General features: G+C 33.2%; 7 protein-coding genes, 1 non-coding gene and 1 pseudogene across 10 annotated transcripts; 6 read left to right on the top strand and 3 right to left on the bottom strand.

The window, feature by feature from the left end:
* Positions 1-728: 728 nt before the first annotated feature.
* On the top strand, positions 729-3941 carry LOC145593061 (thioredoxin reductase 2-like; annotated as a pseudogene).
* Positions 3942-5000: 1059 nt separating this feature from the next.
* On the top strand, positions 5001-10286 carry LOC145593062 (U-box domain-containing protein 52-like). The gene is made up of 9 exons (XM_081649570.1): positions 5001-5161; positions 5349-5419; positions 6316-6437; positions 6525-6734; positions 7209-7506; positions 7583-7684; positions 7773-8201; positions 8707-9522; positions 10014-10286. The coding sequence occupies exons 1-9, from the start codon at positions 5005-5007 to the stop codon at positions 10080-10082; spliced, it is 2274 nt and encodes a 757-aa protein (XP_081505696.1). The 5' UTR covers positions 5001-5004; the 3' UTR covers positions 10083-10286.
* A 4284-nt stretch (positions 10287-14570) lies between these two features.
* On the bottom strand, positions 14571-14641 carry TRNAG-GCC (transfer RNA glycine (anticodon GCC)). Its single transcript has one exon. It is a non-coding gene; the product is annotated as a tRNA-Gly (tRNA).
* Positions 14642-21552: 6911 nt separating this feature from the next.
* LOC145591461 (chitin elicitor receptor kinase 1-like) lies at positions 21553-30830 on the top strand. The gene is made up of 12 exons (XM_081647920.1): positions 21553-22344; positions 24078-24117; positions 24243-24268; positions 24421-24564; positions 24923-25104; positions 25215-25304; positions 27152-27245; positions 27341-27492; positions 27567-27658; positions 29892-30030; positions 30358-30453; positions 30545-30830. The coding sequence occupies exons 1-12, from the start codon at positions 21735-21737 to the stop codon at positions 30704-30706; spliced, it is 1827 nt and encodes a 608-aa protein (XP_081504046.1). The 5' UTR covers positions 21553-21734; the 3' UTR covers positions 30707-30830.
* A 1922-nt stretch (positions 30831-32752) lies between these two features.
* On the top strand, positions 32753-39085 carry LOC145593060 (uncharacterized). Its single transcript, XM_081649569.1, has 13 exons — positions 32753-32865; positions 33028-33155; positions 33254-33315; positions 34133-34183; positions 34287-34313; positions 34522-34626; positions 34785-34892; positions 35742-35813; positions 35924-35974; positions 36409-36471; positions 36805-36929; positions 37630-37822; positions 38163-39085. The coding sequence occupies exons 2-13, from the start codon at positions 33056-33058 to the stop codon at positions 38895-38897; spliced, it is 1692 nt and encodes a 563-aa protein (XP_081505695.1). The 5' UTR covers positions 32753-32865; positions 33028-33055; the 3' UTR covers positions 38898-39085.
* Positions 39086-60252: 21167 nt separating this feature from the next.
* LOC145591459 (eukaryotic initiation factor 4A-9-like) lies at positions 60253-65077 on the bottom strand. Of its 2 annotated transcripts, XM_081647919.1 has the most exons (6): positions 64926-65077; positions 63788-63857; positions 63520-63626; positions 63005-63435; positions 60600-61270; positions 60253-60482 (listed from the first exon to the last, which is right to left on the bottom strand). In XM_081647919.1, the coding sequence occupies exons 2-5, from the start codon at positions 63853-63855 to the stop codon at positions 60635-60637; spliced, it is 1242 nt and encodes a 413-aa protein (XP_081504045.1). In that variant the 5' UTR covers positions 63856-63857; positions 64926-65077; the 3' UTR covers positions 60253-60482; positions 60600-60634. The 2 variants fall into 2 exon arrangements, with proteins under 2 accessions (XP_081504045.1, XP_081504044.1); XM_081647918.1 differs by having other exon boundaries at positions 60253-61270.
* Positions 65078-66835: 1758 nt separating this feature from the next.
* Positions 66836-69952, bottom strand: LOC145591458 (eukaryotic initiation factor 4A-9-like). The gene is made up of 5 exons (XM_081647917.1): positions 69797-69952; positions 69015-69084; positions 68815-68921; positions 68298-68728; positions 66836-67745 (listed from the first exon to the last, which is right to left on the bottom strand). Exons 2-5 carry the CDS (start codon positions 69080-69082, stop codon positions 67110-67112), a joined length of 1242 nt encoding a protein of 413 aa, XP_081504043.1. The 5' UTR covers positions 69083-69084; positions 69797-69952; the 3' UTR covers positions 66836-67109.
* Positions 69953-96347: 26395 nt separating this feature from the next.
* Positions 96348-104744, top strand: LOC145593059 (putative magnesium transporter NIPA9). The gene is made up of 9 exons (XM_081649568.1): positions 96348-96650; positions 97717-97815; positions 98299-98428; positions 100977-101065; positions 102047-102103; positions 102207-102265; positions 102500-102620; positions 103124-103272; positions 104317-104744. The coding sequence occupies exons 1-9, from the start codon at positions 96540-96542 to the stop codon at positions 104534-104536; spliced, it is 1035 nt and encodes a 344-aa protein (XP_081505694.1). The 5' UTR covers positions 96348-96539; the 3' UTR covers positions 104537-104744.
* Positions 104745-106722: 1978 nt separating this feature from the next.
* Positions 106723-109788, top strand: LOC145591457 (cytokinin riboside 5'-monophosphate phosphoribohydrolase LOG8-like). 2 transcript variants are annotated; one of them, XM_081647916.1, is made up of 7 exons: positions 106730-107132; positions 107460-107557; positions 107651-107681; positions 108093-108192; positions 108277-108347; positions 108432-108575; positions 109438-109788. In XM_081647916.1, exons 1-7 carry the CDS (start codon positions 107013-107015, stop codon positions 109528-109530), a joined length of 657 nt encoding a protein of 218 aa, XP_081504042.1. In that variant the 5' UTR covers positions 106730-107012; the 3' UTR covers positions 109531-109788. The 2 variants fall into 2 exon arrangements, with proteins under 2 accessions (XP_081504041.1, XP_081504042.1); XM_081647915.1 differs by having other exon boundaries at positions 106723-107132; positions 108093-108347.
* Positions 109789-120305: the final 10517 nt, after the last annotated feature.

Raw genomic sequence — 120305 nt, 5'->3', positions numbered from 1 at the left:
CAAGCTGATTAATATTCTTACATACATAGGTGATATTAGTATATATAGTATGTATTTTATTTGATTTTATTTTCGCATGATTTTGTTTATTATAATTACATTAATTTTTTTTATTAATTGCAATTTCCAATTGAGCGTCTTTTTTGATTTGGCATATTCTAAAAGACAATAAAATTTCAGCGTGATTTGACACATCATTTACCGTATTCATTGATATCTTGTATTGACAATATGAGAAACTCTGTATCCCTTTTAGCTTATACAATATTTTATTATACATCCACTATAAAGTTACTTTAAAATGATTAAAAGTTTCTCTTTTTATGAATGAAAGTTACCTATTATATATAAGTTACTTTGATATAAATAAAAGTTATATAGGATTTTTTGATAAAGTTACCCAAAAAAGTGTAAAAGTTACTCTAAATTTAACAAAAGTTACCACGATACATTACTATACATCGGTTGATACAAAAGTTTTAATGATGCATGCTAAAACTATATTGAGAAATTATGATTAGTAGCCATTAAATTTTGCTAATTATCTTTGGTTGCTATAAATAAATTTGTAAATTATCTTAATTAACCATATACTCCATAATTTAATTATGACAACATTAATGACTATTTCAGGCCACTTTTGCGACTAATAAGAATATACTCTGTAAATGCTGACTGCCACTACCACTGATTCAACAATGGAGGACGTCGGGGATGTAATTCAAACTCGTCTTTGTATAATCGGGTCTGGGCCGGCGGCCCATACCGCAGCAATCTACGCATCACGGGCCCAACTCAAGCCCATTCTCATTGAAGGGTGGATGGCCAATGGGGTCGCGCCAGGTGGCCAGCTAACAACCACCACCTTATTTCGGGTCTGGATATTACAGAAAAGTTTCGCAACCAATCAATGCGTTTCGGTACGCAGATATTATCAGAAACGGTAACTTCTGTTGATTTCTCAACGACGCCGTTTAAGGTGTTTTGGGGTCAGTCCAACACTGTAATTGCTGACTCGGTGATTATTGCCACTGGTGCCGTGGCAAAGAAGCTGAATTTTCCGGGAAATGGAAACTTCTGGAATAAAGGGATATCAGCTTGTGCAGTATGTGATGGGGCGTTGCCGAGTTATAGGAATAAGCCGTTAGCGATTTTCTTGACAAATTCGGGTCGAAAGTGTATATAATTCATAGGAGAATAGTAAAATAGAGGTATTGTGGAATTCGGAGGTGGTTGAAGCGTTCGGGGATGAGGCGAAGGAGAGACGAGAGTAGGATTTTGAATGTGAAAAATGTGGTTAGTGGGGTGGTTAAGGATGTTGAAGTTTCCGGGTTGTTTTTTGATATCAAGGTGTTAAGGGTGTGTTTGCGGCCGGTGATGTGCAGGATAGCAAGTATAGGCAGGCTATCACGGCTGCTGGCACTGGTTAGTGTTCTATTTTGTTTGCTTGGTTTGTTTTAATATTGTCCTGTATTTTGCTAAGCTACTTAGACGACATTGGTGTTTTGATTTGTTTTTATATATAGTTGCAATGTTTTATTTTGTTGCCTAAGCTTGTTAAATTAAAGCTCATACGTATTCGTTTTGCACTTTCGTATGGGTGCAATTAAGCATAGGTCGATGTCATATTCTCATATTGCAATTCTGTTTTAACATTTTTAAGTAGTAAGTTGAGTAAATAATTGAGAATAAAAACCTTTGTCTTAGGTTAAATCCAACACCTAGGGTTTCTTTTTAGTTTTTATTTTTCTTAATTTTATCTTATAAAATATTGCTATAATGTAGTATATTTTACTCAAATATTCTATTGACTTTTATTGAAATAAAATGATTTGACATCTTCATATCTTTGTAAACGAATAAAAAAATTATTCTATGTTATTTAATGCTCGATATGCATAACTTTGATTTTTTTTTTTGTCAATATAAATTGTGTTGTATTATTTTGTTACACATAAAATCTTTGTATTTTATAATGTCTATTTTGTTACATAGATTGATAAATCAATATATTGACTAATAATTAATGAATAATGATAGAATGACTGGATAACTGAAAGGAAATTTTGATTTTTACCACCTTCAAATAACGATTTCATTGAATTTACCACCTCCAAAAAAAAAGATTTACTTTACCACCTCATAAAAAAATAAAACATCAGTTTTACCACCTAAGCCTAACTCCGGTGATAGAAACCGCCAGTTGGGCCCACCATCACAGCTAGTTTTTGAAATTATCCCCAAATTCTCTCGATTTTCCTTCTATTTAAACCAACCTTCTTCATTTCTACATCAAATTGTTGAAGATTGAAGTTTTTGTTTGCGATTTTCTTCACAAATCCTTAATTTGGGTAGTAAATGAGCCAAAGTTCATCTTATAAAGTTATAATTTACTTATAGCTTGGTTTTTGGTCTGATTTGTATCCTTAATGGCTTAAGGATTGTAAACAAAAACGTGCTTGATCTTATAAATACCGAATCCGTGGATGAGCAACAACAATTACTCGTACCTGAGCTGCTTCAATTTCTGTTTCCTGAACCTGAATGTTATATGACAGAGTTTTCAGAAAACAGACGGTGACGAAGAATAAATCCGACTTCTGGAAAAAATTTGTACTCGTAATTCAGAGGTAGTATTGTCATTTCTACTGCCATTTTTTCATTGAAACTAATTGTATTTGAACACAATTACCATAATCTAACCCTAATTTTACTGCCCAATTGAAATATAAAAAAACCCCCAAATTAATTTACACTTACATAAACCTTAATTATTTACGATATGAAATTGGGGTTGAATTAATAACAGAAAACATGCAATTTCAATTATACTTAGCAATTGCAACATAATCACGCAAACAATTGCAAAAAATTACAACAGAATTCATGAAAATTGCTTACCTTTTCGCTATTTGTCGTCGAACAGTTCAATTGATTCAGGGCCGAGTACAATCTTCAATAATTTGATAATTTGAGGATGTGGGATTGTTAAGGATCACCCAAAATCAGAATTTGAAAAGAAAATGGCAAAAAAAAAACTTCAATCTTCACGAAATAGATGTAGAAATGAAGAAGTTAGGTTTCAATCAAAGGGAAATCGAGAGAATTTGGGGATAATTTTAAAAACTAGCTGTTATGGTGGGCCCCATTGGCTCGGTTTCCGTCACCGGAGTTAGGCTTAGGTGGTAAAGCTGATGTTTTATTTTTTTATGAGGTGGTAAAGTAAATCTTTTTTTTTTTTTGGAGGTGGTAAATTCAATAAAGTCGTTATTTGAAGGTGGTAAAAATCAAAATTTCCTAATTGAAATGGATGGATTTAATTTATGGTATATGAAGTACATGATAGATTTAATATTTTATAATAGCAGATAAATATTTGTAAATAAAGTCCCACTGATTTATACTGTCACCTAATAGGTTTTTTTTTTTCTTTATTTATCTCAAAAAATATTGCCATAATTCTATATATAAAATGAAAGGGGGTTTTGGATGATAAATTTCACTTTTCCAAAATACCCTTTTCAATTTTTTCTTTTTTTTTTTAAAAAAAAAAAACTACAATTATTAAAATAAAAAAAAAACTATCTAAACAAAAAACTACCACCTAAAAAAAACTACCATCTAAAAAGAAGAAAAAAAAAAAAAAAAACCTTCCATTGAAAAGAAAAACACAAAGAATCGAGCCTGATATATTCACATACACGAATTTTCGTGTGTAGTTTAGCTTGTATATTTAAGTAAAATATTGATATAGATGGATTTTGGAGTAATCTAAAGTTGTTTTATGCTATGGGAGGACTCTAGTGAGAAATATTTTCGGTTCTTTTTTATGAATTATATAACTTTGTTTCGATTATGATGATAATTTAGGTTGCATGGCTGCCATGGATGCGGAACATTACTTGCAAGAAATTGATGCACAACAAGGCAAGAGTGATTGACTATTTTACCACACGAATTGAAGAGGCTTCCAAACAAAATTCTTTCTTAGGAGGATGTAAATTTCCTGAACATCTTTATATTCTTCGTCCCACGAAAATACACTATGCTGGACACTTAATAATTTAAGTAAACTATACTTGTTAGTAACTTTTTTTTCTTGGAATTTGCTCTTGGCAGAGCTGCAAAAGCATAGAACTATGATCAATGGATCCCTCAAGCTAAATATTATCGCTCATGTTATTTCTTAACAATAACCTTTTTTATCGTCAAAATTAAACAATCCGGTCCATTAAGAAGATTAAAATTAACCCTCATTACTTTCACAAAACAATACTAATAGCTTGATTGTAAGTAACCAAGTAAGAGTACTCTTTTATAAAGAGTACATTACATCTATCTCACTAGATATAAGGAGCTAAAACACAACACTTGCCCGCCATTAGAAAAATTTGATTAATGTACTAGTATATAATTTCAACTATAAAAGAATATTACATGACCAATTAAAAAATTAATTTCAATTAAGTTGCTAATGATGAACATCAAATAATCTGATTGACTCACTAAAATTATCTTTAGCCCTATATATACCGTCGCAATTTTTTCTTCAATACTTAAAGTTATTGATTAACATTACTTCATATCGATGAAAAAAATACAAACTCAACAATGGAATCCAAAATATACTCAAAGTTATACAATTTATTTGCCTAATCATTTTTACTTTTATTTTGGCTAGAACTCAAAAGCTAGGTTGCACTTACACCATTAAAAAAAAAACTTTTACAAAATAAAATTTATATAAAGAAAATCAAAAGTTAGTTAAGATTCCGAATATCCCGCGCCAAAATCTTATGTTAGAAAGAGAAAACAACTCAAGAAAAAAGGAAATTAGCTTTATGGGGTAAGAGAGAGAAAGATAAGAAAAACACCCTCAAAGTTTTTCTCTCTATCTCTCTCTTCCATTCTCCATTGTTTTGGTTTTCTCTCTCCTCAAAAGAAGAAAAATTGCTACAATCTTTTTTGTTTTCTCAGAGGCATTTCAACAAACAGTTGGTGGGCATGTCTATATCGGAAGATTTAGCGCCGCTGCCCATCAACTGTACTGCGGTGGCTATTGATAAGGATAAGCATAGCCAATACGCGGTTAAATGGGCAATTGATCATCTTTTGTCTGGCAATCATTTCCTCATTTTGATCCATGTTAAGCAGAGAAATCGTAGGTATCCATCCCTCTCTTTTTAATTTTTCGGAAATATGATATGATATGATATGATATGGGAATTCAATTATAAACTTACCCTTAATGTTGATTTTGGCCTTGTGGGAAATTATTGAAATAATAAAGTTTCTAATTTTTGCGGGATTGTTTTTGTTTTCAGATGGTGGTGGGTTGTTTGAGGTAGGCACAGGGGGAATTGAATCTGATCCAACGCATATTTTCATTCCTTATCGTGGATTTTGTGCTCGTAAATCGGTAATTACTTGACACCGCTTGTATATTAGATAGCCAGTAATCATTTTCCTGGTATATTGTTCATAGAAATGTATGTAAAATAGTTATTTGGTTGTGTATAGTTCACCTCAATAAGTTTGAAAGTTCGGGATATTATCATTATTCTTATGTCATTTAAGATGTATGTTTGGTGTGGAATTGATAGATTTGGCACAAGGGATATCAGAGCTATCTGTATATTTTTGGGGGATTATGTGTGAAGCAATGCTCTTTAATCATTTCGACCCCCTTTGTTTCAAATGTATGCCGGCCTATAACATTTTTTTTTTTTTTTTTTTTTTTTGTACAAACGAAATGCAAATTTGTAATTTGTTATATCTGTGGTCTATATACTGAAACGCCATATAGCATGGTGCCATGGTGTATATGTAAAAGTCATGTTTCCATCATATTGACTACTTTTTTTTTATCATTGTTTATATGGTGTTTACATATATATATTGAGAAAAATGAAGTATCTTTTTGGGAAACATAGCATTATGGATAGGCACCTTAATAAGTATGATAACACTTACCACATTGGATCTATTTATTTCAAGTTACTACAAAAGTAAAACTCGTGATTGCATGTTGCTTGTGTAAAAACATAGTGATAATTATATCTTCATGGAGAATTTATGTTGCAGAACATGCTTAATGAAAATAACCTAGATATAATTATGTTGTATTTCAAGTTGATATTGCTTGATAGTACATTAATCTACTAGTTTATAAGTTAGTAGGAGAGAATTTATATACGCAAGTGTACTTGCTTGTGAAAAAATTCTGGTTATCAAGTGATTTTTTAGCTGTCACAGTTGATAATTTGTGGAGTTCAAATAGATTATTGAAAAATCATTATCATTTGCTATTACCAGGTTCAAGTGCGAGAGGTTGTTCTTGAAGATGCTGACATAGCTAGGGCTATCCTGGACTATGTGAACTGCAACTTCATCACTAACATTGTTATCGGTGCATCTTCAAGAAATGTTGTTGCAAAGTTAGTCATATTTCTTGTCTCGTTTAAAAGAAGCAAAATAATGTTTGACAAGCCTAGTTCCTGAAACAATATTGTTGCTATTTACAGAACCTTTAAAAAGCCTGATGTGCCAAGCTATGTGACCAAATGTGCACCAGATTTCTGTTCTGTGTATGTTATTGCAAAGTCAAAAGTTCTCAGTGTCCGATCAGCACAGCGTCCTGTTGCAAATACTCCCACTCCTCCGAAGTTTCCATCTCTTGGATTGCCACATCAATTTTCAATGGAACAGGCACTTGCTGATGACTTCAGCTTAAGGTAATTTGTATTTGCTGTTATTATTAATTATACATTGAAGAATTACTTTTTGCATTGACATCTCCAATTTTCTTTGCCAGTATTCAAGGCATTGTATATCAACATTTGCATTTCTAGGCTCTAAATCTAAATGGTGAAGACATTGTATATATAGTCTTAAGCTACGTCTTATGAATTTATGATAGCTAGAACTTCATATTAAATTATCACAGAGAATTGCAGTGTATTGTAAGCTTACAATTTTGTTTCTCTTTTCTTCAAAATCCCCTGAAACCACAGAACTGTTCCACAATTTACAAATTATGAACAGCTCCGAATTGCCAAAAATATGGTCTGATACTCTGATGCAATTATATTAACATCTAACATCCTAACCTTTATAAGAGGGTCCTTTTATGGTTGTTTCCTAATATGCTTTGTTCATGTAATCTTTTTAAGAAGGTCTGATAAAATTGTTTTCTTCGTTGAGAACAGATCACCTTCTTACCGAGGATCACTTAACTCCAATGGTTCTGATAGAAAATCTTGGGATAGAAGCAATGAAGGCAGCAGGGCTGGACGACGGGCGTCTGTGTTGGGAAGTACTTGGAAGGGGTCATCATCAATGGAAAATATTGACATTAATGTTGGAACATCCAACCACCGCAATTCCTTATCTGATGATGCTGATAATATTGACCACTCATTCCATAGTATGCTTGAAGTGCCTGCCAAGGACTCAGACTTTTCGTTTGTTGGCGGTCCTCCAAGAAAGGATCACACTCACTCACCAGTAAGTAATATCTTGTAATATAAATGATTGTTCAGTAACATGTGTTAATGAAATTGTGGTGGGTGCTATGTTGCAGAATGATCTAGAGGCAGAAATGAGACGCTTAAGGCTTGAGTTAAAACAAACAATGGATATGTACAGCTCAGCTTGCAAAGAAGCAATCACTGCAAAGCAGAAGGTGATAGCTGGTCCTGTTGTCTTGTATGTAATATTGTGGTGCTACAGAAATGTTGGAATTTTATAATTTGTTTTTGGTAATTGTTCAGGCTAAAGAGCTTAATGATTGGAAGATGGAGGAAATTCGAAAATTTGAGCAAACACGTAGTTCTAAAGAGTCTGCTCATGCAGTTGTTGAGATGGAGAAGGCTAAGTGTAGAGCTGCTATAGAAGCTGCTGAAGCGGCACAGAGGTTAGCTGAGAAAGAAGCACAGAAAAGAAAGCTTGCAGAAAATAAGGCTAAGCAAGAAGCAGATGAGAAGAATCGGGCATTAAATGCATTGGCTCATAATGATGTTAGGTACAGGAAATACACCATTGATGAGATAGAAATCGCAACTGAAAACTTTTCTCCACAAAATAAAGTCGGTGAAGGTGGGTATGGACCTGTTTATCAAGGTAGACTGGATCATACTCCTGTTGCCATTAAAGTATTAAGACCAGATGCTGCACAAGGAAGGAAGCAGTTCCAACAGGAGGTAAAACAATTCTAATCTAATTTCTCTTTTACGCTAAAATGTATGGACTATGAGACTATGAGTATTAAAAACATTTCTTATTAGTATCATTATGCTAAATTTGTACAAGATATCCATAGGAGGCTTACCAAGGGAAGCCTATCAATCCTAGTTGCTCTCGTCTTTGTAATTGACTATTGATTTGCATAACCAATCATTAGGCTAGCTTTGTGTATCTTCAGCTCTACCACACCTCATCATATATGTCGTGACTTGGTAGATGTTATGATATGTGTAACCTGCGTGATTCTAAAGTTTAATTAAGTTTTTACTTCATTATTCATTGTGTAAGGACTAAGGAAATTGGGGATTAAATTAGTCAGTGTAAGGCATGGTGTGTGTCCTAAAAATTTCCTTTATAACTATTTTTGTGAATCATGGAATTTTAGTGATCCAATAATATTAGCATAATAAAACCACAATTTGCTAATTAGTTTCTTTAATCTACTTTCGAACTTGATGGCAGGTTGAGGTACTAAGCTGCATGCGACATCCTCATATGGTTCTTCTCCTAGGAGCATGCCCTGAGTATGGTTGCTTGGTTTATGAATACATGAACAATGGAAGCCTGGAGGACAGGCTCCTCCGAAAAGGTGGGACCGCTCCTATTTCCTGGAGAATCCGATTCAAAATAGCAGCTGAGATTGCAATTGCCCTTACATTTCTCCACCAGGCGAAACCAGAACCCCTTGTGCATCGTGATCTAAAGCCAGCAAATATCCTCTTAGACAAAAATTATGTGAGCAAAATCAGTGATGTTGGTCTAGCAAGATTGGTTCCGCCTTCTGTGGCAAATAGTGTCACACAATATCACATGACTTCTGCTGCAGGAACTTTCTGTTACATTGATCCTGAGTATCAACAGACAGGAATGTTGACCACCAAATCTGATGTATATTCTTTGGGCATAATGTTGCTTCAGATAATTACCGCAAAACCTGCAATGGGTCTCAGTCACCATGTTCAGCGAGCCATTGATACTGGAACCCTTGCTGATATGCTGGACCCAAATGTGACTGACTGGCCTATTGATGAAGCTATCTCATTTGCAAAATTGGCCTTAAAATGTTCTGAACTTAGGAAACGGGACCGCCCAGATCTTGCTACCGTTGTATTGCCAGAACTCATTCGACTGAAAGATTTTGGGATGACTGAAGACCCAAACAATTTCTATGCTTACAAGCCAAGAATTCACAACTCAGTTCCACGCCCAAGATCAACAGGCAGGAGTGGCAAAATCCCGTCGTCAAGTTCACATCATCGATCATCAAATTCTAGCCAGGTAATTAGCTACTCCATCTACCCCTTAATATTATTCACACTTCCTTAGTATGAATGTCCCAAATTGTTTCTTTTTTGTAAATATCTAATTCTAATTCGAAGTATATTTCTTGTTCGCAAAATTTTCTTAAGGGAATAAATCTCAACTGATGCCTTTTCCTCTCTCCCTAAGAATGCCACATGCATGCTCTGCTATCTATTTTTGAATGCTTCATCTATCACATGTAATGCTCAACACCTGGCCACCTCTGCCTATACTCCAGCCTTTAGGAAGGGAAAGACTCGAGGGAGAATACATAGAATATTCTCCTCCTAGGCTTAGGATATATTTTGTAATGTTACACGAAGTATAAGGATTCAATAGGTAATCTTGTTCGAAGTCATGTACTATCTTATTATCCATGTCAATCCACATTGTGGATAGACAAGAAAGAACTTTAAATGAAAAGTACTGATGATTTGCTAAATGTTATAATGTTGATGTTTGATCAGGGGTCATCACAGACCTTGTCTTGGACGCCATCACAGGGCTCAGATGAAACTTCTCTAGAAAGCGTATAAAAGCAGGCCACTTCGGCCTGGTTTCAAACTGGTGAAATCATTATATCAATTATCTTTACAAGATGAACATTGATATTATATTTATCATGTTTCTTTTGAAGATGTAGATCCTGTAAATGAAATACAAAGCATTATGTACATGGGGTTCTTCTTGTAAAGTACCATGCTTCTGAAGTGAAGGAGAATGAATAGTTTTTTGTTTCATTTTCTGCATAAAATCCTGCTCATCTTTGCTTTCGATCTTTCATAGGATGTGTTCAACTTCAAACTCTATTGAGCTTTAACAAAATATCTATAAGACATCAGGAACAGCATGATCATAATTATCGAAGGGTGGCGGTGGGAATGGGAGTGGGAGTGGGAGGAAGGGGGCTTAGAGCCTTTTGCTCTTGTGTAAACTATGTAATTAGCAATGAACACTATTGTTTTCTTCAGATGATTTAATTTAATTTCTTCCAGCATTTTGGTGTCCATAAACCAGTCAGGGAAAAAAAATTGCAGTTTTGGTTCTGTTATTGGCTAAAGAATTTACTCCCGATTTCTTGAAATTAATAGTCACCTATACTAACTTAAGATGCTCAGAGAAGTGTCACATTTTCTGATGTAATATCGGTTAATGATTGGAAATCTTTTTAGTTTTTTGTCTTTTGTTTCTGCTACAATTATAATTAAGTGCAGTGATTCATAAATAATAAAAATAACACAACTAGGATTATTATGTAAGGGTTTTTTTAATTTTTTTTCCCTTTCGCTAAATCATGTCATATTCTTAATTATGAGGAGTTGGGATGATACGACACCCAATCCAGCAGACAAATGAGGAATATGCAAATATGCAATACTTAATGCTGTTTTAAATCTTTCAATTATTTGGTTAAGGCTTAAATATATTTTTGTAATTCTATTCTGGGAGCAAACAAAAGCCCAAAAAGCTGCATCAGAATAAGGTGTTATGCTGAGTTCTTGGGATTTTAACTTCTGTACGCAAGAAAAGTATAATTAAAGCTCGAAGAAAGCATAAAAAGTTGAATGTTATTGTGGGGAAAAGAATAGCCTTAAGCCCTTAATACTACACACGTAGCATAACTTTCCCTAATATTGTAAATGTATCATGAGTAAGAGAATAAATAACACTCCAATTATATAAGGTGACCGAAAAAAATATATACGTGTACACCAAGTCAGCAATGCAACCTTCTCATAACCCTTATAAATTAAGGTTATTTTATCGATAAAAATTGATTTGAGAGTATTTTTTTTTTCCTGATATGTTAGGTATAATGGTTGTACCACATTAGATATATAGGGTTTTGGGTTCGTGTTAATACATTTTCACAACACTTTAGACATAATACGGAGTAGTATGTTTTGCTTATGCTATAATGCTACATAGCTTATCATTTTTCCTTTGACAACTAACCTAATAACTTTAGGTTTTTGAAAGATTCTACTTGAAATTTGAGCTTAAAACACATAAATAAATCTATATATACATATCTTTAAAACTTGGCTCATTTTTAGTACAAACACATTCCTTAATACAGGCCAGTTTCATACACATCAAAAGCCAAAAAGAGTAGACATATATACCTTACCTTTCTTACAAGAAGCATCTAATGTTAAGTTCCCAACTTTATAAAGCACCACTCACACGCTTGATAAACACCTTAAGTTCACTACCATTTATTCTACTGCCTTTCTTACATAACATTTCTTATGCCTTAGAAAACATATGCACTAACCATGAAACATATGAAATTAGCCATAATATTGGCACTTATACTTGCTACAAATGTATCATGTCAAGAACAAAATACAATGCCACTTCCACAAGGCTCACCAACAGCTATTGCAGGACAACTCTGCATAAGTGAGTGTGGCACTTGCCCTGTCATATGCTCCTCTTCACCACCACCGTCACAAACACCATCACCCCCGGCCCCACCAGCCGTCCTCACACCACTAAACCCCTATCGCCATCATCCACACCAAAGACTCCCCATTCACCACCACCACCGGAAACCATCCAACCACTCCTGCCACCACCGCCACAACTTCCACCACTACTGCCAATACTCCCACCATCCTCTGGAGGCTACCTGCCACCACCATCTCCCAAGGTGTCACACCCACCTCCATCCCCACCACCACCGCCGCCGCCACCCTCGTCCTCCGGTGGTTCGCCGAAGAGTAGTAGTGGGGGTAGTAGTAAAAAACCTCCTAGTGAATCCAGTCCACCAGTTTCATTTCCTTTGGTGATAAATCCAGCTGGTCCATCCCCTCCTAACCCATACTACTACTTCTATGAGTCTAATGCTGCATTTTCATCACTTCCTTTGCCAATTTACTTCTCTATTGTTGTATTAATTGCTTTATTTTGATGTATTATTTCTTGTCTAGTATGATTAGTAAAATTGATCAAAGGAATATATGGTTTTGTATTCATTTTCCACTTTGTTTTTCACTTAGTAAAATTGATTTAATTACTTTGTTATGGAGCTACAAGATCAGATGTTTTATTATTTAGCACTAGTTTTTGGATTTTGTACAATGCAAGTTATGTAACAGCAGATTTAGACATAGAGTGAATGAGTGATAAACTGCTTTTATGTTCCCTTTGTCCACAAATTTTTTGTTACAATGTTTCTAACTCTCAACTTAGCCTAGTCAAAGAATTTGATATGATTTTAGTTTTTTTTTTTTTTTTTTTGGTAATGATGGCCTCTCGTTCTTTAATCTCATCATCACTTGTATTAAAGTTATTATGGCATATTAGAGATCAATCAAAGTTACAAAGTATAAACCATTTTTCATTTCCCTAAAACTATAAAAATACGAGTGAAAGATTAGAAATAATAAAAACGCTCCAAGGTGGCCGAAGAAACATATTCATGGTTACTCTATGTTAGTAAATAGTAATAATGCAATCTTCTCACAACTTTTACTAGGGTTTTTTTTTTATTTTTTTTTTATTTTTTTTTTATTTTTTATATATATATATATATATATATATATATATATATATATATATATATATATATATATATATATATATATATATATATTGAAATGTGTAATGGTTACAATACAATAATTGCACAAGATAAAAAAAAGGGATTGTCTAATTACATTTAGGACATTAAAAAATGTTTGCTTTTGCTATAATGCTATATAGCTTGTCCTTTTTTCCTTTGGCACCTAACCTAATTAGCTGATGAAGTTTAAATCCCATAATCTATATTTGTCTTGAAGACTTGGCTTCTTGTTTTTTTACAAACACATTTGACATTTCTTATTACAGAGGAGTTTCATACACATCAAAAGCCAAAAAAAATGAGGCAAATATATCTTACCATTCTTACAAGAAGCATATAGATTAAGTTCCAACTTTATTAAGTACCACTCACACGCTTGTTAAACAACATGCATAAGTTCACAATAATTTATTCCACTGCCCATTTTTATGCCTTAGAAAACATGCATATGCACTAACATGAGGTTTATGAAATTAGCCATAACTAGCCTTTTGACCCGTTCGATGCACGGGTTGTTACTTGGTTATTTCATATGTAGATATGCTTTTCAATAGTTGAAATTTTTGATATGAAATACGAAGTAATTGTTTCATTGCTAAAATTTAAAAAAAAAAAAAAAGAAAAAAAAAAGAAAAAAAAAGAGTGAGGGTAGAACTGTAGAAGAAGATGAAGGAATTTAGTTAGTTATATATACATAAAGATCGTGGGATATGAAATGACATATTAGTTTAAGTTATATTTTAAGTCTAGGAGTTGAAAAGACATTTTTTTTTCGTTATAATTCATATATTTATGTGATGTGTATTAATTGGATCAACTTGATTTTATTATGGCGGAAATAAACACTTTATTTTCTTTATTGAATTTGCAAGTTATAGAATGCATAAAGACTTAAACAAAAAAATTTAGAAAGGTGACATGTGTCATATAGGGTAATGGGTGAGTAGTGACCTGTGATGACACGTGTCATATGAAAAATTTGTGGTTTGTGTTTTTAAATACTAAAGTATAAATATAAATATAAATATTGGCACTTGTAACAAATGTATTATGTCAAGATCAAAATACACTGCTACTTCCACAAAGCTCACCAACAGCTGTTGCAGGGCAACTTTGCATAAGTAAGTGTGGCACTTGCTCCTCATCGCCACCGCCGTCACCAAAGCCACCACCCTTGGCCCCCACAATCGTCCTCACACCACTAAACCCACCATCGCCATCGTCTACTCCAAAGACTCCCCGTTCAGGCGTTCACCACCACCACTGGAAACCATCCAACCACTCTAGCTACCTTCACCGCAACTTCCACCACTACTCCCAGTCTCCCACCATCTCCTCTGGACATTACCTGTCACTACCGTCTCCCAAGGTGCCACACCCACCACCATCTAGAGTTTATTTCATGCAATCAGTTTAGAAAATTTAATAGCTGTAAATAATAAAAAAAAAGCAATGCACCAGCCGGGAATCGAACCCGGGTCTGTACCGTGGCAGGGTACTATTCTACCACTAGACCACTGGTGCTATTTTGATATTGATACTTTGCTTTTATTATAAATCTAAACAAAAATTAGAAGCCATACAAACTTAAACTTCCACGGGGAGTATTAGATTTTAGTCTAAGCATGGAATATTTCTTAGATAAGGATATCCTAATTTTGTTTTCTTACATGACGGTGACTATAATGGAAAAAGGAGGGGAAAAAAACATTCTTAAAATGTCACAGAGTCTTTTTTTACATCATTTAAATTTAGCCTTATTTCATTTTAACAACATAGAAAACATGATATAATTTTCACTTTTCTAGCTAAATATTGTGAACTCAAAAAACAAAAGGGTTGGTCTATAAGTTAAGATGTATAACTAGGTTGAATTTATAAACATTAATAATTCCAGCCATTTTTGAGGTAGAATTAACACATATACCTAACAATTTTTTACTCCCATTTATAGTAGTACTATAATTGAATAATACATTCATAATTAGGGTATGAGCATAGGTTGGTTAGTTTCCTACTTTCCTATAAATCTTCACTTTGACTATGTCCAACTTCAAAACAAATGATGTTAATTTGACTGAAGATTGTAAAACACTGTTACGATATATATGTTGAAGATTTGATTTGGTTTGATGAGGATACTCTTAGTTGGCAAAAATAGACTTGTGTTAAGTAGATAATTTTGTCAATATTCTTGCTATACTTATCTTGTACATCATGCTATATATTTCGGCCAAGAGCCATGAATACAGTCAAGCAATTCATTCCCCATTAATATTTATCATGGTATTAGAGCCAAGTTGAGTTATGTTGTGATATGGGCCAGTATTATGGACAACTCACATGTGAGGGGTAGTGTTAAGCCCCATGAGAAAATCCACATGTGAGTGGTGTGTTGTCCCACATTGAAGAGTGTAGAAAGTGTTGGGAAGTGTATCCCACATTGAAAAAATAAGAAAGTTGTATCCACTTTATAAGGCTAAGGGGCTACTCCCCTTATTGCCATATGGAAGGGGGTTGCTACACCTACACCCGAGCCTATTGCAGTCCCTGAACAGCCCTAAACCATGTCACACTCAGCAGCTTCGCAACAATTGGGTCGTGGTTTTCGAGACAAAATTCCTTCGGTGTTGTTACGGGATTATGTCACACACACTGTTGTTGCTAAAAGTCCACCTTCGCCTACTCCGTCTCCACAGCGTTCCTCATGTACTCCTTATCCCATAGCACACTATATTAATTGTGATAAATTTCTGTAAATTATCGCAAGTTTTTAGCAGCAATCATTTCTGGTCAAGACCCAAAATCATTTAAGGAAGCAATGCGACATGATGGGTGGAAGAAATCTATGCAAGAAGAAATCCGAGCCTTGGAAGATAATGGGACTTGGACATTGGAGGAGTTGCCTCCCGGGAAACGTGCTCTTGGTAGTCAATGGGTCTATAAGACCAAATATTTTTCTAATGGAGATGTAGAACGATTGAAGTCCATATTGGTGATCTTTGGCAACCATCAAACAGAGGGAATTGACTACAATGAGACTTTTGCTCCGGTAGCAAAGATGACACCTATCCGAGCTTTCTTAGAAATAGCCGCCTCAAAGAACTGGGAACTTCATCAGATGGATGTGCACAATGCTTTCTTACATGGTGATCTTGAAGAAGAAGGGTACATGAAATTCCCCCGGGGTTTGAAAAATCCAATCCGAAATTGGTTTGCAAATTGCGGAAGTCACTATATGGTTTGAAGCAAGCTCCGCGTTGTTGGTTTGCTAAACTTGTTACTGCTCTAAAATGGTATGAGTTTCTTCAAATCCTATTCCGATTATTCCTTATTCACATTCACTAAGGGGCGTGTTCAGATTAATGTTTTAGTCTATGTTGATGATTTTATTATCTTTGGCAATGATTCCGCTGCGTTATTAGCTTTTAAAGCTTATTTGGTTGACTGTTTTAAAATAAAAGATCTAGGGCCCTTAAAATATTTTCTTGGCATAGAGGTCGCACGAAGTGCGACGGGATTATTTTCATGTCAGCGCAAATATACGTTAGACATTATTTCTGAAGTCGGCTTGACAAGTGCAAAGCCTAGTGGCTTTCCAATAGAGCAAAATCATAGATTGGGTCATGCAAATGGTGATTTACTTGCAGATCCGGAAGCATATCGCCGTCTTGTTGGTCGGTTGTTCTATCTTGCTATGACACGACCAGACCTAGCTTATTCAGTGCACATACTGTCGCAGTTCATGCAGGCACCTCGGACGAAGCATTGGGATGCTGCCTTACGTGTGGTTCGATACTTGAAAGATACACCCGGGCAAGGGATTTTGCTACGAGCAGATAGTGATTTGACGTTACAAGGATGGTGTGATTCAGATTGGGCGGCTTGTCCAATTACTCGGAGATCGTTGACAGGTTGGTTGGTGTTTTTAGGCCAATCACCAATATCTTGGAAGACAAAAGAACAACCTACAGTTTCGACGCCATCAGCAGAGGCAGAGTACCGTTCTATGTCATCTATAACTTGTGATCTAAAATGGTTGAAAGGTTTGCTATTGAGTTTGGGTGTACAACATCCAAAGGCTATCCCATTGTTTTGTGATAGTCAATCAGCTCTACACATTACTAAAAATTCGATTTTTCATGAAAGAACCAAACACATTGAAGTTGATTGTCATTTTGTGCGGGATGCCATTACAGATGGTATTATTGCTCCATCATATGTGCCTACAGATTCTCAGTTGGCGGACATCTTTACGAAGGCGCCTGGCAAACGACAGTTTGATTTTCTGTTGTCCAAGTTAGGCATTCTAGATCCTCACCATGCTCCAACTTGAGAGGGGGTGTTACGATATATATGTTGAAGATTTGATTTGGTTTGATGAGGATATTCTTAGTTGGCAAGGATAGATTTATGTTAAGTAGATAATTTTGTCAATATTCTTGCTATAATTATCTTGTACATCATGCTATATATTTCGGCCAAGAGCCATGAATACAGTCAAGCAATTCATTCCCCATTAATATTTATCAAACACATACTTGTCTTTTCTCAATTGATATTTATGTTTGTATATTCTACCGGCATGACGGCACACTGGCCAATATAAATAATAATGGTTTTGCCACTTGATAGATAAATTGGGCCTCCATTAATTTCTAATCATTATTGTTGAGTACTTAAGGATACGGAAACAACCCCTGCCCTGTCCTCCCCCCCTCTTCTTCCCTTTGAGGGGTTTGCAGTCCACCCTCAACTAAAGATGATAGTAGACCTAATAGACTTGTGACACAACCCAACACGACAAAGACACGAGCACATGGCAAAACATGGTAAATTAAGTAAAATTTAGTTTAGACTCGCAATAATATTACAACACAGCAGCAGCATAAGGCCCTTTTTTTGAGCTTCTAGGCAGAGCAGAACAGGGGGTTAGCAAGGTAGAGCATATTAAATTTCAGCAGAGCAGATTTCAGGATAGCAGAGCAGAGCCAAGTCGAGCCGAGCAGACAGAGCAGATTTCAACATTATTATTATTATTATTATTATTATTATTATTATTATTATTATTATTATTATTATTATTATTATTATTATTATTATTATTACTATTATTATTACTACTACTACCACTACTACTATTATTATTATTATTACTATTATTACTATTACTATTAATATTATTACTATTAATATTATTATTATTATTATTACTACTATTATTATTATTATATCTCAAAAACATACAAAGTTATACAACCTATAGAAAATTAGTGGGAAGCCGAGATAAAATCTGAGCCCCCACTCCTCTAGCTATAGAAAAGCCGATCCTAGTAAAGATATGAGTTGCAGCATGCGCCCCAATGTCCTGAGTCTTCGAGAACTTCTGGATCCGCTTCAGCAATGCAACAACCTCCTTTTCTAACTCCCCAAGAGAAGAGAAAGAGAAAGGAAGGAAGCCATATCCAATTGCTCGACAACTGGATTCGTACTTGACCCGCTTCCGATTAGCCGCATCAGTCACTACCCGTCCAGGAACAAAGTCAGAAAGCCCATAATGTGTCAATGGAGAACACCCTGTCAAGTCAACACAGACATCGTGACCACGATCCCATGAATAAAGTAACACATCTGCAGGTCTGAGAGCCTCGTCATTCCCTTCAGATAACCCAATGCACGCCTCCTTTCTAGCAGAAATCCCTGACCGATAGCAAATATCAACAAGGGTATCCCGAACAACATTGTGCCGATGCTTAATACCCACCATACCAGCACACGATACCGCGTGATCACCGAAAATATCTCTTGTGAAAACCCTTGAACAAGCAGAGCACGACGTCGAGACAGAGAACAATGGAACACCCAATCGGTAGCATAACACACATCGGTAAGTCTTTGCGTTCATCGTCTAACCCAACCCTGAAATAGGAACCGCCTGAAGCCAAGCGGAGGTGTGATCTCCCTGCTGCGATTTCCACAATGCTGATTGTCGAGGAGATAAAGAGAAGGTAGATTCTGCAGAAGTGGTAACCTTTGTGAAGTATATATCTGCCAATTTCATCATGAGTTTAGGGGCAGCGACCTCAGTAGGATTACTCAAAAAGTCAGACTCAACCGTTCCATCAAACAGACTCAACGCATCCGCAAAGGCTCGACCAAGGCCAACAACGCCAGCATGCCATAGTAGCTTTGTCTGCAACCCAGCAGACTGTAATCGAGAGGCAAGAAAAGCATAATGACGAACATCACCAGCGGAATAAACACCAAGTCCGCCAAACGCAATTATTATTATTATTATTATTATTATTATTATTATTATTATTATTATTAAGTGCATATACCATTGATTTAAGTGAGTGAAAACATAAATAAATGTGTACCGTATTTAACATATGTTAATAGTATAAAGATAAAAGACAACAGTTTACTTAAATTCATTTCACAAAAATTTTAAAATAAAATGATTTAATGAGTAATAATGATTTTACTTATAAATATGTCTTAATCATATATTTTTAACCCTCAAAATAATAATGATATACAAAGTACTACTTGAAAACAACCTCCTTTTTTTTTCTTTTTTTTTTTTTTTAATTCTTAAATTGTATGGAAAGATTTGAAAAATAATTCAACTCAATGAACTAACAATCAATACCCATACATTGTGATTCTAATATCAAATGTTTATAAAAAGAAATTGTTATTATTATTATTTATTTTTTTGAAAGAATTGTTATAATTATTAGAAATTATTAATTAATAATATTATTAAATATTAATTCTTAATAGTTTGAATTATTAAATATTATTATTGATAATTATTATTATGATTAATAAATATTAATTATTATTAATATTAATAATTATTATAATTATTTTTAATATTAATAATTATTATAATTATTTAAAATAATTAATTATTATCATCAATACAATATTAATTATTATTATTGAATATTAATTATTATTGTTATTATTAATTATTATTTGAAAATAGAGCAGAGTAGAGCAGATTTCTTTTGAGCAGAGTAGAGTAGATTTGATCTGAGTAGAGCAAGGCTCAGCAGAGCAGAGCAGCTCTAAAGAACAGGGGCTAAGTAGACTTGATGAGAAAATGATCTCAAATGAGTTTAAGTTTTTATTTCATTCTCAAAATAGCAATAATAATTTCTAGATAATCTCATTGTAAAAGGAGATTGATCTTATTACATCAAAATCATTTGGGGATCAACTTTGTCTAACATCACATGCTCAATCCTAACATATGTTCATGTGAGGTCGAGGGGTAGGGACAGAGGTATAAAATTGAGAATCGTAGGTGGTAAGAGTAGAACCTTGAAATTATAGATGACAAGCGAGGTGAGCTTGGGTGCAAATACCCCCCTCTACCATGTCCGATCCATACTCGGCCTTTTTTTTTTTTTTTTTTTTCTAAATCCTTCACCATGGCGAATACATATCCAACATCCATATATGTCTAAGTGATACATGTTTAGATCTATGCCCGATCCATCACTTTAGTGAGTATCCACTAGCCACTTATACCCATGGATTCCCCCCACATATATGACCCACTTAGCTATTATTCCCTTATGCACACTTAAGAAGAATGATTTCTAAATAAAATTATAGTATCATTATTATATAAAATGTGATACATGGCGGATATAACTTTTGATATCTATATTCATCCACTATGACACTATCTAACAAAATTTATACCTACATATACTCACTCTAACTAGGCGAGCACAATGTAAATTTGCAATAATGTATCCACTTGTCATCCTTAAGCTATGTTTAGTTCATCCAATTTTTTGCTTATCTAATATGAGCTTAGCTACCTTTTTTTTTTTTTTTTTTTTTTTTTTGTAATTTGTTCCGATTTGAACTTTTTACTTATTTATGTAATATGATTTAATATGACCTAATTTGATTGCTTGATTAAAAATCGCACATAAAACAATAAAGTATACTTGTGAGCTTTTTTTTTTTCTCTAATCTAATCTGATCATAAATAAATATACCGCAAGCATTTAAACATAGCCTCACTTGTCAAAAAAAAAAAAAAAACATAGCCTATTCTTACTTGAAAACTTGAAGTAGGGTTTGATGTTAGATTTTCCATTTTTTGAGGGGTAAATATATAAAATGCAGTTTAGTTTTAAATTACCCGCTAATTTTTTTATGTTAACGTTTAAGGAGAGAGAAAATGAAGAAAGATAGAGGGATGGTTAAGGAGGTCAACAACTTTAAGCTTTCCTGCCGGCAATTAACATTCTTAAGCTGCTACCTAATGATTGAAGTTTCAGGTCAGCTGCGATTTTCTTAATTATTAATTTATACCATCAATTTCATTTTATCCTTCAAATAGTATTTTCGTATTTCATTTGGACATCTGATTTATTTATTTTTATGTAAAAAATGGCAAAAAACACGGCTAAAATCTTTGACCTTTGACTAATAAATATGAAAACCCAGCTCAATTTGAACCCTATTTAGAGTCAACTTTCCAATTAAACCTTCAATTTTGGTTTCTGATGCAATTTGGGGAAAAGGGTATCAAGTGATTTCTTGAATAATCCCTCAGTTGATTAGGGTTTTTTTCTGGGGTTTGATGATGAAGAAATTAGGGTTTTTGTTTTCTGTTTTAATTAGTTATTTGGTAGTTGTTGAATCAATCTGTAGTAGAGGTTGTGATTTGGGTTTAGCTTCATACTATGTTCAGCCAGGTGATACTCTTCTTGTCATAGCAAATTATTTTCAAACTTCAACTGCTAATATTATGAGCTATAATCCCCAAATCACGGATGAAAGTGGCATTCAAATGAATTCCCGGATCAATATTCCGTTTTCTTGTAATTGTATAAATGGGAGTTTTCTTGGTCATAATTTTAGTTACCAGATTAAAACTGGCGATACGTATACAACTATTGCAGCAAACCAATATGCCAATCTTACTACTGTTAGTTCACTTCAGAATTTTAATAACTATACGGCGACTGGCCTTCCCGTTAGTGGCAACCTTAATGTGATTATTAATTGTTCTTGTGGAAATAGCAGCGTGTCCACGGATTATGGGTTGTTCATTACTTATCCGCTTCGTCCTGATGATAGCTTAAGCTCTATTGCGCAGACAGCTAATTTGAATGCGAGTTTGTTGCTGAGGTATAATCCTGGTGCAGACTTTAATGATGGAAATGGGCTCGTTTTTATTCCTGGAAGAGGTATCAATCTTCTTTCTCTCTCTCACTGTCACACACACAAACACCCTGGAACTCATTGAAATTATGTACTGTACTAGTTGAGTGTTAAAACCTGGGGTTTATTCTGGTTTCTTTTTCTTGAGGTTTATCAAATGTTTACTTGTCAAATTGTGAATTGATCATTGCCTTCTTTAGTTTACAGAACTTGTTGGAATTTTGTGACTTAATTATTATGCATTGTTATGTTGTGCAACTGCACATGCATGTTGTGGGATCTGAAAACTTGTGAAACTCAGTAAAAAGCATGGTTAGGGGTACGGTAACAATGAAATAGTTTGGACCAAAAGCTTATTAAATGCATTTCTTATAGGCTGCATTCAGTCTCAAACTTGGCTAATTCAAACTTGAATTGATACATGGTCGTTGGAATGTATGGGATGTTACTTATTTCTCCCGGCTACTTCTTAAGCTTTATTAGTGTGATTATGCTTATAAATGTAGCACCCAATTGGTCAATTATTTTGTGTCTTTATAATGAACCGATGGATAGATATATATTTGGGTGAAAAGGTCTTTTCAGTTTGTCAAGTAATTATGTTTGTTTAAACACAAGTATAGGTAATATAATAAGTGATCATCATGTGTCTATATAAACAGAACAAAACAAATCAAGTCAATCCAACCCTTTTAGTGACTGCATGGTTGGGTAGGTGGTGGAATAGGGGAGAGGTGTAGATAATATGGTGTATTGGTGTAAATGATGCAGAGCATTTTATAAGGAATTTCATAAAAGAAAATGAGGAAAGAGACTTTAAAGATAACCCACCATACAGTCACGAAGGGCTTTGGGGTCTGAACTAACCTATGTTATTATGGATTAAAAAAAAAGATATTGGAGATTGGAGAAGGAAAAATATGTATCACCCATAAGACAGTTTTTGTTATATTATTTCTTGAGTGTTAGCCATGCAGAACCACAAATCATTTTGGGACGAAGTTTTTGTCGTTGTTGTTGGCCATGTAGAAGGACCAAACAACTAGAATGCCAGGACTGATGCCTGGATGTTGTTTGTAACATACTTTGTATGAAAAGAAGAGATGGTTTTATTTATGTGTTTAATCTTCCCAGATGTTTAAATTGAGATCAATAAGAATCTTTTGCATCATAATTTTTAATCATTTAGCATAGTTTCTGGTAGAATAAATTCTGAGTGAAAATCATATGGGCCGGCGTATCATATATACAAGGGCAAACAACTAGAATACCAGGCACTTGTGCCTGACTACTGTGTATCTGATTAATAGTTGGAGGGAAGAGTTTTAGCTCTCTGATTGATTTTCTCAGATGATTGCATTGTAGATTGTAACTAATTACTGCAGCATTTATATATTTTATTTCAAAATTCAAACACGAGATGGGGGAGGTGAGTTTACAAAACTTGCCTCTGTTTCAGGCTTCAGCTCTTCATCACGCCCTTAGGTGCCATTTTGACCTAATAATATGTTTATTAAGCTGAAGAAAAAGTTCGAGGATAAGCTAAGTAGCTAAGTCTTCTTACTTATTATAAAGGCCGCATTGATTTTAGCTATGGAGGGAAAAAAATGTGTTCTCTGAGCATCAGTTTTTGGTATGTTTCTGTAATGACCTTTTGTTCACCATGGGATGACTCAGCTTAAAGCTTTTAACTGAGACTGTTTTCAAGCATGTTCACTCATTTTCTGAACCAGCCTCAATTTATTACTCTTTTGTGCAGACAAAAATCAAAATTACCCTCCACTGATATTAGAATCAAGGTATCTTGTAGTCTTATTTTATTCCCAGACTCATCTATTTGTAGTATAACAATTACTATATCAGTCTCATTTGAGCCACTTTCTTAAAATAATTGTCTTGTTATCTTTTTAAAAATTTTATGCAGCCCAGGACCAGGTGGACCTTCCACGGGTATTTGACTTTGCTCCTTTTGTAAATATTAATTTTTTTATCCTATATCACACCAATAAAGCCTCTTGTCTTCTTCCTTTTCCATATTCTTGGACTCTTGGTTGTTCTAACAGTTTATAATTCCTCGTGACAATTGTTTTGCCTGCTCCCAGGAATTTCTCCCGGAGCCATAGCTGGTATATGTGTGGCAGTTGGATTGTGTGTGCTCTTGATTGCGTGGTATCTTGTCTATATAAGAAGAAAAAAGAGTAAAGCAGCAGCCTTGGATAAGCCTGATTTCCTGTTAACACCAGCTGGTACTCTTCATCTCTTTGTGGTGAACGCTTGAATCATTTATAAGTGTTATTATTTTTTTTTTTTAAAAGTTTAAGTCTATAAGAATTAAAATATATCAAGAAAACGTGAGAAGCCACTAAAACAAACCGACTGCATGATGACTTTTTTTTTAATTATTATTTTTATAAAAATAAACTAGAAGAAAGCATATCAAATATCAAAGCAATTATGTTGGAGAAGCACCGGATGGCAGATGCCATAAACCAAGAAGCTAAGCCATCACATGATCCCAAATACCTCAACCCTATTAGTTCTATACTAGAAACCATAAACACACTCTTGTGCTGGGTTAATATTGTTTGCTTTTATTGTGAACAGAACATGTAACCGGACCATCTGAAGCTGTGGCTGTTAATCCTAAGCATCCTGGCATAGCAGTTGATAAGTCAGTGGAATTTTCTTATGAAGAGCTTGCAAATGCTACTAGTAATTTCAGTTTGGCTAACAAAATTGGTCAAGGTGGATTTGGAGCTGTTTACTATGGCGAGCTAAGAGGCGAGGTTCGTAAATGCATTTATTTATTTTCCTGTGTGTACAAATACAAATAGTTATAATGTTCATCGTTCTATATATAAGAACATAAAGTTAGTTTGTTCAATTGCATCTTCAGAAAGCAGCTATCAAGAAGATGGATATGCAAGCAACAAAAGAATTTCTTGCTGAACTGAAGGTCTTGACGCATGTTCATCACTTGAACTTGGTACACACTCACCCCCTGAAATATGTCAGATCACTCAGTAACTTTGAGTCTTTGATGCTATTGTCTTATAAGCTGTTTTGTGCTGAACTAGTCTAAGTGTTTATTGTTAATATATTATACTCTGTTAAATTACTATATAACTTGCATTCTTGTTCCCTGCTGCAAAATTAAGTATCTGAGTTAGGTAGGATTTCAATGTTTAAGTGGACCAGCAAATTTTTTTATTGGTTACAATCCCTCTTGAAATGAGGAAAGGGACCTCCTTTGTAAAGAGATTAGAGAGATATTGGGATTCAAACTTAGTCTCTTTCTTGTAATCGAGTAGGTTGTACACCAGAGGAGGCTCCTTCCTGCTAAGACTCATCAATTGTTAATGATGACAAATTGATAATGTTGATTGGCTCTTCTTGCATATTGAGGGAGCCAAGGGTCATGAGAATTTATGCTGAATTACTCTAGTACTTTGTTTAGATAGAGAGAGAGAGAGAGAAGGGGGGGGGGGGTTGTTCAAGAGCACAGGCTCCCCAGGAAATTGAGTAGCTTATCATGACACAGGGTCTTTGAGAATAAAAGCGAAGACTTCAACTAGGGTATGTGCAAGGATCATGATACAGGGTCTTTGAGAAAAAAATCTCTTATCCTTTGGACTCCATGAAAACTTATCTGCATCTATTTATTGGTAGATGATCTTGCTTCTTAACATTTATAGTCCCTTTTTTTTTTAATCAAAGTGAGAGTCAATGCTGGTCAACTTTTTAGCTTTGAGTTGGTACATTTAATGCTCCAGTTTGACGTCCTTGCTTCATATCAATGAAATACAAGATAAAAATTGTTTATGCAATCAAACTTCTAATGGAAATTATCTTTCTGCTGTGTCAGAATTAGTCTATGTACAACTGAAACCCTCTTACCTTGCGGTAACCTGGATTCTTGTAAAAGTCATCAGGCATTAATGTGTCCTTGACAGACTTGAGGCTTCACTTTTAGACATCTCTTACCAAAAGGGGCTGAGAAGAAATGTATATATTAGTTATTACTATATTTGGCTTGCAGATCCTGTTATAATCTCTTTACATCCCCAGTCACTTCTACATTTCTTCAGCTAATGTGAGAATGAACCCTTTTATGAAATGATGGCCCTAATGAGGATGCAAATTTATGCTGTTTTCCAGTGCTCGATAATACTCTTCCAGTAGAAATTATTTTACTGTCCTAGTGATGAAATGAAATAGATCATCTTCCCGCAGAAATTTAAGCTAGTTTCCAGGCTTGATAATACTCTTTCAGTAGAAATTTTGTACTGTCCTACAGTCCTAGCACTGACTGCTGAGTATATTCATAGGAGGCTGGTTTAGTGCTAGAAATTCTTTTTGGGTTGGCTGGGTTCTGTTTGGTTCTTTTTCTAATGAGACATTTGGATCAGTTTTTTTTTTTTTTTTTTGGGTTGGTGGCTCTTACGATCACCAGATTCATGACACAATCTTAGTCTCACAAGGAGTTTATTGGATACTTGGTTTCTGGTCCTGTGATATCGGAGCTTTCTTTCCCCCCTCTCTATTCTCGTGTTTAAGTTTATTTTTTGAGCTGAAGTTAGTACTTATGTCATGTATGAAGTAAAATTGAATATTGAACCTTTTCATGCATCTGGTTTACTTAGATTTGACCATAACTGTTTAGTTGGAATGTTAGGTATTGTTCTCTGCAACCAATTTGATGTCTTTTACAGTTCCATTGGAAATGAGGATTATCTGAGTATAATAATATATGCTGTATTTAATATGATGTCTATTACTCTATTACAACCAGTCTCCTATGAATATACTCATGTCTACTGTATGTGAGTGCAGGTTCGCTTGATTGGATACTGTGTTGAGGATTATCTCTTCCTAGTGTATGAGTATGTTGAAAATGGAACCTTGAGTCAACATTTGCGTGGTTCAGGTAGAGCTATCTCTGTGGAAAACCGACTTCCTTCTGTTTTTCTCCTCTGGCATAAATATTCTATCAGTCCAACATGTTTGCCTATCTATTTTCAGGAAAAGCTGTCCTGCCATGGCATGCCAGAGTACAAATTGCTCTTGATTCAGCAAGAGGCCTTGAATATATCCATGAGCACACTGTACCTGTCTACATCCATCGTGATATTAAATCTGCGAACATATTGATTGACAATAATTTCCATGCAAAGGTACTTCAAGTAACTGCACGTTTGTTTAATAGCCATTCAATACTTTATTTGCTCACAATCTGCTAAATTTGCAGGTTGCAGATTTTGGATTGACAAAGCTAGCGGAGGTTGGAAATGCGTCTTTACCAACTCGTTTAGTGGGCACATTTGGATACATGCCACCAGAGTATGTTATTTAGAAAATGACCATGATATTACTACATACACCCCAAGCAGTTGTAGACTTGTAGTAAATTGTGCTAATTTGGCTTCGGTTTAGTTCTTCCATCCAGTTGGCTTGATCACTGTCCTAGGCCTAATGCTAGTGGGATGGAGCGACCCCTGCTGTTCAAAGAAAAGTTCTAACATATTAGCACTCTGATGAATATATCAAAATGATGTGAATGGATTGAGGTTCTTTGATCTGTTATAGTACTGTAGATAACTTGTTTAACTAGACAATTAAGTAGATTTTACTCCCTCCATCCTGAATCACTCACTACATCTTGACTGGCACTGGCTTTTAGGAAAATAAATTGACTTGTTATTATAATTTGTGATAGTTGATTAGTTGGTACTCCCTCCACATCTAAAAGTTCTTCCTTATTTGGCTTTTTCTTTGTGAGACAATCTCAATCCAAACAGTAAGAATTTTTAGAGATGGAGGCTCCGTTTGTTTTGAAGGAAAACATTATCCTTGAAAATGATTTTCTCATTTTCTATTGTTTGTTTAGTGAAGGGATGGAAAACAATTTTCCCAAAGGTGGAAAATAGTTCTCCCAAGAGTAGAAAATATTTTCCTTTTAAAAGGTATGCTGCATTTTCCTCCCTACTTCCATCCCTTACCTTGCCTGTCATCTATCTTCTCCTTTCCACTCCTATTTTCCCCTTCCTATATAATTTTTCTTGTAAGGAAACAAACAAAGAGAAACTTTTTTTTTTTTTGTAATTGTGTTTTCCCTTTAAATTATTTTCCATGGGGTATCATTCTCCCAAAAAATTGTTTTCCGTTTAAACAAATGGAGCCGGAGAGAATTCTTGGTAGTGAGGTAATTTTTTTTTATTATTATTTTATTATAGTCAAGGTGATGGGGTTGTTTTACTACTTCTTGCTTTCCACAGATATTGCAATGTGTGCACTTTTCACACTATTTGCACACTGCTTTTTAATCATATATTGTGACTCATATATAAGGAATTAATATAGTCATCTGGAGTCTTGTTAGATTTGTCTCAATCTACGTCACAATGTCAACTTTTCATCTTTTTTTTTATTTTTTTATTTTAATATAATTAACCAAGCAACCAAGAGAAGAAGGCAAAGAAGGCTGGTATTCTCAAACACTTCCTGGTTGTTTTGTTCTATGCGCAGCCTCTCAGCCTTGGCTTTCTACATAGGGTTTTTATTTCAAAAAAAAAAAAAAAAAAAAAAAAAAAAAAAAATCATTTTTTATAATGAACCTGGGGTGGGTGTGGAAAATGTTAGAGCCATCAGATGAGAGGTTATTTTGGTTTAGAGAGGAAGGTGCACTGGATGATTGGTTAGTTAGTACATTTACTAAAATTCTCTTGGCATCTTAACCCTGTAAGAGAATAAATGAACTTTGAGGGATATTAATTCTGAGCATGCCCTTGACATGGGTAATGGAAAGAGGAGAAGAAGCTTTATCAAGGAGTTGGAACACTTGGAAGTGGAGAATCGTTGTAGTTAAGGATTCAAGATCCATCATTGAGGTGATAACATCATCATATGGAAATAATCAGGTATTGATAGTGCTTTTTTGAAATAGCGTCATTTAGTGATGAAGAAATTACAAACTCAAGCAGAATGATTTAGTGATAGCCCATAAAGGTGTTTAGGCATCCTTCTTCAACAGTTCAGCATCTGGTCCACATGAGATGTCTCTAATCATGTTTTCTTATTTGCCAGCCGTCATCATGGTCAAAGAACGGTATAAGCATCTTCCTTTACATAATATTGCTGGACAAGAATTGCTCATAATTGACAACATATAAGCTTGCAAAAGGGGCATCCTAGATTTAATCCAATAGCCTACAGTAGTTTTTGCTGTCATGTAGTCAAATTTCTAATCACTGTGGAAGTTAATATTGAAATTCTAGGAGGCTTTCCTGCTTAATTTTGCCGGTATAGGAATTTTTCTGATTCTTTTTTTTTTCCCCTACATTTCTTATAAATGATATTCTTAAATATTTGAAGTCCCATGCTACTGCTAATCCATGATTGTTGTATCATGATGATTTATTTAATCTTTTTCTGCGTGGAATATCTTTTAGGATTAGCAAAGGTACTATTATGTGTAATCATGGATTAATCTCTTGCACCAATGGTTCTGTCTTTCAGCTGCTTAATAACAAATGTACTTGCCTCGTAGAGATCCTAACTATTTGGCTGTATACAGGTACGCCCAATTTGGTGATGTCTCTCCCAAAGTAGATGTTTTCGCTTTTGGTGTTGTTCTCTTTGAACTCATATCAGGCAAGGAAGCTGTGGTAAAAGGAAGTGAATCATCTCTTCAACCACAGGGCCTTGCTACTTTGGTAAACAATCTGTTTTTGTTTAATCATACCACTTCTAAAAATATATTATGTTACTTTCTTAATATACAATATTGATATCAAACAAAGTATATTAGAAAAAGAATGCATGTAGTAAATAAATATGTCCCAGTGCCAGTAAATTAGACATTCTTTTAAGAACAAGTCAATATAGAAAAGCTATCATTTGTTTAGGAATAGAGGAAATTATTGTGTGATGTTTCTTTTAAACCATTCACCGTTTCTTAATCGATTTTAATTTCAATCGATATGCCTAATGCAGTTGTTCTTACCAACTTCATTATTAATAATTTTTTCTCCATGTAACAGTTCCAGGATGCTTATAGTGAGTCTGATCCGAACAGCATATGCAAACTAGTGGATCCAAGACTAGGGGAAGACTACCCTCTTGACTCTGTCCTCAAGGTGAATATGATCAAGCAATAAGATATGTTGGCTAATTTCAGTTCTAAAAGATGTTTGTATTAAGAGTTACTATATGTTTATTGTTTTACAGATGGTAGAGCTAGCAAGAGCATGTACTCATGAGAATCCCGACCTGCGACCTAGCATGAGATCGGTTGCAGTTGCTTTGATGTCCTCCTCATCAACCACAGAAAATTGGGATATAAGTTCGTTCCATGAATATGGCCTTAGAAATCTTGGGTCTGGAAGATAACAGAAAATGGAGGATGTTAGCATTGTATCTTCTACCAATTCTTTGCCAATGTAATTATGTAAATGACATATTGAATTATTGCTTTAGATTTTCAGTTGTGGTTTGGTCTCATGATCTTTTTCCACACTTTTTTGTCTTTTTTTTTTTATTTATTTTATTTATTTTATTTATTTATTTTTTAACATGTTTTTATTTATTGAAACTAGAGTTGTTCAACATTTGAACTAGCCTAACTTGAAGAAACTGTGTACATTTTTCTTTTCTCATGTATAAATGAATATAGTGGATGAAAAGGTTTTGTTATTGGTTTTTTTTTTTTTTTTATTTTTTTTTTATTTTTTTGGTGTTTAGAGAGCCACAAGGGCTTATGTGTGAGAATCGATCTCACGATTTCCTAGAATTGGGAGGGAAGCTCTAATTACTTGAGCTACCTTATTCTCAGGTTTTGTTGTTGTTGATAAAACAAGATTGGGTGATTGGGAAAAAGAAAAATAATAAATAAATTAATTAATTAATTAAAAAAATAAATAAAAAAAAAAAACTATCCTAGGGATAAGTATCAAAACCCAGCAAAATAAAAAATTAAATAAAATTAAAGAAATAGGGTTGGAAAATGGAAACACTCCAAAGAAATTAAATAGGAGTACCATGAATGAATTGTGAAGTACTTTGTAAGACTTATACTTCATATTTCATATAGTGTAAGTGCTTTAATGATTAAGGATGCCAAGTTCATAACACTTATGCTTATGAGTATATAAACGTTTTAAATCATCTAAATGTTTTGAAATTTTGGAAACATAAAGAGAAATTAGAAATTGATTAATTTAGGGCATGTTCACAGTTACTTAACTGAGCTGAACTAGATTGAATTAAACTGATTGGAGCTGAAGTGAAATGAACTGAATAGAGCTAAAATGAATATTTTATAAGAGAAAGAAATTAGGAGCTGAACTGAATTGATTGGAGCTGAACTAAACTGAACTGAAAGTCTGAAATGAACTGAACTGATATTAAGCTGAAGTGAAAAGTTTGGTGAAAAGTCTATTAGGGGTGTTGGGTTCAACCATTCAAGTATCTCTCATATCTTGTGTTTATTTAAGAAAATTGCAGTTCTCATACTCATACCTCTAACCCACAAGGTATAAGGTTTGAAAACACAAGGGAAGGTGGGTTTAGTTCACAAAGTGGTATGAGTTTAAAATCAATAATAAAATCAAAGTGTTATGAGATTAGAGCTTGATTCTTAATACTTTTTATTCGGTTGTTGTTTGGGAACGAATTTTTCCTTTTTGTTTAATACATAGAGGTGTGGTATGAGACATTCTCACCTTCCCCTTAGATTTATTAATCCCATATATTGCGAGTTTGAGGTATGAGTTTAACAATTGAAAATTTCTTAAACAAATATTATGTATGAGTTTGGTGCAAATACGATGGTAGAGGCATATGCATAGTGCTCAGTGTGCATGTGTTGAACATCACGCTTAACTACAAAGAACATGAACACTAAATCCAATGAACATAAAGATGGTGTTATGCTAATTGCAATAAGTGTTTTTGCTCTTTAAAATTAAACTTGATGTTTAACGTATGTACGGTGAGTAGTTGATCACTATACATACGCCTCCACCATCTAGTTGAGTTTTATCTATTTCAAAATCCAAAATCCTTAAACCTATTATCTATTAAATAAACAGTCAAACATCAATTTTCGACCTCTTACCACCTTGATCTCATTTCTAGTTCCAAATTCATATTCCCTCCTTAGAATAATTAACACGTAGGAATTTTTTCACTATTTGTATACTACGTATTAATTTTTACTAAATAATAAAAACATATTTTATGATAAAGTATGTTGTTTAATATGATAAGATCCTATTTAATAGTTATTGATATAAAGCTTTATAAAATAACTTTTTTATATATACTTGGGTATTATTTTCATTCGTATTTAATTGTATAAAAATAAAGTCAAATTAGTACCTCGACAATACTGTGTCAATGAGATCCCTAATTAATTCATTGTTACTACAGCAAATCGTTAAAACCCTCAACAGGGGTCTAAGGCGCAGCATTGGTTAGTTAAACTGACACTTAAACCTTGGGCTGCCTTCAATTTTTTTTTTTTTTAAACAGTTCCTCATTTGCGGCAGGTGCAACATCTTACTTCTCTTCTTCTTCCTTTTCTACAATTTTTCAATTTCTTGATCAATTGATTCTATAATTCAAAGTACCTAAATAATTTGATCTAAAACCCATTATCAATTTTCATTCAAAAATCATTTTTTCAATTCTTTATGTGTAAAAAATTACAGGAACAATCATAATAGTTAGCAATAAACAATGGCATCAAATTCTGCTGAATCTGGTGAGCAGCAAGCAGCTACAACAAAGATTCAAATATACCCAACTGCTAGCTCTGGAATTTCTTCCTTCTGGAAAGGTCTCCTCTCTCTCTATTCATAATTATTGGGGGAAAAAAAAACCTTTTTTTAATTTCAATTTCTGCTTATTTTTAAGAAATTGATATTTTTATTGCAGATAAATATGAAAAAGATGCTAAAAAATACTGGGATATCTTTTATAAGCGTCACCAAGACAAAGTAAGTTTTTTTTTTTTTTTTTTTTAATAATGATATTAATGTGTGTGCTTCATTTACTGTTGAAATGAAATATTTACCATTTGTTTTTTCTTTGTTTGGGAATCGATTGTTATTAGATTGATTGTTTGCATTGTAATAAGAGTTTGTTAATTTAAAAAATAATATGAAGTATATATTGGCTTGAAACATGTGTAATTGAATGTCTTCAAGGAAGTTTAGGAAGTTTTGGTGTAATTTTGCAAAAATGTAGGATTGTACCATAGTGTTACCATCTTAGAGGTGTTGCACAATGCACATGATCTCTGGCACCAAACACTTTATTATCTAGTAAGCCATTGCTTCAAGCTCTAGTTTTAACGACATTGCTGACTACGTCTAGTTCAGCATTTTGTGTTTTGAGTGCTGAGGACCTTCAGGTTTTGATCCTCACTTTCATCCTCTTTGTAACGGACTCTAACCTGTTTAAATGCCTGCCTTGTATAAGGAAATTCTGGAAGAACTTAGAATTGGGATCCCTGACTTATTTGAATGTGGCTCTAGACTTTCTATTGAAGAGCCCCTATTTCCGACTGCATTGCCCCAGACATATTCTTTGAGTGAATCCCATGAAACACTCAGAGTTCATCTTTATGAGGTCCTTCCAAATTCATTTATCTGTGCTACTCATTGAGCATAGGGTGGACATCTACTTGCCCATTGCAAAATGTTCATTTAGTATGAGAAACTTAGTAGACATGCCATGATATAAAATATTTAAATAACTTTTGAACCCCTAGTGCTGTAATTGGTAACTAATAATTTGTCTGTTATGCATCAGTTCTTTAAGGATCGACATTACTTGGACAAAGAATGGGGTCGCCACTTTACTGTAAGATCTAGGTTTCATTGAGCATTACTCCTTTACATAATGATATAGTATTTCCTATTAATGTTTTTATAATATTCTAAGTATATTTGTATGTATATTTCAGGGTCCTGGAGGAAAAGTTCTTCTAGAGGTCTGCTGTCCACTCGTCATCTGATTTGTCTGCCGAATTTTTTTTAGTGGAGCTATGTTGTCTTATGTTCTGTACTAGTTTTCTATGATCGCACAAAATTCTCATGGGGCTTGTAGTGATTTTTGTGTGTCATTGTGCCAGTTTAGGTGCTTAGTAATGAGCTTTTTGTTGAACATGTCTAACTGCCTATCTATGGATTAACAAACAGGTTGGATGTGGGGCTGGGAATACCATTTTCCCTCTTCGTGCTACATACCCAGATGTCTTTGTACATGCATGTGACTTCTCTCAGCGAGCTATAAGTTTAGTGAAGGTTTGTCACACCCCCCTCCCTCCCCCTTCTTTCCCTGCCCCAAGCAATTTATGAATTTAGGCATGACATATTTATTCTTCAAGTGATTATATTTGTTGGCTTTTTAAATGAACAATAGATTTTCTCTTATGGGACTCTTTTTTTATCTGCATTTGCAGTCGCACAGAGAATACTCAGAGACCTCCGTAAATGCATTTGTTTGTGATCTGACAAATGATGACCTGAGCAAACAAATACCTTCCTCGTCTGTGGATATTGTGACTATGGTATACATATAATCTTTTTGGGTTATCTTGTTGTCTCATTGGCACTATAGTGTTCATAGTCATTTATAACTATATACATTTGAAAAACTGCATGTTGTATAGTATCACAGTGTAACATTTAAATCTTTATCATTAGTCCTAAGAGAAGACTTTCCTATCTTATGTGTAAACTTTCCTTGAAAAAAAAATATTAAATAAATAAAAAACAAATTTCTATCAAATTGAGCTATGTCACTGTAGAATCATGAGAATACTTTTGAAACAACTTTTCTGTCGTACTAGAAGCTACTAACTGATATTAGCAGGCTGCTTGCTTTAAAACTGTAATTGACCCGGTACAAGGAGCAACACTAGGAGACAAAATTAATTAAGGGAAGAAGCACTAGGGAGTGTTGCAACATAGGACTGAATTCTGACACTCTTGAGAAGTAGAGGACAAACATTACATTATTAGGTTATTTTTGTAGTTTCTCTTGAATATAAAAGGGAAGTAGCATAGCAATAGAAGTGTATGAGATTTGTATTGAGGAAATGAGAGAGAATGGTAACCTGAAGTTACTAAAAGAGTGATAACCTAAAGTTATCAAAGAGACTAATAGCCTAAAGCTATTAATCTATCACTTTTGTATCCAAATTTTGCCATTATCAATCAAAGACTCAAGCTTTTGTCTTTAAAATTCTTGTTCAATAGAACTTATAATCTGAAAATCCTAGTCTATAACATAAACCTATATTAAAGCCCTGAGCATGTTACAAATGTCCTCTATCATCATTGAGTTGCAAGTTCTGGGACTAATTATGTGTTTAGAATCTTTGATGTTCTATTCAACTAGCTGACCCTTTAAACAGATATTTGTCTTGTCTGCAGTGTCGCCTGAGAAAATGTCACTAGCATTACAAAATATCAGAAAAATTCTCAAGGTAAATTTTTAAGTTTAATATTTTAGAAGTTTAATGCTTAATATATTTCAACTTCTACGCAGTTGGGACATATTCTTCTACAATCTGACCCTTTTTTTTTTCTTTTTCAGCCAAATGGCCTTGTACTTTTCCGTGACTATGCCACTGGTGATCTTGCTCAGGTATTGCTCTATCATTTTTGGTTTCAGCTGTTTGCAATTGTCATGTTTACTTCTTGATAGTTGAGAGCATTCTAAATTTGTGGTATTTTATATTTGTATCCTGCTTAGATTTTCAGGAATATCATCATTCTTATGGTCTACCTCAATTGTGGAATTTGCTATACTTAGATAACTATTTTGGTACATGTACATGCCCCCATCCATTCCACCCTCTCTCAAAAGGAAGAGATAATTACCTCGACAGTTTCTTACTTACTTTAATTGAGGTTACCTCTGCCCATCTCCTGCTCACCCTTCCCCTTGAAAAAGAATATATAATTGTAAAGAAAGTTATGCGAAGATTGGGTAGAAAATGCCAAGAAATTATATTTTGTGTTAACTTTTGAAGTTTTACTGTGCTTATTGTGTGATGGAGTTATCTTTAACTGTGGCAGGAGAGATTTACATGCAAAGATCAAAAAATCAGTGAGAATTTCTATGTCAGAGGTGATGGTACAGTAAGTTTTATACTGCCTCTGTTTTTTTTTAGTTGACACGTTTTGACTTTAGCACTCACACACCTCTCTTTGACCGTGTTTTGTGCTTTATAAGTAATGAAAAATATAATCATGTGGGGTCTTGTTAGATTTGCCGCGGAATAGATTTTCAATGTATCTACTTTTTTTAATTTTTGCTTTTCGGTAATTAAAAATATTAACGATTGAAGTTGTGCATTGGCAAACGTGACTAAAGAAACTTGTCAACTAAAAAGAAACGGAGGAAGTATATGTATATTGTTTGTGTTAACAATCTTATTTGTGCAATGACTTATATGTTAAATTTTGATCCAGCGAGCTTTCTACTTTTCTGAGGAATACCTGACACATTTGTTTGAAGAAAATGGATTTGTTACTGAAGAAATTGGGTTGTGTTGCAAACAAGTAGAGAATCGATCTCGTGAATTGATTATGAACCGGTATGTATAGAGTTTGCAGTTCTTTTCCTTGAATCTAAGCTGCAGAGGTCTGCTGCTGTCACTGCTATGGAAGTGTTTCTTATCAAATTATGAGACTGCAGCTGTAGTGTATACACACCTTTTTCTTTAAGACTTGTTTAGCTCGGCTCTTTGCTCTAACTCTGCATCTGTCAATTTTCTGTTGAGAAGTTCCTACACTAGTGCACTGCAATATATGAATCAAAAGACAATGTTTGTGTCATGACGTGAACAGTTAGGCATTCATCTTAAATTTTCCACGGACTTGACTTTGTGTCTAGGCTTTCTCGAGACAACCTTATTTGGTGTATCTAGAGTCCAGACAATTGCATGTTAAAGTGTATGTATGTGTGTAAAACTAGGCTGTATATACTATACAGTCTACATTCTTGATATCATGAGAACTTTCTAATATGATATGTACTCGCTTTGTTTTTTTCCAAGATTTAAAATGCAACCTAGAGTACTTTGTTAATTATTCAATGTCACGAATTGAAAATGTTGGATGAATTATTCTCTAGATGATCTAGTTTCGTGGGGGTGTTGAAAAATGCATCACTAAAGACAAAAGCATGGTATTATTTTGCTTGTAGTGATATAATTTAGGTATTTCTTTATAATGTAACATAACATTAGCTGCCAAGTTTTCATCTGATCCCTGTTCGTTTATGTGTAATTGTAGACGTTGGATACAAGGTGTATTCTGTGTCACGTCAATGGAGAATGATTTGAATCTAAGTAAGAGCACCCTTGATGGAGGAAGTACTGAAATTGAAGTGAAGGAAACTGCCACTGAGGTGCCTCTTACTGTAGAATTTGACATGTCAGAAGGCTTGGCTGCACAAATGTTTGGTGTTTCACCTTCTAATGACGAGGTAAACCAAGATTTTAGAACTCTGATTCTGGTTTGTGATGACTTATGTGTGATTGTCTCTGTAAAAACTCAACTATAACAAAACTTAAATCTTATTATGTTTATTCAGTATGCTACTCTTTACAACATCTCAAGTGAACCAGGGTTGAGTAGTTTAGTCAAGACTGTCAACTATCGGGAATTTTACATTTCTTGATAGAGGATAGGGAAGAAAATAAGAGTTGGAAAAAGACATTGTTTTGTTTTGTTTCTTTTTCTCTCAGATAGTGTCTGAAATCAGAATTGAAGCTTTTTATGTGCCTGTTTAACCACATGTTAATGTGGCCACATTCTTAATCCAGGTTATCGATATCAGTTTTGGGGACTTGAATTTCAAGATTAAGGTTCTCTCCAAAGAGAATCAGCACACTTGTAGATCTACTGGCTTGATGTTGTGGGAATCTGCTCGTTTGATGGCTTCTATCCTTGCTGAAAATCCATCAATTGCAGCAGGCAGACGAGTTTTGGAACTAGGTTGTGGTTGTTCAGGCATATGCTCAATGATAGCTGCTCAGTCTGCACATCTTGTAGTAGCCACAGATGCAGATGCTAGTACACTTGACTTGTTGGCACAAAATGTGTCTGAAAATCTCAAATTAACACAGCTTGACAAATTATTGGTAAGAACACTACACTGGGGTAATCAAGAACACATCGACGCGATAAAAAAAGAGAATGATAGAGGCTTTGATCTCATCATAGGTACAGATGTGACATACATTTCTGAAGCTATATTACCCTTGTTTTCCACCGCTGCAAAGCTTCTATCAGTTGATGGTACCTCTGGAGTGCGGTCAGAGCCAGCCTTAATTCTCTGCCATGTCTTACGAAGAGTGGATGAGCCATCTATACTTTCAGCAGCATCTCAGTTTGGATTTAGGCTGGTAGATAGGTGGCCCAGTAGTAGTCCAAGCCGTGCTGAGAGCATCAGGACTTCCTGGTTCTCGAAGATCAATTCAAAGGACAAAATCCCAAGTACTGCATTAAGCATCCTCTATTTCCAAAGAGTAAAGTCGGATTTAGACAGTCAAAACTAAGTGCATCAACTATATGGGAATCAAAGCCACTTTCTGAACTAAGCCATTCGTTTAGCTCACAAATTTTGGATTGTTGTAACATTAGCTATTATTTATGAACCTTATTTAGTCATTTACAGAAGATCCGGATAAACTTTTATTGATCTGCAGTGAGATTCTATCACAAATCCTACTCAACATATTGTTAAGCTCTGAATCATCAGCAGGTTTTGCAAGGCCTCTGTTTAACGAATATACTCAATTGTCTACAATCTGTCAATCTTCCATCGTGACTCAAACTATGAACTCAAACCCACCACGTATCCAAGCCTATCGCGGTGTTGGGCTTACCTAGTTACCCTTTCTAACATCAACTGTAAGATTATTTGTATGTTTGATTTCATGGTTCCTTATTCGTAACTCGGTTTGCCTCTGTACAATCCGCAACCCAACCATTGCATCTATAGCAACTTAGCAAGCAGTTAATATAGGGAATTCTTCGTTATGGAGTAATAAACCTAAACAAATAAGAAATGTGTAAGTTACATATTAGTGTATACATAATAAAAATTAGGCTTGATATTGATGATGATAATTTGAAAAGTGATAATACTGTAATAAAACTACTTTTTCAGTTTTTCTTAATCATAAACAAGTTTATAGTCTTCAAAATTTACATAAGTTAATGGGAAGTAACCTACTACTAGTATACACAAGTCCAAAAATCAATCACTATAAAGTAAAGTTCTAATTTGACCAAATCATGAAATAATTTAGTTAATGCTAATAATAATATGTGGTAGTCAATTTTCAACTTCCTAAAATTGATACCCACTATAACAACTGGTCGTTTATTTGATGGGAAAAGTGAAACACAACCCCTAACAAGGCAACAAATGATTATTAAAAAAATGACCAAGATTTGGTTACTTCAAATTTTTATATTCATTGATATATACTAAGAAGAATGTCCACGAACATATTCTTATAGTTCATGCATTTACAACAATAATGTCTCTGGTAGGAAAGCAATGCATCGCATGCATCATCTTAATTAAGTGCTCAACCACAAGTAATTCTCCTCATCATACTAAAGATTAAGCAACCTAACTTGATTTTGTTTTTTTAATTGAGAGAATCCAAATCATCGAGTCTTAGATGACGCGGGTTCAAAATAATTTAAAGTATATTATACTAGAAAATCACTTTAGTTTGATTCAACATAATCTATCTGTAAGGCCTTGTTAGTTTCAACTTACTTTGTGTTACATTAAATAGATTTATATGAAAATATTTTCACGGCAGCATATATATTTTATATGTGAATGTTTTCTATTTTGTTTGAACTTATTCTGTATAGTATAATTAAACTTATCTAAATTATTTTGTCTGACTTATCACCTTATAAGTACAAGAGAAATTTTGAATCCTTGTTTAGTTAAATAATTAGTGCATCAAGGGGCTATTTTGATTCTTTCTTGCTTCTATATGTTTTTCCTTGCTCTATACTTCTATAGATTCCTTGCAAGAAATTAAAGTTCTCATATTCTCTAAGACCACTAAGGCCCTGTTTAGTTCACCTTATATTTGCTTATATAAACTTATCTAATCTGGTCTAATTTGATCTGGTTTGAATGTCAAATTTACCAAACTTTGACCTTAAATATACGATAATCTATACGGAAAAAATATATCTAGTAGGGTCTTGTTAGATTCGTAATAATGTGTACTTTATTAATATGTGATTTCAGAATTTTTTTCACTTCGAAATTAAAGATATTTAGTGATAAAAAAACTGCACATAAAACGATAATCTAATCAAAATTTATTTTTTCTGATTTGATATGATCTGAACTTATTTTTTTTCTAAAATAAGTAAAAATAAAGTGATGTAAACAAAGCCTAACTCACTACAAAAAGACTTGCATGGACCTGGTTCACAATAATATTATTGTGGACCCGATTGTAGACCCGAGGTCTATACACACGCAACTGACATTATATTGAACATAGTGACCTTTATTTTTAATATAGTAACCTTATTTTTAACATAGTAACCTTTATTAAAACTAGTACAACGTTTAATAATATTGTGAATTTGAAATATGACGCTATTACCCTAATTTTAACATAGTGGCCTTTATTATTCATATTGACTAAATATATAAAATGTTTCATTAAAAAAACTAACCACTTAGGCCTATATATTACCAAAATGACTTGTATTTCAACATAGTGACCTTTTTTATAATTATAGTAATTGTTTTTTTTATTAATAAAACAACCATAGTTTCTCTAATGTTAGTGGTCCACAATAAATTAGTGTGAACCAGGTCCATTAAAAAATTTGTAAACTCCCTAAGCTTCCATTATCTTGTATGAAATTCATTCTTTTCGTTGAATATGAATCATTACGTACTGATTATTCATTCAATCTTATGTCATTATTGATTATTGTATAGATCAATCATATAAGTATTAACTATGTAAAGCCTATATGTCTTTCTTTTTTTTACTTTTTCTTTATATTTTTTTTTTCTTTTTTATTTTTTTTTGAATTACTATATAGGTCAAATGTTCATTTGGACAGAATAAATATAAATAAATAAATAACCCAACCATTCTGAGTTGGATGAATAATGAACGATCAATTATATACGAAGTATATAGTTTATAAGATCATTATTTTTAGGTAATTTATTGGTAAAAAACATGATGTTATCAAATAATTTACTCTTTTTTAAAAACTTATTCCCAAGATTTTTTTTTTTTTTTTTTTTTTGGTAAATTGTTAAATACGGGTTTGAGCCATACCCGCAAATCAAGAAAGAGAGTCCATTTCACAAGTCCAAAGGAAGGTCCATCCTAAAACCATATGGCAATAGGAGGTTAGCCCCTTAGCCTTGTAAAGTGTTTGACTCTCTCTTGTTCAACCAACGTCGGACATTTACGTGTGGTGATACTTGGGAGGTCTATTCTTCAACAGAAATCGATTGATTTTTTTTTTTCTCATTTTAAAACCACCTTATTAAAGTAAGGCCCTGTTCTCTTCACCTTATTTTTGCCGAACTGAAATTATTTTTACTGAAACAAAATTATATTTGCTGAACTTAAATTATTTTTGCTGAACTTAAATTAATTTTACTGAACTGAAATTATTTTTGCTGAACTGAAATTATTTTTTTACTGATTTTCTATTATAATTCTTCTTTAAGAAAACTAAGTTTTACTGAATTGAACTTATTTTTACTGAACTGAAATTATTTTTACTGAACTGAAATTAATTTTACTGAACTGAACTGAACTTATTTTTACTAAATTGAAATTATTTTTACTTAATATTATTTTTTTAAGGTGAATAGAACAGGGCCTAAATCTATTTTGTCTTAAAGTATTAATTTTAAAAAAAAAAATTTTGATTGAACTTATTTTTGTAACTAATCTTTATTTTATTTTTAATTCAACATAAATTAAATTAAATTGGGCCTAATTGTATCACACAAGTTTGAAAAAAAGTTTATACGGAGTAATTAAAATAATTATCAAGTAAAGAATAAAATTATCATATGAAATGAAATTTTCTTTGTGGAGACGGATGTACCAAGCATGGTACATCCAGATTTTTGATAGAAGGCGGAATGAACATATATTTGTTTTGTAAAGAACATATAGCTGTTTTGTAAAGAACATATAGCTTTATGTTCTTTTGGTATATCTAAAGAACATCCATAATATTAATAAAGAACATGATAATGTTATGTAATGAACATTATTTACATTCACCCACCATAATTTAAAGACAAAATTTAAAGAAAATTTCACAGTAAACAATGAATAATATTATGTCATCACACATAAAAATACATTACATTAATGACGATCAAATAACACGGAGATAAAGAATATATTTCACAGTGTGTTCTTTTTTTGTTAAATAGTGTCATGTCCATTGTTATTAATAGCTTTATGTTCTTTTTTTTTTTTATATATTTTTTATATTCATTTATCACATTTATTACATTTTAACAATATGTTTTTTTCACTTTAGATTTATGTTCTTTACTATTCTATACTTCTTGAATTAACTAAGTGTTCTTTTCACTTTAACTTAAGGGCGTGTTCGGCGTTAGCGTTTGAGTAGCTTTTAGTGGTTTAACTTGGTCAAACCACTACTTAACAAAAAATGTGAGTGTTTGGCAAAGTAGTGGTTAGAGTAGCATTTGATGGTAGAAGTAACTTTTATAAAAAGTTAAAAATATTAGCTTTTGAAAATAGAGGTAGCTGTTGAAACTTTAATCTATAGCTTTTTATATAAAATATTGATTTTTATATGTAACAGGTAGTCAATCGCTACTTTACCAAATACTCATACCTAAATTATCTATATTCACAACTACAGCTTGTTGATAGCTAAAAGCTACCTACACAGCTAACAACTACCTTCACAGCTAACGGCTACCTTCACAGCTATATTTTGCCTCCATGAACCACTGATTTCATATGAAACACTATATTTCTTCCAAAAAAAAAAAAAAAAAAAGATTTTATGGAATAAAAATTAATGTACATAGTAATATCAATTATATAATATATTGTGTCTAATAAACTAATTGATATGGTTAGAAGCGTGATACCTAATTAAAAACCTTTTTAAGAAGAAGAAGGTACTTTAGATTCAATAAGATCAATAAACAAATTTTCTTTAATTAGCAATTAGATAAAGAGCAAATATGAAATCGACAACCAAGGTTACAGAATCCTAAGATGGTACATAAAACAATCCCAAAATATTGAAAACAAAACATTGTTACGATACCCACTTCTTACCATTTTGCTTAATTAATCATCGGAGAATAAGTTAATGCAAGTTGACAAGCAATATACTCTTACTTGATTAAATCATTTTTGGACCACCTATTACATATGTCCTACTTATAAATTTAGTAAGAACAACGTTATTAGTTTACCAAGTACAACTAATAATTTGAAAACTATATTTAGTTTTTATAATAATTATTATGAAATTATTACGGAGTATCAGATAATATAATCATATTTGTTTATAATTATAATTATTTGACTTTTTTTTTAATGAAAATAGTTATTTGAATCAATATTTGATACACTTAAGTCTCTCTGTTCATTGTAAAATGATTCGTAGTACTCATTCCATCTTTAAAAGTTTACCTATTTTGACCTTTTTTTTTTTTTTTTTTTTTTTAATGAGGCAATCATTGTCCAAATTGTTAAAAACGTAAAGGGTAATATTTAGGAAAAAAAAAAATAATTATAATCCTTTATGTTCCTATATTAGGCTATAGAGTTTAGTTATAGTTATATGATTATAGGTAGGGGTGAGTAAAAATTCAGGGTACCCTGAGCTGGAATCGGAATTTGCTCGGAATCGGAGGTTTCAGAACCGGAACCCGTAGATCAGATTCCGTTTCGGGTAATAAAAATGGGAAGCTGTTGCAACAGATTCCGGTTTCGAGTAATAAAATTTTGGACCCGGAACCTGTAGGGTACCCTGTTGGTATAGGTTCTCTATAGGGTACATGAAACCGGAACCTATCATTTAAGCCCAAGTATAAAAGCCCTACATCAAAATTGTATAAAAGCCGTCACCTACGTCTCTCCCTCCTCTTATTCATTTTTCATCTTATTCTTAAAGGTTTAATTAATGGTATTAATATAAGTATTTATAATTTTGTATTAAATATTCTAGACAATCAAGTAACTATTAAGCTTACATTGAAAGACAGAGTACCCTGTTCTAGAACCGGAACCGTTCCGGTTTCGGTTCCAAATTTTTAGGAACCTGTTGAACAGGTTCCGGTTCCGGTTCCTATTTTTGGAAACCTGTTGCAACAGGTTCCGGGCCCGGGTATCAAGATATTTACAGGATACTCTGCTACGCTCACTCCTAATTATAGGTTACCAATTTACCATTATGGCTTTTTAGATTATTCAAATAAAAATCAAATGAATCCCTTTCCACTAGGTATGAGCATAAGGTGCATGCCCTTGCTAAGGGTATTTCCAAAAAAAATCAATTAATTGATACAATTGTAGCAATTACTACTACGTACTAACATTGCTAATTTGTCTAGTTACTTTGGATTTGTTAATTGTTATCACTCCTTCATTCTCTATAACTTGTCGTGTAGGGTACAATTATGTAAAAATATTTTTGTAAGAAAATTTTAGTTGATCAGTTGTTTAAACAGAGTAACAATTCTTTGATATTTTAAATGCACAAAAAATAATAAATCAATACTTTAAAAATTAAAATATCAAATGAAATATACGAATTATAAGTTAAGTAGTTAGATAATATGCACGTACGTACGTTACCATAGTGATTTTGTGTTTTTTCTTCAGTACGTACGTTACCATAGTAATATATAGGGAAACCATCTAGCATGTCCCATTGTCCCCTGTTCTTAAGTTCTAAACAGCAACAAGCAACACAACAAGGAATCAACTTGCCAAGACACTTTAAAGCTTGCATACTTTATTATCATGAACAACTTTCACACAAGTTAACAAAAAGATTCACATGACTTAATTAATTAACATTATAGTTCATCATTTGTACATCTTTAACGAACTCTACTAGCTTGATGTATACTTCAATATAGGGACAAGCACATTGATTAATTTAACCTTCTTCCTCTTTTTTTTTTTTTTTTCTTTTTTATCATATATTTTTACATTACGTCATTTTCAACTTCAATTTCTTTAGGATACTATGTATTTAAGCACGGAGTATTATATACTTCGTATCTCATATCTGCTTTGTTGACACCGCTTAATAATTAAATCTCATTCTCGTACCACTAGTGAGAGAATAATTTTGTCTCGATAGTGCAATGGAAATAAAAAGGCATAAAGGTGAAAAATAAAGATCAATAATGCAAATAAAGATCAATGTCCCCCCTTCTCGTTGGTGAGAAAGAATTGCGATTAAAGTTTTTGTAAATCATCATAACTCGTTGAGTTGTAAGATATATGATAACATAAACTAACATTTTGAATTACATCAACCTAGTGAGCAAGTATTGAAGCCCTATGAAAGACCTAGCTCAATCTATATTTTTTTTAAAAAAAATTCTTGTTCTATTTAATTGAAAACTTTTTCATAACTTCTACTTGTTTTGAAATTTCTAACAAGATCTTCTATAAATAATTAGGTATTCATCACTACTACACCCTATCTAAACATCTTTTCTCAAGAAAAAATAATCTTATCATAAAATTAAAGTAGCAATATAAACATCTAGATTTGATGAATACTACTTTAGTGCTTTGAAAGAATTTGGTCCCTACCATTCACTGCTTCTTAATTGCTGCTTCACTACTTTGAAAATTGGTCACTACATTGTTTTTCACTACATTTACTTATGAACTTGCTCCGATCTTAATCTTAGCATGCATACACTTTATGTATTCAAAAGCAGCAAATTAATTTTACCAGCTTTTACTTGCTACCTGTCTTTAATGAAAACAAAATATGCAAATAATATGTCATATACGATATACCCATTCCATCTCTAAAAATTTTACTTGTTTGAACAGCAAATGTCTCAAAAAAAAAGTCAAAGCATGAAAAGGTTTTTAAGATATGAAGGGAATGTTATTTTAATTTCTAACCCTCGTTAATTTTAAGGTTAATAGGACAGGTTTCAAATTTTTGTAATTTAGAGATGGAAATTTTACAAAAAAAACACCTTTTATAAGCAATTTTTTTCGAGAAACCATCTTATAAATTTTTTTTGCAATGACACACCTTAATCAAATTTTTTTTTGCAAATCAATACCTTTATGCCTGAAAATGAGGTTTGACCCTATTTTCCGGCATTGACTACCCCAATCCACCCCCGAAACCACCTCTCGCCCCAGCCCCACCCACGAAACCACCTGGCCTCTCTCCCCAACTCCACCCACAAAACCACCCCTTCATGGCATTGACCACCCTGAACACACCCCTTTAACGGCGTTGACCACCCTAAACACATCCCTTTAACAACGTTGACCACCCTAAACCCTCCTCTATAGCCCTAGCCACCCTTCTCCCCTCCACTGTCAGTGCCGGCACCCCTAGCCGCACTCCCCCAACCCTAAATTAACACTCAAACCACCCTAATTCCAGATTTCGCGAGGTGGTGGAAAGAAGGGAGTTTGATTTCGTTAGTGGGGATAAGGGGGGAGGCGGTGTTGTGGGTGGAGCGACGAAGGGGGTTATTTCGTGAATTGGGCTGGGGAGGGGGAGGTTTCGTGGGTGGGATTGGGGTAGCTACGCCGGAAAATAGGGTTTGACTCCATTTTCCGACATAAAGGTATGGTTTTGCAAAAAAAAAAAAAAAAATTGATTAAGGTGTATTTTTGCAAAAAAAATAAATTTTAAGGTGGTTTATTGAAAAATCCTACTTATAAAAGGTGGTTTTTTGTAAAATTTCCTTTAGAAATTAAGTGGACTATTATACACTAACCTATTATATAATTAAGGGTGGAGATAATACTTTTTTTATTTTTATTTTTATTTTTTTTTATTATTTTTTTTTTAACTAAGGTTTCGAATCCAACATATAAACAAATATCCACTTTATTGAAATGGAGAAGACTAGTTAAGGAAATCAAAACCCAAAACCAAAACACCAAAAAATAGATTAGAGTCATTAGACAATGATGGGGCATAATGTAATGAGTTTTTTTTTTTTATCTCTAAGAATTGACAAAATAAATTTCATTTTACCTTCCCTTTTACCAATTTTTTTGAAATCAAAAAAGAGAAACTCTTGTAGATGTGTCAAATACTGAAAAAAAACAAGGTTAAAAAAATCCTATAAAGGAAATTAGGAACAGGCTATACTTAGCTTTCCCTTTATAATTTAAGGTAATGGAAGTTGGAAGTTTCATAGACACCTTTTTAATTAATTATAAACTAACCTAGCTAAAATATGTTAAAGCATCTCCTATTCACAGCCTAAATCATCACATAATGAAAGAGGAGTGAAATAGCTTCTGGACCACTTCAATAACTTTCTTTTCTTAAACCAGGGAGTTAATTATGGGTGATCAATATAGAAAATTTTAAGTTAGGACATGCATATATACTTTACATACTCATTTAGGTTCCATGTATAATAAATTAATTCAAAGTGGAAAAGAAATAAGTCTATGGTCTTATATCTATACTATAGGAAGCAACAAATGGCAATGATGTTGGTATGAAGTGTGATATAATCTCAAGTCCTAAATTAAATTTAATCAACATCCTAGTTTTTTTACTAAGTTCAATGGTTATTAATCACCAATTATACAGAAGCTATACATTCAAACAATGACAATGACCATGTGCAACATTATAAAACTGGACCTTTAACTCATTATATCTGCGTTAAACACAATTTTTAGTAACAACAAATAATCTTTTCTAGATCAAAAATTTTATGATAAAATTGAAGATTAAACTAGTATGATTAAAAGTACATCACAAAACCCAACATGTAACATTGATTCACATTTTTTGTTTTCTTCTTCTTTGTATATAGTGATTATAAATACCAACAATAATTTAGCCCCTTATTTTCAGCAGCCTACGATCGTTCACTCTGCTCATGCTCAAAATAGTCCTTACATCTACTTAGATGTTTATGCTACATATCTCCATCTCTTTTAGTATTCTCAAACACAACTTTTAAACTTCTTTTGTAAGCAAAATACAAGGAAATATAATCATTTAGAATCTGGTTAGATTTGTATCAATGTCATAAAATCAACTTTTATAATTTTATAAGCACAAAGATATTATTGATGATCAAAGTTCTACCAGACAACACGCACGAAAGACAAAGTGTAATAGTTTAAAGAGATGGAAATGAAAGGTAAAACAGTACACATTATTGATCGATTTAATTGTGTACAAGTACAAACTATTGCAATGAATGGAGTAATTGTTTTCATAATTATAATTAAACTAACTGTTTAGAGAACAAATTCGATCTGCACTGTCTGTTATAGTATCTAGATGAGTACAATTAACTTAAGCTTACATCTCTTCTTTCTTTGACCGAATCATTCATACCTAGTCAGCTTTTTATCAGTCAACTAACTATATCTAGGGTTTTGAACATCCCTAATACAACCAACATTTTCATCCGTATTTATTAGGGTTTTTTTTTATAATATATATATACTTCTTTTGGGTAAATGAGATAGTAGGTTAATTTTAATATCTTATATTATCTTTCTATTAATTTTAATTTTATTTTATAATTTTGTAAAAGAGGAGCATACATACATGATACATGTATTTTCTTAAAGATAAAGTTAAAGTTTGACCATCCAAAAAAAAAAAAAAAAAGTAGACATTTAACAGGAACAAAAAGTCCCATCAAAAAAAAGGAAAGAAATATTAACTAACTAATTACATAATTATCAGAAATTAAATCTGAAATCATGAACATATATACTTGTACAGAAAATCTCAATCAACTCAAACAACAATTCCTGAATTTGAATTTCTAATTTTCTCACATAAGTAGCCCTTTATGCCAAAAAATAACTAATTAATATCCTTAATTTGGTCATAAAAGCATTAATTAGAAGCTAAAGCATGCTCCCAGTCCAACTTAAAAGACTACACACTTTCTGGGAAACAAAACCTCACGGCATACTAGTTGTTGCTAATGGTCCATGTTCTTGAGTCCATTGCAAACCCTTGACTATAACATCACGATCTTTAATCTGCTGCTCGATTTGCTTCCCTATTTTCACGCTTGATTAATTATCACTTGATGTGTCTCCATTTGCTCTTTAATCATTAGATCAAGCACAATCATATGAAAATTAATTGCAATGTTATGCTGAAAATACAACTTTTAGTAGCTAATTAATATCAATAATTAATTTGCAAAAAACTAATAATTAATAGTACAACCTTAACCAATCAAAATTAAATTAAATATTACCTGGATTGCAGCCAGCTGATCAGCCTCCTCTACAGTAAAATTATAAAAATACTTTGTAAATTAAACTAAAAAACCCTAAAATTTTATTCAATATCATGATAATAAAACCACAAATATTTTTCATTTACATAGCAAAAACAGTTAAGGAGGAAAAAAAGGAAGGAGAGGGGGAGGAAGATAGAAAGACGAGTTGGCGGGTGGGGGAGACAGACAGAGAGTAAGCACGCATAGCTTCAAGCATAAAAAAAACAGATGCAAGAAAAGCACCATGTGTGCTCACTCTCTTCTGTCACCTCCCTCTTACCATTCAAATGTATGATTTGTTTCATTATTTACGCCGAAAGGATGCCCTAATTAGGTAATTAGGGCATTTAATAGAAGAAAGATAGCCCTAATAGTAGTAATTTAGTGTTGAGTAGATTGGAAACAGTGAAATGGTTTGTTGTGGTGAAGAGAAGGCATGCCGGTTGATGTCTTTATATAGAGGGAAATTGGAAGGAAGGGTGCTAATAGTGAGTAGTGGGTAGCATGACATTTCGAATAAATGTGCATTCTCTCTCCTTTTAGTTTTTTATTTGCTTATATTAAATCTTTCTACAAGTGGTAGTGGGAGGATAACTCATCTAATTATCAATGGACAATTTTTTTTACTTCATCTAACTAACCTTAGCTTTCAATACTTGAATACTTTGACTATTATAATGAGTATGTTGTTTGCCGTTTTTACCTGATTAAATAATTGATCGTGTGTGATGAATAATTTGAAACATGATTTTTGATGAAATTGATTGGAAATTTTGACTAATTTTGACAATTGGTCATCCTTATAGAATTTATTGGGCAAATTAGCATGCCTTGCATACAAGGGATGTTATCAATGTGAAACACAATTTATGTCTATATGTTGAGATTTAGGAGGGAGGCACGATGACCCCTTCCATGAGTTTAGTCCATTGGAACACGATCCCAAGCTTACAAGATTCACCAATATAGTATAGGGTGGCAAAGTTAGTTTTAGCCAAGGATCGATGAGTTCGGAAAAGCAATTTGAATTGTCGTCTAGGGCATGGTTTGTGCTTACTCCTAGCTACAAGGTGGAACAAAGGTTGTAGTGATGGACTATGCATGTTATACTTCAAGGTTTCTTTTTTGACTTCCAATCTACTATATAGGGCAAGCCAATTCTCTTAATTTGCCTAGTTTAATGTGTATTTTATAAGTGTCAAGTTGTTGGTATCTTTTGTAGCATAGCCAAAGTTTGTTTCATTTAAGATTTATTATTCTTTTTAGCTTAAATTATTTCATTCTCTATAAGTCAAGATAAGTTCAATTCATGGCTATTATATCTAGCTAAGTTAACTCCATTGATAGAAAAGGCAATCCAATCAAGTTCAATCAATCAATTCATAAGCACACATTAATGCTTAATCCCTCTCTAGCTCTATGATAATTTATAATTAATTCGTTAAAATCAAGATTAGTTCAAATTAATGTAAATTCATAAAAGGTTGTGGACAATAACGAAAACACAAACATAAGTTTATTTCTTAAGAAAGATGCTCTGATATAAGTTGTCACATCTTAAATTCAAAGAAATCTGAAATGGTAATTAAATTTACTTAACTAGTGAATACAAGCTAGTAAAACTACAATAAAATTATAACAACTGTATTTAAGAGAAAAAAAACAATCAAAACATAGACCAAAACTTCAATTATCTTTTTAACAATATCCTTGTGAGAAATCAATTAGAATAAACAATGTAATATAAAATGATTAAGCAGAGAATAACATGTAAATCTACATCCAATGTCCAATAGCTAATAACCATACATTTTATTATAAGACTTATAAAATTAACTTCCAAGAAATTTTGAAATGGAGTAAATTAAAGTATATTATCCCTAATGTTTATTACAAATATATAAAAGATATAGAAATAGAAAGATAGTGAAAAGTGTAAGCAAAGGGTGTGTGGTGTGATCTATTTCCTGACATTTTATGTATCATCTATAATTTAGTTACTATTACTATAATTATTAAATAATTTAAAAAACCAATGCAATGTATCTTGTGCTTCTAAAAATTGTCAAAGCTCGAATCCCTTATCAATTGCAGGCCATGCATATCTAACGGAATCCTCTGATTCTTGTTTTTATCCTTTCCCTTGTTTTTTTCATCGATATCCCTTTTTTTTTTTCCTCTTTTAATTTCTTTTTCTTTTTCTTTTTGACAATCTAATAATTTCTAGGAGACTCGAAAGACAGAATAAGGAGACATGGAATTTTAGAGGCTAAGTCATCAGCCAGGTTATGGTTTTTTGGTTGTTACCAGGCTCAAGTCATGTTCGGATTTTTTATTTAATACAAAGTAATAATAGCGGCATTAATTTATTGCTATATAAATTACGGAGTATAAGTTCTTGAATATGCAAGTATTGAAGCAATCTTGTCATTCATATAAATTAATACGGATTACTCAATTCAAAATTACATTAGCTTAAAATTTTGAAAGAAAGGTAGCACGGATTTAAGAGAATTTTAACTATAAGTAAAAAAATCTACTTTAATTTTATGTATTTTATACGGTCAAAAGACATGTATACCATACGTTTTGTCATTGTTATTATTTTATAGCAGCCTTTAGAATATGTATGAAAATTAAATTAATTGCATTATTCAAAGAGATTGGAGATTTGTGACAATTACACATCATGAATTGATTAACATTTAAATTCACCTTCCTATTTACAAACAAATGTAAGTATACTCTAAGCTTTGTCTTGCTCCATACTTCTTTAGTATTTGCACTAAAATTAAACTTAAAATGTCCTTTATCAATAAAAATTACGGAGTATATTTGTGCTAGCTAAAATCTACTCTACACTGCTATACGTACAAGTATTTTGTATTACAAATACTTATACTAAGGGATCATTTATTTATTGCCTAATATTCGTTTTTCTTTATATAAAGGTAATCTTCCTCAAACTAATTTAAAAAAAATTGCTAAAGTTTTCCAAAATGGTGACATTCAAACATCCCCCTATGTTTTTCTTTTTTACTCTTATATTTATTTTATTTTCCTTAAAATGCTCTAATGCTCCACAAATGTTATGTTAGTAATATAAGGTACAAATTCAAACACGTTAAGTGACCTTCGCCCTTTGAAGAAAGTGGGGGATGATAAAAGATAAAGATGGTCCAAAAAAAATTAAATTGATTTTATGATTTAAATTGATGAATTAACACACACTTTTTTTAAATTTACAGGTCTTTCATAAACCTGCCCAGTTGCCCACGCGAAGATCTAATGCGGCGCAAAAGCAGCATAAAGTATATATGCTTTTATATTAATTATTATTATGAGTATTTTACTAATCAAAGACACTAATTACAGTAATCAGTGATACAATGAAGTAGAATCACTGACAATTTTCTTGTTAATTGCCAATACAATCACTGGTGGTTAGCGGCCGTGATTGTCCTTCTTTCACACTTTTATCATCCCATTGCATATACAAGTTATAAACGGAAATATGGGATGTCAACTAACTTAATTGAAAAATATATTGTCATATGGAGTATGACGAAAGGTACTTAGCATTACCTAAAATCAAATCTTATTTACTTTATTGTTGTCTGATTATTCTCGTATATTTATGCCTAATAACAAGTGCAACAAATAGCTAGGAAACTCATTAGCTTCACCATGTACTTATGCTTGTGAGTCGATATTCTCTTATCACCTCCGATCCAACCTCAACCCCCCCCCCCCCCCTCTCAAAGTGTTAATTGTGTAGCTAGCCTAGCAGAACTATAAAACATAACGATTCACTGTGATCCTTCTTCTTATAAATAAATAAAAATTAGACTGTATCGAGCATACAATCTAATTAACCATATAATTACATAAATTGCATGTGAATGGATCTCACATTTTCACATAATATAGGCATATTATTAATATAAAACGAACCAAAAAACAATTGAACTGCAATGATCAGATAAATGAGGACATTGGTAAAAGAAGTATATATGCAATAGCCATTAATTAAAGAAAAAGAACGGCATGCCAGAATCCAAGAGATTAATTAAGTTGCTAATCTTCCATGATACAAGGCTTTACCCTAATGATGACAGTTGGTGGGCTAAATGAAAGACACATAAGCAACCTTCCTTTTCTGGAAGGATATTATTTTAAGATTAATAAACTTTCCTCTTCCAGAAGGAGCATATATACACCTATAATCTTGTTTAGTGATTCCCAACACCTTTGTCTTCACCACTAAATGGAGTACGTTTCGAGCTGTAAGAGGCTATTATCGAATATAACACATTCCTTTACTTATTGGTGTTAATCGGGTGTAATTTTATATCACGCTGTTTTTCCTATAATCCTATGTGTTATGTATGTATGTACATAACGAGTATGTGGTTGAGAGAGTAAAAAAATTACTTACGACACTACTATTACAAAATTTTATTAAATTCTTTTGTCCAGCCAAAATGTAAAGATACTCTTATTGAATTGAAAGATTATTGGCATTTTTTGATAAGAGGGTATTCAAACACGTCATCAATGTACATAATACGGCTTCACTGATAAATTTTGAGATGAAAAGGAAATATAAAGCAAAATAACAACTTTGATAATATTTTACATATGGTATAAAACCAATATTACAATTGGTACCAATAATCTTCATTAGGGTTTGAGTAGGCTATGCGTGCCCTCCTTGAAGGCTCATCTAAGCCCTAAAAATAGGCAAATTGTGTGAAGTAAAAAGCTTTGTATCGTTTCATATCATTGTACCCCGTCACAAGCAAGCTTAGCTTCGCCTCTAAATAAAATAAAATTTGACACCAGCCAATAAAGGACCACCACATGTACCTTCCTAAATTATGTAGTCGATATATTACTCCAAAAGGAGGTAAAAGGGTTATGGGATTGATCTGGCAAATGGTGATCCAATCTTTTCCACTTTCGGCAAACAAAATGGGCATCATATGTGTAGGCAGGGTGGATCACCACGTGGCAGGCTAGGGTTGGTCTACTTTAAAGGCTGACAACCAACCATATATGAGAGATATGTTTGCTTTATGGAGGTTTTGATTAGGTTAGAGATATGTAGATCGATGTAGCCTTACTTTGGTCTAACTACTTTGGCATTTAGTAAGGTCAATTTCTCATGCTATCTATTATTGTTACCCCACGATCGACATCTTCATCAACAAGATAGGGCATTTAGGGTGTAAGGATGGGAATGAGACCATGAGTTGTCGCCATATGAATTACTTTTCCCATTACCATAATATTGTAAAGATTGAGGATTACACGTCTATATTTGTGAGTAGGGAATATCCTGACTAAACATTATCAATACTTCCGATTTAATTCCACGATTTGTGGACCAAACACTTAGGATTAGATAGGAGAGTAGTAAGAAAATTCTCACCCTGGCGGCCTAGCCCCATACACCTCACTTGATAGGATTCGAATCTCAAATTTTTAAAATTTGAGGTAAAAAAATAAAAATTATAAAGTGAGCCAACACTTTATCAGTATGAATCGCGAGAAGGTGCAAAGAAGGGGTGTAAAAGGGGAGGAATGATTAGGGTAAATTGGTGGCATGTGCCATAATCACATGCCTTATAAACGTTGGGAACATGCAATGCAGCAACATAACAGTATATTGAATAAGCCTGCATTTGCATAATGTTGTTAATTTTGCTCGGAGATCTGCATGTACACAACTGTTACGGCCACATTCCACCGCCCTCTCTTTCTGCATATTGTTGTTGGTCAACTTTAGTATTTACTTCGTTCTTCCCTGTCAATTTTCAAGCATAAATCTGCATTAAATCTGCATTTTCTTAAAGTTTGTCACATGATGATGCATATAACTTCTTTATTTGAATAATTTAAAGAAATGTCGTTTATGACTGTAAGTTTGTAACCATTAAACTATTACAAAAACATATACTTGTATATGTTACACAGTCCTACTATCATACACATGCGCATGATGTCATACACTCCATATACCGGTTTATGGTATGAATTTCACGACCATACATATCATTTTTGGTTAAACAAAATGTTTGCTATAATGATTATATTTTTTTTTTTTATAGGAAAAACTAATGCTACCCTAACTATGGACATTCTTTTTTTAAAAAAGTTTCAACTATTGATTAACTCATGACGGTCCCATCTTTTAAGGGCGGGATACTTCTTAAAACAGTACCTAGCTTATTACGACTAGGTTAATTAATTAAAATTGTCACATGTTGAATACTAATCCGTTTTATTGAATATTTTTGTATTATTTTATGAGGAAGAAAATAAACAAGGTATAAAGGGAGGAGTGGGTGTTTAGAGTGGTGGTTGATTTTTTTTTTAACTACGCTTCATGAAAACAAGATACATAGCACTTTTAACCGGCCAAACTAGTTAAAATATGTTAGGGATCGTTTTCAAACCCGGGGATCGCTTACAGAGTATATTTATCTAGACTATGAAGATACCAAAAAATTAGTAAATGATAGTACCATTAGATCACTTTTTATCTAGTCTATGAAGACACATTAGGAAGGACAACTTATTATTTGATTATTTTTAATATTTTTCATGTTAAAAAGGTATACCTTATATTAAGATCAAATGAGATAAAATAAGATACTTGTGGCAATACAGAGTATATTTGTATTGTTTTTTTTTCCCCAAAACTTCTCTATTATTTTGGCGTAATTGGATTTGATTTAGTAAAATGCCCGATATCTTCCCCTAAAAAAATAAAAATAAAGTTGAGAAGAAGAATGTCCATAAATCCCCCTCCCCCCTCTTTCCTTCAAAAAAAAAAGTAAATAAATAAATAAAATCCCCTGCTCTTTTTTGTTTATTTTTACCCCAAACCCTCTCCCAACATGGACTGTTTGGAAGTGAGAATTATCTTACTCCCCCCCCCCCCCCCAACCCTCTCCCAACATGGACTGTTTGGAAGTGAGAATTATCTTACTCCCCCCCCCCCCCCCCCAACCCTCTTTCTAGGGATAATCTTGCTCTTTAACCTAAATTAGATTTGTTTAACTATGATAGAGTATTCTAACTTAATATGGATAACTCCTAAATGAATGAATCATGTGTTTTGCCACACTTGGTTATAAGAGTTCCCTTTATTCACTGATATGAGTAGCCTCAATTATAGATAAGGATAACATTATCTTTTTGTCTATAAGGAATATTAAGCATAACCCTAGATTATTGTACATGTAATATCAATTAATTAAAAAAAACTTCATGAGTAACCTTTTAATTTTGTTTTTACTATTAAAATAATAATCCCACTTTTTTATAAAAGGTTACTTTGTTTTTCATTACGGCAACCCTCATTTGTCACATAAATCCCAATTGATTATCATCGTGCCCCTCATAACTCAGTTAATTATTTATATGTGAAGCAGTCACACTATCAACTAGTGGTGTTACTAGCCATATACTTCCTTTGTTCTTTTTTACTTGACCTGTTTCTTTTATCACGATTGTCAATGCAAAAATTTAATAACCAATAACTTTAATTCTCCATAAGTAAAAATTATAAAAGTTATATATATTATGATAGTCCTTATTGAGACGAATTCAAAAAGATCCCACATGAATATGTTTTTCCTTACATATTATTCATAAAAGACAGTTAAAGAAGGGATGGTAAATAGTATAAAAGTCAAAACAGATCAAGTAAAAAAAACGGAAGAAGTATAAAAATTTGTGCTCTAATTGGTTAAAAAATATTTTAGCTTGCTAGTAAAACCCTTCCCTGCCTCTTTTCCAGCAAATGAGATTAATAACTTAAATACTTATAATACCAATAAAGAGCAAGTGGCCCAATGAATAACCATTTTGTGAATAAGCAGGCCCAAGAAAAGGTAGTTGGACCTAACAATGTAATCTCAATACAAATAGATTTGCTACCATTATTACAGTCCAAGGTAAGGGAATTTTCACAAGACTTCACACCGGTATTATCCCACTTGCAATAGGTACGACCGCATGAGTATGACTTTGTTGGATAATAAAGCAGTAAGCTAGTAAGCATGTAGGATCAGCAAAAGCCAAACTCAAGGACAATGACCGGGCCTAAAAACTAATTTGAATGATTTAAGGCGAAATTATACTTTTTGATGCACCTAGACTACACGTACATGAGTGAACGAACGATAGAGGTTGTAAAGGGGGGGAATGGAAAAGAAGAGTTGGTCAAACTAGAGTTTAAGCACATGTTCTCAATAAAAAAAGATGAGATACGAATCTCGACCAAAATTTATTCACACAACTATCATCCAATCAGAAAAGCAAAAACCCAAGAATATTCTACAATTATAAATGGTTTATTCGATCAAAGCAAATCATGCCTAAAGTAAAAGAACACCAAAATTTACACATTTTGTTGAAGCCTAGCTTTAAGTCTTTAACCCCATCCAAACAAATTCACCGGATTAAGCGCTTGCATCATAGAATCATCAAAAGAATAAGATCCAATTCACCACAAAACATTGCCAATAAGAATTCAATTCTTGCTTGATGTTCTTTGAGAGTTAAGACCACCCTTTTCTAATGCGGAAAGGGTACTTGGAGATGTAATCGAATATTATAGTTAAGAATCTCAAGATCATATTCCTTGTGTAGGTTCGGGAGCACTACCAAATTTATAACTGTGATATATTTTATCGTAGAGGTATTTCGGAGAGCATAGGAAGTTTTTGTTGATCAAGGGGGAGTTTACAAGGTACTTAATGAACATGTAGGTAAATTACTAAATTACTACTTCCTCTATTTTTTTAGTAAGTGCAACATTTTAAATTTTACTTTTTTCTATGCAAATCTTTACCCATTAATTGTATCTAATTACCGTTTAATACGGAGTATTAATTATAAAACTTTGGTATTCTCACTTTAAGAAATATTTTAAATGCTTATCTAACGCTCCTAAGACATTCGTTAGCAAGATCTATTAGCTCCATTTACAAATAACTAAGGGTCTGTTCTCTTTAGCTTAATTTCAGTTCAGTTCAGTTCCTAATTTCTATCTCTCACAAAATATTCATTTTAGTTTAATTCAATTCAGTTCAGCTTAATAAATGGAGAACATACCCTAATTTCAAATTGGAAGGAATGTTGTGTGCCAAAGAATGATTTGAGTTTATGCCACGTCTAGAATTCTAGATATTCGAGCGGTGCACAAGCTGAGTTTCCCAGCTGATACTGATAGACATTAAAATTGAATTATAGTGTCCTATAGAGTGAAGATATATTGATGTATCCAATTTCACAAGGTTGAGAACTAAATATACTAAATTTATTAATTATTTACAGTATTTGATCTATATATGCAGTACTCGTATAAAATTATTTGGAGTTCCAAGTTATTCATCTAAGTATCGAACCTATTATTTGTTCGAACTATCTAGTAATTTTTGGCTATTTAGAATTAGGTTTTTTTCGAACAGGTTTGAACAACCTTAGATAATGCTATGGCAACTTCCAACCTGGAGGCATCAAATACAGAGTGTGCATGTTCAGATTTGGCTAGGCCGATTCCTTTTCTTTACAAGAAACACTGCTTCAATTTTTATTAATCTCACAAGCACAAGTACAAACATACTTTCAAATTAACATTGATGAATGCATGGATCTACCAATTACACAAAAAAGGTACAACTATCAATGTAAGTAATAGCTAGTTCCGTGAATCTCCTAAGTGTCCTAACACTAATCCGTCGATTAGACTCTCTAACTAATCAAGACTATGAAGTATAGGCCATACAGAAAACTTCTGATGGGAAAGTAAAGAGAGGGATAGCCCTAGAGAATGGGGTAGGGAACTATTGCCCTCACTTGAAGGATTAAACCCCCCCCCCCCCCCCCTCTTCCTCGTCAGTAAGGAGGCAATCATGTCTAAAACAAGAAGTGGTTGATGAAACTATGGTTGGCAGAAAGGATAATTACCCTCATTGTGGAGGTTATCGCCCTAAGGGGTGGGTGGCGGAGCTATTACCTACATTAAAAGGGTAAAAATCACCTCACACCCCTTCCCTCGTCACTATAACACCACATCCTCTCAGCAGGCCATCTTCCTCTTCGCCTTCAATCTAAGAATGCACTGTAATGATGATGAAATGACATGAAGACAATAAATCAGGGTTAAAGGAAGTAGCAAAATAAACAAATGGTACAAGGAAAGGAGGTTAAATTGGAAGCAAATGGTTAGATTAAGCTGAATGTGAATAAAAATGGAAGTAAATGGCGTAATAAAGGTAAATGGTACATCAAGGTACCATTATTGTGTTGTCAAAGAATAGATGGTCTTCCAAATACAAATAACTAAAACCATTTCAGGCTCGTAGAAAAGGTGTCAGGTTTCTTAATTTTAGCCAAAGAATATGCCTAACCAATCCATCTGCCAATAGTTTGGCTCACGGGCATGCAGAAATGCAGAATTACAAGCAAAACCAAAATCATGCCAAAACGAACAGCATATATGCCAACAGGGCAACAGAGGCCACGATCCTTGAGCCAAATAGGATAAAGAGTATAATTTAAACTTGTCTCTAAGCTCCTACAAAATTTTAACCTGGGGCATCCACAACACAATTTAGTGATGTTCCCAGAATAGAGAAAAAAAGGAAAAGACAACACGCAGTAATTTGCCCAAATCTTTAGTAAGCTGGACAGACAAAAAACATCTTACCTCAAAACACAAACAAAGTGACAACTTTGTACTTATCATATAAGATCCGCAACATTGGCAGGGAGCTCCTCAATCACCACATTGTAGAATTTCTGGATATCAAAGAGCATTCTATCATCAGCACTGGTCACAAAATTGATGGCAACACCCTTTCTTCCAAAACGTCCACTTCGTCCAATCCTGTGAAGATAGTTCTCTGGTTGAGTCGGCAAATCATAATTGATCACCAAAGAGACTTGCTGCACATCAATACCACGAGCAAGAAGATCAGTGGTAATGAGGACACGGGATGAACCAGAGCGAAATTCACGCATAATGATATCCCTAGTATTCTGGTCCATGTCTCCATGTGTGGCAGACACGGTGTGATCACGAGCTCTCATTTGGTCGGTCAACCAGTCAACCTTCCTCCTGGTGTTCACAAAGATGACACTTTGGGTGATTGCCAAGGTTTCATACAGATCACAAAGAGTGTCGAGTTTCCATTCTTCTTTGTCAACATTCACATAGAACTGCTTGATACCCTCAAGGGTGAGCTCATCTCGCTTCACAAGAATCCTCACAGGCTTGTTCATGAACTTTCTGGTGATCTCAAGGGCCTCAGGAGGCATAGTCGCAGAGAAAACTCCCACCTGGATCTTAGGGGGTAATTGCTGGAAAATGTCATAGATCTGCGAAGGAAAAACGAAGAAATAAGTACCAATAGTACACATATTTAACCCACAGCAATTTAGAAAAATAAGTGTATGACATTAACCAAGTCCCAAATACTGCATAGACAAATTTACGAGTAACCCCACTCCCACAGACCCACATGTAGCAAGCACACATAGAAAACTCCTCATTAACTATTCCCCCAATATTCCATATTACTCCCTCCGTCCCAGGACTTTATTTCAGTTTTCATATATTAACTTTGCCCATAGTTTTTTAGTGACATATTAAAAATAAATTTTATCATTAAATATGTTGTTAAATAGGTTTTAATAATAAGTTTCTTATTATCAATTTTATCTTTTTCACTAATATTTAATTATATATCTAAAGTCAGAGTAGTACATTGGCAGTGGATCATTATTTGAATTATATCTATCTAAACTAATATAGAGTAACTACTACAGCTGAATGCCTCCAAACCCCATTGATTCTTTTGTGCATTCGCACGAACAAAATCATATAAACATGACTATAGTAGAAACACCAAGCTTTTTAAACAAGAAAGATTAACCACACAAATAGATTCTACCAATCATTCTAACCTGGTTAGTAATAGGACAATAATATATTCAAACAGAACACTATCAAGGTTTGCCTCCAATGCAAAATGGCACCAATAAACAAGGCAACACATTGAATACAACATAGCACACAACAAGAACATATATAGCAGTGCTGTAAACATGACACCAAATTTCGAAGCCATCCCATATAACCAGCCAGAATTTGTTAAGCATATCCACAAAGATCCCACAGAGAAACAACTTTCAAAAGAACACATAAATTTTTTTTTAAAAAAAAAAATAAATAAATAAAAATAAAAAAAATAAAAAAATAAACAATAAAAAAAAATTCAAAAAAGTGCATAAAAACACCACCATGCAAACATTCTAATAAAAAACCAGTAATTAAACACTCCAACCGCTTCCTTTCAATCCCTCACAGCCTCACCCTTATAGTCGTCCATTTCTGATTGCCACTTATGGTAAAAAAGATACAGCGTAGTTAATATAGTTTAAACATAAGACTGCATCCAAAGAGAAGAATGATATAAGCCTTCCCACCAATTTTCACAACCACCACTCCAACCCCCCAATAGGAAGCAAAACCTAAAAATTAATATACAACTAAAGTAGAGAACAAACCACATCATATCCAAAAGGCCAACCCAAAAATTAAAAAATAAAATAAAATAAATATGGAAGTAGAGCCAGCTTTTAAACACACACCACCCAACAGGTAAGACTGGGAAATGGGGGCACTAGGCTCTATGATTCTTAGAGACAAGGTACTTGCAATAAACAAAGGTGAGTGTCCAAGTGTTACTCAAGTGTTTCATGAAACTAACATCATAATTTAGCCTACCAAAAAGTGACAATTGTCTGTACCCTTGGCAGATAGGCAAGGATCTATAATGGTTGATTGAGATGGAAAGAAGAATAGGAGTTATTAGCAAATCTACAAAGTGCTTTATGAAATAATTAAGCACTGTAATTTGTAAATAGAAAAAACTGCAGAATAGTAACCTATATAGTTATTCAACCATTACAAGAAACATTCATATATGTACAGATTTCCAATGATTATAATACATAGAAATAGGCAGGACAAAACATAAACAGTCTCATTAAATATTGCAATGCAGAAAACCTAATTGCAAATGAATATACATATAATGTGCAGCGTACCTGGTCCTTGAAACCTCGAGAAAGCATTTCATCAGCCTCATCCAGAACAAACATCTTGATGTTATTTGCACGAAGGGACTGTCTACGCAACATGTCAAAGACACGACCAGGGGTACCAACAACCACATGTACTCCTGCAGCAAGGATTCTTTGATCCTCACGAACACTTGTTCCACCAACACAAGCATGTACCTTCACACCCAAATAGTCACCAAGAGCCCTCATAACCTTCTCAATTTGCTGAGCAAGCTCCCTAGTAGGAGCAAGCACAAGAGCTTGGCATTCCAGTAATTCGTAATCCAGCTGCTCCAGGATCCCAGAGCAGAAAGTGGCGGTCTTTCCAGTGCCAGATTGGGCTTGCTGAATCACATCAAGACCCTTACAGAAGGGGACAATTCCCCTTTGTTGAATTGCTGAAGGTTTTTCAAAACCTGACAGCAGACATCAATACAAATTAACCAAGGGACGGAGTAAACACATAGTTTCAATTTAAAGTAATTGCATCTTTAAATTACCATAAGCATAGATTCCTCTGAGAAGGTTCTCTTTCAAACCCATCTTATCAAAGCTATCATGAACCTCATCATATGAAGTGAAGAAATCATTTCCTTCCTCAGAAAGCCTTCATCATAGGATTAAAGGAAGTCAGAAAAAGAAAAGAGCAAAAAGTTCTTCCCACATACAAAATATAGATTTAAAAGCACATGTCCTTATTTACTAAATGATCAAGTGCAAGTGAATTGGGTGGATGACTTCAGAGAGGAGGGAGGTGGACAAACTTACATTTCAGTCATTTTGGTGTCATACTGACGAGGATCAAACTGAGAACCTTCAGGAGCAGCTCCAGCCATGACTGCATAATGTACAACCAAAGCCCATTAACACATTGAAAAAAGCAAACTGATTACAACACTTTAAAAAGAATAAACACAAAAAGATTTCTGACATTATCAAAGCTCATTTACATGAACTCCTATTTACCGCTTAAGTAGCTAGGAGCCTGGGAAAGATACAAAATACTAGCCCCTTGATATTAATATCAAAGCCATGTACTTTATTCTTGATTCATAAAAGAATAAATGTAGCCTCCCTTTCAAAAATAAATATCATACAAAAAAGAACATACTAATTTGAAATGTCTCGAATAAGTTATCATCTTTAAAATAAAAAGTAATTATGATTGGATTTCTCAGGATGCCCAACTTAAAAGGGATTATTACAGAGGGTTTCTCAATGAAATCACTCGACAATTATCATAAAGGCTTGACACAACCATTGACATTTATTTCCAAAGATCTAAGATATCGTCCTGTCAGACTGTCCAATACAGAATAGATTAAAGAAAGATTCATACTTTAGACCAAAAAACGCCTCGGCCCTAGGTCTGATTCACTACACAGCGATGCATCATCATCAATACTAATTCCGAATCACTACGCAATGATGCAGAACAAGAGATATAAATCGATGCATAATCAAGCTAAGCTAAGCTATGCTGGTAAGAAAATTTGAACTCCACAACACAGCAATCATACAAAATTCCATATTATCAGCACAATATGAATACAATTACCAACAATTCCGACATTCAATAGATATCAGAAGAATCAATCAGCAAAAATAATAAACAAATCAAGCAAATCGTTCACAATTCAACTTTAATTCCTCCCTACAAGATCGTCAATTTCATCAAGCAACAGCATTAATTCACAAAGTTCATCTATAATTCAGCTAATTTATACGATACAAAACGCATCAAACATCAAATCAACAAATCAGATTAAAACATTAACAGATCTCAAACCGCGGATCTCACACAATCGCCAAAAATACAGCTAAACGAACAACATCAAAATTGAAGAAAAAGAGGTGAAAATCCAACAAATTAGCGTAAAATTAAGAATCGGATGAAGAAGCATACTTGAAATTGATGATGATTGAAAGAGAAACGAATCGAAAAATCTCGAGTGTTGATTGGAGTTAGGGTTAGAGCCGTGGAGGAACTCTAACCGGATCTAAGGAGGAGAGAGAAAGGGAAAGCTGAAGCCTTTTTTTGCGAAAATTCGAGGACAATTGTTTACCAATGAAAGGGTACCTAAGGGTAATATATCCCACTTATTTATATTATTATTAGTTTATTATTATTTGATTTATATTAGAACTATAATTAATTATTTATGGAAAGAAAAAAAAAATATTACATAATTTTATAATGTAGGCAATGATTTTAAGTTTTTATCAACTAGTTTGTATTCAAGTCGTTTTAGGATATAAAAAATAAAAGATAAAAATAGATATTACTACGTATAATTTAGTATATATATGGAAAGAAAAAAAAAATTAAAAAAAATAGTTTTCTTATTTGTAGGATTGTAGCAATGATTTTAAATTTCTTTCAACTAGTTTGTATTCAAGTCGTTTTAAAATTCTATTTGAAAGAAAAAAGGTAATTTCTTCTTTAATTAATTTCACCTTGACGTCTGATATATTTGCAAATTGCAATATTTAAAATTTTATATTAAATCAATACACATGTTTTTCACCGTCTTTTATTAATTTTGCCTTTGTGCATACTTTTAATTATGAACTTTAATTTATTTTTATTTATATTTTTTAATACTAAAAGATAATAATTGCATGATTATACATAAGTAAGTGTAAAATTCCAAACATTTCAATGTTTTAATAACATAATAATAATAATAATAATAATAATAATAATAATAATAATAATAATAATAATAATAATAATAATAATAATAATAATAATAATAATAATAATAAAGACATATTTGTAACCCCAAAAAAAAAAAAAAAAAAAAAAAAAAAAAAAATCAACTCTAATACATATACTAAAACTTTAATCATTTTTCAAAAGAAGTATATAGATGCAACATTAAAGGACTACTTTCCCATCTAAAATAGGTGGGTAGCCTTAATAAAGTGTTCTTCATCTAAATTATGCACTTAGGTCCCGTTCTTTTTTAATTGTTCAGCTCTGCTCTGCTGAAATCTGTTCTACTCTGCAGTGTTGAAGATCTGCTCTGCCCTGTCCTGCCTAGAAGCTCAGAATAATAGGACTTTAAAGTTTCAATTGGTTATGTATTTTAGTATTTCCCTTTTGTTCAATTACTTCCATCTTTCATCAAAAAAATTACTTCCATCAAAACAAAAAACAAAAAAAAAGTTACAAGGAATTCTCTTATAAGACAACACAACTAAGAAGTGGGGTTTGGTTAACTGGTTAGTGCTCACATTCTTACAAAATTGCACCCCATCCTTTGGGGTAGGAATCTGTTATTGATATTTTACACTCCGTAGATAGGAACAGATGACCTTGCAAAGGGTTCACCGTTTCACAACCTCCTTAAAAACACAATTATAAGTCGGTTCACAAACCAATGTTAATATTTTGTCAATTTTTCCTTCTAGTTGCAATTACTTATTGATATTTGCTATTCCCTCTGTCTACGTGTTTTAAAACAAATATTAGCTCTTATAAATCAATGTCAATTGATGGTCAAAATTTTAAAAGTTTGAACCAAATAATAGCAATGGGCAAAAAAATTAGGGACAGAGAGAGTAATTAACTTTAGAGAGCAATCTAGATAGCCCCTAATCATCACTTTATATGCTAAGTTTCGTAGCAACGGTTATAGCATTGAAATTGTAGTAATTTGAAAACCCTAGTAGACAGTTCCGTAATTCCATAGGCCTCATTTCTATACCCGAATCACAGTATAGTAGCAACTAGCAAGAGTGCAAGACACAAGATCAATGACAGGATAATTAAAACAAGCGAAAATAAAGATCAGCAAATGAGCCCAGATGTGAAAAAAACTCTTCTTAACCTAAAATACAAAAGTACATTAAACTTTGTCTCCTACAAAAATTTAAGCTGGGACACCCACAGCGTGGTTAGTGATGTTCCCAAATAAAGGAAGAAAAATTGAAACGCATAGTAATAAAACTGATAGCTGTGAACTGTCATCCGATAAATAATTATCATCCAATAAACACCACGTTGTCCAAATGGAATCTTTACTAATTGGACAGACAAAACACCTTCCCTAAAAACACAAACAAAATATCAGCCCTCGGGTCATTAGATAAGATCGGCGACGTTAGCAGGGAGCTCCTCAACTGTGACATTGTAGAATTTCTGGATGTCAAAGAGCATCTTGTCATCGTCACTGGTCACAAAATTGATGGCAACACCCTTCCTTCCAAATCGTCCACTACGTCCTATCCTGTGCAGGTAGTTCTCAGGTTGAGTAGGTAAATCATAATTGATCACAAGGGAGACTTGCTGCACATCAATACCACGAGCAAGAAGATCAGTGGTAATGAGGACACGGGAGGAACCAGAACGGAACTCCCTCATGATGATGTCCCTAGTGTTCTGGTCCATGTCTCCATGAGTGGCTGAAACAGTGTGATCACGGGCTCTCATCTGGTCGGTCAACCAGTCAACCTTCCTCCTGGTGTTTACGAAGATGACACTTTGGGTAATCGCCAAGGTTTCATACAGATCACAAAGAGTATCAAGCTTCCAGTCTTCCTTGTCAACATTCACGTAAAACTGCTTGATACCTTCAAGAGTGAGCTCATCACGCTTCACAAGAATCCTCACAGGTTTGTTCATGAACTTCCTGGTGATCTCAAGAGCCTCTGGGGGCATAGTTGCAGAAAATACTCCAACTTGGATCTTGGGTGGCAGTTGCTGGAAGATGTCATAAATCTGTAGCACAAAAAGAAATTAGTTCCGCTAATCCACAAAAATGGTTTCTCCTACAAATTAAATACAACAAGAACTACAAATGTGATCAAGAAACATCATCATGAAGTAACAAAAGCAGAAGTAAAAAGACCATGACTTTCTCATAAAGACACTAAAAAAAAAAGCAGCTACATTCACTCGTATTGAGGTATTCAAGTGTATCAACTGAAAAGGTTAGAATACCTAGCCTCAAAGGATGCCAGACAGATTACTTCTGCATAAAACTCCAGCCAAGTTATCTTACACACAAAAGTGAGAACCAGCCAAGCAACTATCAGTTTCAGCAAAATATGGGGCATAAATCACCTATTTTGACATACAAGTAATGCACTACACATCTAGAACAAGTACCAAAAACTAGTAGCCAAATTAGGTTATCAGACATAATTTAACCCAACTTCTCAACTTTCACAATACCAAAATGGCTAATATACAGCACCATCTTATGCCAACAACAAAATGCAAAAAACACCAAGGCAAATGAATGCAGACTTTTTATATGAGCATGAGTACCTGATCCTTGAAACCACGAGAAAGCATTTCATCAGCTTCATCCAAAACAAACATCTTGATTTGATTGGCACGAAGTGATTGTCTTCGCAACATGTCAAAGACACGACCGGGGGTACCAACAACAACGTGTACCCCAGCAGCAAGGATTCTTTGATCCTCACGAACACTGGTTCCTCCAACACAAGCATGTACCTTCACGCCCAAATAGTCACCAAGGGCCCTCATAACCTTCTCAATTTGTTGAGCAAGCTCCCTAGTAGGAGCAAGCACAAGAGCTTGGCATTCCAGTAATTCGTAATCCAGCTGCTCCAGGATCCCAGAGCAGAAAGTGGCGGTCTTTCCAGTACCAGATTGGGCTTGCTGGATCACATCAAGACCCTTACAGAAGGGAACAATTCCCCTTTGTTGAATAGCAGAAGGTTTCTCAAAACCTGACAGCAGACATCAATACAAATTAACCAAAGGACAAAGTAAACACATAATTTTAACTTAAAAGTAATTAAGTCTTTAAATTTACCATAAGCATAGATTCCTCTGAGAAGGTTCTCTTTCAAACCCATCTTATCAAAGCTTTCATAAACCTCATCATATGAAGTGAAGAAATCGCTTCCTTCCTCAGAAAGCCTTCATCATCATAGGAAAAGACAGAAATCAATGTAACAAGAAATTCAAAAAACTAGTACAGATTACATATAACAGGCTAGCAAAACAACTTACAATTCACTCATTTTGTTGTCGTACTGACGTGCATCATACTGAGAACCTTCGGGTGCAACTCCTGCCATGACTGCAATAATCATGAACATACGATCAGATTCCCCAAACACAAATTAAGCATTGCAAACTCGCTCAAAGCATAACACAGTAGCAACACAATTGAATTACACAAGTCGAATGCGGCAAAGACAACATCTTTGATAAAAGATCACCAGTAAACAGCCGCTAATTCAAGCATTAATTCACAAAGATAACAAATCAAGAGTAACCAACGTCAATAATCCCTCACTATAATTTCTACAGCCATCTTCAATGCATAAAATCTTGGCAATTTTACAGAAACGAGTAAATTTAACGGAAAGATTCGAGCTTTTATCCAAAATAACCCTCGTTTTCTTATCAACTATAGATCAAATCCGAGTATAGCAAAATATATAGACATTGTAAGACGAAAATAATGCAGCTAACAACATTCATAATCAATACAGCAAAATTTCAAATAGACAAACCAAAACCCATCATAAAATCTAAACAAACTACAACAGAGAAGACAAAAACAATAGGATAACACAATTACACAATATTGTTTATAAATTCAACATCGTTATTACATTAATCACCTCAAAAAACGCAGATTACAGAATAAATCAAGCATTAAAATCAAAAACACATGATACAACACAAAAACCAACTAAATCTATAACAAATTTGAACAAAAAATTCAGCAACAATAAACAAAAGATTAATACATCAATTAAACGAAAAGGAGAGAAGAAACTTACTTGGAAATTGGGGGAAAAAAGAGCGGAAAGGAGATTGAAAAGCGGAGAATAGCGAAAGGAAGAACTAGGGTTAGAGCCGTGAAGGAACTCTAACAGGATCTGAAGGGAGTGAAGGAGAGAGAAAAAAGGAAGCTTTTATATTTGAAACAAGGAACGACAACCAATTGCCGATGTTCCAATTCTATTTATATTAGGGTTTTGCTATTCTTTCTTTTGCTTAAGATTGTCCCTTCAATGGGGCTTTTACCCGGCCTGCTTTCTTTTCGGGTCGGCTTTTGGAATTTGGAAGGTTTGGGCTTCATGCCTTTTGGGTCTTTTATTATCACTTCATGGGTTGTGTTGTGTTACTTGTGTGTGGTTTTGCAACTTTTTGTTATGTACTTGTGTCGTGTTGTATCATGTTGTGTCATATTAAATTATGTTCACACGGGTTTTTAAAATAAAATCTTCTACCCAAATTTACAAATTAGTGTTGGGCTTATCAAGTTTAGGCTTTTAGCGATTTTTTGGGTTAGATATGGGTTTTGAACTAAAGAAATGTGTTTTAGGGTTACCTAAATGTGAACCTTTTTAGGCTAGCACGGGTCATTATTGATCACCTCTAGGCTCTAGCTTTTATGCTTATGAGGGTTGTTGGCACGTTAAAGGAATGTGGTGGGTAAATTTTATGTGTATTGTAATGTATTTTGTATCGAGATGAGCTAACATAGACAAGAAGAGGCTTGTGAATGATTTTATATATATAAAAAAAAAAAAATATTCGATAAAAATAGAAAGGCCATCAAACTTCATTTTCATAGTGATTAAGTTATTGATGATTATATCAATTACGTCATATTTGGTTCAAATTATGGTTAAAGGGGTAAAGTCTTACTGATTTGTAACCAAATGTGGAATATAATGTAAAGGTGTAACGTAATAACACTAAAAAAAAAATATGAAAAGCATAAAGAGCATCAAGGGACAGAACCACTGCTTACTCATATCTCTTATTATGAAATACTTCCTCTTTTTTTTGGGAAAATTTGCCAAGAATAATACCAACTTTCATCGGTCTTCCAATAATAAAACCACCGTTTGATTATCTCAAAATAATACGACCTTTGACCCATATCTTCTATAAATAGAACATGACTTATTGGTAACCTGTTTAATAGGTTATAACACGTGTCATAATGTCACTGGTCAATTTTTTTTAATCAATTTTAATTGAAAAAAATCCTTAAAATGAATTTTTTTTTTTTAAAAAAAAAAAAGAAAAAGAAAAACTCCCCACCCCATCACTGCCCCACTGTCGCTACTCGCTAGTCATCCCCAGGCACCAACCCTTGCCTTCTCCTACCATCACCAGCCCCAAAAAATTCCATCCAAGCACCCTTGCCCGATCAAAACCTCAGCCCTTAACTCCATCGTCCACCAGCCTTGAAATTCCCCGACAAATCCCACCGTAGTACAAACCAGCCCGGCCGAAACCCCACCCCACCCCACCCCAACCCTCGAAACATTTCTACCACTAACCCTTACCCCAACCATTCTAAGGCACCCATCACGAAATTAAACCAGCCGCGACAGTCAGCGTTGCGAGAAGCAGGAAGGGGACATGGCGGACTTGGGGCGTTGTGGGGAGGGGAGGAGGAGGGCCTAGGTTGATGCGGCAAGCGGAATGGGGAGGTGGTTGGGTGGCTTGCTGGAAGGGGGAGGTTGCTGGTGCTGCTAGCACTGCATAATGGTGGCTGACATGGGGGAATTCGGGGAAAGGGTGATGGATGGGGCTAGTCAGAGAACAGGGAAAGGGGAGGGTTTTTTATTTTAAAAAAATAATAAATAATAAATTGAATAAAATTCATTTTAATTAAATGAATAATATAAAAATTAAATTAAACATCTTAACGAATCACAATGTGACACGTGTACGGAGTAACCTATGTAACTGGTTACCGGTTTTTTGTTTTATTTATAGAAGATATATATCAAAGGTCGTGTTATTTTGAGATAATCCAATGGTGGTTCTATTATTGGAAAACCCGTGAAAGATGGTATTATTCTTGACAAATTTTCCTCTTTTTTTTTTTTTTAAGTTGTTTCTCAATGATTTTTTTGCACTATTCACATATTTTACTTTAAGTATCTAATTAGTTATAAATAAAGTATAAAGAAAAGAGAAGCTATTGCGTGCGGATGCCCTCACTCAAAAACATAATTATGTTGGACTTTATTAGATACAACTCAGTGTATAATTTTTCAAGCGAACGCTATAAAATCATCCTACATACAAGGGTCAACCCGTCAAGGCTCACCTAAAGCCATACCAATAAACTCAATAGATAAAAGGACTTTCAATAAACTCAATAGATAAAAGGACTTTTTGCTATCCTCTCAATTATTATGTGCATCTTGATATCATCCTATAATGGAGAGAACATCCTCATTTTTTTTTTACAAGTATTTTAACCAAGGAGAAGGCTTGTTGTAGAAGAGATAGCCAATTCAACTGCCTTAGTCTGAAATTAAAGTTAGCGAGGAGTAAACCTCCTCATATGTTAAAATTCTAAACTGTCAATGCTCTTAGAAATTTAAAAAAGAACTAATAACAAGAATGTACTAGCATATGTAAGGAAAACGACGGGAATTGGGGCATACCCCCTATTAGCATCTTGAACTAGTTATTTTGAAGACTAAATAAGATCTTAGCCTATGAGGAGTGGAAAGGACCAAAGCCAAACAAAAACTTCATAGTTAGATTACTCTTGGAGTGGGAAAAAGAACATTAAGAATAACTTGGAGACAATGAAGTCATTTTATTTGTAATTAGAGGTAACAATTAGGTCATTGATATTTACATGAGTTTGATTTGTCAATTCAAGTCGGGTGAAATTATGTTTGGGTGAGAGTATTTTCAGCTTAGTATGAGTTGTGTACCTCCACGTTAATTCATATTCGTATAATGAGGAGGCTTTTCATTCAACTATTGGTCAAGTCAAATATATTCAAGTCAAGTCTGATCCACTTGTAGCATTATTGTCAATTAATTTTGATGTGTTTTCTTTATTCTTAAGAAAGAAACCATTTGATGTGTGTAAAGAAGACTTTAAATGAATTTTTTTGTGGATTTCACTGTCTATGCTTAAATTTCTTTGTTCGGGTGGCTGTTTGAGTTCCTTTGATAAATTAAAAAACTAATACACTCAATATGGAAACTATTAATCCTTTGTGGAGTAGTTTGTCTTCTTGAATCTTGACTACGCATATGCCTCATCAGCCTATACTACCAATTTATTTAACTCATCAATTTCTCTAGAGCAATATGACCCTTTCTATAGGAAATAAAAATTATATTATATTCTAAAAACAAAAGATAATTATTTTTCACTAAACTATATCTAACAAAATATAAGATAAATAACAACTAAATATTATCTCTAACACTATTAAAAAAAAAAAAAAAAATCTCTAACAACCCCTATATCAATCAAAAGATATAATTTGCATAACTTTTTTTTTTTTTGAAGGCATATAATTTGCATAACTTCTTTATGTATCTGCTTCCAAATATGCATTATTTTTTTTATTAAAGAGATATGCATCAAATTTGTTATGAAAGACATGTGGAGTATCAATTTGAGCTACATTCGTTTTCTAAATCGATTTGGGCCAATTTTTGGTATTATCATAGGTCGAGTTAACTTTAGCTCACGTCAACTTCAAAATAATTCATCTTGTTTAAAATTTAGAATTAAATCGAATTATTCGACTCAAGTCAATTCAAGTCGGATTAGTTTTGTCAGGTCTATTTATGAAGAGAATCACTCATTATAAACAACCAAATATATAGCGGGCCATCAAAAATTACGATCGTTCGTCAAAAATCCAAAGATCAATTGTTCTAATTCAGATCATATTCCACAAATAATCTTTCTAAATCATCATAAATACAAGGCTAACATTTTCTTAGGTCTAGTCTTATGTTACACCCAAAGTCCAAAGTCGCAACAATACCCTCACAAATTCTTCACCACCCTTTGACCAAGTCACCTAAGAAAAACAAAAAAATTGTGATAACAATAATTGCATAAGACTAACACATAAAATCTTTTCCAACCCATAAAATAAAACACGTAAATGCTGGAATTAGCTTGCTTTTTTATACTACTTAGTCTTATTTTTCCCACTAACCCAACTTTCATAAAACATGATCATCAAATAAAAACACACACAAAGACTTTTCTCTCTCTTCATACTCTGTTTTCTTCTTCTTCCCAACCACACAACAAAACCCAGAAATTTCTATGGCTGCTGAATTCGAAACCCGAACATCGTACGGGCCAACGACGAATACTTTGCAGCTTGATCTTTATCACGGTGGCGGTAAGAATACTTGGAATGATCGAAGAAGTTACAGCTTAGATCACCATAACAATGATGATATTTATAACAACAATCATAATGTTTATGAGAATCAATTTGATAATAAGCTGAAGAAATCGAAAACGTTTTCGAATTCGAAAGTTTGGTGTTTTAGTGATCCAGAGTTTAAGAGGAAGAAAAGGGTTGCAAGTTATAGAGCTTATACTGTTGAAGGGAAAGTCAAAGGGTCATTCAAGAGGAGCTTCAATTGGCTAAAGGAGAAATTGTTATATGGATTTTGGTGACTAATTATGTTTTGGGTTGATTTTATTGTAAGTTTTTAATTTTATTAATTTTGTCATTTTAATCTTAAATTTTTGTATTTTGTTGTTTGCCTATATAATGCAAAAAATTGTGTATGTGTGTTTGTTTCCTTTTTTTTTTCCTCTTATATCATGTTGTAAAATTTAAAAACATTCATTATACATATGATTAGCCATTTTTAGTAGTTGAATTCATGATTTTTCTAACATGTTCATTAGTTTTGGGGTTCGAGTTTATGGTTTTTGTGGTGTAGATTTGATTTTATCTCTTAACTATTAACCAATTAAGCTAGTTGACATGCATTTACAATTCTCGGAGTTTGATAAATTTTTTTGTATGATAGAAGTATAGAACAAGAAATATTGAAGAATGAAGAGTTTTTATTTACTCTGCCATTTTTTACTTCTTCAAGAAATGGTGTCATCTCGATCTAATTAAATAATCCACCCTAAAATGGACATGCTACATCTTATAATTATAATTATAATTATAATTATATCGTACACTAATTTCATTTTCATTCAAGATATGCAGATTAAATATGGTATCTTTAATTGCAATAGAGGGTGTTGCAAGAAAACGTGTCATAAAGTAGTACATGAAATTTCTTAGTACGGCTTCCTAGCTTTTTAGGTATTTGGTAGTGCCCTTTTATTTCAGGCAAATGTTATGTGCACAAGTTTGTTGAACTGCTGGATAAACAAACTCGATGGGATTCTCGTTTATCAATAATTCGATATCATCCCTCATAATGAATGTGTTACAAACTTATATTACAAAGAAGTGATTAAAGATTTTACATTTGTGAGGGAGAAACCTATTCCTCTAAGTCTCATCGGTTGCTCTTGCACGGAATGCAGGTGACTCACTATGTAAACTTGGGGTGGTAGAGACGAGGGATCTACTCGATCTAAAGGGTTTTCGTTCCAAAACATCTCTTAATAGTTAGAGATATTTATGAAGTATACTTGTTCAATAACTGACTTATAATTTACTAGTTAAGTAGATCGGATCATCATGTATAATTTGGAGGTGATGGCGCACTATACTCCACAACCGGACAACCCCCTACAAGTTGGTATGACTTAAAATTATGCCTATGTTGATTGTCATGTAACATACGGGCAACATGCTATACAATTAAATAGAGTTGACCTATTGATTAGATACATCGGGTCCAATAGGGTTTGGAATGTTGTTGGTGTCTCAACATAATAATATTCTTCTTCTGATTTGGTGTTCATGGTAGGCTCATAAACAAAATAAAGTTGTACGTTTATGCAAAAGTCGATCTGTGATAGTAGTCTAAGCCTCTAAGGTATATACTTCATGTATCATTGGTCGCGACTAGTTTTGATCCATCTTTCAACCCTGATGTTTGTAGCATATATAAAGATGTGTTCCTCTATTTGTTTAGCTTAAAATGTGCTTGTACGCGGACAGTGTGGAGAACTCGACGATGGCTTGATCAAGCTAGAATGACAAAGATGGTTTACTTGCAGAGAGTTGGATGTATAAATTTACTGTTTACCTCGTATCAGTCGTATGCACAGCAAGACATACATGTAATGTATGCAATAAAGCAATTAGCTAGACGTCTAAGAAATTGATTGAGGAACAGAAAGTAAGCTCACATTGAAGGTTCCTCCCTAGATATAAATTAATCACTTGCAATACAAAGTAAATGGTAAAAAAAAAATTGATTTTGTTGTCATTATCATACACATACGTATAAATAGTTTGTAAATTCAATTAGCGAAATTTCCACTTTATTTGTTGAATTCTACTTTGGTACCTTGTGACTCTGTAATTCTAATTTAGTGCCTCAAACTTTGACTTTATTATTATCACTTTAATTAGTCCTTGTTGTTCCGTAATTCCATTTAGGTACCTTAAGATTTATGTATAGGATTTTTTAGAAAATTACACCATAAAATAACCAAAAATTGATTATAACACCACAAAATTTCAAACTTTTATTATAACACCACAAAAAAAAATCAAAAAAATTGATTTCACCACCACTTTCTAACGCCATCCAAAAAACCGTTAGTGGGCACCACACTTTACACGTGTCAGTTAACTATTTGATTAAAACAAAGAAAAAAACAAAGAAAAAACCATAACTCCTAACCCCAGCTACCACCCTCACCACCGGCGCTGGTTCTCCCTGCCTCCACTACCGTCACTCCATTCCCGGTTGTCGGCTCCCCCGAATGACCACCCTAGACTGACGAAACCATCCCTACTCCTCTGCCGCAAGCCTTACTGCCACAAGCCCAACCAAGCCTCACTAATCCAGCCTCCCGCCATCACCGGTGAAACATCCTCACCCGAGCCCCACCCACCAAGCCCAACCGGCACTTAAAACATCCCAGCCAGCCACGAACGAAATCCATCCACCTTGAAACACCCCAGCCTTGAAAGTTGAAACACGCCATCCTAACCACGACCGTAACGGCCGAAACCCGAAAACCACCCATTTTTTTTCCACCCTCAAAATGGCCGGAATCAACCATGGAAACCCAGAATGGTCGATTTGACCGTTTTAAGGGTGGGGAAAGGGGGTGGTTTTACGTAGTGGTGGGGCCGGGGTAGGTAGGGAAGGGAACGCTGGCGGTTGGGCTAGGGTTGTGCGTAGGCTCGTCTAGGCTAGGATGGAGCGCCGGCGGTTGGGGTAGGAGAGTAAAGGAGTGTCGGTGGCTGGGGTTGGGATGCCGGCAATGGCAGAGGTGGTGGTGGGGCTGGGTTTAATTTTTTTTTTAACCAATAAAATGGTGACATGTGGTAATATGGACCCCACTTAACGGATTCCATCCAAAAAATCTGTTAAGTGGTGGTGAAATCAAATTTTTTGGTTTTTTTGTGGTGTTATAATAAAAGTTTCAAACTTTGTGGTGTTATAATCAAAATTTTGGCTATTTTGCGGTGTTATTTTCTAAAAAATCCTTATGTATATCTTTACTTAAAATGTCAATTGTCGATGTCTCTTAGTCAATCAATTGTATAACTCTATTTATTAGGGTCTCCTTATATATATATATATATATATATATATATATATATATATATATATATATATATATATATATATATATATATATATATATATATATATATATATGGGATCATATGAGACCACATCCCTTATGTGAGAACCCTATTATATGTGAGGACTCATTATAACCGTTGGATAAATTACATCCAACGGCCACAATTAAATCCCGGTCAAACAAAACTCCTGCGTTTTTTCTCTCTCCTCCTTCCTCTTTCACGCGCTATTTTCTCTCTCCTCACTCAATTTCTCTGTTTTCTACTCTCTTTCTCTCTGATTTTTCATCACTACTTCTTCAATCTTCATCAATTCTTTGTCAAGGTGAGTTTATTGTTTATATTTTCGTGTTTTTCAATTAATTTTAGGTCACATTCAGTTACATTCATCGTTGATTTTCGTTTTGATTTTCGCTGATTTCAGCTCACATTGTTTATCAATTTGTGTCAATAATGTTTTACTTTGTTTTTTTCATTGATTTTAGTTTTATTTTCGTTTTTTTGAGTAGTTATCAAGTTGATTTTGCCTTATTTTCGTTATTGTCCAGTTTTTTCGTTTTTTTGGAAACCTAGAAATCACTGATAATTTGTGCTATTATGTTGATTTTAGCTTGATTTTAGGTATTTTAATTATTTTGTGTATTTTAATTTGATTTTCGGTTTACTTTAGCTCTCAATTATGTTTTATTTGCTGGTTTTATCTTATTTTTTGTTTGATTATAGCTTTATTTGAGTAATTATTAGTTGATTTTAGTTTTAATTTTGCTTCATTTGAGTAATTATCTTACATTTTCTTTGTTTTTTTTGGAAACCTAGAAGTAATTGCTATGGATTCTGCAAATGCAAATGTTCCTCAAGAAAATACAATGTATGTGTTTCTGCTCATTTTATTTTTATTATTTGAGTTATTATTATTTTTGTTGTTGTTGTTGTAGATTAGTTGATGAGTTGTATTACTTGTATGGGAGTTCTTGTAGATTAGTTGATAACTTGTTCATTTTATATTTTGTTGTTCATTTATGAAATATTAGCTTTTTAATTGACAGTTTACTGTGTGCTTTAATGGTGATGTCATCACATCATCTATTTACATTGTATATACATTGAAGGCGCGTTTATATAGAGATAATATAAGATTCCTTTTCTTGATAAGATGTTTGTAGATGTTGGTTAATTGATTGTTGTTAATGCTGGTGTTTGCAGACATTTCTCAAAAGAGCACATTCACTTAGTTTATAACATGATAAGTGTGACACAATACTTCTTATTTGGTGTATAGTGTGTTTATTAATTGATGTTTACCAGAAGGCATGGTCATTAGTTTATAACATAATAATTTAAAGTGTACCACTATAAAGAATAACAATTTTATATAAGAGAAATTTCCACTAGCACAAGAATTCTTTGAAGTTTTGGCTCAAGAGAGTATTGGGAGAAGGTGCTACGACACTGTTTCAGGAAAATGGATTATTGAGTCTAATTTGTAAGAGTACCTCCGAAATTTCCACAACTTACAAGCAATAAAAAGTTGTAGATTATGTTGGGAAGTAATTTTCAATACATCTAAAACTGCCACACGTTAATACTTGTATGTGAAAGCAAATAGGAAAAAAACTGTTTAAGATGGGAGTACAGGGCTCTCATCTCTTTTGTTTGTCTTAGAAATTCTCACAATCAAAATTCCCTGTGCAATGTTATTACTGTCGTCACCACAAAGCTACCAACTTCGTCGTGTACTTAGTTCGGCTTTTCACATCAGAAGCTGATAGTTTGAAGGCGTTTTACTGTTCGGCTTTTCACATCAGAAGCTGATAGTTTGAAGGCGTTTTACTGTTCGGCTTTTCACATCAGAAGCCTAGAAGTTAGTTCATTATGCTGCACATCAGGTCTTAAAGTAGATATCAGTGAGAAAGAATTTGAGTTTAAAAACAAGTTCTCTAACTTCTTCACAGCTTTGAAAGTAGTTGATAACTTGTTCATTTTATGTTTTGTTGTTCATTTTAGCACTAAGTATTTGCTCATTTGACAAATGAGCATTTAACTATTTGCTCATTTGAGAAATGAGCAATTAACTATTTGCTCATTTGAGAAATGAGCATTTAAGTTTTTGTTCATTTTGTTAAATTAGTAGCTAAGTATTTGCTCATTTGACATCAAGGATACCTATTTTGTTGAGCAGGTCATCTATTGAGACAGATTCTGCTGTTAATGTTGGTGAGCAAGATGCAGCAGGGGCAGGACAGTTAGGAGTTATTGGTGGTGACCAAGATGCAGCAGGGGCAACACAGTTAAGAGTTGGTGGTGACCAAGATGCAGCAGGGGCATCACAGTTAGGAGTTGTTGGTGGTGACGAAGATCCAGCAAGGGCAGCCGTTGTTGGTGGTGACCAAGATGCAGCAGGGCCAGCACAATTAGGAGTTGTTGGTGGTTCTACACAGCCACAATATAAAGGAAGGAGTTTCAAGACAGGATCTTCTAATGACAAAGGAAAAATGGTTTTAAAGGACACATTAAAGAAAGAAAAACAAATGATTAAGGTAGTGGAGATGAAATCCAGCAATGAATTGCAAGGTTTTAAGTCAGGCAATGAAGTGGAAGGTTTGAAGTCTCACATTCATGGGACATTGCATAGTCGGATGTCACCCTCATCCATTGTTCAAGTTATGGAATCAGTTTTACTTTCACAAAATCAGTTGAAAGCAGTTAGAGATATAGGATTTGGGTCGATGGAGTTTTTGAAGGTGACCCAACTGCCTTTGCGGTTGGGTTTATGGTTGGTGCAACACTTTGATGCTAAGACGTGCTCATTAAATATTCCTGATTCTGATCCTTTCCGTATTACTGAAGACCATGTGCATGAAGTTCTTGGGTTGCCAATAGGGGGCATAAAGATTGATAAAAATAATTTTTCCAGAAATAAAAAAGTCATTCAGCAATGGAAAAAGCAATTCCAAAGCAACTCACTCTCTATCAAAATAGGGGAGCTTAAAGAGTTTTTGAAGGAGCATAAAGTCAGCTGGTGCTATGTTCAAACGGAACTTTGTAGTTCTTTGTGTGTCTACACTGATGGATGGTAGTCTTCTTATTTTTATTAAGCTCATTTTACTTTCAATTTGCTCATTTTCAATTTAGTTTTCTCATTTCTATTTTATTTTGCTCATTTAAATTTCTATTTGCTCATTTCTATTTTGTTTTGCTCATTTTTTGTCAGGGAAACAAAACATGAATATTAATTCTGATATTCTTACATTTCTTTCTGATGTTGATAAAATCAAGGACTTGAATTGGTCAAAGTATATCCTTGATTCTCTCGTGAAGGGCAAGCTTTTCTAGGAAGAACGTCCAACTCGTTCTTTTCCTGGGTCTTTATTGTTTCTTATGGTATTACTATAATTTTTGTTTATTTTTAATGTAGTATTTCTTACTTATTTGTTGATTTTTAATTTACTAATTATTCTTTTCTTACTTGTTTGTAGTTATTATATGTTGATCAATTTGTACTTGAGGAAGTTCAAGCTGCACGTGAAATTCCAATCTTGAAAGGGTGGACAACAGCTATGTTGTCAACACGTGAGAAATTGGAACTCTTTAAAGGGGGGCTTGGAAATATTCGTGCTAAAAAGCTTGATGCTGGTTCTTCTAGCATGACACAGCCTAAAATGGTGTTTAACTATAATTTTCTGTTTTATTCTTTTCCTTTTTATCCTACATTTTTAACTATTTTGTTTTTTATTTAGGAAAAATTCATTCCTTCTGAAGTGGAAACTCAAGTAGTTGCCAATAAGGTAATCATATATACTGTAATATTCTTTGTTGTTTTTGGAAATAACCAACTAATTTTTGCTCATTTGTCTAATGAGCAAATAATTTTTTGCTCATTTGACAGATGAGCAAATTATGCAATTGGTTATGTTTTATAAGTAAGCTTGGTTTATATTTGTTAGAATATTTGCTTTCAACTTGTTCTAACTTTCTTTTTCTTTTTTTTTTTGTTTTGTTTTTGTTTGATTTTAGGAACAATCTGATCCAATTCGTACAAAAAATGAAGAAAGTGAACAAGATCCAAAGAAGATATTTATATGAGTTTTCTGGAAACCAATATTAATTCTTTGTTCATTTTTAGACATTGTTTGAACAAGAGTATTGATCCCTTCTAATTCTACACTCCCCCCCTCCTCCACCCCTTAAACACACACATAAACACACACAATTATTCTTGTTTGTTTGTCATTCTTCAATCATAATCTGAATCAATTTTTTGCTCATTTGTGAAATGAGCAATTAATTTTTTGCTCTAGAACCGGCCATGGAATGTGAAGAGCACATAAAGCCTGAGAATTAAAAAAAAAAAGAATTGAAAAATTAAATTTTAAAGAAAAAAAGAAGCCAGATCTAATAAAAAGGGAACATATTATATTCTTGAAATTACCATCAACAACAGAAAGAAGCAAGTGAGAAAAAAAATGAAGAAGTGGAAGGATTAATACTTTTTTCTGCTCTAGTACTATTGCTTCTAGTTATTTTGTATCAGCTTTATTGTCTTCTTAGATCTTAGTGCATGGTCATTAGGCAACTTCTACCTGTTTTCCTATTTCTTGGTGCTGTCAGCCTAATAGTCTGTCAAGGTCATCCTGCTTTCTCTGTTTTGTTTGTTTGGTTTTTTTTTTTTAACCTCTGCTTTCTCTGTTGATTATGTTTGACCTAATTTCAACACATATAGGTTTTATGGCTGTGTTAACACTCTCAACTCCATCTGACTTTCTTAACGGCCTAAGGAACACAATATACTAGTTTATGTGCATATAGTGTGAAGCAGTTAGTTTTTGTGGGAACACATTATCGTAAAGGGAGCTTTGACGAGGGTAATGTGTTTCTTCTCATCAGTTTTCAAGACTCATTAATTGAAGTGGAGTTGTAGTATGTTGAGCAAATCTTAGTTTCAAGTTTTGGGAAGAGGAATGGGGTGACTTGGCATTATAGTTTGTAGAGTTCTTCTCAGTATAATGCATAGAGGCAAGTGGCCATATGTGTGCTTTTGCATTACTCATATGCATCTCATGAATATAGAAAAAGTATTTTATGTAAATGTTGGTCTTTGGTTACTGCAATCTAGTGAAACTCATTTATGATAAATATGTGGATATTTCTTGTGAGCAGGAGCATTATAGTTCTTAATTTTTTGCTCATTTGTCAAATGAGCAATTAATTGTTTGCTCATTTGTCAAATGAGCAAAAACTTCAATGCTCATATAAAATTTAATTTGCTCATTTTTATATGACTTTGCTCATTCCATATCCACTTTGCTCATTTCATATCCACTTTGCTCATTTCATATTTACTCTTCTCATTTATATTTATCTTATTTATGTATTTTTTTTATTTTTTTTTACAGAAATGCCTTATGGAGCTTGCAATAGCATCTACAAACCTGGTCTTGGCATACATGGATTTCAGTCAAAAACATGAAGCTGCCATCAAGTATTTTCCAAACAACGAGAAGATACAAAAGTTGAAGGAAGATGCCATGGGCATTTGTGATGAGCATAAGATGAGCTCCAAAACTTTGACTGAAGATAATACTCTTTCATTTAGCCAAGATGACGAGTATTGGCAAGATCCGGCAGTAATCGAAGCTTGGGATTGGTTTTCTGAGATTTCAAGCAACAAAAAGCATGCTGAATCTTCAATCAATGCAATGGTTGTTCATCCAAATGAATCGGAACCCATTGATGTTACGAAGATTGCTTCTGAAACTGTTCAGATAGCAAGTTGTATTGATGTTGGATGTTCAGATAGGGCTGCTAAAATTGTGTTCAAAAAACTTGGAGATTCAAGTTTCAAATCTGCTTCAGGACGTTCACTTGCCAAAGGATCTGGAACTCCTACATTCAGTTTAGGAGTCTTTTCTCAAGAAACTGATTCTCCCTCTAGCAGTGCGCCTACTGAACCTGTAGTTGCTTCTGTCAGTGCACAAGTAGGTGCTTCTGTTGCTGATGCTTCTCAAGCTGTTGGTGATGCTCTGAATGCTAATCCTCAAGATCTCATTTCTGATGCTCAAGAAGCTGTAATTGTGCATAAGAGAAAAGGTGATACTGAAAAGAAGAGTTCTATTCCAAAGAAACGCAAACCTCAGCCATCAGTGCTTCTGAGATCACCTTTTAAGTCCCGCATTATGATAATTTACAATCCATTATCACCAGTTGAGATGAGCGTCTTGAGAGCAATGTTTTCTGATGATAAAAATTGTTTGTAAGTATTTTTTTTTATCTATAGAATTTATTATCTTGTACATTAATTTCCATTTGTTTTAGTCATACTAACTTTCTTTATTCTTTTTATGCAGTGAACCAGTATTTAATGGAGAGAATGGTCTTGAAATTTTGAGATTACATCTTGAGAAGCTTTATAATAAAAATAAAGTTGATACAGAGATCATTAATGCTTGGTGTAGCATTCTGAATTATAATGAGCAGTTTAGAGATCCAAATTCTCATGCTCGTTTCTTTTTTGACCTTAGTGCTACCGTAAGTTCAAATTCTTTCATTTATTTTGTTTTATTGAATTATTTTGTTTTTTTTTTTGTAATTAATTTTTTTTTCTTTAACATGTAGGACTGTCTTATTCACTATGAGATAGATTCTGTTGCCCATCGGAATAAGATGTTTTTTGAGGTTGCTGAGAATTTGTACATGAAATCAGTTGTACCACACAAGGATATTCAGCTTTTTTTCTTCCCAGTTTATGAAGAAGATCATTACTATTTGGTATGTTTTAACACTACCACACTGAATGGTAATATCGAGCTTTTTGATTATAACGAAGATGCTGGAGATCATAAACAGCTTTTAAAACATTTGGTATGGCTTAAAAGTTAATCTCTATTCACATTATGTTTGTTTCTTTTACTTGAATGATCGGATTTTATTATGTTTGCTTATTTGATGTTTTTATTTTCAGAGAACTGCTTTTTCAAACTTTATTCAATGTGAAGGAAATGTACAGAGTTCTATTTTGGCAAATGATATCAAGCGGATGGAAATTTATGTGATTAATGGTTCATGGAAGTCTTTGGATAAAAATCATTTGCATAGTGGAGTTGCAGTGATGAGACTCATGGAAACATACATGATTTGTGCAAAGTGGGATCCTGGTTTGAAGAAAAATAATATAAGTCTTTCAGATTAGTCTCATTAATAATAAGATGTTTTAGTCTATTTGCTTACTTGTTCATTTCATAAATGAACAAAGAAATGTTTGCTCATTTCACAAATGAGCAACTAATTCTTTTCTCATTTAAGAAATGAGCAATTAACTTTTTGATTATTTGCTAAATGAGCAATAAATTACTTGCTCATTTATCAAATGAGAAAAGAAATGTTTGCTCATTTGACAAATGAGCAAGGATTTACTTGTTCATTTCATAAATGAGCAAGGATTCCTATCAAATGTTTACTTTAATTTTGAGGTCTATGGTCCATTAATCTAGCAATACCTTAGGCCATTGCCTTACAAGTTACAACTGCAACTTGTGGTGTTACTTTTACTGGTCAATGAGGAAACTTGTGATTAGGTTGTTGGACCTTACGCAGTTACGCAACTTGATTGATTTTAAATACTTAACGGGTTCATATTTCTGCTACTGTATATGGTTTGGCTCATTAGAGAATGATGATTTACATCTGAATTATGGAAAATTTGATGCTTTATTGCTCGAGGGTGTTGTTTGTTAGTGACATTAATGGTTTGGGCATGCACTTTTGTAGAAAAACTTGAACTCCTTTGCACTGTAGTTTCTGGAGAAGTTTTTCTTGCCCAGAAAACAGTTTTGCAATAGATTGCAAAACAGAACCTATTTTCATAGTTTTTGACTTCAGTGCCTTCAAATAACTGACAAAATCTTTGTACTCCGACTCATTAAGTTTCTGTTGGACCTGCAAGGTCAAGAGAAAGCATTTGCAGTGAGCATTTATTCCATCTTAGATCATAAACCAAATTGCTCTGAGCCCATTTGTTGTGTAGAGAAAACATGAGAATTCCTGGATATTACCAATGGTTAGCTTGGCCTACAATAAAGCATGATAAACGATACAAAGCAAATAGGAAATCATCCTTTTCATTGCTGAACTTTCAAAATGCAAGCCTAAAAAAATACACTATTGCTCATTGTTGTGGGTTAATTGAAATTAGTTTGAGCCCTTAATCCTTTCAGTTACTGTCTTATAAATGTTAATTGAAATAAATGTTTGCTCATGTTATTGAAATCTCCTTAATTGTATAGGGTTTGATTATGTTATTTGTTTTGCAGCTGATAATCTTGGCTAAACTTCGTGAAAAGTACACCCTGGGAATAATTACAAGTGAAGTGAACACTATTCAATCTGTTAAAGAAATTCCTCAGAAGAAGAAAAAGCAAAGTAAAGTTTCTGTTGCTGACAAAGAAGAAAATGCTGAAAAAGAAGAGCCCGAAGAAGAAAAAGTTCAAGGAAGAAAGAGCAAAAGACTGAAGAAAGCTGAATGTTAGGGAATTAAATAGTTAGTAGTGATGATTTGTCTTTTTTGGTTTAGGGAATTGGGTAAATTAAGATTTTATCTACTTTTAAGTAGTCTTTGAATGATGTAAAACTGATTTTTAAACAGATTTTACCAACAGAAGCCTACCCTTTTTTATTATAGTGATGATTATATTTGAATTAAAATTCAATCTTTTATTTGTTAATATTCACATACCTTGTTACATACAGCCAGTGTTTATTTGAAATATTCGTTCATTTGTTAAATGAGCAAACAGATGCTTGCTCATTAAATGATAGATCAATGAATTCTTGCTCATTTGATAAATGTTCAAAGAATTTCTTGCTCATTTGATAAATGAGTAAAGAAATGTTTGCTCATTTCGCAAATGAGCAACTATTTTTGCTCATTTAAGAAATGAGCATTTACCTTTTTGATTATTTGCTAAATGAGCAAGGAATTACTTGCTCATTTGATGATTGAGAAAAAATATGTTTGCTCATTTGACCTGAGGAGAGCTGATTTTGGACTGGGAGATGAAACAGGAGTGCAATTGTTCCAAGTTCATATAATAGCTAATTTGCTCACTTGCCAAATGAGCAAATAATTATTTGCTCATTCGACAAAATGAGTAGTTAACTATTTGCTCATTTGATAAATGAGCAAGGAATTATTGCTCATTTGAGAAATGAACAAATATTTAGTCACTCATTTGAATATGTTCTATTTTTAATTCAGCAATATTTGCAAAGCATTAAAATATGATTAGTACAAAATTAATAATATAGTATTAAATATAAAAATTCAACAAAATCTTATATGTATATAAAAGTACCATTACACTTTTTTTGGACAATTTCTAATATCATGATGACTCAATTCACCACAACCTCTACATAATCTCTTCTTTTTTTGGTTTTGTTCTACAACCTTTTCTTTTTCTCCCTTAAGCCTTTTTGCACTTCTACCTCTTGTTTCAACATTTGACACATCAATCTCAGTCGCTTTCTTTTTTGAAGTCTCTTCATTTGATACATGAACTCCAGTCCCTTTATTCTTTGAAACTTTTGGAGGTTTGACAATTATTTCAGTTGGCACACTAGCTCCAATCAATAGCTCAATGTCTTGCTCTTTGTTTTTTGCACTTCCAGCTGTTGTTTCATTATTTCTTGCAATCCTCTTTGCTTCTAAATCCTTTCTTATTCCTTAAAGATTTATCACAAGGTCTTAAATATCTTCATCTTTGCCTTCTGCCAAACTTACACAAGTGTGTATCTCTGACCATAAATCATTTAACAATTTTTTCTTGTCTATCATATTAGCACATTGCTCCAATAGGTTTCCTCCCAAGTCAAAAATTGGTTTCTTTAATGCCATAGTAGTCCACCTGTGTAGCATATACTGCTCAGGAATGGTTTCAAACCTTTTTGCTTTCCAAACCCAAATCATATGTCTACATGGAATTCCTTGCCTACAAAATAGCTTGCAAGAACGTGTGGTGTCATAGTTAGTTAGATTAAACACAACATCAAATGTTCTAGTCCGATTTCCTTCACTTACTGTTGCAACTTCCAATTCATTTTCTTTCTTCAATTCATCAACACCACAAGAAAAACAAGCAATTTCAACCTCGTATTGAAATTCATAAAAGACAGAGTTAGTATATAAACGTGAGGCATGCTTTTCTATCCCTAGTGGTGTTTTGCACTCAGGATATTTGTGCTTTTAATCATTATCATTTTGACCTTGAGTGTGTCTCTGGGAATTAATTGCAGCTTCATATCTCAAGTAAAACTCAACAAGTGACACATGAGGATTGATAAAGGGGCAGAAAAAGTTGTTTTCACTTTCGGATCTTGATGTTGTACGCATTATTCCTCCAAGGAACACATCTCTGAAATAGGCCGGAATCCACTTGTCTCTTATCTTGTACATATAACCTAACCACTCATGTTGTTCCAAGTGGTATTCAATCATCACCTTGTTCCACCTTTCTTCAAACTCAGCGGGTTCAATTTCAAGGTGCCAAACGCAAGCACATAATTTTTTTAGGAAACCAGTTTCTTCTTGCATGATTGATTTCTCCACCTTATCTGGTAACTTTTTCATTATGTGCCACATACAGAACCGATGTTTAGTCTTCTTAAACACACTTCTAACATCAATTTTCATTGCTGGATCCTGATCTGTGATCATACAATTAGGTTCATTCCCACCCATTGCCTTGAGGAATGATCTGAACAGCCATTCAAATGACACGATATCTTCCTTTGCTATGAAACTAGCAGCAAAATTAATGTAATTCTTATGATGGTCAACCCCTGTAAATGGATTAAACACCATGTTGTACCTGTTTACACATAAAAAATAAAGTTTAAATCAGCAAATAATTTAATACTCATTTGAAAAATTATCAAATAATCGATTGCTCATTTGTCAAATGAGCAAATAACTCAATGCTTATTTGTGAAATAAGCAAACAATTCTTTACTCTTTTGTCAAATGTGCAAATAATTGAATGCTCATTTGTGAAATGAGCAAACAATTCAATGCTCATTTGTCAAATGAGCAAATAATTCAATGCTCATTTGTCAAATGAACATGCAATTCAATGCCCATATACATACTCTTATCAAAGAATATTAGACTTATGGGGATATTCAATTTTCACATAGAAGTAATGAGCAATTAAACTAATTTTATTTAAAACAAAGTCATTAATTTAAGCCATAGCTAGTAATAACATATAAATGAATTACCTATTGGTTTGGTATGTGGTATCAAAGGATACCATATCACCAAATAGAGCATAACTCTTTTTACAAAGGGGGTCTGCCCACAATGCTCTACAAAGGCAATAATCTTCATCCATCTCAAAATCAAAGAAAAAAGCGCTCCACATTAGCTTTTTGTTGGTAAAGTTATCCACGAACACTTGAGCATCGCTTCCTTGAATGTATGCTTTTAAATCTCTATGAAATTTTTTGAAATCTTCCTTAGATGCACCAATGTTTTCATATCCTCCAACAATTTCCTTCATCATTCGAAAAGTTGTAACTGGACCAATATTCACCTATTTAAAGAACAAAACAGTTTGTCACATGAGCAAATAATTCAATGCTCATTTTTAAAATGAGCAAACAATTCAATGCTCATTTGTCAAATGAGAAAAAAATTATTTGCCCATTTGTCAAATGAGCAAACAGCTTTTATTAGAACATACAGAGGATTCATGAAACATAAGAGAATTTGAAACATAAGAGAATTCATGAAACAATTCAATGCTCATTTGGCAAATGAGCAAAAAATTATTTGCTCATTTGTCAAATGAGCAAACAACTTTTATTAGAACATACATAGAATTCATGAAACATAAGAGAATTTGAAAGTGTTACCTTAGAATTATTCACAATTATTTTTTTATGTAAAAGTTCATCTTCCTTCCTTATTTTTGGAATAGATTGCAGCTAGGTGTATAAAGTGCATGAGTATGTCCCTAATGAGCAAACAACTTTTATTAGAACATACATAGAATTCATGAAACATAAGAGAATTTGAAAGTGTTACCTTAGAATTATTCACAATTATTTTTTTGTGTAAAATGTTCATCTTCCTTCCTTCTTTTTGGAATAGATTGCAACTAGGTGTATAAAGTGCATGAGTATGTCCCTCATGAAATTGTGTCACTATGAATGTGTTATCATCACAATGCTTTAGGACAATATGTGCCTTGCACCCAACACGAGTAACGAGTCTCTTCCTTTTGATTGAAGCTTTTTCTTCATTGTTTTCCCCTTCCTTGTTATTTAAATCTTTTTCTACAGTAGTCTTTCTTTTCTCTTTGTATCCTTCCTTATTGCACAAGATATACTGATATTTCAATTCTTTGCTTCTTCTTTGTCTTTTTGTTGTAGACTTCCTTGTATTGAAACCAGAAGCAAATGCATAGCCTTTATAAAATTCAAGGCCCTCTTCAAGATTATTAAACTTCATCCCTATAGTTGGTTTCAACTCATTGGGGCATATTGGATGCCATTCTTTTGTTCCTCCAGGAGTGATCAAAGGTGCTACTTTAGGAGAAACTACTATTGTAGGAGTAGTTGGCACATTTGTGATGGTACTTGATTGACTCTCAACTTGTTCGTTGTTGCTCATCATTTGTGAATATGCACCTCCTTAAACACACTTAAACACACACACACACACATACACTCTCAATAATTAGAACTGAAATCAGATTCTTAAACAAACTTACACACACACAGACATAGATACACACTTACACACACACACACAAACACACACACATACACACACACACACAATAATTTCAGAATCTATAATTAGAACTGAAATCAGTTTCTGAAATCAGAATTGCAAGCAGAAAGAGGAGGGGGCAGGGAGGGATAGGTTTGCTCATTTGTCAAATGAACATGCAATTCAATGCCCACATACATAAACTCTTACACTCACTCACACTCACACTCACACACAGACACACTGTTACACTCACTCACACTCACACTCACACACACACACACACACACACACACACACACACACACACACACACACATACACAATTCTGTATACTGAGTGTTTTTACCCGAAACACTGAGTACTTATAGATCCTTGAATTACTTATGAATGTCATTAATATTTGCTCATTTTAATTGTAGTTACCTCATTTTAAATGTTCTATTATACATATTTAGGTTTGCTCATTTTAATTTATTTGCTCATTTTAAATTTGATTGAAAATAAGAACATAATAACAGCATTCAATTAAAAATAAAAACCTACTAACAACATAATAAGAGCATTCAATTGGAAATTTCAGAACATTTTTTATCATAAGTTTAATATGACGTCATTACAATCACTATCAAGTTTAATCTGATATTATTAAAATCTCTATCAAATTAATCAAACCTAAATAATTGATTCAATTCAATCAAATAATTGATGCAATTAAACATTCAATTCGATTAATGTAATTCGAAAATTAACATGTAATTCAATTCGAAAATTAACATGCAATTCCAAAATTTTCAGAGATGTAAAATCAAAATATTTTGAACATTCAGATTAACATGAAATTCAAAATTAAAAGTACGAACAAACCTCAATGATGGATGAAATTGCGACCGTTGAAATTTGCAGAAAGAAACCGTTGAAATTTGCCGAAAGAAGAGCATGCTCAGTGAATCGCCATTGATAAGTAAATCGCCATTGATGAGCTTTGATTTGCAGAGAGAATAGAGGAGAGAGATAAAGTAGAGGCTGAAGGTTAGTTTGTTAGGCAGGCTTATAATCTCAGCGGTTGGATTTCATCTAATCTAGCGGCTGAGATTTGTCCTCACATAAGGTGTGGGTTCTCACATAAAGGGTGGTTCTCACCGGATCCCGACCCTATATATATATATATATGTATGTATATATATATGTATGTATATATATGTATGTATGTATATATGTATTTTTTGTGGAAACGAGGGGCAAGCCCTAAATTCCAGTTGATACTAATAGAACTTGTATCCATAAACTATCTTCCTATATGCTTTGTATGTTTAATTTGATTAAGGGCTTGTTTGGTTCACCTTATTTTTTCTTATCTGATCTGATTGTCAAATTTGACCAAACTTTGACTTTAAATATACGATAATCTATACGGAAAAAATACATCAAATGGGGTCTTGTTAGATTCGTAATAACGTGTATTTTATTAATATGTGATTTTCATAATTTTTTCATTACAAAATTAAAGATATTTAGCGATAAAAAACTGCACATAGAACGATGATATGATCTGAACTTATTTTTCTGATTTGAACTTATTTTTTCTAAAATCTATAACTATTAAAAGTGGGGAAGTTGGCAAAATGAAATCCCCTCAATAATAGTGTGGTGACTATTTAATGACAAAGATGGTTTACTTGTAGAGACTTGGATGTATAACTGTATAAGTTTACATCGTACCAGTATATGCACAGCAATACATTTAATGTACGGACTACGGAGTATGCAATAAAGCAATTAGACGTTGAGGAGCAGAAAGTAAGCTCACATTGAAGGTTCCTCCCTACACATAATATAATCACTTGCAATATAAAGTAAATGGTAAAAATTCCTAAAAAAAATAAAAAGTGAAAAAAAATTGATTTTGTTGTTATTGTCATACACATACAAATTAGTAGTTTTATTTGTAAATTCAATTAGGGAAATTATTTCCACTTTAGAACTTGTTCTCTTCATATTATTTTCAGTTCACTTCACTTCAGTTCTTAATTTCCTTCTCTCATAAAATATTCAGTTCAGTTCAGTTCAGTTCAGCTCGGCTCAGCTCAGTCAATTAGAACAGGCCCTAGTGCCCTAACGTTTGATATAATTCCTCTTTGATGTCTGGTTATTTTCATAATTCCACTTTAGTGACCTAAAGTTTTATTTTTAATTTTTTTTTTAAAAAAAAATTCACTTTGTTGCCTTGTGATTTTGTAATTTCAATTTAGTGCCTTAAGCTTTGACTTAATTATCACTTTAATTAGTCCTTGTTGTTTGATAATTCCATTTAGGTTTCTTAAGATTTATGTATATCTCTACTTTGATAACCTATAATTACTTGTATGGCTAATTCCCTAACATATGTGGCATGTTTATGGTTACTTAAATTACTTTTGCCCTACGTGACAAAACACTTTGCAAAAATTGGTATGCAGAATTTTAAGTGTCGCTGTCTCGTAGTCAAACCAATTGTACAACTTTATTTGTTAGGATCTCGTTTGGTTGTATATGGGAGTTAAATACCCATTATAAGATAGAAATACCAATTCATAAAAAGTTATAATTCCTAGAAGAACTATTTTTCTTGTTTGATTCATACTAATAGAACTTGTATTTTCCATAAATTAACTTCCTATATGCTTCTTATGTTTAATCTCATTAACTTGATGTACTTAACTACTTTCCTAATTTTTGAGAGCAATATATTGTAGGAATTTCAAACTCCCAAGGAATTTGTATTGCTCTCATAATTTAAGTGCAACCAAACTAAAAATAGGATAGTACACTAGGGTGCACCATGTGCATGGTGCACCCTTAAAGGCTGAAAGATCATATGGTTGTTTGATAAAGAATATACCGTGTTTGACAAAGAACATACCCATATATGTTTGATAATATGTTCTTTTATAGTTATGTTCTTTAACGTATGTTGATTAAACATGTTTTTTGGGCTTTAATAATATAAAGTACGTTCTTTAAATTTGGCTCGTATGTTTTTTGAGGTAATGAGTGACGCACGATTTTTTTTTTTTTTAACATATATCATTGTTATTATTATTTTTTTTATTATTATCGTATGTTCTTTGAGTTTGGTCAGTGTCTTCTTCGGGTATGAATTATATGTTCTTTACATTATAACTTATGTTCTTTTAACCTATGTTATTTTGAATTTTGAAATTTAATTTGAAAATGAAATCTTAAATTTTTTAAGTCGAAAATATTTTAGAGAGAGAACTAAATTATTATGGAAAGTTGAATTTTTGGAGAGAGAGAATTATTTTTGGGGAAATGATATCTTTGGTAAAAAATTTTTTCGTTAATGTGTAATTTTTCATAAAATTTTTAATAAAGTTTTATCACGTTCTTTTTGTAATGTCTTTATGTTTTTTAATAATGCATGTTCATTGTTAAACACAAACATGTTCTTATTCAAAAACTTGCATGTTTAAAACTTGCATTCTCTCTTTATGGATACGGATACTACTTCGGCAGTTCCCCCGTCTTCTACTATTCATGAGGGTTTGCCCCCGCCAAGGTTTCATGCGGCCCATTTAGGGGTTTCTCGTACAGGTTCTAACTTCGTTCAGATTCAGATTGATGGAGCATGGTACAAGGACACTCGACATGCAAGAATGGGGTGGTGCCTTGATAATGTAGATCCGCTGGATGACAGGATTATTGGCGGGAGTAATTTTGGCCTCTGCACTTCCCCCCTCCATTCGAAAGCCTTAGCTTGTTTGTATGCCCTCCAATGGGTTTCAAACAATCACATTTGTTTGGCCCTAATTTTTACGGATTCTTATAATCTTGTTACCCTCTTGCGGGGCGATGGTCGGGGGGATATTTGTGTTCTTTGGCTAGTGCAACAGATATAACGTTTAGGCTCCACCTTCCAACATTGTGAAATTTACAAGGCTGGCAACGCGTTCACCGGGCCCACCAAATTGCAGGAGAAGCGACTGTCCTGTTTATCTGTTTTAATAGTAGTGTGTTATAGTTTTTTTTTTTTTTTTTTTTTTTCTGTCTTTAATCCTTTGTCAAAAAAAAAAAAATTACTTGCATGTTCTTTTTCGAACATCTAAATGTTCTTTCCGCCTTTTTTTTATTTAACCGGGTGTACCACGCTCATGGTGCACCCGAGTGCACATATCATGCATTACAACCAAACAAGACCTAGTTGCATACCATGGTAAGATATAATAGGAAATAAAATCAATCAATTTTATCTTACAAAAAATTGTATTTTACTACCCCTCAAAACATCTTAGGACATATTGTACATATAAAATTCTCTATTTAATTTGTTTCAAAAAAAAAAAAAAATTCTCTATTTAATTTCATCTAGCTCCCCTTAAAACCTACGTAAAACTCTTTATAAAATTCCCTCCATTGAAGCGTTTTCTGAATTTTGAGCCTTTGCTATTGTTAATATCGAGTAGAGTCGTGCAAATAAACCAACACCTTGGTTGTTGCTAGGTGAGCCTAATAACAACAATAACAATGATAATTGTTGAAACCCATTGTAGCCCACTTGTGAGTGTCCCACATTGGAGAAAGAGGAGTGGTGGTTCCACTTTATAAGATAGAGGAGTAACTCCTACTATTGCCAATTGGTTTTAGTATGGAAGTTCCTAATCCTTATTTGTGGACCAAACTCTCCTCCTCCTTGTTCCTATTATACAGGCCCATTTCATTTGCATGTAGTCTATCGAATGAAGCTGGACAATTATGATGAAGATAATTGCCTAGGCTATTTTACTTATAATTTTCTAAGGCTCCTGGTAACTGTCACCGGAATGCTATATGATACAGGTAATAAAGACATGATTTATACCCAAGTTTTAGATGAGTTGTTTTCCTTTCAAAATTGTTTGAATATTTTGGCTTATAGAGGAGCTCATTTATTTATTTAATTAATACTTATGCTTATGGTGTTTTTTTGAAGTGGAATATAATATATTGCTTATGGTAGTTTTGTATGAAACATTTCATTCCTCAAAATAAGTATCTTACAGTTTGGTGAAACGAATTGAAGTCTTGAATTTGAATATTAGCATTATATTTGTTGAATATTGATATAGCTAACCAATTAATCCCTTAAAAAAAATCACAAACATGTAATGTAACTAATAATTTATTCATCATGATGAAGCTATATATTGGGAAGCTACATTGAGCTTGGACAATTTTGCCTATCCTTGAAGTCGTGACAAAATTTTCTTAATAAGAAAATACAATTCTGTACCAAAAAATTATGGATTTCTTTTCCACAAAAATCTAACACTCTAATTAATTATATAAGCTGTCGGTGGACCTCGGTGCTTAGCTTCTATGCAATGAGCAAGCATTGGATTGATCTACAAATGTAGCTTTGTATACTAACAAAAGTGTATAACATGATATCTGTTCCAGATCTGCTCCGATTAACTATATCTGTGCCTGTAATGGTTTATCGCCTAACTGGACAGTCAATGCAGATTAATGAGTTACCTCAGGATTAATTAGTTAGCAAATTGAATGATATGGGTATAAAGGATTGCTCAAGTGTGTTTAGGTTAAGAAAATCGTACCTTAAAAGTGAAATATGCTTGGGTATTTATAAAAATCCCCAAGCTAGTGCCACATGTCAGTCCACAAGGTTGTCTTGTTAATGGGCGATGAGTGTCCACGTGGTCGTAAGCAGGTGTCCACGTTACTGGCGATACAGATCGATATGGGTAATGGGCCGGTATTAGAAGTAACCCAAATGTCAAGACCTGACCCGATTTACCTAATGCATATCGCTGCCGATATCATCCCGTACAACTAGCCACCCAAGTGACTAAGTGAGTGCATTTGTGAAATTGATGTGCTCGCTTGAGAGTTTGGATTGGATAAAAAAGTTGTTCAGCCAGCTTAAAAATCTCCGACTTACCCCCTAAAAGAGCGTATCTAGGATGCAGATATGCTGAACTTGAGTAATTAGGCCGGTTTGAAATCTCCGATTAGCCCTTATTAGAGACTTAAGAGTAGAAAAAGAAAAAAACAAAAGAAAAGGAAAAGGAAAAGGAAGAAGGCTGAAGTTGGTACCTTACCATTAACAAGAAAACGCCATTACAACATCACAAATCACAAAATATGACATTGAATTTGTAAGACACGTCCATTGTCAAACCAGTGTCGAGCTTCACACGACATACACAACAACACTCGCATTCTTCAGAGGAGAGAGAAAACACCCCCCAAAATCAGATGTGGGAAGCCGTGCTTCTTACGTTAGCGGCAACGGCCGGCAACAACATCGGCAAAGTCCTCCAAAAGAAAGGCACCCTCATTTTACCCCCTCTCTCTTTCAAGCTCAAGGTTCATAATCCTTCTCTTTTTGATTTGTTGTTAAACTTGTTTTGTTTCTTGTACCATGATCTAAGTACCCTTTTAGATTTTCAATTGTATTATCAATTGTATGATTGTTATTGTGGAAATTATGTTGTGGGTTTGGATGATTGATTGTTTTGCTGTGATGGGTTAAGTTTTATTGCTCTTTTAGATTCACATTGGGTTAAGTTTTCATGGGTTTTGAATCTTGTATTATTATGATATTTTGGATTTTTTTGAGGATTTAATTGCTTGTAAACTTGTTAATTGTTAAAATATTGGGTGTTTTTGTTTGATTTGTTTGTGTGTTGTATTAGATAGCTCTATGAACTGTGATTAATAAAGAGTTTCTGGGGATTGTTTGAGTAATTAAGGGTTGAACTAATTTGTGTTGGGACTTGGGAGGAATCACATTTGATCCAAAATTTGGTCTTCTTAAGTTTGGGTAGCTCTGCTGATCTGATCCTTTAAGGGCATGCTTGGAATGAAGGGAATCGATCAAAGGGTTATGGAGGGTTAATAATTGATGGTATATGGGAGAAGTTGAAGGAGAAGGGAGGGATGGCGGAACTATTTCTCTCATGTTTGTGTGTAAGCTGATACTGTTGGTAGGATTCTGTTACTAAGGAGTAAGGACAATCCCTCTGCCCCATCCTCCTCTTTCATGTACCACCACCTCTACGAATTTTTCGTATTGTTTTGACTGCTGTTATGCTTAATTCCTTACTTTTATTCTAAGCTCCTTTTCTATGTATAACCCGATGTACACAGTTTCTTTAGTAGCTGGTCTATGAATTACAAAATCACTGTTGTTTCATTTGGCTTGCAATTTCTCCTTGTTTCCTGTGATATTGGAAGGGGCTTTAATTAACCTCCCTTTCCCCATTATTTGGACCTCAAAGAGCATAAACTTTTATTTTTGGAACCAGCACCTTAGTTGCTCATAAAACTTACCATGTCTGATGTTAGCTGATGGATTTTAAGAATTTGTTCTTGTTGTCATTGTTTAGTATTCTTTAGTTTAAATATCCTTTAATCTCATCTATGTTTGTAGGTGATCAGGACATATGCATTCAATAGAGCTTGGATATCAGGCTTTTTGATGGATATTGGTGGTGCACTTTTGATGCTGAGGGCATTATCTCTTGCTCCAGTAAGTTGTCAACTATAGTAGTTGCTATGTATTTGAAAATACTCCATATTATTTTTGTTAATGGCCTAAAGATAATATGCTTTGTATACATATACGCGAAGTGACAGAAATAGAATTTTCTATATTTATTCTGCCGTTGGTGTGTGCTCTTTTAGTTGATGGAAAAGACTAGGGCTAACTGTCCAGGGCAATTAGGAAAATGTTAGCTGGAATTCATGATATAATTGAGATTTACTCTTCAGTCTTTCATATTTAACAACTTTCTATGAATTGTGATTGTCACCTTGATATCTAGCACCTATCTGTAAGCTGCTTTAAGCATGGGTCTGTATCTTTCAATAGTAACATATGTTTCTATTATCTATTGTTGCTTGCTGAGTGTATAATTGTATACTATAGCAGAAGCAGCATTATACTGCTTGCAGCAGCTATTCTCTTTAACTTCTTGGTCTGTAATTTTCTGATTGCTTTAAATCATTTCAGGTGTCAGTCATCCAACCCGTGTCTGGATGTGGGCTTGCTATACTCTCCATTTTCTCCCACTTTTATTTGAAGGAACTAATGAATGTCGTAGATTGGATGGGAATTGCATTGGCCGGAATTGGCACAATAGGTAATGTAAGTCTGTAGAAGTTGTCTTTGCTGAACATTTTTGTTAGTAGATTAATCTTAATTTTTTCACTTGGAATTTGGAACCTAGCAATCAGGTTATGTAGTGTTTGACTGTTTGGAGTCTTGGGACTATGTCTTTATAGCGGAATAGTGATCTTATATGAAGGTTTAAAGCAGTAAGAAATGCATATTTACCTTTATTTAGTATACTTCTGTACTCTTAGCATACATACTATTGAGAACCTTTCTTTATGTTTAGTTGTAAGGTGTGGCTGGGTGGAGGAGAGATATACCTTTTCCCTACGCATTTCAGTTTGCTATGAGCTTCCCACTAAGATTGTACAAGCAGACTGCAATGAATGGTTGACATAAGATTATAAGAATTCAAATTTTTAGATTGCTAATTAAGTAGATTTCCCAGAAGATTTATGATACCTTAACATTTTACTAAGCCTTTAGTGCTAGGAAAGAGGGTAAGCCAAGCAGAGTAAGTATTCAAAATATATCAGTCATACAAAAATAGTTATACTGCTTAAGCTTCCCTAAGGCCTATAACATTAGTAAGCCAAATAGTAGTATTTTAATACTTACTTTTGGGCAATATTTTTGGTCTTATAGTTGTTTGATTCCAAATTTTGTTCAAATTTGAAAACTAAGTTTTGAGCTCTGAGCGTTGAGCCAACTAAGCATTGAGGCAAGCTTTGAGCAAAACCTTATTGATCTCAAGTTGAGCTTACTACTAATTGAGCTTGGCTCAAAGATTTAGCACCTTTGTGTAGATTACAAATGATGATATTGTATAGGTGGACGAGACTAAAGTTGAAGGTAGTGCTAGGAAACAACAATAGAATCTTGGGGGCTTAGAGCACATGGAATGTTGTTTTAGAGTTATGAGGAAGTTGAATGGAAATATTGGATGGTAAGGAGCTGCCAAAGAGTGAGTATTCTAAGAACACATGGTCAAGTTTGTAGAAGAATGGAGAAATTGACCAAGATGTCACTACAAAGTCAAGTCCGATGGGCATTCTGGAAATATCATATAAGGAAGATAGGAGTGGCAAAATTAATGTGTGGGAACACCTTAAAGCACATTAGAAACAAATAAAAAAACATATTAGGAAGGAAATTTGAGTTGTGAATATTGAGTTTAAAGTAAGGAAGAACTGATTATGCTAGTTTGGGCATGTGAGACCCGGAGTCTGCTGGTAAGAAAAGTCGGCAAGGAAAGTAGAGGGTTGGGATCTTGGGCATCTCATAGGAAGCTGGAGGCCTGGAGCGGACCAAAGATGACTTAGATGGGAGGAGTTAAGAATGATATGAAGAGTTAGGTTTGCAAATATAAGGGAATGTTGGGAGAGATCATGATTAACGAGCAGAGGAGAGATCATCATTGGGGTTAAAACTATAATATATTGATATTGCTGTTGCACTATGAAAATTGTTGAATTTCCTTACCATTTAAATTGTTTGTAGATGGTTGCCTATTGGGAAGCTAACTTTCCTCTAGCTGATTGTTTTAGCTGTTCAATTTAGGTGATGATTTTTAAAATTTTGTTAGTCAATGCTAATTAAAATGTTTATGCTGCCAGCTGAATTTTCTTATAACATGTAAAATGATTATTAGGACACGGTCATGTTTAATTGATTGGTAATTGTTCAATAAGATTCTAAAATCTTGGGGACAAAAAAAGAAAAGATATTACTCATCTCATGCCATAAGTCTCATTCTTGTTTCCATCATTGCAAAAAAATCATGTTTCTGTTTTGTTTGATACTTTGATGTAGTTCAGGAACAATGCATTTAGGTTTTAACTTTCAAGTGCCTATGAATTATATGGTGAACATGTCATTCACAATGCTGGGGTCATATTCTAGAAAATTTGTGATTTAACCATATATTAGGCCTTCACAAGACACATGAACCTAGGAGTTCTTGTTAATTCTTCCTTTTTTTTTAAAAAAAAAAATTCTATCCAGATCTTTACACTATTCACACTCTCTTTGGCACTCTTTTGTGATCTGTAAAGAAATATATTGTTATTTGGGATCTAATTAGATTTATCTTGGTACATACTTTGAAAATGTCAATTTTTGTAAATTTATACTAAAAAAAAAAATAATTGAAGACATTAGAGTCTCCAAAGTTATGCATTGGCAAGCGTGAAGTGATTAATAAGAAATGGAGGAAGTATATTGATGTAGCTCAATTTTCAAGATAAAAAATTTGAGAGAAAGATATGATTATCAAGAATAGTATTCACAATGTTGGAGTAAGACAGAAAGAAATATCATGGGCTTAGCACCTGTTTTTATGAATCTAGTTTGTGTGTAAGTTTGTTCCAAAGTATTCAATACACAGCACTTATGCCGTATTGTTATTCCACAGACCACGGTTGGAACCTTGTGGTACGTGCTTAATGATATCATTGGTGTTTGTGCATGGAGTTATTTTTTTGGCTTGGGTTTTCTATATATATATATATATGTATTAAAAAAAAAAGGCTTCCTAATCTAAACTAATTGGTTTTTTTTTTTTTTCCCAATTGCAGGAATTGGTGCTGGAGGTGAGGAGCAGAAGGCTACTCCTATCTCTATTTTCCACCTTCCTTGGCTAGCATTTGTTGTTGTGATCTTGTTTGTAGGTACCTTGCTCTGTGCACTAGCTGGTGTTGACTGCCATGCCTATTGATGTATATATATTGCCTGGGCATACTTACAGCTTTATAACAGAAATAAATAATCAGGTCTACTTTGTAGGTTGTCTAATGTGGCTACTTTCAAAATATGCTATGGTGCATGAAATTTATAAAGGTTGAAATGCACCCCATAAAGACCTATATTTTCTTAATATGTTGAGGGTATAAGTATAACCAAGTCTGTCTATATGTATCTGATTCATTATGAAGCCTTTCAACCATATTACACATACCTTACTGTTTACATCATTGGTTGATATCATTCTAAGGAGGCACCTGTCCAAGCAGGATTTGGGTGATCACTTCTATTCAATGTTACTGCTGTGATAGCAGAGAGGTTTTTCTGTTAGAACTTGGTCTTGAATCTAATTGACTGTCCTAAAACTTCATAAGGAATCTTAGCTGAAGGTTCTGCGAGACATTTTAACTAGTCTGTACTTTATCATACTTTTAAGATGAAAATTTGCTGTCTTTTTCAGCTTTTAATGGTAATGCTTGGCTGTATTTTAAACCAAAAGTGTTTCTGTTTTGTCTAGATATATTTTGTAACTAAATGGTTTGTTGATGAACAGTACTGAGAAACTCCCACAAAACTCCACTTGTGGCCTGCCCATATAATTGACGGAAAATGTTGATATTATTAGATTAAAGTTGTAAACATTCTGGAGAATTCACTTGTCTCTTCTTGGACACTAGAAAGTGTTGCTTTAAGATGTATTCAACGTTCACAGTCCCTAAATTCACACAGCTTAGGCCGCAAACCACTCACGTATACATGTTTCTATATCTTAGCTGCTGGCCAAAGCCACTATTTATCCCTTTATAATTATACGCGAAGTATTTATTTGTCAATTTATACATGTACATTTTATGTATGTGTTCGTGAAATATCTCAATAAATCTTGAAACTATTTTGCTTACAGGTAATCCTGAATGGGTGGCTTCGTATTTACAGACGGCAACGAAGAGAACAAGAATTGGTATCTTTATTTTAATCTCATTGCCCTCCTCTTTGACCTTAGACTTTATTTTGTTGAAAGGAGCATTTCTCTTGATTGTCATTTCTGCAACTTTCTTCTGCAGATGCAATCTGAAGTTGTTGAAGAAATAATATACGGTCTGGAGTCTGGCATTCTGTTTGGGTATACCTAAGATCTCTCTCTGAAATTCATAGTTGTTTTCCGAGCTTGATTTTTCTGTTGCACCTTTTTCCACTGATATGCTTCAGTTTTAAACCTAGTTTGCCTTAAGGTTTTAAAATCTATAACGTATAATTTTGCTATGGCCTCAATCATAATAAAAAGTGAAAATCTGCTTATACATACTTTTCTCGGTGTAAGAGTTGCTAGTAAATGCTGATCCTGAGATTACTGCAGGATGGCGGCTGTTGTGTCCAAGCTTGGATTTATATTTTTGGAGCAAGGTTTTTCCAAGATGCTTCTTCCACTTAGTATAGCAATAAGTGTATGCTGCAGTGGCACAGGATTTGTTTACCAGGTATTTCTCAAATTGAACTATCAATAAAAATAGCAATTGCTTGTCAGTGTTTATTTGGGTGTCTTTCGGTCTAGTTTCCCTTTGATTGTCAATGTTCTTGTTCTTTTTGTAACTGAATGAAGGTTGCATCTGAGATTTGGTCTGCAAAGTTTTCTAAACAAGATTTTTTTTTTTTTGGTTATATGCTTTAATTACTGCTGATATTCATTTAAAGCCATTACCATTATGTATCAATGCCTGATTACGTTCCTCATTTATTTTAACTTTTGAGAACCTGCTTTATTCATCTGTAGTGCCTCATAATCTCAATAAGTAGTCATGGTGCTTGTATATAGCATATGATTTGACATGAATCAATTACATTGAATTTGTAGTATCAGAGATAGTCTATCGCAATTCCCTAGTAAGTTACGGATTCTTTGTGGGGAATTTGGGAAGTCTCCCTTAAGTTGTTTTTGTTTGACGCTTTCTTCCTGAAATCACTGTTTGATTTCTTTGAACAGACAAGGGGTTTGAAGCATGGCAGGGCTATAGTTGTTTCCACGTGTGCTGCTGTAGCATCAATTGTGACTGGTGTACTTGCTGGCATGTTTGCTTTGGGTGAGCACTTGCCTGCTGCTCCAGGAGCCCGTCTCTTGTTGTTGCTTGGATGGTAATTCTATTATACTTTCTGATGATTTATTAGTATTTTGAATATGTTAGTAACAAGTATGGCTTTATTGGGTGTTTATACGAAGTATTGATCCATAGCCATATAATTATTATATGCAATTGCTGCAACAGTTAAGCTGAAATCTGGCTGTATATCCTTGTCCCATCTATTTCAGTGTCTTCCAGAATTTTAATTTCTGCTGCATTTGACAGCCCCATCTTCACTTTAAAATTAAAAGTTTAAACAAGATTGTATTTTAGCATGAAGCTATCGACTAGCTAAGTTGTAAGACAATTATGTATGCAGACCTCTTAAGGCCTATCAAATAGCAGTATTGGTGATGGAACTGTGTAAGTTTGTAAGAATAGTCTCGTTCAATGTCTCATGATATGGTATGATTAAGATGAAATTGTAAATTATTATTACCATGGATTATGGATGAGACTTCCTTTTGCAATATTAACATATTGTATCATTTGTATGACCGTCTGCCAAGCGGCTTGTGTTTGTCTTGTATTTTCTCAAGTCAATATGTCCATTGCGTTGTTTAGGAACACCCAATCTTTCCTGGCCTTGTTGGTTGCAAGATTAGCTTGATAAACAGTGAATGCATATTCATTTAACATCCAGAATCACTTTACTGGTCCTATAAAGATCTTCAAGATGAAAACTTTATCTCTTATCTGATCTTTCCACTGCTCTTGGTATCTGTGGATTTTTGTTAAATGAGATTAAGTGTCCCTTTCACTTTTCAAGGTCAAACTTTGTCTATTGGTTTATTTCCAGCAAAAGTATCACGAAGATTCGAAGAACCTATATTTTGATACAATATGATTTTTTTGATTTTTTCTTTTTTTTTGCATATAAATTAGTTATAACTTTTCATAATGTATTGGTGAAAGTTTGACGGACAGAAAAAATTATATGAAGTGCTTTTTTGTGAACTGAGGGAGTTTGTTTATGAAGATTTTAATGTCTCTGTTGTTGGTGCTTTGGTTCAAATTCTTTAAACTCGACCATTAATATTGTTTTGTCCATCTGCAGGTTACTTATAATTATAGGCGTGATTATGTTGGTGAGTTCAACAAGGTTGGTGCGTTTCCTTCCATGGCCAGGGAAGCGTCCTGTGCGACGTGGGTTGGACAAGAGCTTCAGTGCCAAGCAACCTGATTCAGTCCGGACGAGGGATCCAAATCCTAGTGCTGTAATTCATACAAACACTTTGCATCATTTGTTAACTTCCCCAACAAAGGAGAAGCCATGAATAACAGAGGAACTGTTGTATATTCTTGATCTGTTGATGGCTTTTTTTGCAGAATGTTAGTGTTAGTCTTGACCAGTTTTACAATGCGCCCCCAACATGTATTTTCGTATTCATTTTTGCTGAAAAACTGTATAATCTTTTTAAATTTTTATTTTTAAACAACTGTAGTTATGGTCCTATTGAACAAACATAGGAGTTTGATTTCTCATTTTTGGGTGTCATAATTTTTATTTGTACTATTCATCTTTGCAACATCAATCCTGCCATCTCAAACCAAGGATGTGTTATTATCATCTTGTTGTCTCAACGCATAAAATTGGGATATTGACAATTAGGATACAACTTAACTAGTGTGAAACGATTTCAGACAACTACGGTGTAAACAAGCAGTGTGAGACGGTTTCACCTTAAACTTAGTCGCGACAAGTTGGTAAATATTACATGGAGGAAAAGTCGAGCCGCCTAATTGAGAGTCCTAAAGCCAATTTCAACAGTTGACTTAAATAGAAAGGCTTTAACAAATGGGCCTAAAAGTAAAACCAGTTGTCATTATCATTTTTACAACATCTAAAAACCTTATTTGATCACATTCCACTTTTTATCCGACAGTTGAATGAAATCAACCCTAAAAAGTAAAACGATAAAATGCTACATTCATTGTAAATTTGTATTATAAAGCTAAGTTGATTCTGTTGAGATTGAATTTTCCACATGTCGAGTATTGTACTAGTTTCCTGTTTTTGGGACCACAATTAGTTGCATTAAACTACATAATACATTCCATACTATTTGAGTCTTGTGACATTGTCACATTGACTTTTGTTGTACTTCCTTGTGAAAGCACATCTTTGCAACAAGGTCAACAGACCAACACACACAACACAAGTATCAAAATCTCAAACAAGGAGGAGCTAAAAATTAAACAATACTAATATTGCGTAGTATTTTATACTCTTCTTAGCAGAGAATGTTAGTGGAGCGAGTCAGATAAGAAATTCATCTCATACCAATGGAGTATGAATAGGTTTAAATTTAGTGAGTGGTGGTATGGAAAGGTTGTGGATATGATGGGGGCAAGTATGATTTCAAATTTGCATCTATCATGGAAGTCGGGAGGAGATGGTGATATATTTTAGACTCACCATGAGGATGATAACGAAAAGATGAAGTTGGGGATGGGTATGAGTATATGACTATGAGGATAAGAATACAAGATTTACCTAGTCTTACCCCATTACCATTCCTAAAATGATGTACTCATCTTATTTAAAACCTAGTTTAGTTTTATGTCATGTTGCAATATGATTGGCTTGAACACTTAATAAAGCCTAAGCTTGGTAGGGTCATGTCAAATTGAATATTGTTGTTATACTTGATAAGTCACCTTATTCAGTGACGAGTCATTTAATTTATTTACTGTTAAATTGGGTAGAATTAAATTTGAGTCTATTGATAATTCAATTTCATGTAAAATCAATCAATTTTAGTAATGGCAAAAACAAAACTATTTCTTCCCACATGTAGGTGATTATGGGTCGAGATGTAAAGAAAAACTTTTTTTTCCTTAGCAAAATATTTGCCTATATCAATACAATTGGGTTGAGTAAGGTCTAGTCAAACACCCTCGATAGTCAATACTATAAAAACCTAAATAGCAAATCCATGATTGAGGCCCAATAATCAACATAGATCACAAACTACGCTTCAATTTAGAGCCAAATTAGCACTGGTCAATTTTGATCACCTATAATTTGAGGTACATTTTTTTTTGGAAGGATTTTTAGGTACTATTCAAACCTAGCTCAATACTTCAATTTAAATTAGTGATTACATGTCATCTTCACGACGTTCAAAAGCATTAGATAAAGACTAATATCCGTAAAAATAAAAAATTCTCATTGGAGAATTGGTTCCTAGACATTTGCTAACGTACAATTCCACTATTTTACAAATCTAAACCAAAGCCTTTGATTTGTTAATTTGTGAAACCCCTATTGAGTATTAGAGGACCCCTCCCTTTCTTCTTCTCCAAAATTTTTTGGTAGCAAAGAAAAACTTTGCTTTTACTTTCTAATTTCTCATCATTACTTCAAAATCCCACCTTTTTTTTTTATAATTTTTTTCCTTTCACCCTTAATTGTTTTTTTTATCCTCAATTCATATTTTTATGTTTTTTTGAATAGCTTTTTTTTCTTTATTTGATTACAATAAATAAGCTAACTTTGTGTAACAAAATTTGGAGACCAACCCAAACTCTCTTATTTTGTTATCTTTCTGGGATTTCCCAACTTTTTAATTTTTGGTTGATCTAGAAATCTAAGTAGCACTTGTCTTTTGCTATAATTTTTTTATAAGCTTGCGTTATCTACAATTCTTTCTCACTCAATGCTTTGAAAACTTTGCAAAATTCTATCAATTGTATTTTTATTATATTATTACTCGTATTATTATTTTGTTGTACAATTATTCCTTGAAAATGGAAGATAATAATAATAATACAGGAAGTAAATTCAAAAGGGTTTGTGTATTTTGTGGGAGTAATCCTGGTTATAGACAAGTTTTCAGTGATGGTGCCATTGATTTGGGCAATGAACTGGTTTGTTCCCCTCAATTTTCTGTATTTTTAATTTTTTTTTTTTTGTTATTCATTAAATGTATTTTAATCATATTAGTCAATATAATGATTATTAATCTGCATTAATGGTTTCAAAATTGGATTTTGAATGATGGGCTAATGAATGTTTTCATCTTATTTGAAGATTGAATTTTGTATATTGATGATTTGATATATTTTAAGAAATGGGTTTTTTTAATTTGGTTATGCAAATATTTTGACCCATTTGATGATTTTTGCTTGCTGTGAGTATATGGTGTTTGATAAAATGCCACTGTGAATTAATTTGAATATTTACCATTTTTGTAGGTGAAAAGGAAGATGGATTTGGTTTATGGTGGTGGAAGTGTTGGATTAATGGGGTTAATTTCCAGGAGAGTGTTTAGTGGAGGCTGCCATGTTTTGGGGTAATTTTATGAACATTTCTTCAATTTAACATGAAATATGAAGTTGAATTTCTGTTCTTTACCTTATTTGATTTTTTTTCCTCTTGAATGCAGTGTCATCCCTCATGCTCTCATGCCTATTGAGGTATTTGTGCTTTTCATTCTTGCAATAGTTGATGTGGTTTATTGATAATTTGATTTAGTAATCATTTAGTCATTAGTACCCGTTCGATGCATGGTTTTGACCAAAAAATAAAAAAATAAAAGAAAATTGTTTAGTATGTGTGGAAGTTTTATAGGTCAACCCTGTCTTTCCTTATAATAATTGGGGATGAAGATAGATTGTAGGCATGTATATCTGTTACTATGTTGTTAGTTAGGTCCTCCTACTTATAATTTTATTGCTCACATATATTATGATTCTTTTTCCAGTATTATTATGCATTTATGCTTAACTAGTTAAGGGTTGTCAAAATGAACTAAAAGGGTAAATATAAATCAAAAGAAAACTTGGGCTTCTTTGTTCTTATGCTTTTAATGTGAATGAGATGATCAGATATCTGGAGAATCTGTTGGGGAAGTAAGAATTGTTGCAGACATGCATGAAAGAAAAGCTGAAATGGCTCGAGAGGCTGAAGCTTTTATTGCTCTTCCTGGTATGGATACTGCATTTTTTGAGTTCCAAGCCTTTACAGATGTGTGTACTTCAATGTGTGTAAACAGTTTCCATTGTTTCATAGGTGGGTATGGTACAATGGAAGAGATGTTGGAGATGATAACCTGGGCTCAGCTCGGAATTCACAAGAAACCGGTAAACTTCATGCTTAGTTTATTAAAAATTAAGGATATGTTAAGGTGCATATTGTCATTGTTGTTATGTTATCTGGTGTTTCAGGTGGGCCTTCTCAATGTCGATGGCTATTATGACTGTTTGCTTCAACTTTTTGACAACGGTGTAAAAGAAGGATTTATCAAACAAGATGCGCGTGATATAGTAGTATCTGCCCCCAACGCGGAAGAGCTTTTGACGAAAATGGAGGTTATTGCTTTCGTATCTTACATGCTTTTTTGATACCTCTTGCCTCATCAAGAAATTTTGTCAGAAAGATTGGTTTCTTTTCAGTATTCCTTGTCTGAATTTTATTAAGTTGCATGTGTGTGCATTATCAGATTATATTCCCCCTCAAAATTTCCCATAGTAAGGTTAGATTGCTTTGCAAAGTTAAAGTGTGTGATTTTATATGTTTTTTCCTGTATAACAGTGGAAAAGGACATTTATGGCTGATTAGTCAAATGACCTCTACAAGATGAATCAGATGGTACTTAAAGAAATTAAAGCGACATGATCTAATTATCCTGTGTGTTAGCGGCTTTATGCTTTATCCTAATGCTCTTTGTTAGAAGACACTATATTCAATGATGAACATTTGAATGTACTTTAGTCAAAGAATGAGGATTATGTGTTTATGCAGAAGGCTGCAATAATTTCTTGTCGTAACCTGTTGTAGAGCGTGAATATAAATGCTAAAAATGGTTCTTAATATGATCAAGTCGTTGATTGAGGCTTAGGCTATTTATCTTCACCGTTTTTTTAGGAACTTATAAGAATCAAACCAAATTATACTAGACCAAATCTTCTTATTTGTATTTGCTTATTGCCAAATCAAACCTTACAAAATTCACAGCTTAGGTATTATTAGAAGTTTAGAACTTATTAATACTTTTAGTGGTTTTGATTTTAACTTGGGTAGCCCTTATCTTAACGTTCCTTTTTTTTTTTTTTTTTTTTTTCCTTTTCTGAATAAATTGGCCATTGCGTGATCTAATTTTTCCTGTAACTTATTTTAATAGTTGGAGAAAATGCAAGTAGTTCTAACTTTTTTTCTAAATCAATTTTGCAGCAATTCTCTCCGTCCCATCAACATATTGCACCTCATGAAAGCTGGCAAATGCAGCAATTGGGTGAATATCCAAGCCAACAAAATGCTCAGTGATTCTCCTCCAACTATTGTAGGTACACATAATATATAGATTGATTCAGATAAGATGGAACCATCATTAAAGTTTGTTTAGGAGAAAAAAGAAAAAGAAAAAAAAAAAGGTGCCTTCAAACAAAGGCCCTGTTTGCTTGTTTGGTTTTCCTACTCATTAGATTTTTCTGATTCTGGTGAAATGCTTTTTGCTGCTTGCTTGTAACTCATTGGACCTCGATATTATGTTCGTCAATGCATAACTTATTTTATCTAATGTTCCATACTGATGTTAATTGCAATTTAGTATCTTTGTGGGTAGATAATCATGATTAGTTGAATATCCTCATGTCCTAGCTCTTTTTTGATGGACCATCTTTATATATATCTAATATGGTTGATTATGATTTACTGGGTCCCAGCTAGGCTCAGTTTGTTATAAGTTTTATGCCATGTCAGCATCTACTACTTATTTTTGTAGTGGAACTGTGGAAGTCATAGTACTTGGTATTAATTTAAGCTAGAACTCATTTCTAAGGTTTTCAGTTGTAGTTTTGCATACGTGAACAGGTTGAGCTTATCTTAATGCAAGCAACTTCACTCTCAATAGTAATCTAGTTATTTTTGACTGTGAGCTGAAATGCGAGCTCGATTAATTGAATCGTTTTTGTAACACCGCTACAGTAATAATCTTGTTATATTTCAAAGACGAGTTTTAATTCAGGAAAAAGCCTTTTGCATATGTAAGCTTGTGTAGTAAATGATGCTGGTTTATAAATATATGAACCTATTCTATATGTAAAATTGAACGATGATTTGAAACTTGTTACCCCATAGGTTTGATTTGGTTCAGTTCGAATTTTTTTTAATCTGATCCTTTCTTTTGGGTTCACTGAACTTTTACTGTATATGTAGGTTAATATATACATAGTATAAAAAAAATGACATTATCAAGTGGGGTTTTGTTAGGTCCATCTTAATATGTGCTCTGTATCTTTCAAATATTTTTATTTCATAAGCTTTACTAATACATACCTAGTACTTCCAAAATTCAGTTGGTGAAAAGCAAATGCAAGATTAGGATTGGTTTGGTGTGATTTGTATATGTTTGGTTGGATTCTAAAGTGAACATAACCTAAGACTTGGAACAACCCTTAAAAGATGATTTGTACTACTATATGTATAAAAAGAATGACAAATCTTCGACATACTCATATTCTTGTGTAAATGTCGTGAGATATGACACAACTATTATTGGAGGTGATACATTGAAAGTTTTATGAATTTGATTTTGACAAATTTACTGGTGTTAGATTTGAAAGCTGTTGGAAAAATGTGAGTGTTATATGGTTTTTTTGTGGTAAGTTTAATGTAAATGTATTGCATGGGTCCTTAGTTTTCTTTTTGTATATTTTTTCATTGATGTGAAATAGAAGCTTATAATTACTAGATCAATAATGCTATAAATTTAGGTGAGAAATTGAGAATCTTCCATCTTTTCATTCATTCCACAACACACTTTGGTCTTCCCTTGTATCATCATGTATCTTTTAGGACTTTGCCATAATTATTGTCCTTCCAAATTTCTAACATTATGTTTTTTAGGTCATAGTTTATTTTTGATATTATCCTTTTACTTTTGAATTATTATTATGAACTAAAAGTGGCCATATAGTAGATGGGAATATGGGGATAGTGATAAAATTTAGTGTCAAAATGACAAATTCCATGTTTGTTTTGTAGGACTGAAATTATTTGATGGGAAACTAGGGGATGAGGATGTGAGCCCTCTATGTTTCCATTACTAGAGGAAAGGTGGTATTTAGAGATGGAATTCTAAAGTTGCAATTATATAGTCAATTGTCATGAATGAAAAAGAAGGAGAGCTTTTGCGGAATCTATCTAAACTTATACAGTATGAACTTATTTAACTTTTAAACTTATGTGAACTTACGTGTAATTCTAATCTAATCAATAATCAATCATCAATAACATAATACTAAAGCAGACACCAAGAATGACACGTGTCATTTCTTGGTGCTGTTTTTTTCCCTCCAAAACTTTTTTCTTTGTTCACTTCCTAAAAAAAAAATTCATTTCTTTATATAATTGTGATTCACTTCCTAAAAAAATATTCTCATATTTTTCATATTTTTCTTGTATAAAATATTATTCTACATCTTTCACTTTGTTTTTTGGTGTTCTACCTTTGGTCTAATCCGAATTCGAGGCTCAATTCTGAGTACAAATTAAGATTCAAACCTTTTCAATTTCATTTAAAAATATGAGGATTATTTTTTGGTAGATTTTGAATTAACATTATAATTCATTATAATATTTTGTTAAACCCGTGCGTGATATGGGGACTTAATCTAGTACTTCATACAAAGTAGGAGGGAGAGTACTCAAAGCATGATGTATGATTTTTTGATTCCTGAATGTTTTTTTTGATTGCTTGACCTCAACTTTGTTGCCACAAGCCCACAGGTAGCCATGAGCATAACTGCATAAGACTCATCTCTCCAAAAGTCCAATAACTTGTTGAAAATTTTAAACACTCTACGTACTACCTCCGTTAAATGTTATGTGCAATTTTAGGGTATTATTTGTGATATATAAAATATTTCAAAGTATTTTTAAATATTTTGAATACAATAAGCCTCTTTTCTGAATATTTCAATTCTGAGTACAATAAGCCTCTTTGGGGTATTATTTGTGAGATATAAAATATTCCAAAAGCTTACATATTATCTAATCTAAATTTTAAAAGTCTATACTTATACAATATTCTCTTGAAATGTATGGTGTAGTCGGTGAGATGTTTTTTTTTTTTTTTTTTTTTTTTTTTTTTTTTTAATTTTTTTTCAATCACATATTGTTATTTAAAATAAAAAAAAAAAAAATTGTTTGTGCGGCATCCAAATCCCCAAGAGGCTTGATCTAGGGTAATCTAAGGACTTATATAAGCAACCAACTACAAATACGAATACAAACGAAGTAAACACAAACCTACATTAAATTAAAAGCACTTAGGGTCTGTTCTTATTTTAATTTCCTTATCTCATAAAATATTCAGTTCAGCTCAGCTCCAATGAGTTCAGTTCAGCTCAGCTCAATTCAGTCAATACCCTTAGTTATGGGTCTTAAACTCAATTAATTGTGAAGATGCATTAAAAAAAAATGAAAGAAAAGTAAAGAGGACACTTATGATATGCCATTTTGCTTTTGTAGCCTTATAAGAAAATGTTGGAAGGTAATTTCTGACCAATACCCTACAAATAAAAGACCTAATTCATACCTAAAATGGTAGGCTTTTGAGGAAGCAAAAGGGCATATTAATGATACTCCCTCCGTCCCCTATATGATGGTCACTTTTGCTAAAAAAGTCACGGGAATTAAGGAGAAATAAAAAAAGTATATTGAAAAAGTAAATTTACATTGGGTATGCAAAAAAGTAGAGAGAGAAAGTAATTAAAGTACATGGGAAAGTAAAATTTACATGGGAAAGTTAAATTTGTACAAATATTTTTGCAAGTGTTAGAGAATTTTGGTAAAAAAATAATATTAATGGTACTTGAAAAAAGCAAATGTGACTAACATTTTAAGTCACCAAAAATGGCAAAAGTGACCATCAATAGAGGACAAAGAGAGTATTATAAATGTAATACTAGTAAGATAATTGGGTCAATATCATACACTAAAGTTTTAATCATTATTTGATGGTTCCACTTCTCTTTCATAAATTTCTATTCTATTTATCATTAATGTTAATTCTACCCTACATTTTTAATTCTTGGTTAAGTGCTGACCCAATTATATCATGCGTGCACAGTTTGTTGATAGTTGATATTCCAACCTTCTTTAAGTATCAACTTGATTTCATCATCAAAATATTTGTAATGTGTGTTGGTCAAGGCCCTACGATTTTTGATGAGGTCAATTTATTAAATACCACATTTATTGTTTATTTAGTCTAGGCTTGTAGCATCAAATCTTTGTTTATTACGGAGTAGTAAAGATTCTAATTGCAAATGAAATTTGCATACTCCATAAGAACTTATTTATGTCGAATCTTGTTATTAGATTAATAATTTCAATATGTTCTTTAAAATTTTGAAATATGTGTTTCTATGAAGATAATGAAAAAAAAGATGAGAGGGACTACATTGAAAATTATGCCAATAGAAGAATGAGAGATTTTCAAAGTAATTTTTTTTTTAAAAAAATTCATGATAAATAGCAAATTCCCCCATTCATAAAATTTGTCGACTCATCTCTAATATTCATTTTATTATGAGTAGTATTGATTGTATAGAAGAAAAATAATTAAGGGAATGATACTACTAAGTAACTAAAATAAAATATTTGTATAAGACAATACTTTAGAGACGAATAAAATATAAATTAATGAAACTTAAAGTTTTGGGTTTTTCCTTACCTTGTCGGTAAGACTGTAAGAGTAGGTCCAACACCAACTTGATATGTTCATCTCATGCATGACGACATAAGAGCAATGATTTGGAAATTAAAATAAAAATTACTTTTCCACATTTGGATTTTAAGTCTAATTAACTTTTATCATTAGTACTAAGCCAATATGCCAAAATGAAAGATGATGTGTTGACGTTGGAGCTAGGTTTAAATTTTATATGCATTGAGTTGTGTCATCTTCGAGGATTTGACCTAGAGCCTTTGTTTGTACTCTCATTTTTATTAGTTTTTAGTTTAATAAAAAAAAAAAAATGGAGAAGAATTGATCAACATTGAACATGATTGGTTTGGTTTATACCAGCCTAGTTGGGTTGCTATCTTAGACTGAAAGGCGTCCAATTTTATTTTTGTAAAAAATATTTTAATAGGTAATTAATCAACTTAAGAATGCATCTCATTAACCTCTTAATTAGAAAGAACATTAATGACATATTGTGGTTTTTGAAGACCAAACTAGTTTTTGGCCCGGGCTATGCCTCGGGTCATTATATGTATATTATAAATGAGGTTTTATAATAAAAATTATGTGATAAAATACAAAAAAAAAAAAATAAAAATAAAATTGGTTACATTTGTTGTAAATAAAGGAGTAGTCTAGTACAAATAATATAAAAATATTTAAGTAAGATCAAATAGATAATAATCTCACAAACAATGGAATAATATCGATGTATCGTGATGAAAATCACTAAGTTGAAAATGAATTTCCGGCGCAACCAATGTGCTTAATTGTATTCACTGGCACATTCCTTAAGGTTAACATATCACTTCCCCACAAAGACACTTTTGGGTGGATGATTTGAGTCAAGTAACTTATGCCCAATAGAGAATGTGTTTAGACTATTGTACTTGATGTATTTTTCAAGTATAAAAATCAGAATAAAGGCTTCTTCTATTTATAGAGAAACATGAAAGAACAAAGGGGAGGTGAATAATCACTTTAAACATCCTCTTAAATGGAGGGTTATAAGAGTTACTTATCAAGAGAATAATGGTGGTGATTAATACTTATTAAGAGAACAATGGTGGTGATTAATCACCTTAAACATCCTCTTAAATTGAGGGTTATAAAACTTGAGGGAATCCAAAGACCAAACTGTTGGAGTTCAACTATGACATGGCGCCACATCATCTGCCTAGTCACGATGACACGTGGCGGGCTCATGGCTTACCATTGAGTTTTAATATAGATATATATATAGATTATGTAAATATGTAATCAACTAATCATACAAAACTTGTTTATGATATACTGAGTACAAACAATAATCACAATGTAAAGTCAATTCAACACGATTTTCAATTTATATCTTTGATCATTAATGTCATCAACTATGGGCCTGTTTCGATTTATTGAAAACAAATGAACTGAACTGAACTGATTGGGGCTGAACTGAATAGAAATTAATTTTTTTTTTTTTTTTTTTTTTTTTTTTTTTTTTTTTTTGAAAGACAAATGAATTGTTTATGAGAGAAGGAAACTAAGAATTAAACTGAATTGAACTGATTGGAAATGAACTGAACTCAACTGAACTGAAATTAAGCTAAACAGAACAGTCCCTATATATATATATATATATATATATATGTGAAAATTACAAATAGAAATTGGACCATTGAATACTTTGTACTCCGTATTAACATTGAGGTGAATCTATATATCAAAGTCTTAATTTTTCTTTCTTTAATGTAAACTACAGGAGTATAAAATGTAATTATCCGTATTTTATTTTATTTTATTTTGAGCGTATACATGGTAATAGAGTCGAACTCGATCAAGATGAAGATAATAATCGAAGATTTTTAAACGATCAAAATCAAATTCAATTTCAAACACCTAAATATACAAGGCCTTCATTTTAATGATATATAAACCTTTTTGAAGTGCCTACTATGATTTAAACGTTTCTTTATATCATTTTTTATTTAATTTTTGTTTTTTTATCGCTATAAAGTTGGTTGTCAAGCAAGGAACAACAAGAACGATATATCCTTATTTTCTGTCAAACTAAGAGTTATATGTTTAACATTTTCTTTGGTCAAATATATATAACTTGTCTTAACGGTTTGACATAATAGAATTTACCATTTATGGTATCATCCAAATATGTCAGGTCAAAATGATGCGATCTCTCTCATTATCCTTTTCCTCATGTCCGTCCTATATTGAAGGATCTATATGTTTATAGCAATGCCAAGGAAACAAAGTAGATTACGAAAGAAAATTGAAAAACATTTTTTTTTTCTTTTCATTTTTGTTAATCCTTACACTAACAAATATGAAAGCATATCCAAAATACAGATGAAACTTAAAGCAAAGACTTTCGATTATAGCAAATTTCTTCAAATCATACAATTGATCAAATGCCCCTTTAAATTTAGAGGGAGCACAATTTCAAATCCTAAACCACCCTTGTAATAACTAATATCAAATTGATGTATTCATCTTCTTTTGAAACAATATGGAGTAAGAGAAATACGTCTATTTCTTTACTTTTTCAGGCTTTGTCAATTGATCATATTAAATAAAATTAATTGTAAAGCTAGCAAAAGAACAAAAAGGAGGGATTGAAAGGGATTTTTGGAAGAAAAACACCCTTTTTAGGGTGAAATATTTGGCATGGGAAGAAAAATTCCTTCAAACGTGGTAATAACATCAATTCACCCGATATTATCGTTAGCATTATTTGTTACATGGGTTATAGCTATGGTTGCCACCGTTTCAAGTTTATGTGGAATGTGTTCCAAGAAAAGTTTTAAATCTCAACAAGAAGAAGAGAAAAAGAATGTACGAATTACAACAACCATGACAACAGAATCAACAAATTCACCTCCCTCACAATCACAAGATACAAATAACATTGATCATACTACAACCACCACGACGAATGATGATATTGGTTTATCGAAGCCATTACCACCACCACCGGCAGCCACAAAGCTAGAATTTGGTGAAACTATAGGGAACAAAAAGCCAAATCAACCCTCCAAGATTGATAAGTCACCATCATCTTTACAAAATTACATGTCAAAAGGATCAACAAGAAGGAAGTTATCCTCAAGTCTTAGCATGAGAATGTCTATGAAGATTAAGGATAAGGCGTCCGATTTTAAGGACAAGGCATCCGAATTAAGTCATATGAAGACAAAGCATGATTCCGAGTCATTATGGACTAAGAGGATTATACTTGGTGAAAGATGTAGGCTTCCTAATGAAGTTGATGATGAAGTAATTTCAATTGATGATGATGATGAACAATATTTTATACTAGAACAACGTTCCGTTGCCATATCAAGGAGTGTTACTAGCCTCAATCGCGGTGTAGATTCAAGTGTAAACGAAGAACATATGTTGACAACAATGAAAGAAAAAGAAAAAGAGAAAGAATGATATGATATCGAAGATATATAAGTGTAGTGAACACATTGAATCAAGCACATACATGTTCATAATCATATACTCCGTAACTCTTTTCTTTGTTCTATGTTAGGTTCAAAAAAAAAAAAAAAAAAAAAAAATCAAGGAAAAAAATTATTGACATTATTCTTCTTATATAAGTGGTGTGAAATCATATTTGATTGCTTCATCTCCCTCTTTCAAAAGAAAATTTTTCTTCATTTGTTTGTTTACTAGTACTATATATATCCACACGATGCGTGCAAAAATTTTCATATACTTTAATTATTTTGGAAAAAACGTAATAAATTCAAATTGAATAATTACGATTATTAATAAGTTCACTAAATAAATAATGTTTCAAAGTACAAATGTTAATTTTATAAATATGTAAAAGCATCTCCAATGGCAAGCTAATTGTTAAATTAGCTTGTCATGCCACATATGATTTCAAGCTAATCCACATTGTAGCTATTTTATGTCCCAATGGTTAGCTATTAGCTTGCTATTTAAATAAGCTTGACCTTTTCAATTAGCTTTGTTAATTTAATTATTTTAATATATTAATCTCCAAAAAATTTAGAAACTTTTTTCTCAAGCAAATTAGCTTTGTTAATTTAAGCTAATTTGCTTGGACAAGTTATTTGTATTTTTTAGCTCCAATGGTCAAGCTACTAGTTAGAGATTTTTGAAAATTGCAAGCAAGTCCCTAATTACAACCATTGGAGTTGCTCTAATGACGACATGAAGTTGATGAAATTGATTTCAAGACATTAACTTTCAAAGTTATAGACAAAAAAACCTTGACTTATTAAAAATAAGATACTCTGTCGTCGTGGTTTCAATAAAATTAAATAAATAAAAAAAAGAAATTTTGACTTTTAGTACTTCGAAAATGACCCCTATTGATTTTTGGTACCCATCTAAAATTTTATTTTATTTTGGTACTCATCAAAATTACAAAATATAGATTTTAGGGTACCACTTAGTTAGGGTTCCGTTAAATGAGGCCCATTATTTAATTATTTAATGATTTAATTTTTTTTTTAAAAAAGAAAAACTCAAAAAAAGAAAAAAAAGACAACCAACCACTGGCACCCCTCCCCCCTCCCCGTCAACCACCCTTCCCCTTCCCCGTGTCGGCTGCCGGTACCCTAACGTTGTGGCGCCGGCGTGGCAACCCCACCCCCTCCCTTTCCCTCCTCTAATCTTAGTAGCACCGCATGCAACCCCTGTTTTCCCCCTTCCCCGAAACCCTAGCTCAATCACCACGTACATAACCACCACAAAAACCCTTCCCTCCCTCCCATAAACCCCGAATCGGTCCTTCCCCACCCCCAAAAACCTAGCGGCTAGGGTTTTTGATGGTGGGGGATGAGTGTTTGGTCTATTGTTGGGCGGAAATGCCGGTTGCGAATGCGATAAAGAGAATTGCGGGGCTGTTGTGAATTGAAATTATTGCTGGCCGACGGTCAGGTGGAGATGATGGAGGGTGGTTCGGTGGTTGGGCGTGAGGCTAAGGTGGCCGGTTTTGCGGGTTTTGATTGGTGGTATTTGCGGTGGCTTTGTGTGTTGGAGTGGGTTGCAGTTTGTGGCGAGGCGGAGTAGGTGGAGCTGTGGTGTTGTTGCAATTAAGGGGGCAACAAGAGGTGGTTGTTGATGTGGCTGCTATTGTGGGTTGTATTGGTGGTTGGAGTCGATGGTGCGTTTGGAGGTGAAGGGGTGGTTTTCGCGGTCGCCGGCAGCTGGTACAGGGAGGGGAGCCGGTAGTGTGGTGGCTGCAAGGGGGAAAGGGTGGCTGGAAGGTGGCAGGATGATAGATGGGTCCCACTAACGGAAACTGTAACAGAAGTTAGACGGAGGTACCAAAAGCTATACTTTTAGAATTTGATAGGTACCAAAATAAAATAAAATTTTAGATGGGTACCAAAAATCAATAAGGGTCATTTTTGAGGTACCAAAAGTCAAATTTTCCTAAAAAAAATAAGATAACATTAATTCTTTTTTTTTTTTTTTTTTTTTTGAAGAAATAACATTAATTTTTTTTACTCCTTTTAATTACGAACTTAGCAATGATATTTCTTTTATGGGTAATTATCATGGGTACATCCCTGATTTCGACTTTTGTCAATGGCACACCATCTCTAATTATATTTATCAACGGTACCCCTGTACTTTGAACTAATTAACTGATGTAACTAATCTGTTAAGTAAACGTTTAATAACCTTTAATCTTTAGGGAAATTATAATTGGTATACCTCTAGGGGCTCTGGTATTGACTTTTCACATTGATACACTTCTAATTTTTTGTTTGCCCAATGGTACATCTAATATATTGATTTGCGTGTTAAAAATTGTTCGGTTAAGGCTTTTGGGGGTCATTTTAGGCCTTAAAGGTCCAAATTGATCTCAAAATTAATTAGTAAAAAAAAAACAACAAAAATCTCTCGATTTACGTGTCAAGAAATGTCTTGATTTGCATGTCGTCGTGTCGTTATTTTTTACACGTCAATAATTATTCGGTTAAGCTGTTAGGGCACATTTTTGCCCCCCATGGATCTAAATCGAGCTCGAAATTGACAAAATAATAACAAAATGCGTTCAAGAGATATTTCGTTTTGGGTGCTAGTAAAGAAAATTGCTTGGTTATTTTATATGTATAATTTGACCTCATTTAAATGACCGTCGAACTTGGATCGAATAATTTTTTCTGAGCAAAATAGTAGAATGTTAATTAATCAAGACATTTATTAACACGTAAAACGACGTATTTTCATAGTTTTTTCCCCCCTATTTCTAGCTCAATGTATGGATATAAAGGGCCAAAATGGCCCCTAAAATCTTAACTGTATAATTATTATTAGCACGTAAAAAATAATAACACGTAAGATGAGACATTTTTCTTGACGA

The sequence above is a fragment of the Chenopodium album genome, chromosome 18 (assembly GCF_948465745.1).
Source record: "Chenopodium album chromosome 18, dcCheAlbu1.1, whole genome shotgun sequence".
NCBI lineage: Eukaryota > Viridiplantae > Streptophyta > Magnoliopsida > Caryophyllales > Amaranthaceae > Chenopodium > Chenopodium album.
The sequence above is the reverse complement of the archived record's forward strand: the minus strand, read 5'-3'. Positions and strand labels throughout refer to the sequence as shown.

Excerpts from the sequence above, each read along its gene's own strand:
- LOC145591459 (XM_081647918.1), bottom strand. The coding sequence starts at position 63,855 with ATGGCTGGAGCTGCTCCTGAAGGTTCTCAGTTTGATCCTCGTCAGTAT. Across the intron at positions 63,627-63,787 it reads GACACCAAAATGACTGAAAT|GCTTTCTGAGGAAGGAAATG; the intron begins GTAAGTTTGTCC and ends CCTATGATGAAG. Across the intron at positions 63,436-63,519 it reads CAGAGGAATCTATGCTTATG|GTTTTGAAAAACCTTCAGCA; the intron begins GTAATTTAAAGA and ends GTCTGCTGTCAG.
- LOC145591457 (XM_081647915.1), top strand. The coding sequence starts at position 107,013 with ATGGAAGATAATAATAATAATACAGGAAGTAAATTCAAAAGGGTTTGT. Across the intron at positions 108,348-108,431 it reads TCGGAATTCACAAGAAACCG|GTGGGCCTTCTCAATGTCGA; the intron begins GTAAACTTCATG and ends CTGGTGTTTCAG. Across the intron at positions 108,576-109,437 it reads AGCTTTTGACGAAAATGGAG|CAATTCTCTCCGTCCCATCA; the intron begins GTTATTGCTTTC and ends TCAATTTTGCAG.
- LOC145593060 (XM_081649569.1), top strand. The coding sequence starts at position 33,056 with ATGGCATCAAATTCTGCTGAATCTGGTGAGCAGCAAGCAGCTACAACA. Across the intron at positions 36,472-36,804 it reads ATGTCAGAGGTGATGGTACA|CGAGCTTTCTACTTTTCTGA; the intron begins GTAAGTTTTATA and ends ATTTTGATCCAG. Across the intron at positions 37,823-38,162 it reads TTTCACCTTCTAATGACGAG|GTTATCGATATCAGTTTTGG; the intron begins GTAAACCAAGAT and ends TTCTTAATCCAG.
- LOC145593062 (XM_081649570.1), top strand. The coding sequence starts at position 5,005 with ATGTCTATATCGGAAGATTTAGCGCCGCTGCCCATCAACTGTACTGCG. Across the intron at positions 7,685-7,772 it reads CAATCACTGCAAAGCAGAAG|GCTAAAGAGCTTAATGATTG; the intron begins GTGATAGCTGGT and ends GTAATTGTTCAG. Across the intron at positions 8,202-8,706 it reads GGAAGCAGTTCCAACAGGAG|GTTGAGGTACTAAGCTGCAT; the intron begins GTAAAACAATTC and ends ACTTGATGGCAG.
- LOC145593059 (XM_081649568.1), top strand. The coding sequence starts at position 96,540 with ATGTGGGAAGCCGTGCTTCTTACGTTAGCGGCAACGGCCGGCAACAAC. Across the intron at positions 102,266-102,499 it reads GAGTCTGGCATTCTGTTTGG|GATGGCGGCTGTTGTGTCCA; the intron begins GTATACCTAAGA and ends AGATTACTGCAG. Across the intron at positions 103,273-104,316 it reads CTCTTGTTGTTGCTTGGATG|GTTACTTATAATTATAGGCG; the intron begins GTAATTCTATTA and ends GTCCATCTGCAG.
- LOC145591461 (XM_081647920.1), top strand. The coding sequence starts at position 21,735 with ATGATGAAGAAATTAGGGTTTTTGTTTTCTGTTTTAATTAGTTATTTG. Across the intron at positions 24,118-24,242 it reads CCACTGATATTAGAATCAAG|CCCAGGACCAGGTGGACCTT; the intron begins GTATCTTGTAGT and ends AATTTTATGCAG. Across the intron at positions 25,305-27,151 it reads ATGTTCATCACTTGAACTTG|GTTCGCTTGATTGGATACTG; the intron begins GTACACACTCAC and ends ATGTGAGTGCAG.
- LOC145591458 (XM_081647917.1), bottom strand. The coding sequence starts at position 69,082 with ATGGCAGGAGTTGCACCCGAAGGTTCTCAGTATGATGCACGTCAGTAC. Across the intron at positions 68,922-69,014 it reads GACAACAAAATGAGTGAATT|GCTTTCTGAGGAAGGAAGCG; the intron begins GTAAGTTGTTTT and ends ATGATGATGAAG. Across the intron at positions 67,746-68,297 it reads CTCGTGGTTTCAAGGATCAG|ATTTATGACATCTTCCAGCA; the intron begins GTACTCATGCTC and ends TTTGTGCTACAG.